The 136415-nt window shown below is 47.8% G+C and overlaps 3 protein-coding genes across 7 annotated transcripts; 2 read left to right on the forward strand and 1 right to left on the reverse strand.

Moving 5' to 3' along the window:
- Positions 1 to 1903: 1903 nt before the first annotated feature.
- On the forward strand, positions 1904 to 38615 carry POPDC2 (popeye domain containing 2). 2 transcript variants are annotated; one of them, XM_026103473.2, is made up of 6 exons: positions 1904 to 2803; positions 5843 to 5951; positions 9300 to 9681; positions 14317 to 16986; positions 34198 to 34355; positions 35364 to 38615. In XM_026103473.2, the coding sequence occupies exons 1-4, from the start codon at positions 2313 to 2315 to the stop codon at positions 14400 to 14402; spliced, it is 1068 nt and encodes a 355-aa protein (XP_025959258.1). In that variant the 5' UTR covers positions 1904 to 2312; the 3' UTR covers positions 14403 to 16986; positions 34198 to 34355; positions 35364 to 38615. The 2 variants fall into 2 exon arrangements, with proteins under 2 accessions (XP_025959258.1, XP_025959257.1); XM_026103472.2 differs by lacking the exons at positions 14317 to 16986; positions 34198 to 34355; positions 35364 to 38615 and having other exon boundaries at positions 9300 to 12405.
- PLA1A (phospholipase A1 member A) lies at positions 16535 to 34978 on the reverse strand. Of its 2 annotated transcripts, XM_026103471.2 has the most exons (11): positions 34802 to 34978; positions 32223 to 32424; positions 30779 to 30956; positions 29098 to 29206; positions 25605 to 25706; positions 24574 to 24663; positions 23602 to 23769; positions 22453 to 22542; positions 21897 to 22005; positions 18016 to 18180; positions 16535 to 16673 (listed from the first exon to the last, which is right to left on the reverse strand). In XM_026103471.2, the coding sequence occupies exons 1-11, from the start codon at positions 34872 to 34874 to the stop codon at positions 16568 to 16570; spliced, it is 1392 nt and encodes a 463-aa protein (XP_025959256.1). In that variant the 5' UTR covers positions 34875 to 34978; the 3' UTR covers positions 16535 to 16567. The 2 variants fall into 2 exon arrangements, with proteins under 2 accessions (XP_025959256.1, XP_064375986.1); XM_064519916.1 differs by lacking the exons at positions 16535 to 16673; positions 18016 to 18180 and adding an exon at positions 20773 to 21438.
- A 4086-nt stretch (positions 38616 to 42701) lies between the features above and the next one.
- CD58 (CD58 molecule) lies at positions 42702 to 93018 on the forward strand. Of its 3 annotated transcripts, XM_064519940.1 has the most exons (30): positions 42712 to 42860; positions 53880 to 54179; positions 54862 to 55107; positions 56205 to 56294; positions 59540 to 59596; positions 59805 to 59855; positions 62532 to 62600; positions 63067 to 63135; positions 64432 to 64500; positions 64967 to 65035; positions 66332 to 66400; positions 66867 to 66935; positions 68232 to 68300; positions 68767 to 68835; positions 70132 to 70200; positions 70667 to 70735; positions 72032 to 72100; positions 72567 to 72635; positions 73932 to 74000; positions 74467 to 74535; positions 75832 to 75900; positions 76367 to 76435; positions 77732 to 77800; positions 78267 to 78335; positions 79632 to 79700; positions 80167 to 80235; positions 81532 to 81600; positions 82067 to 82135; positions 83432 to 83500; positions 88247 to 93018. In XM_064519940.1, the coding sequence occupies exons 1-30, from the start codon at positions 42800 to 42802 to the stop codon at positions 88258 to 88260; spliced, it is 2406 nt and encodes an 801-aa protein (XP_064376010.1). In that variant the 5' UTR covers positions 42712 to 42799; the 3' UTR covers positions 88261 to 93018. The 3 variants fall into 3 exon arrangements, with proteins under 3 accessions (XP_064376004.1, XP_064376010.1, XP_064376005.1); XM_064519934.1 differs by lacking the exon at positions 56205 to 56294 and having other exon boundaries at positions 42702 to 42860; XM_064519935.1 differs by lacking the exons at positions 42712 to 42860; positions 53880 to 54179 and adding an exon at positions 54577 to 54708.
- The last annotated feature ends 43397 nt before the right edge of the window (positions 93019 to 136415 follow it).

Here is a 136415-nt window from a genome sequence, read left to right on the forward strand (position 1 = left end):
TCTGAGCGAATTGTACTCTTAAAGCTTAATTTGTGTTGTTTTCTTACTATACAGCCATTTGTCAAGATGGCACAGCCTTTGAAACTCTTAGAGTAGTACTATTCAGTGTTCCACATGGACTAATCATTGCAGAGACAGGTTGTATTGTCCAAGGCCATGACCAATTTTTTTTAAAGTTACCTTGAAATATTACTTTAGCCTCTTTCAGTAGGTAAGTGTTATTCCAGAGCACTATTAGTAGAAGAGCTGATTGTGTTATCTTTAAGTGAATGGTGCCAATGGGAATGGTATGCAAGGCAGGGCAGCTGCAAGTTTATCCTGAAACACAACCAGTCTTGAAATCCTATCTCTACTCTACTGACCCATGCAGGCTGACTTCATACTGTTGACTGACCACGCAGGTTGCGTCAATGCCCGAAATGTAACTACTTCCTGGCAGCTGGGCAGATTCTGCCTTTATGACTGATGGTGTTTTACTAGAAGCAGGAGAGGAGTTACTCTGCTTTGCTGTTCTACGGCAGTCTCTGTGAGAACCAAGGAGGATGTGCTAGACCCTTGGATCAAGGTGAAATGTGTGTACTGACTGCCAGCATCGTTACCTAGTACTCCTCTATCTGTCTTTTCACAAGAAAAGAGCCTAGCAAAAACCTATGATGTTAGTGATGGCCTCTTTCTCCTGCTCTCTGTATGATACACTGCATTTGGGTTTTTTTTGTTTGTTTTTTGGGGGGTCTTTTATTAGAGCTTTCTAGGTTGATTGAGGTTGTTGGGAAGTGTGCTGCAGCCTTGGAGTAGTTGGTAGAGTGGCAATTCTGTGCGCCCTTTGCATTTACATGCCTTTTCCTTGCCTGGCTGTGGAGGATTGGACTCAATGTGTCCTTCTTGTGCCTGTATTCCACGTTAGCTGATCCAGAGGTGTTTGATTTTCTCTTCATGTTAATTGAAGGCCCAGGCTATTTCTAAATAGCTATCAAAAAAAAAAAAAAAAAAAAAGTGATGCTGTATTTCCCAAGGAGTTAGCCTTCTGCCAACATCAAGTAGCACGAGCCCAGGCTGGGTTTCTCAACACTACCAGAATCACTGGTTTTTGTTTTAATGGAGATGCAAACAGAAGACCTGCTCAAAGTGCCCCATCCCTGCCCAATATCCTTTCTCCTGTGTATGAGATGAAAAAGGAAGCTTCTCCAGAACCTGTTGCCCATGAGATAAGAGAATCCTCCCTTGACAAGACTTTCCCAGCAAAACACACTTTTAAGTGTTATGCTCCCAGACTTTTTAGGCAGGATAGTATCATCTTCATGGTAGACATAGTTGGGTCCTAAAGGCTCATTTACTTTAGCTTTGTCCCTTACGCTCACGAGTGTGGTCCCATGCAGAATTTTACCTTGTATTCCTTGGCCTAACGTGTTCCACAAGATGGAGCTGCCACTGTCTCTTTAGGGGGGCTGTGCTACACAGCCCATCATCGGAAAATATTTCCCAAGAATCAGTCTCCCTTCTTTTGCTAAGTTCCTGCCATCACTACTAGTTACAGTTCAAGAGAGAGATGACCTTTTTCCTTTTTTTGTGCTGGATGAAAGGCACTCTTCTGCAAGAGCGAAGAGCAGTGTGTAACTCCACATGTGTTTAAAGTCCCCAGCGATAAATTAGCTGTTTTCCTTTTCCTTTCTCCTCTTTGTACTGTGCTGGGCTTATCTGGGTGTCTGAGTTATGTTAAGTAGCGGGTGCATGCCTGTTCTCTGTTCTCCTCGCCGCTTTTGCTCCTTGGATTTCAATTCCAAACATGGTTATCCAGTTGGGGTCTCTCTACTTTGGTTGCCAAGTGATATACATTCCAAATTCAACACAAGCTCCCTCTGCTCCGCTCCCCTCCCCGCCCCGCTGCTCTCTCACAGTCTCTGTTTTCACTGCTGGAGGGCTGGCGAGAGAGACAGTGCAACAAGATCTTTACCCAGTCCTCTCCTCTGTGAGTTTTCCAGCTAATAGCCTCCATGCTTTCTTTGACTGAGCTCTTTGGTCTTGTATTTGCCAGCTTTGTTCAGTACTGGCGTGGCTAGTGTGGGGGCCAGCTGTCAGTTTGTGAGCCGTAAAGAGAAAAAGCAAGCTCTTTTGGATTTGTCAGGAGTGAAAACGTCCAGAGGCACTTTACCGTGTTGCTCTGAAGCAAGGTGCTGTGAGACTGACTGGCTGGCGCTCAAGAGAAGAAGGAGGAACAGCTACCTGGAGGCTCTGCTTTCGGATATCTGCAGGCTTTTTGTATGACAATTCATTTGTAAAGCAGGACAGGCAGGGAGGGTGGGGAGTGGGGAAGGATGAGTGGAAGCAGCTTCTCCTGGGACCAGGCCATTCTCCAGCCCGCTGTGTGCGATGCCTGGAAGGAGCACACAGAGGGAGCAGCATACCAGCTGGCCAGTTGCATAGTCCTCCTGGGGTACATGGGGGGAAGTGGCATCTTTGGCTCCCTCTATATCTTTGGCCTGCTGGTCCCAGGCTACTTCTGCTATGCTCTCTGGGGCTGGCTGAGTGCCTGTGGGCTGGATATCTTTATCTGGAACATGCTGCTAGTCCTAGTCTGCTTGCTTCAGCTGGCTCACCTGGCTTATCGGTTCCGCAAAGACATCATCCCAGAAGAGTTCGACCTTCTCTACAAGACCATGTACCTGCCCTTGCAGGTGCCCCTGGAAGTCTACAAAGAAGTTGTGAAGTGCTGTGAAGAACAAGTCCAGTCATTAGTTAGAGACCAGAATTACGCAGTAGAGGGCAAGACGCCCATCGACCGCCTCTCGTTGCTGCTGTCTGGCAGGTAAAGGCCTCCCTGTTTCTGAACAAAGTCTGGTAGCAAAGCAATGTGGCTTATTGTTCTATGCATTAGTCTTTCTCCCTCTGTATAAATGAGTGGTTATGATTTCCTTCCTCTAAAAGGGCTTTGAGACATCTTCTGTTGGGGGGGTGCAGGGTTTTTTGGTTTTGTTGTTTTGTTTTGGGTTTTTTTTTTAAGTTAGAATATTTCAGGGAGTGGTTTGCAGAATCAAACTGTATACAGTAAAGCTGTCAACTCAGCCCTGCTTGTGATACTGCTGGGGAATCCTTCTCTTTTTCTGTCATTTTAAAGTGATGTTATTTCCGACAGAAGAGGACCTGGAGTCTGAAAGCCTTGAGAGACTGTTTTTCAAGGCAGGAAGATGTGCTTGAACCTGTGGTCTCTGTGGGTACTGGACACATATCTGTGATGTGAATGGCCATGCACTAAGTAGGATGAGTAGTAGTCTTTGCTTCAGCTGTTCACCCTGGCCAGCAGTATTGAAGGGAAAGGTTCCACCCCCTATTCCCAGGGTTTGGAAATTTCTCGCTTTGAGAGTCATTTCATTAAGAAGAGAGAGAGCTGTCCTGTGATGGATCCCACCTCATTAGGCCTCTTTCTTTCCCTATGCTCTCATCCATTCATGATGTTCCTTCCTCTGGATCATCAAGGAGGACCCCATGGACCTGTAGGTAGTTGCAGCCAATTGCCTGCAAGCAATGTTCACTTGCTGTTTGTTTACTGGGGGTTTGACTATTGAGTGAACTGTGCTGATGAAGTAGAGGCATTTGTTCACTTGAGATCCAGTGGCATGCTTCTATGAGCTTATCTCTTTTCCAGTTTGCAAAATCAAAGTATATAAAGGAGGTAGCAACACTAGCTTTCCACCTGCTGCCAGACACTTGGCATCGACATCAACTGGGAGTGGGAAAGGAGAGAGACCAGTAAATGGGAACAGTGTTAAGCTGTAGGAGCTGTGTGTCACAAGGATTTTCCTTAGAGAACATAAACCCAGTGTCCCCTGGAGCTCATGTGTTTTACTGCAGTGGTCCATCCTCCATGGTGGGGGTGGGGAGAAGGGTACTGTAAAGAAGGGCTGTCCTTCCTTTTCTTGGTGTTTGTTCCTTTCCTACCTTTCCTAGGATGTGTTAAGAGCACCCTGGGACCACTGTCCAATGCCAGATGGCAAAAGGCAGCAGCAAATGCTTTGCTAGCAACCCTTCTCTGGTGATCTCAAAGCACTTCATAAATAACACCTTTAAAAGACTCTCTCTGCAGGTAGTCATAGCTGAATGTACCTAGCTCAACTACTGTGTGCTCAGAAAGTGCTGGATGTTTCAAGGCTAATTATTCAGAGTGCTCGTACAGCTCTCCTGGTCCAAGAATTCAAATCCTTCTCTGCCTTGAGTTATGTTTTTCCTTCTTTTTGAAAAAGGGAGAAACTGAAGCCTAAAGAGGAGAAGTGTAAGGCACATTGCAGGAAAATAGTGAGGAGTCACAGCTAAAGCCTAGGGAATCCTGATTCTCAGGTCTCTGCTCAGTTCACATCTTGCTCTCACCTTGCAGCCATGGCTTAAGGCTGTGCTGGAAGGAGGGGGCTGTGTAAAAAGCAGGCTCTATCCGAGTAAAGCAGATGTGTGCACTTGCCAGCCTTCTTGCTTCCACTGTCTGAAGAAGAGCTAATCCACTAAGAAACTGCTGGGAGAGGAAATTGAGTACATGTATTTCTGTTAGGTGTCTTTCCCCTCACCAAGCAGCTGTGCTGAGCAGCCTCCTCTGTAGTGTACCATATCCGCAAATAACGCTAGCGGGGGGGGGGGGGGGGGGTTGGGGGGTTGGGGGGTTGGGGGGTTGTGCTGTCTTACCTCACACCAGATGCTTTGATGCTGCTCTCTGGCATGGAAGTGCTGCAGCAGTCAGCCAGTGCTGGAGGGGCAGTTCTGCTCTCTTTTGCAGTGGGAAGTATGCATCTCCTTTGGTATAGTATGCTCTGTAGAGATGGGGTTGCATTTGTATTTCCTGGTACCCAGTCTACTGCCTTGCAATGAGCTTGTGAGGTCCTTGCAGACCCAGCAGACCATTGCTACTGTTATGGTGCTCCCATTTTAAACTGAAAAGTATCGAGACAGGGGAGTCTGGGAAGGGCAGAACGTGCCTGGATCAGAAAGCCTGCCTTGCAACCCCCGACCTTTCCATGCAGTGCTTCCAACTGACTTACTAACAATGAATGGAGCCTTATGATTCCTGAAGGCTAGAATTGCCTTTGTGCATCATACAGCTGGGGAACATGGGGGCAGGGGAGAAGGAGGCCCCAAATCACACAGCAGCGTGACGGTGCAGAGTCAGAAATGGATCTCGCATTCCCTAGAGTTCAAAATTTCCTGCCACAGCCCCAGGCCTGTGAAGCTCTTACTTTCTGCTCCACAGCAGAGCTGGGTGCAAGTTTGACCTTGACATTGCCAGGCAATTGCAGCAAAAATAGGAGAAAGGGATATTTGGAAGGCAAAGAGGCCAAAAGAGAGTGAATGATAAATGGCAACAAACTGTGAGCTTGCAGTGTGATGTGCCAGGAGGGATGGCCAGCATCATTTTTTGGGTTCTGGGTTTAGAGGCTTCCCAGCATCAAGGCAGTTTATTTCCTCTCCCCGCCCTGCCAAACCCCCAAACTATGAAAAGAGGAGGAAGAGGTAAGTACAAAGAGCCACAGTCAGAAGTACTAGCAGCCTTGAGCAATGAGAAGCTCTGGTTCATGAGCGAGCATTGCATCTGTGAGGGCTGGCTTTTCATAAGAAACACAGATGGAATATGGGGGAAGGGCAGTGGCCCCCATGAAGATGGTTCCCCACAGAGAAAGGGAGGACAGGTCCATAGATTGAAGCATTTGCAAGTGCCCTTGAGAGTGTATAAGACATGTGCCAGGTGGGGAGAAGGCCTTTCCTTCCTGGTAGGGACAGGCTGCCTGCACATTTTGTGAGTCGGTCAGGTTCATGCAACATCTGTTTTGTGGCTTAAGTTTGTGTGTCTCATCTGTCCTCTCTGCAGGATCCGAGTGAGCCAGGATGGACAATTCCTGCACTATATATTTCCATATCAGTTCCTGGACTCTCCAGAATGGGAGTCATTGCGGCCCTCTGAGGAAGGAACTTTCCAGGTAACTCTGTGCAACTGCCTTGGCTCTGTAGTAGCCTAGCCTAGCTCCTTGCCACTTAGTTATGTGCCTGGGAAAGGGACAGAGTGGGTTATTATCTGCTGTTCAAAGCTAACCAGGAATAATTTCCTACCCCTCCTCATGGCTGACAGCACAGGACAGCATGATCAGCTGTGTTGCTGTGCTTCTACCTTCCTCTGAAGGAAGGGCTGGGGTGTAGGTTAGCAGGGAGACAAGGCATTGGATTGCTGGCTCACTTCTACTATGATGCTCTCTAATACCTATATTGATGCATTTGCCCTGCATCAATAGAGAGAGAGATGCATCTAGAGGGATGCATCATTTCATGATCAGGATGGCAGCTGTGGCAAAATGTGACAGTGATCTAAATCCGTAAATATCCCATTCCACACAGAAGTTTCTGATGATTATGCGTTTGGGGTGGAAGAGTAGAAAGGATGATTCATGCTGAATATGTTTCTTTCTGAGTACAAGAATCCCTTCTTTAGAGGTCAGACCAATTCTTATTTGCAGCAACTGAAAAATAGGGTTTTGCCCTTGCTGTCAACACCATTGTATTTGTTTGCTCCTTCTGAAGGAGATTACTCACGCCCACATCTCTCTGCCTTTAATTTGCAAGCCAGGATAGGCTGATCCTTATCAGGATGTGAATCTAGAATATGCCAGTTAGGGCATATAAAGAGGGATTTTGTTAATCCCTTGGGAGCATGTGACAGTCATGAGGGAATGATGATGCTTTGTTATGAGGGCAGCCAAGTTCAGATTTGGTTAAAACAGGGCAGCTCTCAGAATCCGCTTCCCTCAGTTCTGATTTTGGCCCTTGTACTGCGTGAGAGGGTTCATGGTAGTCACTCCTGAAAGCTATACCCATGATTATGGTCTTGTGAGAGGAACAGTTGCAGGTGATGACTGATCTCGTGAATGTGGCACAGGGCTACAACTTGCAAGGAGATGGGCAGCAGAAACTGGGATGTCAGGCCAAGATAACACGGCAGATGAGGGTAGGAAGAGTGTACCTGTGCTGGCAGTGGTAGTGCCCCATGCACAGGTCTCCAGCCCAGTGGCAAATTGCTGCTAGCTCCCAGGTTGTGTTTGCACAGAGCCAAGTATAGAGAATGATGGCTGCCCAGTGCTTCTTGGGGGGAAATATTCCCTCTAAGGGAGAAGGTGGCTGGCTGGATGACATGTGACCATCAAAAACATCTGCAATGTTTTCTAAGGTAATTTCTGTGGAACTGAATGTTTCCAGACCTCCTGATGTCTTTATGTGCGGTGTGTGAGACAGCTCCAGAGCAAGCTGGTGCCAGGGCTACAGGACAGTCCTGCAAAGCACCACACTCTTGGTCCCTGTCCTGCTCAATGAGATGCAGCTGGTCAGGGAGATCAGTTGTGCCTGGCACCAGGAAGGGAGGAGAGGGTCCTAGGTGGCAGAAAGGCTGCAGCAAGGTGTTGGAAATGCCTCAAAACCAAGTCTGATAACTTAGGAGCATGAGGAAAGAGCAGGCTATGTGAGACTGGCATTCATTAAGTGAGATGTGACAAGTCCACGTTCCTGGTAGGGCATTACTTTTGACAGCCATGCTTAGTTATGGTGATGTGCTGCTTTTGGCAACTGTTTAACCCATCAGTTCCTCTTATCTGAGTAGTTAACAAAACTCCATTGTTTATCTCAATCTTATTCCCAACACCAAAATCATTTGGGTAAAGAAAGCATGTTTGACTCTAGGACTTTGTTGTAGGAAGGCAGGGAAGGGTTTTCTTGTTCAAGTTCTCCTCATGGCTATCTGGGTTGAGCAGCTTCAGTTCTGGGCCTAGCAAAGATAGCAAAAGTCTGACTCATTCCATAAGACAATTCAGTTTCCTTATGCTTTCTGCTTTGGCTGTGTCTTCTTCCCACAAAACTGCTGATTCCCAGTGTCTGGAGGAGTTGGGTTTCACGATTGGCACCCTTTCCCCCAGAAGACTGAATTATGAGCAGGATCATGTGTGTCAGGGGGATTCATGAGTGAATTCTGTCCTGCTGCCCTGGTTAAGAGAGAGTTTTTGTCATTACATTTTACTTTATCCCTTGTGAGAAGCAGAGGGTTTCAATAGCTTTGCCAGACATTGGTTAGGAAAATGAGAATCTGGTCATTCAAATTTCCATGTGATCCTTACTCCCTCTCACCTCGGCCTGGGAAAGTTGTCAGGTTTTCGCTCCTATATTTCTTTCATAAGGCAGCTGCTTGCAATGGCTGTGGCATTAAATATCAAACCCAAGGACACACATTTGTAGCCAAGCCGTGTTTAGCTTCCCATTGGCCTTCTGCCATGGTGGCTGGCCAAGGAGATCCCTGGATGTAGAGTGAAAGGGACCCCCCGGGATATTTTGACTCTATCACTTGTTCACGTGTTGGTGTCTCCATTACACTCGGATGTTCTTCTGTGGCCCAAGGCAGTTTGACCCTTCATGTGTTTCTCTATCTTATGGTTTGCTTATTATTATTATATTTATATTTCAACCCCCACACATATACTGTATATGATTTTTTAATTATTATAATTAACCTAGTCACTAGTCTTATGGCTAGGGAAAAAAATGCCTTTTTTGTGTTGGCAAAACCCGAAGCAAAATGAATGTACTTAAAATCAACCAAATGAAACTTTTAATAGCCTGAGATGGACTTTGTTCCACCTTGGATTATGTCTGACATCCTCTAATTGTCTGTTCCCTTTCTACATGCAAACACAGTAAAAACTGCTTCCCCTCTTGCTAAACTGCTCTGTGCCACTGTGTGTTGTTAAATGCTGTTCTGCCCTACAGCACCTGCAAGGGCTGATGAGAAGCAATGTCCCTCCAGTGAAAGAAAAGGCAACCCTACCAGGTGGCACTTCCCATGCCCCAGACCTTCTCAAAGCATGGGGGTGTGTGACCCAGCCTGGGGAAGGGGTGGCAGCCGGTGATCTGGGCATGTTTGACAGGCAGAACTGCCCCTCTGTTTCTGTAGAAGGATAAGGACCTCCATGCTGTCTTTGCCACCCTATTCATTTCAGCTGCGTTGCTCAGGTATAAACAGTGATCATCATTTAAAAGCAAGAAAGTAAAAAACATAGTAAAACTTGGTATCCAGTTCTTGGGGAGGAAGAAGCAGAGGAGGGCAAAGATCTATCTAATCATACAGATTCAATGCTCCGGCTCTCCACCTCTGCCTCCCCGAAAAGAGCAGATATCAAAGGGGGTAAAGTCTTTTATCAGAAAGGAGCTGCACACCCCCATGGTGGGTGGCTCCTGCCAGAACAGCGCGACTTACTCTGTTCCTTCCTTGTGCTGCTCTTCTCCCTGCCCTGCAGGTCACGCTGACGGCTGAGACCGATTGCAGTTATGTCACCTGGCCAAGGAAGAAGCTGTATCTCCTCTTGAGGAAGGACCGCTACGTTGCCCGCCTCTTCTCATCGCACCTTGGCTACGACATCTCGGAGAAGCTGTACTCCCTCAATGAGAAGCTCTTTGCCAAGTTCGGCCTTCGCTTTGATATCCGCTTGCCCAGCCTCTACCATGTCCTAGGACCAGCCTCCTCAGAGGTGGAGGGGGAGCTGGAGGAGTGTGAGGAGCTGCCGCCTCCCCCTTCGCCTGACTGTGTCCAGTCCAGCACCTCAGAGCCTCCTCCGCAGCCACCACCGCCTCCGCCTGCTCCACACCCCAAGGCCTCCCGGCCTGACAGTGACCTGCTGGGTGAGGACTCTACCAGTCTTGTCTTGGAAGATTTTGCTGAGTTGCCAGGGTCTTTTATGGACTATGTGAGCGAAGGGGAGTATATGAAATGAGGGCACTTCTAATACGGGCACGCATCACCCTTTGTGGGATTCCCGTGTAAGTACTCGCTTGCAGAAGCAGGTTCTTCTCTCTCCACCTGGGCCTTCGCAATGCAATTGCCTGTGCAAAGCTTAGCACTAACTCTGCCTGGAAGAGGTGAGGCCTAATACACCCCAGTCTCTGGCCCTATTTGCCATAGGTTTGATTCTTTGCGAACCTGAGAAAGTGGTGGTAGAAGTTTAGGTGGCTTCCCTTAGGTCCTGAGGGGCTAAGGTATGTACAGTGAGGTAGGTGCCTGAAAGTCCCAGAAGGAGGTTGAAATCAGGTGACTTGTAGGCCTTATCAGTTCCCTCCTGGTAGTTTTCTGCCATAGAATAGTTTAACTAGCACAGAACACTGTCTCTGTCTACGGGTACACAGACAGGTCTATAATTAGGTATCAATCCTGCCCCTCCTTTTTTCTTTCTTTTTTTTTTTTCATGGAAATCACCCCAAAAAACCTCATAATTACCAGATGTACATACTTGGTCATAATTATGCTAGCAAGGTCTGTGCAACTGCTGTGAGGTTTGCTGTGCTGCAGCATTTTTCACTTGCTTCCACAAAGAATCCCAGGAGATGTGCTGGATCTGTGTGATTTTTCTTCAGGAAAAGTATGGTAAAGACTTAATTCTGGGCAGCAGACAGTGGGGTGGAAGAAGGGTGGGTAACTTGACTAAAGGAAACCATTCCCTGCTGTGTCCTCTCTCCATCTCTCTGGGGATGAGAAGGAATTGTAGGACTGTCCAGACTGGTGGGTGGTATATGAGTGCCCACAGAGACAGCACTGGGTTCAACCTGGCTTGCTGTGAGGTAGAGCTGTGCCTGAAGATATGCCAGCACTGAACTGAGGAAGGCTGCTGTAGGCAATGCAGCAGACATCCCCGGTAAGGTTGATGTTGATTAAAACTGATGCTGGGTTTAAAGTGGATTTACAGTGGGGGCTGCTGTGCTTCTTGCAAGTGTGCAATCTGAGCAGCACAGAGAGAGCTAAGTCCTTCCTCCCTGCCCACGGTGGCAGACCACAGCACTTGCCCTGTCCTCCTTGTTTCTGTTGAGCTTTGGCTCAGCCAGATCAGTAAGGCATTGACAAGACTACCCTGTTTGGTATAGCTGTTATCTCCAGTGACCCTGCATGGGCTGACAAGTGTTGTTTTAATATGTCCCAAACTCCCCTGTGCAAGTCCACAGGGAAAGTACTGCAAAAATCTTCTTGTCTTCTGGGGAGTGGGAATAATGTGCTCTCTTCTAAAATGCCAACTCCTTGCTCTGCAAGGGAAAAATTCCTGGGCCTGGTGAATGTTGGGGCAGAGGAGCAACACAGGAAAACAGAAATAGATGGTAGGGTGACTCGTGCTTGAAATTCAGATTCAAATGGCCAAGAGTTAAATTCCATGCTGAGCTACTTTTAGCCAGCTGCTGCATGCCAGCTGCTGCATGCCAACTGCAGTCCCTGAATGCGCATTCCTGTTGCCGCCCTCTGATAGCTGCTTTCTGGCATCCAGTGGCCAGACACTGAGCCTGGACCCAGGATTTCTGTCTGGGAAGTGACCACTGCAGCATGGCCAGTGGTGGGTCTCTGGGCTCCCTTGCATTCTGCAGGCCCCCAGTGCTTCTTGATAGGTAGTCCCTGCATGGGAGAGCTGAGCCTGGCATTAGCAGATTGCCCTGTTTTCTCCCCTTCACTGTGTGCGTGCCAGCTGGGTCCATAGGAGGGAGGAAGGTAGGGAGGAAGCTGTGGTGCTGGGCTGTGGCTGGAGAGATTGTCTTCTAGGAGGAATCCTTGAATACCATGCACCCCAGCACTCTAGCCTTCCCTGCACCCAGCTGGGGCTTCTAATGGGTAGGCTTAAGAAGTGGGGAGAGGGTCCAAGGCTGTGCTGCAACTGCTTGGGTCATGGCCTTACTGGAGGGGAGTCAGGACACACTGACTTCTAGCATAAGCCCTGACAAGTCTGCAGTAATCTTTCCTACCCTGCAATGTAGCCTACTCCTACTCCGTGCAAGCTTCACTGCTCTAACAGCAAAGGGGACTGTCCCTCCTAAGGAGTCTAAATGAAAAGGATCTTTGGATCATATAGCAGTTGCTATTTGTAATAGGCCTATAGTGGGAAAGGCCTTTTTGTCTGTTTCCTGTTATTGTTCTTAGTTTTTGAAAATGAACTGGAAGATCTTCCTGTTTTGTACAGTTCTGCTTTGCATTCAGTCACACGCCCATTCCTGTACTGCTTCTGTGCCTCCAAACTTAAATCTGGAATATGAAAGAACTGGCTAGAAAAGAAACAAGTATATCTGGTTTTCCCTGAACTGGATAAAAAAGTCAGCCTTTTTCTTTTTTTAATAAAAGGCAGAGAGGGAGAAAGAACAAAAAGATTATTCTTCTGTTGTTTTCTAGCTTAGAAGTCCCAGGAATGTCATGTCTGACCAGTCCCTGCTTTGCTGGTAGACTGCTTTGAAATATGGATTTGCAGCTTTCTCAGTCTTTACTTGGAGAGGTAGGCACACTGAATCATTTACGAGACAGCCATCCTCTTAACTGTCAGGCATTTGTGTTGAACAGACGCAATCAAAAATAAATGCAGTGAGTACTGTAAATGAAGTCAAGTCACTTTGCCAAGACTTTGCTTGTATGTTGTCTTCTCAGCAGAAGGATGTCCATTCTCAGGTCATCAGCAGAGTTCTCCTGGTTGATCAAGCTCAACAAAATCAGAATTTCAAATGAAATTAAAAAGGGGGGGAGGAGGCAGGGAACACCCCAGCTTTTTTTGAATCAAACCTTTCAGCTCCCCTTTTTTGCATCAGCCAGTACTGTGAACATACATACAAGAGGTATGTGTATTTGTGTGTGCATGTGTGTATTAGGGAGAGCTTGTGGGACACGATATAAAACTATTCTTTCTTTCACACCGTCCCTTAAAAACTTGCTAGAAGCTTTTGTCTTTCTAGACCTCGTGAATGAGGCAGTATCAGTTTGTGCTAATATCTGGAGTGGAGGCCTGCGATGCAAGCCCAAATGTTTCAGAGGCGGGCATTTTGGGCTGTGGTGGGGAGTGACCTTCCTTGTCTATCAGTATCGAGACAATAGCCTAGCGTGGTATTTTAATTTCTAAGGTTCTTAGACAAGGAAATGCAAACTGCTCAGTGTGGTGCCATAGCAGAAAGGTAATTTCCTTGTTATTCTGCTCACCTCTGAAGTATTCCTAGGCCCGTCACCTCCCAGCAGCACAGCAGCAATTGCCTCCAACAGCAAGTCAATGTTAGGACAGTATTTCAAAGTGACCTGAGCTGCTACTGACATAAATTAGTGACAAAGAGCAGCTGCAGTTCTCTGTTCTGGCCAAGCACTCATCACAGCTCAACTGACAATCTTAGCAGGCCAGCCATGGCCTGGGGAGAGCAGTTTCATAACCCCTCTTTTAGGAGTGGTGAAAATGTTAATAGTAAATGTGGGTATTCCCTTCAGTCCCATTGTTCGAAGCGAGACATAGCTGCAGTCCCAGAGGTCAGAGCTCCCCTGGGGCTTTCCCCTGTTCTGTGCTCACATCTGCTTCCCCAGCAACTTCTAACCTGGGTAATTACTTTCTGCCTCTCTAAATTCCCCTTGCCGAAGTGTTTCGATGCATTACGTTCCTTTTCATTATCTGTTGCGGCAATAGCCACCTTGTTATGCTACAGTGCAGGAAATGATTTTTGAATGTCCAGTGCTGTACAGACCATGAAGAACAAGACGTGTTCTTGGGAGAGATATTGGTCTACTACCTTTATCACCTAATTCCTTGAAAGAGTTTCTAGTCTGGTGAAGAATAAGACAGACTGTGATATCCCACTGATGAGCACCTTCTTTTTCTGAGGAGAGCTGTTTCAGTAACTTACAGGCTGCCTGTTTAAAATAGACACATTCAAAGATTCTGTTGAAAATTTGCTTTGGCAGTGTACTGCGATATAGTTCAATGCTTCCTAGCAAATTAAGTTTTATTTCTTAAATAGACATTCAAACAACCAAAAGCCACCAGTGTTTTCTCCCTTTCACATAGCATTTGCTCTAGTTTGTTCCTATAGGATGCTTGTCAGATGTGGAACTGCTGTACAGTTACATCTGTGGGTTGGCTTTCTATTTGGTGGGCATGATGTAAAGATCAACCCCCAGTGCTTGGTGGCCTGTAGCCTGGTACCTGAAGTCATAAGAACTGCTCTGAGAGCAACAGCAAAGGAACTGCGGCCTTGGTGTCACTGGTATGATAGGAGATGCCTGTGAGAGGTTTGCTTTTGCTGTTTCAGGATGGGTGTGTAGCCCCAGTTTCTGATTTATAACATATGTGGAAGAATGATATAATTTTACATGCTTATTTAAGAGGGGAGGGGAGAAGGACAGGTGACAGTGGGATCCATGAGTCTTGTGTGTTGGAAAAGTTTGGAAGACAGATAAGAATTATTGCTGTGATAATAATGGTGGTCTCTCTTTCTTTTTCTCTGTCTCTCTCTTTTTCCTTCCTCTCCATTGCTTTCCTTCTGCAGCCCCTGGAAACCTTCTTTGGAGTTACCCTCATCCTCTCTTCAAAGGACGAGCCCCTCTGGCTCCCACCCAGACCCCTGAACTCTAGGGAGCAGCAGGCTGTTTGGATCCCGAAGCCCCTCTGGGGGGGTGTATGCTCACATATGTTTCTACCATATGTTTCCATATGCTCACATACGTTTCTTTAGCGTGCACTGAAATGTCTGCCCACAGACGAGTACACTCTGGAGCACATGAAGCACACTTGTAAGACTGCAGTGTGACACTCCAGCACCTCCCACCCCACGGTCTGTTCACCAGAGCTGCCTGCCTTGATGCATTTCTCTGTTTTGCTTTCTAGTCCTGCCTTTTCAAGGTGTGTTGGCAGCTTTGATACTAAGGTGCACTGATATCACTGGAAACAATACTAGCCTGCTCACAGAATCTGTTTTCCCTTTGATTTGATGGCTCCCATTAAAGACAGAGATGAAATCACTGGTGTTTGAGGATTTGGAGACGGAGATGTACTGTTTGAAAGGTGTGAGGTGTTCTCAAGGTGTGGGGGAAAAGACAGTGGACAATGGGATGGCTGAAGGCTTTGGTAGCAGATGTATGATGGCAGAGCTTTAGGTAGAGATTTGGTGTAATGCGTCTTAATGGGCATTTGCTCTAATCAGACCTGAAATTCTATTTCCAGGGATTTGCCCTTCTCGTATATGACAAGCTTCACTTAGCAATGAAGTTATCAGTTTCTGAGGCAGATGACAGATTGGTTGTTTAAGTTAATTTATTTGGAATAAGAAAGAGGAGGAACTGAGACTGCATTTCTGGGCTCTCCTGACACAAGAGGCTGGGGCAGGTTTAGGCAGGAGGGGCCTGAACTCTTTTTTCATGCTCAGTGGAGGATGGCCTCAAGGTACACACAGAGGCAGAGAGAAGAAATGAGTGAATATGAAAGGTCTGGGGAGACCAGCAGTGAGGAAGAAGTGCAATACGTTAGATGAAAGTGGTACAGAAATTAAAGGCTGCTTCCAAATTCAGCTGCAACAGGATTTGGATGACAAGCTCCCCCGGCCATTTCTTCTGTCAGGGAATCACAGAGACAGTAGTACCAGTGGAGGAAATCCCTATCCCGCAGAGCCTGGGGCACCAAGTGAGCCTAGGAGCCTCCCCAGCAGTGGAGCAGCAGTGACAGCCCATGCCAAGTCACTAAGGCTTTCTCAAGGCAGAAGTGCCTTTAGCATGCCCCTCTCTCCTGACCATAGTGTTTCTGGTGTGCTTTTGGATCACCCAGTGAAGCCAGTCCAGGGATCCAGAGACTGTGGTCTATATAAGATGCGTTTTTTGGCCAAAAGTAATGGAAGACTTGTCTCCTTTAATTTGCAGATACATCAAGGCAGTGGGGAGATGGAGAATGGAAAATGGGTGGATGAGTGAGGGCTGTCTTTGTGTATGTCAGTGTGTCCCTCATATTGTAGTCTTCTAGCCAGTTCTTTCCAGACTCTTCCAGGTCTGAAGGCCTACGCTGAGTTCCTGGGACTAGTTTGTGTTTGATGGCCCCGTAGCCAGGGTGCTCTTTTCTCCTCGTATTACCTTCTATTCTGGGCAGTTATTCAAAGCAGTGCAAAATGGATGTCAGCATGTTACTGTGCTCCTGGCATCTGTTTCACTTCATATGAGCTTCAAAGGGAACAAGCCAGCAGCCAGAAGAGCTGCTCCAGTCCTGTCATGGGAAGGAGATCCATTCTGATTACTTGGCAGGAGTACTAACATCAGATCAATTGTGTCTCACTTTGAAAGGGTCTTGAAGGTGGGACCAGTGAGTTTCACACTGGAGGTGCTGGCTAACCACACTGTTTCCCCGTGCTGAGGAAAAATAATACCTTGCACCTTTAATATGAAGACCTTTGGAAGCTTTAATAAAACACAGATGAATCATCCCAACACTGTCTGTGTAGGAGGAGTGACATTTATCTCCACTTTTTCTTTCTTATAGATACAAACATTGAAATTAAATGACTTGCCCAGAATTGCTTTCAGAGCTGGGAACAGAATTGGTGAAAAAGAAGTCCCAGTCCACCCTTTTAACTGAGACATCTTGCTGTAATCAGTGAATCTTGCCTTTGTTAACGAATTGCACACTACTTTTCCAAGACATCCTGTCCCTAATGCAGGGAGTAAAAAACCCATCCAGTTCAATCCTTTATGGTCAAAGTATTGTCCATGAGCAGAAAGAAGCAATAGGTTTTGGATTCCTTTCTGTTTCGGGTGTGCTTACATGCTCGAAAGGCAGTGCTGGGCACAGGCAGCAGGCAGCTCAAAGAAGAGGTCTGTGTTGCCAGGGAGGGTGAGGTTCCAGGGCAGGCAGAACATGGTCCTGCTGTGGGAGGAGCACAGGGAAGTCAGGCTGTGTTTGAATAGGCAGAGGTTGCTATCCTAACACAGAAGCAAGCAAGCTGCTGGTGGACCTTGGGCGGCTTTTTTGAGGATATGCTGTGCCCCAGCTGGGATGAGTTTACCACAGGGGTGTGTGTGTGTGTGGGGGGGGGGGGGGTTGTGCCCACCCCCTCCCAGCAGCATCTTTCTTGCTCTGAGTGTTCCTGTTTCTGAGATAAGAGAGCAGTTGTGAACCTGTGCAATCCTACAGCTCTCCACCTGCATGACAGCTGAGGCCAGGTCTTCCAGGGGTGCAGGTTAGTATGCACTTAAGCTGTGTCATGTCTCACTCAGTATGTCATGTTGTCCCGTTCATAAGTGGCATAAAGCTATGTATCTGCACCTACATCCCACCTTTGGAGTGCTTTGCTCTTCAGAGCATGCTGGTAAGGAATAATCCTTATGCTCAAGGGAGTGCTGGTATTTACTTAGGAACACCTATCCCTGGCTGGGCCTCCTGGCTACATTTTTACTGCCTTGTGCTTGAGTGTCATTGCCTGTGGAGACAGAATTTGAATGTTAGGCAGACCCCTCCTGCTTCTGGGTTTCACTGCTTGGAGCGCCCACTAGCTTGCTTCAGCTCGGAGCCAGAATAAGAATTAGCTCAGCAGCTATTTGGATCATCAGAGTTTAATGTGTCAGTATAGACTCGGCTATTTTGCCCTGCTTGCAAGAACTCTGGGTCTACAACACTATTGGCGAAAATATTGTATTATGGAGAAGACCATTGCCTCTCTCAGGGTTAGAAGGACTTGGCTGCTTCTACACTGGAGAAATTAATTATGGCTGAAGGCAAGTACTCTGCTGTGCCTGGCCCAGACAGTGTCAAAACGGTTGTCTTTAGCCTCAGTGCTTTATAAACCCTATGCAGTATAAGAAATGGAAATGTGTTACGTGTCTTCTGCTATCTCATCCTGAAAAATATGAGTGCCTGGCATGCCTCAAAATAAATCGCATTGTAGATGGCAGAAAGAAGGAGAGAGCAAGCAAGGACAAAAGAATGATCTGTAGTTGGACAAGTTTTTGTCACAGTCTGTGACTTAGTTGTATTCCAACTGTGAATGGCAGCCATTTTCCTTCCATGGCACAACACATCCTGGGTGAAGAACTGAAGAGAACTCCTAACCCCAGCAGTTTTTCTCTCTCACAGGTAGAGGACATAGAGGAGATGGGAGAGACCCCTTTATACATTTATCTAAACGGACATGAGAGTGCATTTGTTCAAGCTATAGGCTGTATCCATAGGTGCAGTGGATCCCTCCCTGAGAGATATTTCTGTGGCTTACTTGTTAGTGAGAGGCAGGGGGGCTGTGCAGAACTTGCCAACGATGGATGACTCATCCTTCCTCCAAAATCGATCCCTGGGGAGATACTTCAGTGTCACATTGCTTATCTGGCAGAAAGGAACTCTGTGGGCCAGAAGTCGTTTGCCTATCTTCTGCTGCTTATGTCTGCAAGGCAGAGTGAGAATTGTGAGGGAGAGCTTTAATCAAACTGTAGTGCAGTCCATAAGAACAGTGGGATTCAGATTTGTTGAAATGTTGGAGGAACCTGGGGATATTAACGTGAACCCCTCACGTAACAAAATGAGTGAGAAGACTCATCTGTCAAAATCAAGGCACTGCATGAGAATCTGGGATCTAATATGTTCTTTTTGCCCCTCTCTCTTTGTTTCATCTCTGTAGTCAGGATCATTTACATATAAATATCCTTTCTTCTGTCACACAATTACAGCAGCTCTTCCTGCTATTGTCTATAGCTTGCAACACTGCCTAGATTGCTACAGAGGTAAATGGTAGATATGATCGGCATCTGTGAAATCATGAATGGCATGGATAGGAATTTATTGTTCAGCATTTCTTCCAGTACAAGAACTGGAGGTCACCAAAGGAAGCTAACAGGTGGCAAGCTTAAAGCTGCACACTAGCAGGCACACTGTACAAGGTACCATTCCATTCAAGCTGTAAAAATCCTTGCTGCAGGATGTTGCAGATGCTAAAAAGCTTACATGAGTTCAAGGGCGGGGGGGGGGGGGGGGGAGGCCTGGAATAGTTCATGGAAGATAAAGTCATTGGGAGTTATTAAAGACAAAGATTTCACCTTTGGCTCAGAAAGTCCCCAAGATGTAATTATTTGGACATTGGGAAAATTCTTGAGGGAAGTATTGCTACATGTTTATATTGCCTCTTTATACCCTTCTTGAGGCATTTGCTTTTGACCATGTTGATGGTGGGATGCTTAGACAGAGGGACCTTTGTCTGTTCCTATGCTCTTATCCCAAGTAACATGAACTGAGAAATGCCAGATGTGGAGTAAGCAGCTAATGATCAGAGCCAAGTGGCAGACCTCATGCTACAAAGCAGCACTGCCCAGCGGTTTTACCCAGATGGGCTGCCTGCCTTACATGGAGTGCATTCTATGGGCCTGCTTATATCTGTTCTATGGGGCACCTCCAGGAGCCTGGTGTTACACAGGAACATCAAGTACCCTGTGCTTGTGAAGAATATGTGTGTAGCTGACTCGACACAATCCCAGAAGTACCTGGCTGACTTTGTCTGTTCAGGAATGTGATAGTAGGGAAAGGGAAGAAGTGAGAAAAGGGTCTGGAACAGGCTAGAGTTCTGCTAGCCAAAGTTGCTCCAGGGAGCAGGCCAAAGGCTGGACTCAGAGTCTTCCTAGGCCAGTGGGACCAACCCAAACCACAGCAGCCAGTCCTTCCTTAGACTGCACTGGTAGATCATGGACAATACATGTGTCTGTGCCTGGCCTGAAGCTGCCAAAAATAGGACACATCATCAAATTGTGTCTGTAAAGGTGAATAGTGGACAGTGAAGGAAAACAAACTGAGGAGAAGCTGTCTCTCTGATGCATGTTTTCCATTGGCAGGATCCAGCTTTACTCTAGGACAGAGGAGCATAATAAGGTTAAAAGTGGGTTGATGAAATTTACTCCTGAGATTATTGAACATTTGGTGCAAATCTACAAAGCCTTTGGATATAGGACTCTGGCTAACTGAACAGACCTTCAGAAATATGTTTTCTTGGGTGTGGGGGATGACACTGTGTTACACCATGTGATGTGTGAGCAATGATATTGCAGCTGGGAAGTGTGCTGTGTAATGAGCTCCTTGCTCTGTCAGCTCCTTGGCAGCTGTGGGGCCTGGGAAGCTGTCTCTTGTGGAACTCTGAACAGCTTGTGTGGGGTAGTGGCATCCCAAGGAGTGAGATCAGGAGTGGTGTTGCGGAGGGGAGAGAATGGCAGTGAGGCAGAGGATAACTGCAAGTCCCCTGCTGAAGATGTGAGACTGGGTGAATGCTCCCAAGTCCCTGTGCAGTTCCTGGGAACTGCAGGCTGAAATGCAAGTCAGATCAGCTGAAATGGTAAGTCAGTGATTAATCAGTGCCTAAACCACAATGTGAGAAGATATGTTTAGATGCCTGTTTAATGCTGTGAGCTTGACTGCACTGAGTGACTTGGTCTTGCCTGGAGGGGGAAGTTTCTTTGCTCTTAGCTATGATGTGAATTAAAAGGGTTGTCTCAATGTACACCCTCAAATCTGTAGGCTTATTGCTGTAAGTAAATTTTTCAGTTTAGCCTTATGCTGTTTAGGAGAGAGGCTAAAGTGAAACAGAGAGAACTGCTGTCCTCCTAGGGTAAGGGTGTCTTCTTTACCCTGCTTTAACTCTATTGTCACATTAAAACTTGTGAGTACAGTAAAGCCTCAGGATTGCCTGCCTGTCTCACTTTCTCAGGCAACCTTTCTCTCCAGAGCTCATATGCCTCCTGCTGGACATGTATCGAACACCATGTGTCTGACAACAGCAAAAGGAGTGCTATATGTCCATCTGAGCAAATCATGGGTCCTGACTTGACCTGAGTGTTACTGTTTCCTCACTCCTGCATCTTCAGAAAAGACAGATTTGGCCTCCCAAGTTTCCAGGGCTGCTTGGACATGCCTTTGCCTTGGGGAGGGTTAGATAGACTTAGCTCCATCAGGCTGGAGTGTAAACTCCAAATTGCAATGCTAGGCTGGAAATTCATTATGAAGCGGCTGGCAATGGTAGGAGAGCACCCTAGAGCAGGCCTCCCCTTCCCCACATTTCACCCCTACCTCCTAGTGCCGAGGACTAAACCAACATAGTTCGAAGCTTCAGGCCACAATCTTTTGTCTTAGCAGTAAGGACCATGTGGAAGCCAGTGCTGGAGCCCCAGTGATCCTGTGAGAGCTGGCTGGAGTCCTTAGCAGACAGTCCACCTGCTTTTCTGAAGCAGCTAGCAGTGTATACTAGCTGCAAAACTGCATTGTGGCTCCCGAGCCGCAGTAGTGGGCAGGAAGGTGTAGGCAGAAGTCTTCTGGGGAACTTCTCTGTGGTGGGGAGATCTGCAGTTATGCAAGGGCTGGGGGAACAGCGTGTTGGGACTGGTCCTTTATTTCAGATATGGTTTGGAAGAGAGAGGTGATTTCAAGAGAGACCTGACTGTTCACATATGTGGTCTTGTTTCCCCACCCACTGGATTTTTTTCTCCTACAATGGGAGCCTGGGAGTTTTGCTGAGTTACTGCAGGGGCGTCAAGCCACTGGACATTACCCTGCTTGAGCAGGGGGGTTGGACCAGATGCTCTCCAGAGGTCTCTTCCAACCTCAACCATTCTGTGACATACTTCTGACTGGGCAGAGATGTAGTTGTCTCCTCTTTGCAACTGCTGTCCTAATGGGCATAGAGAGAAACATCTGAGTCACCAGGTCTGTCAGTCTGGAACCTCTGGTGGATGGGAGCTTGCTGTAGCCATCCAAGTTTGGCAAAGTAGGGTTAATAACTCTTTGACAGTGATCGAGATTTGAACTGACACCAGACAAGGGTATGGTGTGGAAAAGGAACCATTTTAACCACAAAAAGGTACGAAAATTTGGGTATCCCAGAGTACACCCACTGCTCTGTGCCCTCTCAGAAAAGATGGACCTAGCCAAGGTTACTGAGTAATGGTAGCACATGCCTGATTATGGAGAACATTTAAGTTAAATGTGGAAGGACTCAAGAAGTGTGGTTTGCCACACAGTGATTGCATTAAGGGTAATATGTTACCATTGTGCCTTTCCTGGACTGGGATAAACATCCTCGCACATGGAGCTGGGCAAACCAGGCCAGAAACATGCACTGTCACTCACATGGTGATCTTCGTAGTGTCCTTGGTACTGTTGCTGCAGAAAGTGATCTCAATGTTTGTGACTGTATTTCTTCTCTTCTGCAAGTGGAACTCAACCAGGCTGTGATGGACTGGGCAAAAGGCAAAGGACACAGGAGTGAGAGCAAATACTGCAAGCAGGACCAACCATGCTGAGGAAAGGCCTCCAGCACTCACTCCTTGGCCCCATAAGCACAGAGAAGATTAAGCAGACATAAAAAAGAAAGGAAGCAGTCTCTACAATATGAGAGAGAAATGGGCAAGTCTGCATAGTCCAGTGTAAACAGACAGGCATTTTCATTATCCTTACTTCAGTCCTGAAGCCATGAGGCTATGTTAACCAAAGGCTGTGCCCACACTAATAAACCCATTGGAAAGGGCTTCATAGGGGAGATGTGCAGGGTTATTGCTCTTCAGTGGTGTTTCTCAGAGCATCTGGTCTGGTTTTGATAGAGATGGTAGGTTACAACAACCTTGCTTCTCCAGAGTTCTCATGTAACCAGTCTCCTTGTAACTTGTTTTTTCTCTTTGCTACTTACCACAGAATGGGGCTGAGGGACTGGTCATTAAATAAACTTTCACTTCCTTGGGCAGCTTTCTCATGTTGACACCTGCCTGCTCCAGCAGACCTGCAGGAGGAAATAAAAGGCCAGTTCAGGTGAAGGGACATGAGTGACCTGGAACAGAAACATAATCAGCCTGATTCACCCACTCCACTGGCTTGGAGGATAGACCCCTTCTTTATACCAGTGCAAATGAGAGCAAACACAAATTTGCAGTGCCCATTTGACAAGTTAACATCCCCTCCAGAAATTCTACTCTAGCTACCCTAGTTAATCAGCAGCAGAGTACTCCAAGCAGCTTTGTTTTTATCTTGCTGCTAACAAACTGTGGTATTATTTGCACCTGTGCAAAATGAGTGTGACTAAAATCTACCAAGTCAGGAAACTGAATACAGACATAAATGATAACCCAAGCAAAAGGTGCTGGGAAATAGGCTTTCTGGATCAATTGAGAAGAGAGCCACAGTGTGAGGCCTGCATCACAGACAAGCTGACCATTTGACTTCAGAGAAGTGGGGAGGGGGAGGCTGAACTGGGAGCACCTATACCAAAAGAGGCTTCTCCTTATATTCCTCTGGTGCCAAACTCCAAATAGCAGCATGAGAGGGCACTTCCAGGCTTTTGGTACAGCCCAGCTCCAGAAGCCTAAAAGAGGCAGGTATTTCCTTTTCCAAATCCAAGGGTGCAGCCATCCTTGGGGTGTCATGGCAGGAGCTTTGTGAGAAGGAAGTGAGATAGCCACAGTGAGTGGTTTGCAGAAGAATACGAATTAAGGCTTGGGCTAAAAATTCCAGTCGCTTCTCTAAACAAAACAACCTTTTTGAGCTAATCACCCACTTGTTAGGCTGGTGATTCTGGAGACTCTCTTTCAACGTATTTCTGGACCCTGTGAAATGTTTAAAGACCAGAAATGTTCAAGGTACTGATGTCCTACCTCAGGTAATATATGAGCTTTTAGTGTTTCTCTATGGAAGCTTGAAAATGGAACAGTTTCTCATCATCTTCAAAGAGATGTTAACCAAATCCTGCTCCAAGAAATCTAAACCATGTGCCATGCTCTGCACTGAGACCTTTTCATGAATGGATTGTCCCCTGCCCCATGAAAGTCTTATGCTGGTACCATACCTATTCGAGGACAGGAGACCACGAAGGGGTCCACACAATCCAGGCAGTGTCCGTTTAAAAAATCTTGATGACTTGTGCAAGGGAATGCCACAATAGGACAGGAATGTCTTAAGGCACTGACATAGAGATGTACTGCCCTCATGTGATCACAGATCAGATACTTGTAGCCTGTAAGAAAAAATGTATTCAGGGAAAAGCAGCCATGAGCAGACTGCTTTAGTTTTTCTGTATGTTTCTAAGGAACCTATGGTCAAGAAACACTATTACTGATTCTGCAGCAATTTCCTCCTCATCAAATAATGTTTTGCAGAGTACCTCTGTGACTAAAAGCCTATATCCCTCTGCAAGGGAAGTCACGCAGGAACTTGGAAATGTACCTCCTACACTAGCCAAGTGCCCCAGAATAGGAGAGCCACAGGGCTGCCTTGTCTCTGTCAGTGTGCCATCGATAAGGTTCCAGGCTCTCTGTGAGAAATACGATAGCCCTGACTCTCACCTGCACTGCGACCTTGCTGTGAGATGCAACATAACCTGGGTGTCCCCTCTCACCTGAACTTCAGTGGAGATAGCTCACCCACACTATTTACTGTGTAAAGTTCTGCTCTCTAGAAGGAAAAGGCAATGCTTGCAGCATGAAAACAAAAACAGCTTTTCTGACAAAAATGTTTTCCTTGTTGTTATAACTCTATTGATGCTAGGTTTTTGGCTCACACAGAAGTGTCACAAAAATCACATCTCTTGCCAGCAGTATGGCCAAGAGACTTGACTTGTATGTGCTTTTTGTTCCAGCTGCTTGTTGTACCTGTGTAAGGAGATGTGAGCCATGAAGCTCTGCTGCCATGTGTCTTTACAAATATATTGTCCTGTTTTGATGCCTGCCCTGGCAGTACTGGGAGCTGGTTGTTAAAAAGCATTTTCAGAGGCTGCTAAGTGGCCATGAAAGCCCTTCATTTGGCCACAGAGTGTTCTCACCTGCAGAGATGAATCGGGGGCATCCTGGCTGATCTTTGCCTCCATTGACGAAATAATCGATGTGGCCTACAGGTATCCGAATCCCGAAATCTGAAAGGAGGTGAAATTCTGCTTTATTCTTATTCCTGACTCTTCTCTTGCTTCAGGCTATACTCTACCTGTTTTTCACAGGCCCCAGTAATTGGATCGAATATTAGCAGTGCTGGACCCAGCCAACCCCTCATGACCTGTTTTTTTCACACAGCAAGGACAGGTTTCCCGTTCCTTCCTACATGCCTGCATTGTGCAGATAGTGCCATCTCTGGCCTCTGCTGCATGGAGCAGAAAGTGCCAACAGGCCTTCTGCTCCTGGCTCTACCATCAAAATGACTGACAACTTCGACTAAATCACCATGTCTGTGACTCAGTTTCCTGATTCTGTAAAACTGGAACACAACTGACCACAATGCTAATGATTATGGGATTATGAGGTATGATTGAGTTATGTTGGCAGAGAGTTTTGTGATTTCCAGGTGAAAGTGTGATTGAAAGGCTATTCTTCAGACATGTTCTACCTACACAGACCCTAAGTGCTTTAGAAAAGTTACTCTGTTGTTGCACAAGCTGTGGGTTTGACTCTGTTATTCTCTCCATGGGCACTTCCGGTGGCACCTCTCTGACATCAGGTGGGAAAAAGCAAAGACAGAACAGGCATGTAAATTCCTTCCAGGTGGGTAAGAGCCATAGCAGGAGAACTACCAGAAACTCCCACTAGTGTAGCAGGGTTAAGGAAGAAATATTTGCTGGAAGATTGCCCTGTGTCTACAGCAGGGAAGTTTCCACTTGTGTTGCTGTGAAGTGCTCTGGGGTATAGATAGCTGCCCTCATTTCATCTCTTTTAATTAAAGCCCATCTAATCAAGGGACATCTTCGGAGTTGACCTGAACTCATGGCCATCTGGTCTAAAGGGGACAATGACCTACGCAGTCCTCAGCAATATTGGTGGCAGAAGGAATGGAAGCACAGTCTGAAGAGGATAGAAACCAGCCTACTGTCAGCATCAGTATGAATGGCTTCCACAAAGAGGGCATCTCCAGGATCCAAGCGTTCCTCAGGGCTGGCTCTGGTGTACCTAGGGCCTGCAGGATCCAGGCCTGTAACAGAATCAAAGAACCATCTCAGCCAATGCTTCTCAGATTCTTTCTTTCTTATTTCTGGACTGATTATTTTATCCAAACATTTTAAAAGTTGCTAGGCAGAAATGATAAGTTACTCCCACGTGTTGCACTGATCATGCTCCAGAATGCTTTCTGTTCCCACTAAGTTCCATTACAACTTCCTTACCTTGTCCTCTACTATTCCTAGACATCTGTCCCTATGCAGCAGTTCCATACCAAACAGCCTATGAAACCTCAGGTTTGCCATGATTAAGCTTCAAATAGCTCTGACAGAAGTGTGTGTAGAGTGTCTTTTGGACTTGAAATGAAAGAGAACCAGTCACACTTGTAACACCTTCCCTATTTGTAACATTATCTGCATTAACACTAGAGTCCGAGAAACGTCACTGAAGACCATGAGTAAGATAATGCAGCCAGCATCCAAGGCATTAACCAATCTAAATTTTACAAAGGTTTGATATCTATCAAACATCCTTAAAACAAAGGGGCTTCTGAGGCCTCTCCTTCCAAATAAAATCTAGTTCTCAAGCAGCCATCTGCATTTTGTCTCAAACTTGCTCCTAGAGCAAATTCTGGAGAGTCAAAGGAGTAAAGAAAATTATCCTTGGCTGTACCAAGGAAGAGGTTAAAGATCATTTTCTTACTCTAGCTGAGGTTTATCCTGTTGACTTTGCCTAGGAAAATCATCTCACAAGACTTTTTTCACTCCCCATGCAAGAACAATAGTTTAAGAAGCAGCTCTGCTCTGCAAACCACTTAGCCTCAGAGCTGGCCAGTTTCACTACCTTGGACTCAGTCCCACTATTTCTCTATGGAGAAGGTGGTATCAACAAAATACAAACTGACGTGTGAAGGGGGGCAGAAGGCAAAAGGGAAAAAAAGAAGTCTTTCTGATTCCTTCTAAAACTAAAAGCTAATAAGAGGAGAAGTGATCAGAAGAATTTACTGCTTTTTTCTTTCTTCCATGTTCTTTTATCTTTACACATATGAAAAATTGGGAAGTTCCCTGCCTGCTTCTACAGATCAAGTTTTAGCTAAACACTTTAAAAGAGACTGAAATGCTGTTCAGTATGGCTTGAAGTTATTCCTGAGGATGGTGGAACATTTAAGACAAATGGCAGTTAGTTCTAGCACCATAGCTCGAAGTCAAGCACTTTTCTCTCCTCTTTTCTCTATGCCTACCTCCTCCAAGGACAAGCTGCATGAACTCCATTGAGACCTACACCCTCAGCAGCTTAGAAAACTATTCACTGAAGCCTTAACTCTCTATGCAGCTGATTTCCCTCAGGGTTTGTCATGTCCTCTGCAAGAACTGAAACAAATTGCTCTTCAGCAATTTTGCGTGTGGGCTGTCCGTTCCAATTCCTGTACCATTTGCCTTCCTGCAAAAGCAGATATCCACAGGAACAAGCTTGGGTTAGACAAGCTCACTTCATAAAAATAACGTTTGTGCTCTGATCTCCAAGACATTCATTCTTTTTTTTTTGCTCCACAGCTCCTTTTATGTGACTGAAAATACTTAAGGAAGTTATAGCTCTGGGACCACATTGCTCTATATGTGTGTTTGTATATGGATGTGGCGGGGGGAGCAGGGAGCAAGATCAGACAGATATCCAGGGTCTGCTTCTACCTGTCTTAAGCTCCTAAGTCTGAACTGAAGCCTGCAATGTCCAATGCACCTTTGAAATCATAAAGGAATCAGGAGCATGGAAAAGGATTGTCTTGTGGCAGAGCTGAAAAAGAAGGGAATAAATAAGTCTACAGAGTTTTTATTTATTACATGTAGAAAACATAAAGAGGAAAACTCTCTGACTCTGAGGTGATTTACTATGTTTTCCTTTGGAAGAGTCTGCTTCTGCTCATCTGAAGATGTTGCTGATAACAAAATGCTGGTGCAGGAGTGTGATTGTCCAAAGCCCCTCCTAACAAATACTTTCATTCACAGCTTAACAAAAAGCCTGTCATGAAAGTCATCTCCTGGTAGGAAATGCCTGTGTTTCACATAGTGTGAGAAGCTGCAATGTGTGAAAGCCAAGCCAACGTTTCTGTGTTCTGCCCTGCTGAGTGTGCCGTTAGACCCTTATTAAGGATACCTCTGTGAGGCAGCTCAGCAGACTGGGAACTGTGTTCAGTCTTTTGGTGCCTTTGTGTCTGTTACTTCTCTGTGGCATTTTACTGTCCATCCAGATGAATCTCCATCCCTGGGGATCCCTGGAACTTGACAAGGCCCTCGGCAACCTGATCTGACTTGGAAGTCAGCCCTGCTTTGAGTGAGGGGTTGGACTAGAGACCTCCCCAGGTCCCTTCCCACCTAAAACATCCTGTGTGTGTATGCATGCCGCAAGCCTAAAGGCTGGCAGGGCCCTCAGGGCACCTGGAAGCTCTAAATGCTATGATCAGCCTATAACCATCTTTCTCTGTAATCATCCATCTGCAACCTCTTCCTCACACCTAGAGTGTGAGGCTGTCTATGATCAAGGTCAGCTCTAATGTGGTACAACCAGGTGGCCTTGGACCAGTCGGCTATGACAATCGCCAAGTTGTGAGGAAGAGCAGCAAGAAGCCTCACTGCCTCCCTGCCCCACCTCACCCCACTGGCTCAGGCTCTTGCCCGTGGCCCTTGCCTGAGCAGCGTTGGACAGATGCCATGCCCAAACCTGTGCCTTCCTGATCCTGCCCTTGGCTTCTTGACTTACTTCCTGCTCGAGCTTGGGCTTGCCTTATCACTACAGACCAGTCTGGTGATCACTGCACTGTGGCTGACCCTGGTCCCTGTCACCAGACCTGCTCTGCTTTTCCTGCCCAGGTACTATAGGGCTGTGTCCCTTGTCAGTGAGGCCACTACCCCTGCCTGCCTTGCTGTCACCTTTGGTTTCCAACTTACCTTTCCTTGAAGAGCAGCTCGCTCTTGCTGCTCTTCAAGCAGTAAGACAATGAATGACATGCATTGTGAACTTTAATTTTAGGAACAACAGAGGCCATACATGCTAAAAGGTAGAAGCAAGGCCTGTGGGTGTTGTGGGGTTTCACTAGTCACCAGGGCTAGCTGAGCTTTGCAGCCTCATAGCCTTCTACGCTGGCACCATTTTTAAGGGTGGAGCAGAGGCAGAAGGATCCTGTTACAAACACATGCATTCTTTTGGCAGTGGATGAGGAACTAATGGCAGCTGTAAAGACACTGCCAGGCTCTTCTGAAGCTAAGAAGCCCATAAGCTTGGGCCTAATGAGCCCTTATGCAGTTAGAGGACGTCTATGGACACATCCCCTTCCCTGCTCTTTCCTTCTCTCCCTTGCACATCCCCTTCCCTGCTCTTTCCTTCTCTCCCTTGAACAGCAGGTGAGGACCCGAGACCCAGTTTTACGATACCTGTTATCCGTCCCAGCTGACCACCATGGAAGTGCCCCACCAGACCCCCGACATGTGCACCGAGGCTCACCCCAATAATGTGGATGGATGTCCCTGAGACTCCCAGGGCCTGCAGATTGAGGACAACATGATTTAGTGTTTCTGTAGCAGAATGTTGGAATAGTTTGTCGCAGCTCCATAACTCTTATAAAGCATTGCTCTTGATGGATATAGTGGAGAACCAAAGAGATGTGGAAATGGTGGATATTGCCCTTACTGTTTTTCAGAGCCTTTCTTGGGGTCCACAGATGCAAAACCAACCCTAACCAGGCCTGTCAGATGCTCCTGTTCATAACTACACAGCCTGTTGCTCCTCTCGCCACTGCTTGTTTTAGACTGAAGTTCCTTCTCTCTCAGTTGAGTGACACATCTTCCCCATGTGAAAATTCTCTTCCTCAGTAAACCAAAGGAAGATCACTTTCTCTCACTTTTATACCACCATCATACTCATACCCTGATTATCATTTTACGTTTGTATTGTCAGAGATTAAGTATTTATCCATGGGCTGAACTGTCAGGTAAAGCACAGCCACTTAGAAATCATGTGAGATGACACCATCCAAAGGAATTCAGCTGGCTGCAGGCTGCTTTGTGTGATGCAATACCATACAACGGGAGAGGATGCTGTGCAACAGGAGCCAAAGTCTGACCCACTCTGATGTCCCAGGACTTTGCAGTGGTTTTTATTTTGTTTTGTTTTATTTTGTTTTGCATGAGAGCATAGGGGTGAGATGACAAATGCTGCCTCTGAAATATGTGAGACTACATCCTGGAGCAGTACCGAGGCTTATGAGAAGCACAATATAGTGCTCTGCTGTAGTGTAGTGGGAGACGCTGGGTAAAGAGAGTCCTTAAGTACCCGACTACAGCTCAACACAACCACAGAACGGATGGTGCGGACTGAATAGCAACTCAGTCATTTGTTCACTGGGTGACCTGAGCTGTAATGCAGGGTGACAGTGCCCTTATACTCTCCCCCTCTTCCTCCAAATGACACAGTTGCTCCAAGAGTTGCCATATTTCTGGATAGAAACGTGTGCCTGTGCACAATGTGGTGCATACTCAGGAACTCCCACACTCTGCGGTCTAGGTCTGCAGTGCAAATGTCACACAGAGCAGTTTACGCATGACTGGTAAATACAAAGATGTGTCATCCTCATTGCGTAAGTGTTGTTCAGCTGTGCTGTACATGAGCAAACTGGGACACATCTAGGGTTTTTCTGTCACTAGTGAGTATGTCTGAAGCTCCAAAGCAGATATAAAATAGCCCCAAATCCTGTCCCCTCCAGCTCCCTGGACAAAATTTCTTGGCAGAAGAGGAAGGAGATCTGTCCAGTGAAGCACAGATCTGCAATAACCCAAGATAACCTGTAGGTTTGTCTTGGGATTGGAGAGGTAGCTGACAACTGGAATGTGTTTCTTGGAAAAAGTCAAAACTCAAAGAGAAATAAGAAAAATAGTGGCACGCTCAAGCCTGGCTGAGAAAGAAAGAAAGAAAAAAAAAATCTCTTTAGGTCTGGAATGAAGAGCCTGCTTGACCAGCTCCTGGGGACAGCAGGTTGGGAGCAGCTCTCTGGATTGTTTGCCTAAATGATATTCTCTAACCATGTTCCCCCACCACTGGAAATGTACAGCAGCTTACCAGCAACTTGCTGATGAAGTGTGAGATGGAGAGAGCCAGCTGTGTGACATTTTCCACTGCAGAGGGATAGGTTCCTGTAGACCCATAAACCCAGTCCACTGCAATCACATTTGCCTGGCTTGCGTGCAGTATGGCATGGACAAGTCCTTCAATCCAGGACGGTTTGGTACCCAGAGCCCTGCCGAGTCATCACAAACAAGTTTGTTAGGCATCTTCCAAAGCAGGGCATGTGCCAATGTGTTGTTCTCTGGTGCTGGAGCTTCACATGTCTGAGAGGGGGTTGCCAGACGGTTCGTGAAAGTTTTTTCTGTTTCCAAACAGCCACACCTGGAATTTCTTTGCTGCAGTCCAACAGCAAACTCTTTCCAGCACAGCCTAATTCAGAAAGGAACTAGTTATTTTAATGAGTGAGAATAACATTTACAGGGCTCAGACTGAAATCTTTGTCTTGCTGTGATGCTTCAATTGGCCTCCACAGAGCTGGTTTGGGCAAAGCGAACTGACCAGAAACACCTGGGTCCCTCTCTGCAATCAACTGGCAGGAAGTCTTTGGTCAAATCAGCTAGTCTCTCACTGCTACGTTTCCTCCTCTGCAGAAGATAAAAAATATCTATACTCATATAGAATACCAGGAAAATCAAGGAGGCTGTATCCTGCCTATTTCCCCTAACACTACCTGGTGTGTATGTGGGGGGTGCTGTGTCAAATAAGGGGTTTTCAGCTGTTTTTCTGAAAAACTCCTGTAATCCCTTGGGCGGTTTCATCATGGCTTTCTATGCACTTTCCTTTCAATGCTTTTGTACATCAGAACAAATAATGTTGTATGTTCACAAGCTGGCTGGAAAATGGCACAATAGAATAAGCTTGCAAAACGGTGGTAGCTTAAAAAAAACCTGGCTCAAATCTGTACATTTTCAAGACTAGAAGTCGCAGGGCTGACTAATTCAGGGTATTGATGAGTCAGGACTTGAGTTGCAAGGAGACAATTGAAAGAGAATAGAATCTTGAAGAAAAGACTTGTTAAATAAAAAAGGGGGAAGAGAGAGAAGAAATTCAAAGGAAGAAAGAAAGAAAATAATTTTCTACATTTTGGTTTAGGCTCAGAAAAAGTGAAACACACACCAGATACGCAGTGGGTCACAAAATGCAGGACATAAAGTTATGTTGGAATGAGACTAGTTAGCAGCATTTTCCATGCTTCTGGCCCTCACCCACCAGCACTCTCCCAGAAAACTCCCGGGTATGGTTTGGGAGCTGAATGGTTCAGGAGCTGGGGCACTCCAGACACTGTTCTTAGCAGGCACTTTGCCTGCAGCCACTCTGTTGGGGAGGCTAAGAGGGTTATGTGGACAGGGAGTTTCCATGCCAGCCTCACTCAGTGCCTGGGAATGCCCAGTTTAATTTACTAGTGTAAACGTAGCCACAATGCTCTTCTGTCTCTCACCTGAAGCCATGGATTATGATCTTGGTTTCCAGGCTGCTATTGAAACTGGAGTTCTTGATGCCATCGTCAGCAAAAATCAGCTCCCCACAGCTGGGTCTGGAGGAGGTGAACAGAAGAAACTGGACCTTCAGTTTACTGCCCCACAGGAAATTTGCTCTCTGGAAGTCAGTGCAGAGATGACCTGAGACTTTGTCTGTATTCCCTGCAATGAAAGGGAGCAAGAAGTACAACTAGTTTGTCTGTACAATGAGGGGGGAAAAAAAGGCCATTCTAATTCCCTGGGAAAATGAAGGTAGCAGTTTGGGTTCTACTGATAAAGAGTACAGGGACAGAACATAAATCAATATCAACCTATTCTGGAAAACATGTCTTGTCCAATAAAGTTGTTTCTGTTCTTTGAGGGAGTTCCAACTCTGGTTGGGGAAGACAAGTGTAGGTGTCACCTTGAATTCCGGGAGTTGTTTTACTGAGAAGTGAATGACAATATGATTTTTTTTCCAAATCAGCTGCATGGAACAGCAACTAAGTACATTTATGAGTTATCTATTATTCTTAAAAAAAGAAAGAAAGAAAGAAAGAAAGGTTGCCAATAGGTAGTCACCATTGACTCAAGATATTTCTATTTGCATTCCGCTGAGCTAACTAGAAGGTACAAGTCTAACTGACATTTGTGTCAAAAATCCAGAAATAAAGATGAGAATGCTGCTGATAAAATGATTCAATGACAATCAGTTTACAGGTTGAAAATATTTTATGGGAAGAAAAAGGCAGCTATTGCAAGGCATTTTCATCTAGCCAGCAAAAAAAAAGTCCTCACAGAATCACAGAATAGTTTGGGTTGGAAGGGGCCTCTGATCATCTGATCCAACTCCCATGCTCAAGCAGGGTCAGCTACAGCAGGTTGCCCAGAACCATGTCCGGTTGGGTTTTAAATATCTCCAAGGATGGAAACACCACAACTTCTTTGGGCAACCTCTTCCAATGGCCAACCACCCTCACAACAAAGAGGAATGGAATTTCCTGTGTTTTGGTTTGTGCCCATTGCCTCTTGTCCTGTCACTGGACATCACTGAGAAGAGTTTAGCTCTGTCTTCTTTACACCCTCCCATCAAATATTCAGAAACTTTGATAAGATCCCCACCCCGAGCCTTCTCTTTCTCAGGCTAAACAGTCCCAGCTCTTTCAGCCTCTTCTCCTATAAGAGATGCTCCAGTCCCTCAGTCATCTCTGTGGCCCTTCTCCGGACTTGCTCCAGTATGTCCATGTCTCTCCTGTACAGGGGAACCCAGAATTGGACACAGTGCTCCACATGTGGCCTCACCAGTGCTAGTAAAGGGGAAGAATCACCTCCCTTGGCAACACTCCTCTTAATGTAGCCCAGGATACTATTGGCCTTCTTTGCCACAAGGGTGCAAATCTATAACTAATACAAAAATGGACAAATTTAGACTAGAAATCAAGCAAAGAAGTTTAGCAGTATATATGGCTAGTGAGTAGAACAGGTTGCCCACAGAAGAGTTGGATTCTCCACCTCATGTCACTTCAGAGTAGGACTGGCTGCAATTTTGGAAGGCTTGTTGAAGGTAAAATGTTGGGTTTACTGAAGGACTAATGGTGTGAAATTTATTAGCCTGTGATGAGCAGGATGTCAATTAATTGATTAAATGATCCCTTCTGGCCTAAAAAGTATTGCTGTATGAACTGGCATAGCTGCATTCTGCTGAAATGACAATGCATGCCCCTTCCCTTTTCTGGACTAGAGGAACTGAAACAGCCTTGAATCTGCATGTACAATAAAATAAGAAAAAAAATCAAGCAACTGGTTTCCTAATTGCTGACTATTCCCACAAAAGATACTTTACAGTAGCTAGGCAGAACATGGCATAAGGGTCAGCACAAAGAAGTGAGATTTAACCCTTAGATCTTCTCTGTGGGGTGTGACGATCCCTTATTGTTGTCTATTTTGGTCTTCTAGTGTACTGAAGGGGAAGAAGAAAGAGATGTTCTCTGGGTTCTGTTCAGGAAAAATGCAGCTCATGAGTCAACTTAACTAGAATGGCATGTTCAGTGAAAGCATGCTGCATGCCAGAAATGGCATAAAGGGATCAGGAATGATGGGGATCATGAATGAAGGTAAGTCAGGAGGCACATTGCTGTGAAGCTGTAGGTGATGTGGAACTGTAGTGATGATCAGAAACACAGTTTTCATTGATGGTACAATTAAAGAAAGAAATGGAAGTGTGGCTTGTGTTTATTTTCTCTTGACTACTGCAGATTAGATTTGCTCAGCATTCAAGGCAGGCAGTGCTGATGCCAGAGGTCAAGTAGTCCTTTTCCCACTTCCTCACTCTGTAGGATAATCTTGGATCATTCTTTTAAAGCAAGTGGGTGGAACAAAATCACTGATGGAATCAAAGCATGAGATCAGAAAGAGCCTTTCCTGCACTGCCCTGTTTCCTAGTGTCTAACTAGATTGTGGCAGGGAACCTCTTGAAACACAGGTTATTTGGGGAGAATTGAATTCAGAGCCTTCTATGTAAAGCTTTCAATTGCTTGACAAGTAATCATGTCTTTCTTACCTGCTTGTGCTAAGCTGAGCAGCAAGATGACAGCAAGAACAATTAGAGGCTTTCTCTTCAGATCCTCAACCATCTTCCTGTTAGTCCACAGTGCTAGAAGTACAAGGACTATACAGGGGGAAACAACTGTGGCAGGACTGTGGAGCTGCTTGATCAGCTTGACTCTGTTAATGATCAACTGGCCTGTGCTCTTTTGGGAAAAATAGGGTAGGGGCAATCACCTCTGCTCTTGATTGACCAAAGTCTGTTTCAGCACAGGACTTCACTGATATTTTGGTTAAAAAAGATTCTGACACACCTTTTCCTCCCCATTCTCTTTCCCTGAGGCAGTTACCAGTTCAGAAATTGGCTAGTGAATCCAGTTGCAGCAACCGACAGTTAGTGTGCTTTATGCTTGTCACCTAGTTCTGTCTGCTAAATTCTGAGGGGGACACTGCTTAGTCATAAGGCTTCACAAATATGTCCATGCTAGGAAGATTTGTAGCAGGGAACTGACTGGCCTTGAATCTGTGTATTGTTCTTTTACATTGTTGTCTCTTTCCTGTATTTCTACTTTGACCAGGTTCCAGTGACTGCCAAATAAAGGCAAAGTGACAGATTGCTTCTGAAAAGTGAAAGACAGGCAAAAATGTAAACAGTGGTCAAACCACTGTGATATGCTCAGACTGTATGTTTCTTGGAGCAGGGACACTTCGCCTTTTTTGGAGACTGCATTTTGAACACTACAAGAAATCGAAAGGATGATCTCAGTTATGCACCGATACTGTAAGCATGCAAATATTTCCAACAGGCCTTTGAATATAAGACTTCACTGCTTGGCTCTACATTGATCAGGAAGTTTAAGTGCACAACCACACCCAGGTCTGTGTGTAACTAGGAGTCCGTCTGTCACACTACATTCAAGAGATGGCAGTACCTTCTCACTGGTTGCGTTAGACTTTGAGGTAAGGGCACATCTGTTTCCTAAGTCTCTCTGGTGCATGTTGGTCCTTCTTACTGAAGAACAAGGCAACTTTCCCCAGGCCTGTGTTAAATGGCAAGTAGTAGTGAGAGGAACATGCCTGTCCAGGCACTATTCTATAGCTGCTTATTTGAACAACATATGGAGAAATTGGCTCAGTCTGATCAGAGAGATGAGTAAAGGCCTTTCCAAAAGCATCAAATACTATTTTCTGTTACAAATACTGCAGTAATTTCCTTGCCCCAATTTGCTCTGGCCAAAGGCTGTGAGGAAGGGAAGCTGGTTTAGGCAGAAGATCTTTACTTCCAAGGCTATCCTCAGAGAAATTCCTCTCATTCTCCAGGGAAGACAGGCAGCAACAGCTGCCTGGCCTGGAGGGCTATTGAAGCCTTGCTCCATCTGCATCTTCCCAGAGACACTTACACGGATACATTCTGATCCTGAAATACTTGGCTTCATGATCATGCAGGATTCAGTCAGAGAAGTGGGTTCTTAGTGTCTCCACAAATACGCTACTGATGTTGCCAACATTGTCCATTTTCCAAGATTGAAAATTGCAATAAAAAGAGCCATTTCCTGGCTTCCAGCTCATACTTCTTTCTGACCCCAGCACTAGACTCAGGTGGATTCTCTGAATGTAAGACAAAAGCTAACTTTAGACTGTAAAGGGCCCATTCCTTCTTCATTACACTCATGAATTTCACTGAGCCAGATAATTTCATAATCAAGAAGCAGGTAGATAAACTTGTGAAATCATACCCATAAACGGTAACATTTCCATAAAACATAATTCAGCCTCCAGAGCAACAGCATACTGGTAAAAATGGCAAATGTCATATTCCTTAGAGTAAAACAAAGGGGACCTCCTAAAAAAAACAGCAAACACTGCTTTCCGTTTTTTAACTTAAAATTAGGAAAATAAGCTCTTCCTCTTTGCAATAGGATGCAACCGTTACTCTTTGCCAAGTTCTATGGAAGTTCTGAAATGCCATGTAATATAAGGTAGGCACTGGTATTACAACTTTACCATTAAACAAACCTGCAGGCAAGATGTACAGTTGGATTTGGTTTTGTACTGTGTGTAGTTTCAATGTTGTTAAATGACATCCTAGTATGCTAAAAGAGATTCATCTTCATAAAAGTGAAAAATATGTTTCTTCACAGTTTTTTTTCCCTGTAACCTCAGATTTAGTAATTCCAGGAAAGTTTTGATTGTGTCAGCATGCTGTCATGGTCCCACATGCAATCACAGAAAAACATTCAGTTCCTCTGTGCTTAAAATACTTTTACCAGTAAAACTATTTCATTATGATGGTTTCTCTTTTTTTGTTTACAAATTTAATTACTCAGTAACTACAGTTATATTGGTTCGGAAACATGTGCTGGTATAACTTATTTTTCTTCCCAATGGGAGTGATTATAAAGGTAATAGGGACTTTTAAACAATAGGGACTTTTAAACTACACTAGATTCTTTTAAACATTTCCTTGCAGTGTACTATCACAAAGCACAGTGTGATTCACTTGAGAATGAGTCAGAGAAAAAGAAATAAAGCAAACAAACTTAATTTTATGCACAAATTCTTTTTGATAAAAATTTGAAAATTGTCCTGTCTGCACATTCAAGCAAACACTAGAAATGCCTAATTCAGCTGAAAATGTTATCTCCCAGCCCACAAAGCTGTTGCTTGAATGAGACATATAAGCCTTGCAATATGTCCAGCAGTCAAGTGGAGATCTGCTCATGGGGAAATTCACTTAGATTTGAAAGCTATTAATTGGTAATGGAAACAATGCAGCCTGGGTAGCCACGCGTGGCCTTGGGCAGAACCAAGTGTGATTTAAGCAAATGATGACTATTTAAAATCCCTGTTGTCTTTGTACTTGAGGGAGGGCATGAAATACATGTGTAGCTTAGCTCACTGCATGTTAATGCCTAGATCCACCCCACCACTGCAATGTTTAGTATCCCAGCTTCTGTATTTTCTGTCCTTTGCCCTTGCAGCAGAATGCCTAACCTAGTGTTAAGCCTAGGCTTCCTACATATTGTCTCCAGGATTGATAGGGGATCTGGGTTTGAGTCTCACCTTATCAAGAAGCAAGTCAAGCTAATTTTCAGAAGACTGTCCTACCTATCAGACAGTAGGAAATAAAACATTAAAGATCAGCTTGGCCAAAGAGGGAGGAAAAGCATGGGCAAGTCAGATTAGGTACTCAGACAAAAAAGGAGGAAAAACAGTCTTTGCCCTGAATATTTATTGAATACTTTATGCACTCCCCATCTAGTACTAATACATAACTATGCAGAAGAAGGGAGAATGCAGCCTTGGCATGTATCCCTGTTGTCCCTAAGAGCAGAAGAGCCCAGGTGAGGGTCCTAGCCACTGTGCTCAAGTTTCTCTCTCACTTTCGCTGCCCACAGAGCCCTAATTGCTCTCTACAAAGTGGAGCAGCTGCAGTAGGAACAAGTTGGACCTGCTTTGAGTGTGTGTGTGTGTGTGTGTGTATGTGTGTGTGTGATGTCCTGTGGTCCCTTTCAACCTAAAATACTCTGTTTCTAAGTGACAGTGTCTGTCTCTGCTTTAGCCTTCTCTCTGCTAGCCCAGACCTCATAACCTGCAGGAAGGCTGTGCAGGCATACCTCGGAGATATTGCTGGTTCAGTTCCAGACCGCTGCAACAAAGCGAGTATCGCAATAAAGCAAGTCACACTAATTTTTTGTTTTCTCAGTGCAAATAAAAGTTATGTTTACACTATACTGTAGTCTATTAAGTGTGCAATAGCATTGTGTCAAAAAAACAATGTACATACCTTAATTAAAAAATATTTTCTTGCTAAAAAATGCTAACCATCATCTGAGCCTTCAGCGAGTTGTAATCTTTCTGCTGATGGAGGGTCTCACCTTGATGTTGATGGCTGCTGACTGATCAGGGTGGTGGTTGCTGAAGGTTGGGGTGGCTGTGGCAGTTCCTTAAAATAAGACAACAATGAAGTTTGCCGGATCAGTTGACTCTTCCTTTCACGAAGGATTTCTCTGTAGCATGCGATGCTGTTTGATAGCATTTTACCCACAGTAGAACTTCTTTCAAAATTGGAGTCAGTCCTCTCAAACCCTGCTGCTGCTTTATCAGCTAAGTTTATGTAATATTCTAAATCCTTTGTTGTCATTCCAACAATGTTCACAGCATCTTCACCAGGAGTAGAATCCATCTCAAGAGACTACTTTCTTTGCTCATCCATAAGAAGCAACTCTTCATCCATTAAAGTTTTATCATGAGATTGCAGCAATTCAGTCACATCTTCAGGCTCCACTTCTAATTCTAGTTCTCTTGCTATTTTCACCACATCTGCAGTTACTTCCTCCACTGAAGTGTCGAACCCCTCCAAGTCATCCATGAGGGTTGGAATAAACTTCTTCCAAACTCCTGTTAATGTTGATATTTTGACCTTCTCCCATGAATCATGAATGTTCTTAATGGCATCTAGAATGGTGAATCCTTTCCAGAAGGTTTTCAATTTACTTTGCCCAGATCCATCAGAGGAATCACTATCTATGGCAGCCATAGCCTTACAAAATGTATTTCTTAAATAATAAGAGTTGAAAGTCGAAATTACTCCTTGATCCATGGGTTGAAGAATGGATGTTGTGTTAGCAGGCATGCAAACAACATTAATCTCGTTGTACATCTCCGTCAGAGCTCCTGGGTGACCAGGTGCATTGTCAATGATCAGTAATCTTTTGAAAGGAGTCTTTTTTTCTGAGCAGTACGTCTCAACAGTGGGCTTAAAATATTCAGTAAACCATGTTGTAAACAGATGTGCTGTCATCCAGGCTTTGTTGTTCCATTTATAGAGCACAGGCAGAGTAGATTTAGCATAATTCTTAAGGGCCCTAGGATTTTTGGAATGGTAAATGAGCATTGGCTGCAAGTTAAAGTCACCAGCTGCATTAGCCCCTAACAAGAGAGTCAGCCTCTCCTTTGAAGCTTTGAAGCCAGGCATTGACTTCTCCACTCTAGCTACGAAAGTCCTAGATGGCCTCTCCTTCCAATATAAGGCTGTTTTGTCTACACTGCAAATCTGTTGTTTAGTGTAGCCACCTTCATCAATTATCTTAGCTAGATCTTCTAGGCAACTTGCTGCAGCTTCTACGTCAGCACTTGCTGCTTCACCTTGCACTTTTATGTTATGGAGATGGCTTCTTTCCTTAAGCCTCATTAACCAACCTCTGCTAGCTTCAAACTTTTCTTCTGCAGCTTCCTCACCTCTCTCAGCCTTCATAGAATTGGAGAGAGTTAGGGTCTTGCTCTGGATTAGGCTTTGGCTTAAGGGAACATTGTGGCTGGTTTGATCTTCTATCCAGACCACTAAAACTTTCTCCATACCAGCAGTAAGGCTGTTTCGCTTTCTTACCATTTGTGTGTTCACTGGAGTAGCACTTTTAATTTCCTTCAAGAACTTTTCCTTTGCATTCGCAACTTGGCTAACTGGCGCAAGAGGCCTTGCTTTTGGCCTGTCGTGGCTTTCGACATGCCTTCCTCACTAAGCTTCACCATTTCTAGCTTTTGATTTAAAGTGAGAGATGTGCGACTCTTCCTTTCACTTGAACACTTAGAGGCCATTGCAAGGTTATTAATTGGCCTAATTTCAATATTGTTGTGTCTCAGGGAATAGGGAGGCCCGAGAAGAGGGAGAGAGACAGGGGAACAGCCGGTTGGTGGAGCAGTCAGAACACACACAACATTTATCAACGAAGTTCGCCGTCTTATATGGGCACGGTTCATGGCACCCCAAAACAATTACAATAGTAGCATCAAAGATCACTGATCACAGATCACCATAACAGATATAATAATAATGAAAAAGTTTGAAATATTGCTAGAATTACCAAGATGTGACACAGAGACACGAAGTAAGCACGTGCTGTTTGAAAAATGGTGCTGATAGACTTGCTTGACACGGGTTGCCACAAACCTTCAATCTGTAAAGACCGCAATATCTGTGAGGCGCAATAAAGTGAAGTGCAATAATACGAGGTGTGCCTGTAGTGTGTAAGGTGGGAACTGGCATCTCCCCAGGCAAAAAGGTTGAACCCAAAGCCTCTGACATCTTGGGAGAATGTTTTACCTGGCAGGAGGACTGGCCAGCAGCAGGGAACAGCTGCTCCTGCCACTGTTATACTACAGGGAGGTGGCCATACTACATTTCTGGTGTAAATATTGTCACTTGGAACCTCCTCAGTGAATGGGGCTCCCTTTTGACACCTGACAGAGACTGAAAACAGGGAAAGAGAACTGAGGGACAGAAAGTTGTCTGTGGGTTTCTATCACTGAAATTTCTGACTTGAAATGGCTAGTTTCTATCAAAGGAATTTATGGGATGGGTCAGACTACAATTGCATGCCAGTTATGAGTCATGGAAGTAAGCCTGTTGTTACAACATGGCTATGGAGAATTGTTCAGTATTATTCTGATTTTACAGGAACTGAATGAGATGGCATAGTTCAGCCCAGAGTACAGTACCATTCTAGCTCATGCTATAGCCTTTAGTGATGAACCAAGGGAGCTTTCAGTAATTCCTAGAGGGAGGGAAAAAAGACTTAGTGTTGGAGCATCTTTGAGGTTGATTTTGGAAGGTCCTCTGGTTCGAGATTGCTGTGTTTGTTAGCTTTCTCTGAACCACTGCAGGCACTGTTGCATGAAGAGCAGAGCTGAGGTCCCTGTGAGGGGTGGTAAATAGACTGACACAGTTGCTCAGCAGTGAACATTTGGACTTAGTGTGCAGAGAAAGTTAGCCAAGGGATGAACCTGCCATGAGAGCCTCCCTATCCATCACTAGCACTGTGGTGGTCTCACCTGGGACAGGCAGTAAAGCTCCTGGAAACTGAGCATGCCTTGAGGATATAAGATGTGCAGTTGGCCCTACCAACAGCTGTATTTTTCTCAGTCTGGATAGTACACCGTGAGTGTAATACAGGGAAAAGAGACTGAAGCATCCATTTATCACAGCAGCCAATCACAGCCGTGGGAGGAAAGCTGGGTCACAGCTGCTGCTGGAGTATTTTGCAGAGTAACAACTCTTCACACCGCTGATTGTTAAGTTTCCCAAAGTGTTGTGGTGTCTTCCCTTCCTTTCTCAAAATTGCTCTGCAGTATCGAAAGGCCATTCACTGGCAAAACGCTCAGGGAGTGTAATTCAGGTTGTTTTAGTTATGTGAATGGGGTTTTGAGCAGGTGGGGTTGAGGGAAACTCCTAGAAGTTAAACTTGGTCTCTGTTTTCTTTTTTCTTTTTCCCTCTCAGTCAGGCAGAATGGTCACCTCTACAGAGCCCAGCCCAGCTGGCTCCCACTGGGAATGCTGCCTTGGTCAATCCTTAGGTGACACAAATGAGCATAGGTTAGAGCTGATGGATGATAAACTGCCCAACCCTCAGAAAGAGGCATTGCCAGGTGTCTCCCCAAAAGAATAGCAGCCATTTGGGGGAAAAATGGTGTTGAAAACCAGGTTTTGATGATCAGAATTTTCTGAGGTGGTGAGCTTCATGTTAATTGCTGAAATTTGTTTTGTGAATCCCATTCTACATTAAATTGCTTTAAATTCATGTTTTTGGGGCAACAGAGCTGAAATGTCCCTATTCTGAGTGCAACACTTCCATTTCAGCCACAGGTGCTTTCTGGTGCCCCACTCCAAGAACCAGAAACCCTAGTTTACAATGCTACCTCACACCCCAGCTCTGCTCCGGTAGTCTCGACCCGCCAAGAAACGCCATATTTTGAAATCCCCTTTTTCTAAAGGCGGGCTGAGGTTTCCAGAGAAACCTCAGTAATTCAGCCCCCCTGGGGCGGGCGGAGGAGAGGCTCACGCTGCACCGCGAAACCGCAAGGCCCTGCCCCTGAGGCCTCCGCTGGGCAGTAGGGCGCCGAGTGGACGGGGAAGATAGCGGAGGGCGGGGAGGAAGCTAGTGGGCGGGAAGCCGCAGCTCCTCGCCCGTTTCGGTTTCTGTTTGAGTACTCGGGAGAGCCGCTGGGGCGAGCAGCGATGCGCCTGCCAGCCTCGCCCGGGTTGGGGGAGCTGCTGCTGCTGCTGGGCTCCTTGCTAGGTGAGTCGTTATCGAGGCACAGCGGGAGGCTTTTCCCTTGCCCTTCCCAGACCTTCACCCTCTCGTTCGCCTTCCCGCCGCGCTGCCACCCCGGCTGAGGTGCCTGGGGCGGCGGCCGGGTGCCGCTGGCGGAGCTGGGCGCCCTAAGACGGCGGCGGGTGGCCGGAGGTGTCGCCCCACCTCCCCACCCTGCGGGTCCCGGGACAGAGCTGAGCGGGGCGCGACCGTTAACGGCCGCGTGGTGTCCTGGCGGGGGGGGGGGGGGGGGGGGCTCGGCCGGGCGCGTGGCGGGCGGTTTGGCAGGTGCAGTTCAGGCCCCGAAGCTTGGGGGGTGGGCTTTGGGGGGTGCCGCGGTGCTGCAGTGCGCGCATCGGCGGTCGGAGGAAAACTGAGAGCAGATACGTGCTGCGGGAGCAGCTGCGGTGTTTGGCAGCGCTGCGGGGCGATCTTTGGTGCCATACATCGTTGTGGCGAAGGTGGTGTTGCCCTCCTGCTCCGAGCTGCATGCTTCATTTTCCAGCATTGTGTTGAAGGAAGTTATGCATCAAGTTGTGTGCCTAATCGTTTATTTTCTTTTCTGTCGTTCTTAATCGTAGGAAGCGATTGTCATCATTATTTTGGTTGATAAACTGCAATTCCTGCTTTCTAGTGTACGGCCCCAGTGGCCTGAGTTAGATTTTGTAACTGAAAAAAGACTGTTTTGTTTTCTAGATTATCTCTTTCTCAAGGAAAAATCACGGAAGTCCTCTGTGATTTTCTTTTTAGATAATTTTTTTCTTGTAGAAGTATATTACTAATATTAAATCTGATGAAATACTAAATGGGAGCCGAATGCCGCCGATATGCCTGAGGAGCAGAAAACTGGTGTAGGACTGTAAGCATGGTAACTATGCAATCAAAACTCACTCATTTTTGAAGTTAAAGACAGATATACAAAGTTTCTTGTTCCTTCATGACTTGTCAGACGTGGCTGCTGTTGCTAGATTGGCCAAGCAGCGTGGTTTGCTCTGTATACGTTTTCTTATCATTTCTCTAGACTAAGGGATTTCTCTGTGACTTTTTTGTTGCTTTGGGAGTTTCCTGGATGTGCCTAAAACAGGATGTGTTGCATCCTCTTTTTTAAAAAAAGACCAATCTGTTCTTGCTTTTCCTAATGGTTTAAAATGGCAGTTGCTGCTACAAAGCATTCAGAACAACCCCCTGAGATTTCCTGCCATAGCGTTCCAGAAGTCTTCAGCTTGCTTTGTTTAAATACCAGTTCTGTTCTGCAGCCTGTTCTTCAGCCAGCGCTGTAAGAGTGCATAGGACCAATGGAGAAGGACTCTGCATGCTTGTAGGAATCAGTCTGCCCACAGTCAGCTGTGGGATCTAAGCCTCAGCAACTAGTTCCTGATTTGTTTCATGAAGTTCTAAATGAATGTCAGTATTGCATGATTAATAGAGTATTTTCTTTGTGAAGGCATTTTGCTATCTTATGTAAAGTAAGTTGGCATGACACAGCTGCTCAGGACAACTGTGTCAATGTGCTGTAGAGTTACATAGCAAAAAGCCAAAGTTGCATTCAGCTTTGGGATCCTGGAGATTGTATATGAAAGAATAATAGTGACCATGGCCCAGATCCTGTAGTTTGTTGCAGGATCCCACAGAGAGATCTTTGCACCCTCCCCATACTCAGTGAATAAGTTGTTTTCTGTGATATCAGCAGGAGGATCGCAGCGCCACTCAAGCTGGCGGGGATGTTCAGCTGCACCGCAGATGGCAACAAAACTTCCTGTGACTTTAGCAGAGTATGGACTTCACCCCAAAAGCGCAGGGGATGAGGGAAGTAAGCCAGATGAATGAACAGTAGCATGTAGATGGATTCTGTATCTGTAGTGATACATTTTTGACAGATGGAAAACTTTTTCAGTGTTCCAAGCATCAACTTAGAAAAGCAGTAATACTGCTTAGAAATAATTCTCTTTTGTATTTTGCTGCATTCCTTAATGCTTAATTTCCCAATTAAACCTCTTTTACAAAAATTGAGTTAAAAGGGAGACATCCTGGTTCACGTAAGAGCAGAAGTTATCTTACACAGTGTTGATCATGGGTTACATTTCCTGACTTCCTCTAACTGACCCCCACAGAAAACAAACTTACCTTAAACGTTGGCTGTCTGTTTCTTCTACATTAAGCGGTTTGAGAGGTTTGGATCTTTTCAGTTTTATTTAAAAACTTCCTTCCTCTCTTTCGCCATGTACACAAACATATGTTCTTTTCTACATTTTCTTTGACTGTAGAAATACCAGGATTGCTCAGTATTTTTTCTTATGTCTTTCCATTTACTGAGAGATGTCATTGGAGCTGTATCATGAGCTCTTGGGACAAGTGGGTGGAAATCAGGGCTACTAACAAATGTTCTCTTCAGCTTGCTTTTAGAGTGTGTTAGCAATCTACTGAACTAAAAAGAAATGTTAAACACAGAGTTTTAAATACTCTGAATGGAAAAAATCTTTTCCAACTATCAGGTGTCTGCTTCATATATCTGATATTCTAGTCTTGTTACCTTCCTCATGAATCCTGAGTAAACAGAGGGAGTTCTGGATTTCTAGCAAGGGAAAAACAAATGCAAAAATCCCATACCCTCTGCTTAAAAGCTCTTAATAAATCATTGCCTCCAGAGTTGTGTCTATTATATCATAAAAAAAGAAATCTTTTGGGGCAGTTGGTAGTTAACATTACAAGCAGAACAAAGAGTGAAAAATCTTGCTAGAAGTTTCTTGGCTTAATATCATTAATGGTCTTAGTCATGAGAAACTCAAGATCATCTTTGGGTTACATGTACAGACTCCTTTGGTCCCATGAGTTCGCTGTGTGGTTAAGGGTGTTTGTCAAAAAACAGTGATTTGACCGTATGTGTGTGTGCGCGTGCTTTTTTTTTTTTTTTTTTTAAGTGGCCTTTCTATGAGTTTACAACCTCATGAGAGAGGTTTGAGAGTGTTCATGGTGGTGTGGCCATTTAGGTGATGTAGGGTTTGGAAGCGACATAGGTTATAGTTTATATGTTTAAGCTGGTGCTGCCACAGGAAGGAAAAAAAAAGCTCCCTCTCTTGTGCCATGTGTTTGTGCAGTTCTTCATGAACTGAACTGCAAAGATGATCTGGCCAAAAAGTAACTCAGTCAAAGGAAAAAAGTTATTATTTGGCCAGGTCATTTTCTCAGTCCTATTGATCGTATAGCTACACAAGGACTGTGCTAGTGCAGCATAGGGAGTGCCATGCAGATGTGGGGAGTAAGTGGCCAGAGGATGTGAAGGTGTTTTTTTTGTTTTTTGTCTTTTTTTTTTTTTTTTTTTAAGCAGTTAAGGGTAGGCTTAAATGCAAGTCAACTCTGTGTCCCTAAGCAAAGCACAGAGATCAAGCATAATCAGTGTTCTAACTCCGAGGGTAAATTTTCACAAGATACAGAGAACTTTTCTAATAGCTCACCTTTGCCAACAGTGGGGATGCCCAGTTCTCCCTCCTCTCTCCCTTTGCCTCGTGCTGCCATGTGTTGGCCTGGTCATTCACTGAATTTAGCTCAGTGCCTTAGTGGCAATGTAACTTGGCAAAAAAATGGAAAGGTGATGAATGGGACTGGCTCAGTCCAGTGAGCTTGGCAAAGGGGCAGGACCCTGAAACTGCAGAGAAAAGGAGGGGAAAAGCAGGTAGAGGGGGAGGGAGAGCAGGACCTCCCCTTCACTAGTTAGTGGGTTCAATTGTTTGTGTAACCACCCTGATACTTTTTAGAACAAGGGGTGTCACATTGCAGCCTTCCCCTATGTGGGACCTGCGGAAGGGCCTTGCTAATTATGTTCATGACCACAGAACTAGCTCAATCAGGTTGCCTCAAAGTACAGGCAGTAAGAGTCTATTAGATAGATCTTGCTGAAGCAGGAGTTAATTAGGGTCTCCTAACTTTGTACACTCAGGGTATGTCATGCTACAACTACAGAACATACAGGTATGTTTTTCTGTGCTCTTTTCCACTCGTGTCCCATAGAGTGCCTCTCACAGGAAAAAAAGGCTTGGGAACCACAGTTCTGCAGTGACCCCTCTTGTGTATGGTGAATTCCCTGGAGTACTGCTCTGTTATTGGACTTACATTTGGCTTCTGCAGGATAGATGAAGTTTCCCTGCTCTAGAACAACATATGAGAAAGACTTTCTTAAGACAGGGATCAGTCTTTCTTTAGCTCCTAGAGAAGGTCTTGTACATCCATAATCTTTTATTATAAAAAAGATTAAATCAATAATTAGAACTGTGACTGAATAATGTTTAATAAAGTCATAATGTTCCTTGGAGATAATTTCCGGGAACTGGGGCTCGTGAGGTAGAAGGACTGTACAAAGTTAAAAGCCTTGGGTTGTAAGGCTGTATTATTATCCTAGCCATAGGGATGATGGATTTGAGTTCAGGTTTGTGCTAGAATGGTAGTAAGAAGCAGCATGACAAACTGTGCGCTCTTTGTTTAGCAGAAGTGAAGCATTCTGCTTAATCCAGGGTGGTGGTTAGAACTGAGAGCAGTTGAAGTTTGCTAATAATGCTGTGTGTATCATAAATTTCCCCTTGCTGTTCTTAGGGTGCGGTGTTACCAAGTATGGGAGAGGTGTGAATACAAGTTTGACCAGTATGTTGACCACTGTACTGTGTTACTTAAAAGATGGGATATTATGCTGGTTAGAATATCAGTAAACTTGTTAAGCTGATTCTCTTGCTGTTGAATTTGGAGTGGCTGTGATGACACTGTACTCATACCCTGATCCTGGAGTGTGCGCAGACAGACTGTCCAGCTGTGGAATATTTTTATTGATATGTTTGTTTACTATTAAATGAATAAATTTATGTAGAAATAATCTGAAGTAAAACTTGAGCAAAATGAAGAACCCTGATCAGGAAGTTGCCTCAGAAATAAGAATCCACAAATCTATTCACATTCCTAGAGAGCAGAGTATCCTTTCCAACCTGGAAATATAGCCTAGTGGGTACTCCTAGCATTAAGTTTATTCAGACCTATTTCCTCAGAGTTGCATTTACATCTTGGGGGACAAGAGGCGAAGTGCACAGTACTGGGGCTCAGAGCATCTGTTTCAGGTCTTTGAAGAAACAGGCCTGAGCTGCAAAATTTTGGATCAGACAGGTTTTGTCCTTAACTCAGAAGTGAAGGCACTGGGGTTTCCCCTTGTCCTTTGATTACTCATCCAGTCAGTAATGGTAAATAGTAGGAAGTATGAGACTGGATGAATAATCAGAGGACAAGGGGAGTGGAAAAGGTGTGAGTGGGAAACGGGGTTGACAGAGCTGGAGATCTGTGGGATTCAGCAAATGGAAGAGAAATGTGACTACAGGGGAGAGGAGGGGGCTTTCCATACTGAAAAAAAAAATCCATCTGTGGAGCTAAACTCACAGAAGTTGTCAGAGATTCTCACCTCCCCCTCTATTCACAGACCTTAAACTGTGAACCAGAATAGCCCACCCAAGCTGGTGCCTGACTCTGGCACCTGTGTTTCTGAGGAGCTGAAGTTTTGGTCCTCTGTTCTCCTTACTCCTCAAGCTCTTTCCCCGGAAATGTCCAGAATTGCCTAGTCTTTGTCAGCACCAAGATTTTCTGCATCTTGCATGTGCCTATGCTCAGCAGGGATGCACAAAAAAGTCCCTCTGTGAGTCACATACTGAGGTTTCGTTAGCCCTACTGTAGGCTCCCTGGGTGTATGGTGGTGGGTGTGCTTTCTTCCTCCTTTCCAAGCTGTGCCAGTGTGCACAGAGAGCTGTAATGCAGCTGGGCCCAAGAGGGTCTGTGAGGGGGCTGTGTCTCTGTCTAGTGGTCGGGACACTAGTGGGAAGATTTTAGGCTCTCCTCCAGTTGGGAGAGCATTTTATCTGTTTACCATAGGAAGATGTCCTGAGCATATGGTTTGATCAGTGAGTTACTGAAGAAAAGAAAGGCAGCATCTCCTTCTCTGGCAGAGAATTTTGGAAAGCTGTGCTTCCATCCTGGGAAGGTTTAGAGCTGTGAATCCGGAGTGTGGAGAGGCAAGAGCCCTCAGTGAAGTGTGTAAACACAAGGAGTTGGACTTAAGACACAGCTCAGTCCTTATCATTTCCTGGTAGCCATTTTAGGTAGCCTGCTCTAGGGTGTGGGTGCAGGCATTGCTATCTGAACTTAGCCTGTATTTCTGATCAAAGGAGCAGTCTTATCCATGCCCTTCACCTGCTCACTAGTTTCTGCTCTGACCCATGCACCAGCACTGATGTTTCTGCAGTCCCACAGCAAGTCGAATCCAGGAATTCCAATCTTTCTGTTGCTTTTTTGGTCAAAGTTAACTTTCAGCCAGGTTGTTTCCCTGACTGTGCCCTCTGCTTGGCTGTGCTGTATCGTTGCCAATGATTCGGTAAGGGAGGTGGTGGGGAAAACACAAAAGCAAGGGAGAAGAAGGAGCAAGCAGACCACATGCACCTTTTTGGTGAGTGATGTCATTTTAAAATGACAGGGAAGGGCCCAAGCTTCTTGTGGATACTCCCTTTAGGACCTGCCTTTGTTGATGTGTAGAGCTCTGTAGTTGCAGGCAGCCCCATATTGTCCAGAGACAGCAACACACACCTCTGTGAACTTGATACAGGAAGCAAGCTACAAATTCTGCTGCAGGTATCATATGCAAGAGTTGCAGAACAGGAGTCCTCATCCAGTCCCTCCTTTACAAATCTGATCTGCTATTGCAATAGCCTGAGACACTAGGTACTGCTTATTATCTTCTGCATTCTTGCTGTGCCTGGCTGTAGATTTTTGCCTCTGATTTTATACCATGCATGTAAACGCTTTCTTACAGGAGGTTGGCATATGAGTTGTGTTTGTGGCCTCTGGGTGAGTAGGGGGACTGAGATGAATACTCTTATGGTCCTTCTGGACTGAACATTTATTTCAGGATTGTCTACAAGCTGGGGTTCTGGTCTTTAGGATGGAGTGTAAACTCTGCTGCTTACAGTAGATGAGGAATTCACAATTAAAAAAAAAACAAATAAAAAGGGATAGTTGGAAAGTTGCAAGAGATAAAATAAAAATCACCTTTTTAAAAAGCCCAACTCCAGAGGCAGGCAGTTCCTTGCCATAAGCTAATCAGTAAGGATTTTGCCACCCAGCTTCAGCAGATGGGATGTTAACGTCTTAATGATGATAATATGGGAGCCTAATTGACGCTTATATAAACCTAATATATGCATTTCAAACAGCTACTTGATACCAAAAAGATTATAGTTATGGCATTAAAAAAGGGAGTTAGTTATTCCTGAAAATTGATGTAAGCTAATCCTTACATCAGTTCCAAGAAAAATGTTCAGGTAAATATTACAGCTCAGATACAGCACATTGGGTTGTATGAGTGCCATATGTTACAATGGGAGGGAAGGACTTTGTCTTGTCTTGAAAAGACTGCAATCTAACTAGCGCATCCAGAGAAATGATTCAGTTAGCATGGTGTTCCAGGTTATGTGCTAATGCACATAGCTGAGCTCTCATCAAACATGAGATAATCTGAAAAATTTTAGTTTTCATGTATTGCAAACCAGGCTAAAACTCATGGCCTTCTGTTTGCTGCAGGACAAATCCATACACCGGTGCAGTCACCATGGCTCAGCTGATGATTGACTGTGGCTCTGAGTTCTGCGTAGGACAAGTAGGCTGTGAGGCAAAGCTATCTGGCAGCTGGAGGAGCAGAATATAAGAAGATGTAGGCAGAATTAGTTTGTGGGGTTGTAGAAGAGTTTTGCCTTGCACAAAGTCAGTTTCTCTTCTTTATAAATAACACCGTTGTTATGCAGTTTGTTTTGAGGAATGGAACACAAAGATGTGGTATGAGAAGGAATTTGAAACGGGTAGAAGTCTGCTGGTTTCTGTAGAGGCTACTGGAGGCACTGCATTGTAGGATACAATAAGGAGAGAGGAAGAAAGGAGAGAAGCACCGTTCTTATTTTGAGCCTTACAAACTGGGAACACAAGAGAGAGCATTTGGCTGTTCTTTGTCCTGGTTTGCCCACAGTAGAGAACTTAATTGGAGTGGTGCGGGAAATCCGTTCCCTTGTAAAATCAAGTAGAAAAGAGGAGGAAGGTTTCTTTGAAAATTTAGAAAATATTTGATGCCATATCCTTTCTTTAGAAGCTCAAAAAGCTGTTGTGGAGACCTTACAGAACATTTCTGTATGACATGTAATTCTTTGTAAAAAGGAAGCTGACAGGAGTGAGTGGGAAGTTTCTTTACATTTTCACTAGAGCAGTGAAGCAGGGAAGTAAGGGTGTCTGATGACTGGTTTTGGACAGGAGGGGGTTTTTGGACAGGATTATCCCCTGAAGGGATAATCTCTCCACTGGAGAGAAGCTCTCCTGGGAGCTTCACATGTCCCTGTGTGCAGGAACCCTTCAGCTCCTTGCTTCAGGGCCTTTGTTTCACCAGTTGGAAAGAAGAGAGCGCGCTGAAGAGAGCAGTACTCCATGTGCAAATGCTGTGCAGAGGGAATGTGTTATCTTTCCTTTCAGCTCTGTCTTCCACCAGTCCCATTTCTGGGCTTGAAGGAGAAACAATGTTACCCTCATAACCCCAATGGGCTCTTACAACTAACTGAAAGACAGCAAAGACATTGATGGTTTGCATGCATCTACACCTAGGCTTACCAAGTTACTAGGATTTGGCTGAGCTGTGGTGGCTGTCCTTGCTCGTGTTTTCAGCTCTCAGCAAGTGGCTGCTTTCCTCCCAGGAGGGAGGCACGTTATCTTGCTCTTGCCAATAGCTTGATGTGCAGATGGCTGCTGTGGCTTGGCTTACTCATGCTGGCATGCTAAGCCACACCCCAGCTTGTGCCTGTGAGCCAAAGTTACTGAGAAGCAGAATTTCCCAGTGGTTAGAGCAGGGGTTTCTGTTCCACACTAGGAATGCTGTAGATCTCTGCGCAGTTGGAGATGACTTCTTCAGGGAAATGTGCTCATAGAAATTGTCATTATGAAACAAAAATCCCTGATAAGACTCCAAGCTTCCGCAGATCTAAATAGCATCCTGCCTTCTGGTGGTCCCCAAAAATGAACAATGGAGTCCTGGGTTCTCTTCTGGGCATTGATGATTGACATGAATGGATAGTGATACTCATTTTGGATCAGCAGAAACAAGTGAGATGTTTATGTGAAAGGGATAGAGGATAAAGAAAGGCAGGTTGTGTTGAAATGATTTGAGAGCGATAGCTGAGCCCTGTTTACTTATCCAGTCCCTGTGCTTGGAAAAGGCCACAGCATAAGTGCAGAGAAGGATGACTAGAAACTGCAGCAGAACGAGAAAGATACATTCATGCATAAATTATAAACAAACTGGATAGTCCATGAGAAGCAAGGCACAGAGAAGACCTATGTGTGCAGTTCTCTACACAAGCACACAGAAATGATGTCTGCTGTTTCTCGTTTCTTGCCCTCTACATCCTGCCTGAGAAAGTCTTTGTTTCTGTGGTGTGACACTAGGCAGAAGAGCAGGACATGTGGTATGTTGGTGAGCATTGTCTTTTGCTGATTGGGAAGCTCATGGAGCTTTGGGACTGGCCTGGCTGGCCTGCCAGTTGCTTTCATATGGAAAGACAGGATGTGGGGTATGATCAGCCATGGTTTGTTTTCTGGACTTCTACAGTAACGGGAAGTGAATTGTTGTTTTGATGTGATAAAGCTGTTGTATCTTCACTGATTTATGAATGGAAGCGAGTTCTTATACCATGATGACATGAGAAGCAAGGGAAGCACAGAATAAGGATCAGTAGGTTCTTGAGTTGATGCTATTTAAGAATCAAAACAAAACAAAAAAGGAAGTAGCTGTCACTTGAGAACAGCTGGCTTATGGAAATTGAGATTAGGCTTCTAAAATATTTCTCTTTCACCATCCATGATCACTGTTTAAGGGGAGTTTTCCATGATGCATACTAGGAATCTCCCCTTAGTGATTTTAAAGCCACTTGGAGCCATTTAGGAGCAGGAGATCTTAGCTGAAGACTGAAGCAGGGAGATAGAGGCAGCATCCTTTCAAAAGGGTCCCTGCCTTCCCTGTGTCCGATTCTACTGTATCCAGAGTATACTGTTGGTTTTTTTTAAGGTTAGTTCAAATTTAAACTATCAAAATCTGTAAGACCTGTTTTCTTGCTTTTTTGTTTTTTGTTGTTTGTTTTCTTCCCTCCGGTAAAGTATTATTGTTTTCAGAACCAATAGTCAGCAGTTAAGATTCTGGACAGCTCCCGTTTTATGCTTGCAGCTCTGGTTGACTCTCATAGGTTGGATGCTATTTCACATATGTTGGCTATGAAATAAACCAGCTTTTGTGGTGACATAATGCAGAATGGAGAAAACATTTTGTCCCAAAGGCTTGGCCATTTCTGAGAATGAATTTGTGAAAAATGCATTGTTTTTCCATGTTAAAAATACCTTAACTAACATTTCTAAAGGAAATCTGTAGTATCCCCATGATTTCAGAGCAAGCACTTTGAACTGGATAGTAATTTTGTGTCAGAATTGTGCCTTTTAGTAACTCTGAATATTCAGTCAAATTACAAGATGTTGAAAAATTGCTCAGCAGGAATTTCAACCTGTGCATTTTCCAACCAGATGCTGAGATAGATTTTTTGCTAGTGACATTAATTTTTCCTTTTGTCTTTTTGACCAGGCCATGTGCAGGAGCAGATGGCCTAATTCAGATGAAGAGAGGGAAAGTGTTCACTGTAAGATAGGGGAGAAGATCAGGACAATGATTTTAGCTGGGTTCACAGAGACCTGGATGTAGAAACGGGACCATTTTGTAATGCCTGTTACATGCTTGTGTAGACAGGCTGGGTTTGCATACTTCTTGGCTGACATGTGCTTGACATTGCAACATCCATGATGTGCTTTTAACCTAACTTTAAATGTACCTGATACTGCATACAGCATTGGTCAAACAATAATTTAGAAAACAATCAGTAAAATAACTTTTTTTTCTTCCCCCCTCTGTAGTACACATCCGCTGTGATGAGGTGTTTGGCATCTTGGGAGAAAATTTTATTTTTCCGGTGAAAATAGACAAAAAGCTAATGGAAATTACTTGGAAGAAAAACAAAGATAAAATTGCTGAATGGGAAGAACAAAGCCAAACAGTGTATTTTACTTCGCTCCGGAATAGAGGATTACTTAACAAGGAGACTGGCAGCTTGACCATATTTAATTTAGAGAAGAATGATGCTGGCACCTACACGTTAGAGTATCTTCCCATTGATGAAAAAAATGCTGTCTTAACCTTTATGCTTACTGTGTTAGGTAAGTAGTGGATGAACTGTGTAAAGAATCTGCACAACTTTTTTCTCTTTAAGAAGACAAGAAAGAGAACTGTTTATTTGTCAGGGGAGCAGTAGAGGGAAGACTCTGTTATTTGGCTCAGCTGTTACTTTCACTTCAGAAACCTTCCAAGGATGCCATCTAATTTGTATGCCTGTCATTACTCACCTTGGCATGGCTTTTAGAGTGTGTCTAGATGGCACAGTGCGGTTCCAGACAGAGGTAACCAAACAAGCTGACTCAGTTACCTCAGGCAGTGTGTCTCTATTGTTAAAGGTGCTCCTGCAGGCCTGTTATATGTGCTGGAGTATCTGTACAACATGGCATTATCCTGTGCAGATCTGTGCAGCTCCACTGATCATCTTTGGGAAATATATGTGGCCAACACGTGTATTAGTGCTGCTGAAAATCAACCATGAAGTGTCTCAAACTAGGCATGGAAGAACCACAAGAGAGACCACTTCTAGAAATGTAGTGCTTTTATCCATGTCTTATGCTGAAGTTACATAAGGTATGCTTGAGTATCTCTCTCTCTGTGACATGCACACCCCTACCTTACACTTCTGTCTATGCACTCTCCTGCTGCTTATGTTGCCCTGATCACATGCTAAAATGCAAGGCTGTATATAACCAAACTAATACAGAATGTTTTCTCTCCTTTCAGATCCCCCTTCTGAACCTACAATAAGTTGCAACATCAGTGGTGACAACCTTATGTTAACATGTGCAGCAGATTTCAAGAAACCTCTGACTTATAGTTGGAAGTTCAGTAGCATGACAGACTATGAGCAGCAGCAAGATGTTGTCATCCTTAGAAAGAAAGCTGATGCTTCAGAGAAAGCAACATGTTTCATTAAAGTCTCTCAAACAGAAAAGAGCTCTGAATTCTCTTTGGCTGAATGCTTTCCAGGTAATAAAGATAATGGGTCAGGTGATATACGCAGGTCTGAGAGGCTGGTTTGAGAAGCAGAATGGCTTTTGACTGCAAGGTTTCTGCTCACTTCTCAGGAAGTTGAATTTAAAAATAAAAAACATCAGAAGTCTTTTGTTTGATAAAAATATGTTTAAGGTTGGTGAAAGGTACTATATTGACAGTTTGAACTCTCTGGAAAGACCCTTTTGCAGGGGTCTCAACAAAATAAGCCTGTCAGCTCTGACTTTAAATGAGTGATAAAGAGGGAGAGGCCGAGAGAGAGGGGGAACGTGTTTTGTGCACTTAGTGGATCTCTCTTCTGAATCTTCTGGCCTTCACATAATGTAATTAATGCTAGTGACCGTGGCGCTCTTTTTACTGCTTTCCATGAACTGGAATGAAACTACCCAGTCATTTCAAGTGAGTCATCAAACAGCCATCAGATAAAGTCACTTCTTCTCTGGTATGTGTATGAATTGATGCTTTAGAGCATGCTTCTTTTTCTCCTTCAGAGTTGGATAGAGAAAGGAGAATTTTCCTGCTGTTGGTTATTACTTTAGGCCAACCTCAACTCAGCTTGAAGTGAATCTGAGGCTTGCATTTTTTACATAGCTCCAAACAGGTGTTCTGATCCTATCTGGTTTGTGGGGTGTATAAGGCAGTCACTAAATGACAGAATTTTCCACTTCTGTGCGAAAGCAATTTTCATGGGTTTTCAATATAGAATTCTTCCTTCTTCACCAGAAGCATGTGCTAGAGACCAATTAGAAATGAGAGATTTGTTGAACTGTCAGTTAGCTGAGATCTGGTTTAGCCCTTCCTAGGCTCCCCAAAATGGAAACCCCATTGCCTTTTAAGAAGTAACGTGTCTTCATTGAACTTAGTCACCATATGACTTTCCTGCAGTTGGCCTAAGGTTGCACTAATGACTTACTCTGGTGCTTACATTTCTTGAGGTTACTTTAAAAAAAACCCCAAAACCAAAGAAAGACACAACTTCACTAGAAATATAACTCTGTGCATGTTGTGTAGATTTGGCTATCACATGAAAATGCTGCTTCTTAGCTAATCAATTATTATTTTACTTTTTAAAGGGGACAGATATCACAGAAGGAGAGATGGTCTTTTTGCGGCTTTTGGCTTGGTAATTGTAGCTGTGGTAATAGTATTCTTGTACAAAAAAGGTATGTATGGCACTTCCTGAGATCAACATGCTTTGATATTATGCTAGTCTGAGGTTCTGTAGAATGAATGAAAATGCCTGGACGTGGGATGTATTGTAATTAAATTACTAGAAACCAGTACAACTTACATTCAGATTCTGGGCTCTGTGAACTGGGAAACACTGAAGTGCATATTTACAAGTTTCTCCCTCAGACTGGGTGTTTTGTTTACTGTGTGTTTCTGCTTACCAAGTAAGTGTATCGTGAAGCTGCCCTGAAGATCAGATTTACTGTTGGAACAGACTCTTATTAGAGCGTGTTGAATACCTTGAACTGAGTGCAATCTGGCAGTTTAGTGTGCTCCTCTGATAGATGGGGACTGCTATGCCTCCTGCCAGCTTATATTGTCATCGTTCTGGAGTTCTGGTTTTGTTTCCTGATCCATCCCTACACTGAATTTGAGTATCTTTTATTTAAAGAACGGAAGATTTTTTTTTCCTTATGTCAGATCAGGATTTCCCTTGTTGCTTGCAGCCAGTGCCTCGTGTCCTTTTGCTGTGCGCCTCTGAGAGGAGTCATCTTCGTCGTCTCTATAAGTTAACTGAAGATTGCAATTAGAGGTCCCCTTAGCCTTCTTTTTTCCAGGCTAAACAAACAGTTCTCTCAGCCTCTCCTTGTACAGCTCCTGCCCCTAACCATCTTGCTGAACCTTTGATGGACTTCCTTCAGTATGTCAATGTTTTTCATGTACTGGGGAGCCCAAAACTAGACACAGTACTCTAGATGTGGTCTCACAAATGCTGAACAGAAGGGAAGAATAATTTCTGTTGATGTGCTGGCTACGCTCTTGCTAAGACAGCCCGGTATACAGTTGACATTCTCTGCTATGAGGGCACATTGCTATCCAGTGTTTAAATCGTCACCCACAAGGACTCCCAGATCCTTTGCAAATGAGCTGCTTTCTAGCCAGTCAGTGCTCAGCCTAACCTAGACAGGGTTATTTCAACAGGTGCAAGACTTTACATCTGCCTTTGTTGAACGTCATGTGTTTTCTACTAGCCCATTCTTCCAGGTTGTTGAAGTCCCTCTGAATGGCAACCATGTCCTCCAGCATGTCCCCTACCCACCCTAGCTGTTGTCATCTGCAGACTGGCTGAGGGTGCCTTCTATGCCCTTGTCCAGGTTGTTGATGTTAAGCAGTATTGTGCCTAGTATCAACCCGTGAGGAATGTAACTCATAATTGGCCATGAGTTTGAAACAGCCCAACTGTTTCCTTTAAAACAGTAAAGACTTGACCGTGCTGCTCCTGAACACGATAGGAAATACATTTGTTATACATCAGTAGGGTAAGTACTGCATGAGTAGTACTGCAGTCAAACAGAAGATGTGATTTGCTGATGCAAGTAAAAGACTGCGCATCATGAACTCCTGAGCTCTGCTTTAGATTTGCTTAGATGTGTTCTGATGTGTTGTTGTTGCAGGAGGCCCCTTCCATTGAGATCCTATGCTGATTTAATATTTTTGAAGTATATTTGTCATTTGTAAACATTAATAATTTGACTACATAGTTGACAGATCACTTGTTGCTTGGAAGCTTTTGGCATTAACTACTCAAAAATAATGAAAATTCTTTTTTTAAAAAAATACATAGTGTGGCTAGATCCTGGCTTAGATTTAGGGTTGTTTTAAGTCATAAAAAATTAAATGTGTCCTTGGTTTTCTGAGGACTCATCTGGACCTACATTCTGAGCAATCACTTGTGAATTTGCATACGTCAAATGGAGTGCTTGGGGATAGAAATGATCAAAATGAGATTTGAACCAAGGCAAGTTTTGACTATAGTAAGTCTTTGTCCTCATTTTGCCTTCAGAAAAAAATAGATATAGTAATACTTTCCTTCCAGAGAGAAAATCAGGAAGGATTCATAAATAAATGTTAAAGGAAGCACTTGGAAGATTTTGATCAATACCACTTGGATTTGGGAGCTTATAAGGACAAGTGTGACTTTGGGCTGTTTGAATGTGGAGTGTGGCAATAAGGGATTCCAGGGGCATAGCCTTATTGTTAGAAGATATTTAATGTAATGTATGGCTTATTCACTGCTTTCCTCATCTCCTTATGTCAAGAGAATTTTGGCATTTCTTGGAGAACTAGGCACTTTGGGTCTCATTTGATAATGCAGGTCATTAAAGACAGTTGTAAAGTGGGCTTCTGGTCAGAGCCAGTGTGTCTCTGCCAGAGCCAGAGAGATTATAATGAACTTAGCTGGATTTTTAGACTTTGTAAGATGGAACATTGTTCAGAATAGATATCAGAATTATTCCCTCTTCGTTAGTAGTGAGGTTCTCCAGCTTCCATTTTCTTTGCATCCTAGGCTTATGCCCTCTTGGCATTTATGCCATATATCTCAGACACCGCATAGGATTAGAAGCTAAAATGTCCTGTTTGGTCCTGAGGCCAATTACATTGCAGAGAAGTTCTCAGCTAGCACACTGTAAATGGAATGGAGGTAGAGATTTCTTTCTCTATATGATAACATCTGCCTGGTATAAAGATGGTTAATAGTAAGGAATACCAAAGTCCTAATAAGCTGCTCTTAGAGGTTATGAAGTATATGCTCTAACAGTTCAAATGGATTGGATCATTGGCTTTCAAGGTGACACAATCATATTTGGGGAAAAAAAAGCTATTTCCTATGTGTTGCAGTTTCCCATGTTGGAATTCAGGGCAGAGATTCCCTGCATGATGGGGGTACTGTGAGAGTAGATCTGTAAATCCTCAGGATACACTTTCATGTTGTAATGAGAGCTGGTGAACAGGTCAGAAGAGCCCTTCATTCACATCTCTTCCTATAAACAGTCGTGACAGCTGGGATCAGGTGTTTACAGCTCTGTAGATTATTCCTGGACAGTGAAGAGGGGGAAATCTGTCCATACTGGCAGTTGTTGCTCTGGCTTTTGTGGGTCCTTGACTTAGTCATACTTTTTGGGAAAATGAAAGAATCATCTTTCTTGAGTTACGTCTTTGAGGTTATGGTGAGTGAATGGGAACTTCCTTGGCTATGGTGGGGTTCATGGCTTTTCTTTGCCCCACTATTGTATTTCACTGGTCTCTTTCCCCCAAGTCATCTATTCCATTGCACTTCCTCAGTGAATATTCTTTATTTGTGGTGGGGGTGGAAGCTGTCAGCTAGTTTACAAAAGCACAGGATTTTATTACTCAGTGCTTTATCTGTTTTTTTTTTGTTGTCATTGTTTTGGTGCAGTTAGACATCGATCTAAAACAGGAAGACCTAAGAGCAGTCTTCAGAAGCATAGTTCAGGTAAGAGCTGGAGTGTTGTGAATGTGTAGAATTCAGACTGTTGCATTAATTTGGTTGTAGGCTTGTAATTTTCTCTGTAGCAGTACAGTCTTTCATTGGAGAGGTAAAGGAGCATGTTTTATTTTGGGCCTTGGTTATTTTACAGAGTACAGATATATATTTTTTTTCCAGGTCATTAATACATATGTCAAAATTTTATTTCTTATAGGAGAAGAGGAGCCAATTTTAAATACAAGGAGTCAAGAACAGTCCAACTCAGGTATGAGATGAGAAACGTGTATCGGGTCATTGTCTCTAACTGTCTACCAATACTTCTGGTGATATTTCTTGGGTTTAGTGGCTCTCTCTGTCTTTAACATCTGCTGTTGGTTGGAACAAGGAGTCTAATCTGCTCTTCCCTTTTTTGCAGTGTGTAGGTGTTCTAAATTAATCTTCAGCATGAGAAGACTCAGCCTTAAAATCTCAAATGAGGTGCTATAGTGGAGAATCGTGGGAACCTGCACTTTGTGTATGCATTAGTGGGAGTGGGGAATTTTCAACAGTGAATGGCCTGAGAGGAGCCTGGTCAGCAGCTCTCTTTGGGGTGAATTCTTTTCTGACAGTGGAGAACAGTAGCTGGTCTTGAGATGAGGGCTGGAAAAATTGGGGAACTTGTTCTTTACTTGTTGGTTAGGGGCTTGTTTCTGTGCTGAAATATGAGGTTAATATTTCTTCCATTTCTTTTAATCTTACCAGCCTCTCCCATTCATATAAACTACTTCTTTCAGGAATTTGGTTTAACATTTTTTGAAACACAGTATTCGTATGAAGTACTTAGGACTGGGCATGAAAGTACTATATTAGGAATAAGCAATGTCCCTCATGGAAATTTCTTGATGGCTGGTCTTGGAAGATGGTCAGCCAGCCTGTTTATCTCTGCATTGAATTTGACTTAGAATGCTGATGTTTCCAGTGAGTGGGGGTTGTTACTGTGCGTGTAGCAATAGATCTAATGATGACTGTCAAAAGTATTACCACATCAGACCAGCAGGAGTTCACTATTAGTTTATCTTAGTTATGTCTTGAAACACCATCCAAGGAGCAGTGAGGACAGGCACACTGTTAGTCTGGTGTGCAGAATTGCCTGGTCTTTGCTTTTTTTGTACTGAAGGAAAAACTGATGCATGCTTACCCCCAGTGTGCAAGTTGCACTTGTCTCCTTTTCAGTTTCTGCCCCCTTCCAGTTGTTTTGGAAAAAATCTGTTCGCAGCACCTTTTGATGCATTTTCACTCTATTTTGCGGGCACCATAAATTCCAAGAGCCTCCTTGCCTGTCTTCCCCTGGTAATGGTCAAGAAAGGGGAAGGAGCTGGGCGGAGGAAGGACCTCTCATTTCTTTCCATTGGTGACTAGATTGCTACCCACCTAGGGCTTCTTTACATGATGCCCTTCTGCAGGGTGTGCAGGTTCTCAGGGTTGTCTTCATTCCTGTCTAGATCTCCACTTGTGCTTTTGCTGTCCATTCTCATCCTGCTTATTTATTTACTTAAATTTGCAGCAAGCAATTAGACTGTTCCTAGTTCTCTGGCTTGTGAGGGTGTGCTTGTGGGGATTCCATCTATATAGTGAGTAGCTAAGGAAGGTGAAACTCCTTTACTCTGTGCTACTTTGACAGAGGTTAAAGATGCTAGTGTCTTCCAGCCTTAACATGTGTCTTGGTGCTGTGGTCTCCTTATGAATCAAACTAAGTCAGCCACTAGGCAGCCAAGCAAACTGGAGAGTGCTGGGGGGAAGACTCTCAAAAATTCTCTGCCACTGAGGCCAACAAACCAAATTCTGTTTGAATAGGGAATGGCCAAAGTTCCTGCCATGAGGTATGAGTTCAGTGCCCTCCTGGAGTGTTTTGGAGTTGCAGTGACCATGGCTGCATGTGGGATATTTGCTTGGGCATCTTATCTCAGCTGCTGAAATTCATAAAAGCCTGGAGCAGGATGTTTCTTGCGTTACAAACTACTGTGTCACCTTTGCAGAAAGGTGCTGTATGTTTAATTTAATTCCTTAAGTTGAGTTAATGTGTTTTTATGGGTTTGGAGGTTAAAAAATGTAATGAGGTTCTTGGCGATGGGCCTGGTAAAGATATATCAGGGAGGGAGCATGCAGTGCTATGAAAGAGAGAGATCCTGCTTCCCTCCCCCCCCAACCCCCCCCAAGGCCCCACAAGCAGGGCAGGTCAAAATTTGAAGTCCTTTTTAACAGGATCATGGATAAAGAATTTCATTTTCTTCTGGGGCCTTTATACATTTATTAGAACTGTGGTTTTCAGAGCATGGTTCAGAAATGACTGAGGTCCAGAGACTACTGGTGGATTTGCAGAATGACTGTCAGTTGACTTGACAGACCTGTCGGCATAGAGATAGCAAGTTTTGATGGGTAGATCACTAGATCAGACATCAAAAACACCTAGATCATTGTCTGTTAAACAGCACTGAGCAAATGCCCTCTGCCCTGGGCTTCAATTTCCCTTTTGAGAATGGTGCTGCCTGCCATGTGTGCAAATCACTTTACCATCTATGGAAGGAAGAACTAACCACATGTGAAGGAACTACCTTTTCTTGCAAAAGAATGCAAGAATACATTTACAGTCCATGTCACTATGGGTTCCTAATCTTTAGCTTTTGCTAGGTAGAAACCCTCAAGCAGGACACAGGATAATGAAATACTACAGATTGAAAGCCTCACTTGTGTTAATGCCAAATACATCTGAACCTCAAAAAACAATTTAAAGATGATATGTGCCCAAGTTTTCAAGATGCCTACTTGGGAGATCGAGCAGCAATGATTCCTTAGAGAAGCACCACTGACGGATCTGGAAAAGTCTTTTGAGTGCATTCACTTTACGCAGTAGGCAATGGGACGCACCACTGGGGACTGTAGTTGTCCTCTGATGTCTCTGCAGATGTCCGTGACGCAGAGAAGAGCAGCCCGAGTGCCTCGCAAGCAGCTGAGCCTGGCGCATATGAGAGCGGTAAGTGCCCGTTGTGTGGAAGGCTCTTTGTGCGTTGGCTGTTGGCTAGGGCTTCTCGATGCAAAGTTATGGGTGATGGTGCAGGTGCTGAGGGCCTTCTGGGCTTGGTCTTGGCAGGGTGTGGAAGGGAGCGAGAGGCAAGCGTGGAGCGGGGTATGGAGGAGAGCGGGGAGGCGTTGTGCGATGGGCACGTGTTGGGGGGCTGTTGATGATGCCGAGCTGGTGGCCCAGCTGTCAGTCTGATTGCTCTTGACCCGTGTTGGAGGAGTGCGCGAAGGAATCCGCAGCCGTGGGGGGTGTGACAGGGCGGAGGGCAGTGGGCTGGGGGGAAAGGACTGGCTTTCTGTTCTGCTGTGCCTCTTCCGCACTGTCTCGCCATGTTCCCTGGCACGGACAGCTCTCAGTGTAAGCATGGGCAGGGGCGCGAGGTCCAGGATTGTCTGAGCATTGCCTGTCCTCCTTGCAGGTGCCTCCCGGGTTGCAGGAGCTGGAAGGGGGCAGCATCTGGGCGGCACTCCCAGCCACAGTAAAGAAGGTACGTGGGGATGATGGCCCTCTTGTCAGGGGAGACTGGTCAGCCTAGTGCAGCGGCATGGAGCGGCAGTGCTGGCACGTGCTGGTTGGGACCGTGCATGTCGCCTGCCCCTTCTTGCCCCTGTGGAAACGCGGGGTAGAGAAGAGCCGTGCATTTGTCAGGCTGGGTGTGGGTTTTGTGGCGATGCTGAGCCGGGTGGTTGTTTGCTGGAGAAACTGTGGCAGTGTTGCGGTGGGCTTGCGGGAGACCTGTTGGGGAGGCAGGCGTGTGGTGCTGAGCTGTCGCAGGGCTGTGGGGAGTGAGGCAGGGCGTTGGGGGACGGTGTGGTATTTGTGCGTGCTGGTGTCCCAGCCACAGTGGGGAGTGGACGCTTTGCTGCCCAGGGGGCAACGGAGCCTTTCTGAAGAGGAAACCCCGGGTCCTCTTGGCGCTTTCAAGGCAGATGGACCTGTTGGCTAGTACTTAACAACAGGGGCGATAGAGGCAGCGTTTCAGACCCCGAGTTGCTTCCTGCGCTGTTTCTTTCCCACCTGTGAAAATGTGTGACCTGGAGGGCCTGGGCGAGGGCGAGGGAACAGTTTCCGAAGGCGTGCGATCCCTTGTGGTTGTTGGCCGTGCTGTGGTATGGGAGGGCAGGAGATGATATTGAGGTGGAAGTGTGACAGCATCCCCCCGAGATCCCGTGGGTGGTGCCTGCAGCATGTAAGTGGGCATTGCTTCTGGGTTAGGACGGTGCTTGCTGGAGCGCTGGCGTTTGGTTTGTGCTGCCCGTTGGGAGGTCTCTGCGAGGGCCCCCAGGTGTGCGCACGTGAGTCAGGAGGTGGGGGAGCGCCTCGAGAGGGCAGAGACCATTTGCGGTCTGCCCTTGAGTTTGTCAGTGCTGGCCCACGAGCACTAGTGCGGACGTAGGCGCTTCCGCGGCAGTTGCCGGAGGAGCAAGAGTGTGCATGAGCAAGAGGAAGCTTTGCCAGCTCCTGTGGGTGTTTGTGGAGGCTGGTGCTCCCCGAAGTGGAGACAGTAGTCTGTGCGTGTGTGGCTTTCCAGCTGAGCAGTGGTCCTGGTGGGCTTTCTGAAAAGCTTGGGCTGTCGGTGTGGGGTCGTGGCACATGGGGGCAGAGCGAGCGAGGGTGGTGGCGTGGAGGTGGGAGACGGTGCTGGCTTCCTGTAGGTCACTGGTGGCGCTGGCTTCGTGATGCACTGTAGCAGGTAGTTCACTTTGCGCGGTGGGCAGTCCCTTGAAGCTGGGCAATGGGACGCACCACTGGGGACTGTAGTTGTCCTCTGATGTCTCTGCAGATGTCCGTGACGCGGAGAAGAGCAGCCCGAGTGCCTCGCAGGCAGCTGAGCCTGGCGCATATGAGAGCGGTAAGTGCCCGTTGTGTGGAAGGCTCTTTGTGCGTTGGCTGTTGGCTAGGGCTTCTCGATGCAAAGTTATGGGTGATGGTGCAGGTGCCGAGGGCCTTCTGGGCTTGGCCTTGGCAGGGTGTGGAAGGGAGCGAGAGGCAAGCGTGGAGCGGGGTATGGAGGAGAGCGGGGAGGCGTTGTGCGATGGGCACGTGTTGGGGGGCTGTTGATGATGCCGAGCTGGTGGCCCAGCTGTCAGTCTGATTGCTCTTGACCCGTGTTGGAGGAGTGCGCGAAGGAATCCGCAGCCGTGGGGGGTGTGACAGGGCGGAGGGCAGTGGGCTGGGGGGAAAGGACTGGCTTTCTGTTCTGCTGTGCCTCTTCCGCACTGTCTCGCCATGTTCCCTGGCACGGACAGCTCTCAGTGTAAGCATGGGCAGGGGCGCGAGGTCCAGGATTGTCTGAGCATTGCCTGTCCTCCTTGCAGGTGCCTCCCGGGTTGCAGGAGCTGGAAGGGGGCAGCATCTGGGCGGCACTCCCAGCCACAGTAAAGAAGGTACGTGGGGATGATGGCCCTCTTGTCAGGGGAGACTGGTCAGCCTAGTGCAGCGGCATGGAGCGGCAGTGCTGGCACGTGCTGGTTGGGACCGTGCATGTCGCCTGCCCCTTCTTGCCCCTGTGGAAACGCGGGGTAGAGAAGAGCCGTGCATTTGTCAGGCTGGGTGTGGGTTTTGTGGCGATGCTGAGCCGGGTGGTTGTTTGCTGGAGAAACTGTGGCAGTGTTGCGGTGGGCTTGCGGGAGACCTGTTGGGGAGGCAGGCGTGTGGTGCTGAGCTGTCGCAGGGCTGTGGGGAGTGAGGCAGGGCGTTGGGGGACGGTGTGGTATTTGTGCGTGCTGGTGTCCCAGCCACAGTGGGGAGTGGACGCTTTGCTGCCCAGGGGGCAACGGAGCCTTTCTGAAGAGGAAACCCCGGGTCCTCTTGGCGCTTTCAAGGCAGATGGACCTGTTGGCTAGTACTTAACAACAGGGGCGATAGAGGCAGCGTTTCAGACCCCGAGTTGCTTCCTGCGCTGTTTCTTTCCCACCTGTGAAAATGTGTGACCTGGAGGGCCTGGGCGAGGGCGAGGGAACAGTTTCCGAAGGCGTGCGATCCCTTGTGGTTGTTGGCCGTGCTGTGGTATGGGAGGGCAGGAGATGATATTGAGGTGGAAGTGTGACAGCATCCCCCCGAGATCCCGTGGGTGGTGCCTGCAGCATGTAAGTGGGCATTGCTTCTGGGTTAGGACGGTGCTTGCTGGAGCGCTGGCGTTTGGTTTGTGCTGCCCGTTGGGAGGTCTCTGCGAGGGCCCCCAGGTGTGCGCACGTGAGTCAGGAGGTGGGGGAGCGCCTCGAGAGGGCAGAGACCATTTGCGGTCTGCCCTTGAGTTTGTCAGTGCTGGCCCACGAGCACTAGTGCGGACGTAGGCGCTTCCGCGGCAGTTGCCGGAGGAGCAAGAGTGTGCATGAGCAAGAGGAAGCTTTGCCAGCTCCTGTGGGTGTTTGTGGAGGCTGGTGCTCCCCGAAGTGGAGACAGTAGTCTGTGCGTGTGTGGCTTTCCAGCTGAGCAGTGGTCCTGGTGGGCTTTCTGAAAAGCTTGGGCTGTCGGTGTGGGGTCGTGGCACATGGGGGCAGAGCGAGCGAGGGTGGTGGCGTGGAGGTGGGAGACGGTGCTGGCTTCCTGTAGGTCACTGGTGGCGCTGGCTTCGTGATGCACTGTAGCAGGTAGTTCACTTTGCGCGGTGGGCAGTCCCTTGAAGCTGGGCAATGGGACGCACCACTGGGGACTGTAGTTGTCCTCTGATGTCTCTGCAGATGTCCGTGACGCGGAGAAGAGCAGCCCGAGTGCCTCGCAGGCAGCTGAGCCTGGCGCATATGAGAGCGGTAAGTGCCCGTTGTGTGGAAGGCTCTTTGTGCGTTGGCTGTTGGCTAGGGCTTCTCGATGCAAAGTTATGGGTGATGGTGCAGGTGCCGAGGGCCTTCTGGGCTTGGCCTTGGCAGGGTGTGGAAGGGAGCGAGAGGCAAGCGTGGAGCGGGGTATGGAGGAGAGCGGGGAGGCGTTGTGCGATGGGCACGTGTTGGGGGGCTGTTGATGATGCCGAGCTGGTGGCCCAGCTGTCAGTCTGATTGCTCTTGACCCGTGTTGGAGGAGTGCGCGAAGGAATCCGCAGCCGTGGGGGGTGTGACAGGGCGGAGGGCAGTGGGCTGGGGGGAAAGGACTGGCTTTCTGTTCTGCTGTGCCTCTTCCGCACTGTCTCGCCATGTTCCCTGGCACGGACAGCTCTCAGTGTAAGCATGGGCAGGGGCGCGAGGTCCAGGATTGTCTGAGCATTGCCTGTCCTCCTTGCAGGTGCCTCCCGGGTTGCAGGAGCTGGAAGGGGGCAGCATCTGGGCGGCACTCCCAGCCACAGTAAAGAAGGTACGTGGGGATGATGGCCCTCTTGTCAGGGGAGACTGGTCAGCCTAGTGCAGCGGCATGGAGCGGCAGTGCTGGCACGTGCTGGTTGGGACCGTGCATGTCGCCTGCCCCTTCTTGCCCCTGTGGAAACGCGGGGTAGAGAAGAGCCGTGCATTTGTCAGGCTGGGTGTGGGTTTTGTGGCGATGCTGAGCCGGGTGGTTGTTTGCTGGAGAAACTGTGGCAGTGTTGCGGTGGGCTTGCGGGAGACCTGTTGGGGAGGCAGGCGTGTGGTGCTGAGCTGTCGCAGGGCTGTGGGGAGTGAGGCAGGGCGTTGGGGGACGGTGTGGTATTTGTGCGTGCTGGTGTCCCAGCCACAGTGGGGAGTGGACGCTTTGCTGCCCAGGGGGCAACGGAGCCTTTCTGAAGAGGAAACCCCGGGTCCTCTTGGCGCTTTCAAGGCAGATGGACCTGTTGGCTAGTACTTAACAACAGGGGCGATAGAGGCAGCGTTTCAGACCCCGAGTTGCTTCCTGCGCTGTTTCTTTCCCACCTGTGAAAATGTGTGACCTGGAGGGCCTGGGCGAGGGCGAGGGAACAGTTTCCGAAGGCGTGCGATCCCTTGTGGTTGTTGGCCGTGCTGTGGTATGGGAGGGCAGGAGATGATATTGAGGTGGAAGTGTGACAGCATCCCCCCGAGATCCCGTGGGTGGTGCCTGCAGCATGTAAGTGGGCATTGCTTCTGGGTTAGGACGGTGCTTGCTGGAGCGCTGGCGTTTGGTTTGTGCTGCCCGTTGGGAGGTCTCTGCGAGGGCCCCCAGGTGTGCGCACGTGAGTCAGGAGGTGGGGGAGCGCCTCGAGAGGGCAGAGACCATTTGCGGTCTGCCCTTGAGTTTGTCAGTGCTGGCCCACGAGCACTAGTGCGGACGTAGGCGCTTCCGCGGCAGTTGCCGGAGGAGCAAGAGTGTGCATGAGCAAGAGGAAGCTTTGCCAGCTCCTGTGGGTGTTTGTGGAGGCTGGTGCTCCCCGAAGTGGAGACAGTAGTCTGTGCGTGTGTGGCTTTCCAGCTGAGCAGTGGTCCTGGTGGGCTTTCTGAAAAGCTTGGGCTGTCGGTGTGGGGTCGTGGCACATGGGGGCAGAGCGAGCGAGGGTGGTGGCGTGGAGGTGGGAGACGGTGCTGGCTTCCTGTAGGTCACTGGTGGCGCTGGCTTCGTGATGCACTGTAGCAGGTAGTTCACTTTGCGCGGTGGGCAGTCCCTTGAAGCTGGGCAATGGGACGCACCACTGGGGACTGTAGTTGTCCTCTGATGTCTCTGCAGATGTCCGTGACGCGGAGAAGAGCAGCCCGAGTGCCTCGCAGGCAGCTGAGCCTGGCGCATATGAGAGCGGTAAGTGCCCGTTGTGTGGAAGGCTCTTTGTGCGTTGGCTGTTGGCTAGGGCTTCTCGATGCAAAGTTATGGGTGATGGTGCAGGTGCCGAGGGCCTTCTGGGCTTGGCCTTGGCAGGGTGTGGAAGGGAGCGAGAGGCAAGCGTGGAGCGGGGTATGGAGGAGAGCGGGGAGGCGTTGTGCGATGGGCACGTGTTGGGGGGCTGTTGATGATGCCGAGCTGGTGGCCCAGCTGTCAGTCTGATTGCTCTTGACCCGTGTTAGAGGAGTGCGCGAAGGAATCCGCAGCCGTGGGGGGTGTGACAGGGCGGAGGGCAGTGGGCTGGGGGGAAAGGACTGGCTTTCTGTTCTGCTGTGCCTCTTCCGCACTGTCTCGCCATGTTCCCTGGCACGGACAGCTCTCAGTGTAAGCATGGGCAGGGGCGCGAGGTCCAGGATTGTCTGAGCATTGCCTGTCCTCCTTGCAGGTGCCTCCCGGGTTGCAGGAGCTGGAAGGGGGCAGCATCTGGGCGGCACTCCCAGCCACAGTAAAGAAGGTACGTGGGGATGATGGCCCTCTTGTCAGGGGAGACTGGTCAGCCTAGTGCAGCGGCATGGAGCGGCAGTGCTGGCACGTGCTGGTTGGGACCGTGCATGTCGCCTGCCCCTTCTTGCCCCTGTGGAAACGCGGGGTAGAGAAGAGCCGTGCATTTGTCAGGCTGGGTGTGGGTTTTGTGGCGATGCTGAGCCGGGTGGTTGTTTGCTGGAGAAACTGTGGCAGTGTTGCGGTGGGCTTGCGGGAGACCTGCTGGGGAGGCAGGCGTGTGGTGCTGAGCTGTCGCAGGGCTGTGGGGAGTGAGGCAGGGCGTTGGGGGACGGTGTGGTATTTGTGCGTGCTGGTGTCCCAGCCACAGTGGGGAGTGGACACTTTGCTGCCCAGGGGGCAACGGAGCCTTTCTGAAGAGGAAACCCCGGGTCCTCTTGGCGCTTTCAAGGCAGATGGACCTGTTGGCTAGTACTTAACAACAGGGGCGATAGAGGCAGCGTTTCAGACCCCGAGTTGCTTCCTGCGCTGTTTCTTTCCCACCTGTGAAAATGTGTGACCTGGAGGGCCTGGGCGAGGGCGAGGGAACAGTTTCCGAAGGCGTGCGATCCCTTGTGGTTGTTGGCCGTGCTGTGGTATGGGAGGGCAGGAGATGATATTGAGGTGGAAGTGTGACAGCATCCCCCCGAGATCCCGTGGGTGGTGCCTGCAGCATGTAAGTGGGCATTGCTTCTGGGTTAGGACGGTGCTTGCTGGAGCGCTGGCGTTTGGTTTGTGCTGCCCGTTGGGAGGTCTCTGCGAGGGCCCCCAGGTGTGCGCACGTGAGTCAGGAGGTGGGGGAGCGCCTCGAGAGGGCAGAGACCATTTGCGGTCTGCCCTTGAGTTTGTCAGTGCTGGCCCACGAGCACTAGTGCGGACGTAGGCGCTTCCGCGGCAGTTGCCGGAGGAGCAAGAGTGTGCATGAGCAAGAGGAAGCTTTGCCAGCTCCTGTGGGTGTTTGTGGAGGCTGGTGCTCCCCGAAGTGGAGACAGTAGTCTGTGCGTGTGTGGCTTTCCAGCTGAGCAGTGGTCCTGGTGGGCTTTCTGAAAAGCTTGGGCTGTCGGTGTGGGGTCGTGGCACATGGGGGCAGAGCGAGCGAGGGTGGTGGCGTGGAGGTGGGAGACGGTGCTGGCTTCCTGTAGGTCACTGGTGGCGTTGGCTTCGTGATGCACTGTAGCAGGTAGTTCACTTTGCGCGGTGGGCAGTCCCTTGAAGCTGGGCAATGGGACGCACCACTGGGGACTGTAGTTGTCCTCTGATGTCTCTGCAGATGTCCGTGACGCGGAGAAGAGCAGCCCGAGTGCCTCGCAGGCAGCTGAGCCTGGCGCATATGAGAGCGGTAAGTGCCCGTTGTGTGGAAGGCTCTTTGTGCGTTGGCTGTTGGCTAGGGCTTCTCGATGCAAAGTTATGGGTGATGGTGCAGGTGCTGAGGGCCTTCTGGGCTTGGCCTTGGCAGGGTGTGGAAGGGAGCGAGAGGCAAGCGTGGAGCGGGGTATGGAGGAGAGCGGGGAGGCGTTGTGCGATGGGCACGTGTTGGGGGGCTGTTGATGATGCCGAGCTGGTGGCCCAGCTGTCAGTCTGATTGCTCTTGACCCGTGTTGGAGGAGTGCGCGAAGGAATCCGCAGCCGTGGGGGGTGTGACAGGGCGGAGGGCAGTGGGCTGGGGGGAAAGGACTGGCTTTCTGTTCTGCTGTGCCTCTTCCGCACTGTCTCGCCATGTTCCCTGGCACGGACAGCTCTCAGTGTAAGCATGGGCAGGGGCGCGAGGTCCAGGATTGTCTGAGCATTGCCTGTCCTCCTTGCAGGTGCCTCCCGGGTTGCAGGAGCTGGAAGGGGGCAGCATCTGGGCGGCACTCCCAGCCACAGTAAAGAAGGTACGTGGGGATGATGGCCCTCTTGTCAGGGGAGACTGGTCAGCCTAGTGCAGCGGCATGGAGCGGCAGTGCTGGCACGTGCTGGTTGGGACCGTGCATGTCGCCTGCCCCTTCTTGCCCCTGTGGAAACGCGGGGTAGAGAAGAGCCGTGCATTTGTCAGGCTGGGTGTGGGTTTTGTGGCGATGCTGAGCCGGGTGGTTGTTTGCTGGAGAAACTGTGGCAGTGTTGCGGTGGGCTTGCGGGAGACCTGTTGGGGAGGCAGGCGTGTGGTGCTGAGCTGTCGCAGGGCTGTGGGGAGTGAGGCAGGGCGTTGGGGGACGGTGTGGTATTTGTGCGTGCTGGTGTCCCAGCCACAGTGGGGAGTGGACGCTTTGCTGCCCAGGGGGCAACGGAGCCTTTCTGAAGAGGAAACCCCGGGTCCTCTTGGCGCTTTCAAGGCAGATGGACCTGTTGGCTAGTACTTAACAACAGGGGCGATAGAGGCAGCGTTTCAGACCCCGAGTTGCTTCCTGCGCTGTTTCTTTCCCACCTGTGAAAATGTGTGACCTGGAGGGCCTGGGCGAGGGCGAGGGAACAGTTTCCGAAGGCGTGCGATCCCTTGTGGTTGTTGGCCGTGCTGTGGTATGGGAGGGCAGGAGATGATATTGAGGTGGAAGTGTGACAGCATCCCCCCGAGATCCCGTGGGTGGTGCCTGCAGCATGTAAGTGGGCATTGCTTCTGGGTTAGGACGGTGCTTGCTGGAGCGCTGGCGTTTGGTTTGTGCTGCCCGTTGGGAGGTCTCTGCGAGGGCCCCCAGGTGTGCGCACGTGAGTCAGGAGGTGGGGGAGCGCCTCGAGAGGGCAGAGACCATTTGCGGTCTGCCCTTGAGTTTGTCAGTGCTGGCCCACGAGCACTAGTGCGGACGTAGGCGCTTCCGCGGCAGTTGCCGGAGGAGCAAGAGTGTGCATGAGCAAGAGGAAGCTTTGCCAGCTCCTGTGGGTGTTTGTGGAGGCTGGTGCTCCCCGAAGTGGAGACAGTAGTCTGTGCGTGTGTGGCTTTCCAGCTGAGCAGTGGTCCTGGTGGGCTTTCTGAAAAGCTTGGGCTGTCGGTGTGGGGTCGTGGCACATGGGGGCAGAGCGAGCGAGGGTGGTGGCGTGGAGGTGGGAGACGGTGCTGGCTTCCTGTAGGTCACTGGTGGCGCTGGCTTCGTGATGCACTGTAGCAGGTAGTTCACTTTGCGCGGTGGGCAGTCCCTTGAAGCTGGGCAATGGGACGCACCACTGGGGACTGTAGTTGTCCTCTGATGTCTCTGCAGATGTCCGTGACGCGGAGAAGAGCAGCCCGAGTGCCTCGCAGGCAGCTGAGCCTGGCGCATATGAGAGCGGTAAGTGCCCGTTGTGTGGAAGGCTCTTTGTGCGTTGGCTGTTGGCTAGGGCTTCTCGATGCAAAGTTATGGGTGATGGTGCAGGTGCCGAGGGCCTTCTGGGCTTGGCCTTGGCAGGGTGTGGAAGGGAGCGAGAGGCAAGCGTGGAGCGGGGTATGGAGGAGAGCGGGGAGGCGTTGTGCGATGGGCACGTGTTGGGGGGCTGTTGATGATGCCGAGCTGGTGGCCCAGCTGTCAGTCTGATTGCTCTTGACCCGTGTTGGAGGAGTGCGCGAAGGAATCCGCAGCCGTGGGGGGTGTGACAGGGCGGAGGGCAGTGGGCTGGGGGGAAAGGACTGGCTTTCTGTTCTGCTGTGCCTCTTCCGCACTGTCTCGCCATGTTCCCTGGCACGGACAGCTCTCAGTGTAAGCATGGGCAGGGGCGCGAGGTCCAGGATTGTCTGAGCATTGCCTGTCCTCCTTGCAGGTGCCTCCCGGGTTGCAGGAGCTGGAAGGGGGCAGCATCTGGGCGGCACTCCCAGCCACAGTAAAGAAGGTACGTGGGGATGATGGCCCTCTTGTCAGGGGAGACTGGTCAGCCTAGTGCAGCGGCATGGAGCGGCAGTGCTGGCACGTGCTGGTTGGGACCGTGCATGTCGCCTGCCCCTTCTTGCCCCTGTGGAAACGCGGGGTAGAGAAGAGCCGTGCATTTGTCAGGCTGGGTGTGGGTTTTGTGGCGATGCTGAGCCGGGTGGTTGTTTGCTGGAGAAACTGTGGCAGTGTTGCGGTGGGCTTGCGGGAGACCTGCTGGGGAGGCAGGCGTGTGGTGCTGAGCTGTCGCAGGGCTGTGGGGAGTGAGGCAGGGCGTTGGGGGACGGTGTGGTATTTGTGCGTGCTGGTGTCCCAGCCACAGTGGGGAGTGGACACTTTGCTGCCCAGGGGGCAACGGAGCCTTTCTGAAGAGGAAACCCCGGGTCCTCTTGGCGCTTTCAAGGCAGATGGACCTGTTGGCTAGTACTTAACAACAGGGGCGATAGAGGCAGCGTTTCAGACCCCGAGTTGCTTCCTGCGCTGTTTCTTTCCCACCTGTGAAAATGTGTGACCTGGAGGGCCTGGGCGAGGGCGAGGGAACAGTTTCCGAAGGCGTGCGATCCCTTGTGGTTGTTGGCCGTGCTGTGGTATGGGAGGGCAGGAGATGATATTGAGGTGGAAGTGTGACAGCATCCCCCCGAGATCCCGTGGGTGGTGCCTGCAGCATGTAAGTGGGCATTGCTTCTGGGTTAGGACGGTGCTTGCTGGAGCGCTGGCGTTTGGTTTGTGCTGCCCGTTGGGAGGTCTCTGCGAGGGCCCCCAGGTGTGCGCACGTGAGTCAGGAGGTGGGGGAGCGCCTCGAGAGGGCAGAGACCATTTGCGGTCTGCCCTTGAGTTTGTCAGTGCTGGCCCACGAGCACTAGTGCGGACGTAGGCGCTTCCGCGGCAGTTGCCGGAGGAGCAAGAGTGTGCATGAGCAAGAGGAAGCTTTGCCAGCTCCTGTGGGTGTTTGTGGAGGCTGGTGCTCCCCGAAGTGGAGACAGTAGTCTGTGCGTGTGTGGCTTTCCAGCTGAGCAGTGGTCCTGGTGGGCTTTCTGAAAAGCTTGGGCTGTCGGTGTGGGGTCGTGGCACATGGGGGCAGAGCGAGCGAGGGTGGTGGCGTGGAGGTGGGAGACGGTGCTGGCTTCCTGTAGGTCACTGGTGGCGTTGGCTTCGTGATGCACTGTAGCAGGTAGTTCACTTTGCGCGGTGGGCAGTCCCTTGAAGCTGGGCAATGGGACGCACCACTGGGGACTGTAGTTGTCCTCTGATGTCTCTGCAGATGTCCGTGACGCGGAGAAGAGCAGCCCGAGTGCCTCGCAGGCAGCTGAGCCTGGCGCATATGAGAGCGGTAAGTGCCCGTTGTGTGGAAGGCTCTTTGTGCGTTGGCTGTTGGCTAGGGCTTCTCGATGCAAAGTTATGGGTGATGGTGCAGGTGCTGAGGGCCTTCTGGGCTTGGCCTTGGCAGGGTGTGGAAGGGAGCGAGAGGCAAGCGTGGAGCGGGGTATGGAGGAGAGCGGGGAGGCGTTGTGCGATGGGCACGTGTTGGGGGGCTGTTGATGATGCCGAGCTGGTGGCCCAGCTGTCAGTCTGATTGCTCTTGACCCGTGTTGGAGGAGTGCGCGAAGGAATCCGCAGCCGTGGGGGGTGTGACAGGGCGGAGGGCAGTGGGCTGGGGGGAAAGGACTGGCTTTCTGTTCTGCTGTGCCTCTTCCGCACTGTCTCGCCATGTTCCCTGGCACGGACAGCTCTCAGTGTAAGCATGGGCAGGGGCGCGAGGTCCAGGATTGTCTGAGCATTGCCTGTCCTCCTTGCAGGTGCCTCCCGGGTTGCAGGAGCTGGAAGGGGGCAGCATCTGGGCGGCACTCCCAGCCACAGTAAAGAAGGTACGTGGGGATGATGGCCCTCTTGTCAGGGGAGACTGGTCAGCCTAGTGCAGCGGCATGGAGCGGCAGTGCTGGCACGTGCTGGTTGGGACCGTGCATGTCGCCTGCCCCTTCTTGCCCCTGTGGAAACGCGGGGTAGAGAAGAGCCGTGCATTTGTCAGGCTGGGTGTGGGTTTTGTGGCGATGCTGAGCCGGGTGGTTGTTTGCTGGAGAAACTGTGGCAGTGTTGCGGTGGGCTTGCGGGAGACCTGTTGGGGAGGCAGGCGTGTGGTGCTGAGCTGTCGCAGGGCTGTGGGGAGTGAGGCAGGGCGTTGGGGGACGGTGTGGTATTTGTGCGTGCTGGTGTCCCAGCCACAGTGGGGAGTGGACGCTTTGCTGCCCAGGGGGCAACGGAGCCTTTCTGAAGAGGAAACCCCGGGTCCTCTTGGCGCTTTCAAGGCAGATGGACCTGTTGGCTAGTACTTAACAACAGGGGCGATAGAGGCAGCGTTTCAGACCCCGAGTTGCTTCCTGCGCTGTTTCTTTCCCACCTGTGAAAATGTGTGACCTGGAGGGCCTGGGCGAGGGCGAGGGAACAGTTTCCGAAGGCGTGCGATCCCTTGTGGTTGTTGGCCGTGCTGTGGTATGGGAGGGCAGGAGATGATATTGAGGTGGAAGTGTGACAGCATCCCCCCGAGATCCCGTGGGTGGTGCCTGCAGCATGTAAGTGGGCATTGCTTCTGGGTTAGGACGGTGCTTGCTGGAGCGCTGGCGTTTGGTTTGTGCTGCCCGTTGGGAGGTCTCTGCGAGGGCCCCCAGGTGTGCGCACGTGAGTCAGGAGGTGGGGGAGCGCCTCGAGAGGGCAGAGACCATTTGCGGTCTGCCCTTGAGTTTGTCAGTGCTGGCCCACGAGCACTAGTGCGGACGTAGGCGCTTCCGCGGCAGTTGCCGGAGGAGCAAGAGTGTGCATGAGCAAGAGGAAGCTTTGCCAGCTCCTGTGGGTGTTTGTGGAGGCTGGTGCTCCCCGAAGTGGAGACAGTAGTCTGTGCGTGTGTGGCTTTCCAGCTGAGCAGTGGTCCTGGTGGGCTTTCTGAAAAGCTTGGGCTGTCGGTGTGGGGTCGTGGCACATGGGGGCAGAGCGAGCGAGGGTGGTGGCGTGGAGGTGGGAGACGGTGCTGGCTTCCTGTAGGTCACTGGTGGCGCTGGCTTCGTGATGCACTGTAGCAGGTAGTTCACTTTGCGCGGTGGGCAGTCCCTTGAAGCTGGGCAATGGGACGCACCACTGGGGACTGTAGTTGTCCTCTGATGTCTCTGCAGATGTCCGTGACGCGGAGAAGAGCAGCCCGAGTGCCTCGCAGGCAGCTGAGCCTGGCGCATATGAGAGCGGTAAGTGCCCGTTGTGTGGAAGGCTCTTTGTGCGTTGGCTGTTGGCTAGGGCTTCTCGATGCAAAGTTATGGGTGATGGTGCAGGTGCTGAGGGCCTTCTGGGCTTGGCCTTGGCAGGGTGTGGAAGGGAGCGAGAGGCAAGCGTGGAGCGGGGTATGGAGGAGAGCGGGGAGGCGTTGTGCGATGGGCACGTGTTGGGGGGCTGTTGATGATGCCGAGCTGGTGGCCCAGCTGTCAGTCTGATTGCTCTTGACCCGTGTTGGAGGAGTGCGCGAAGGAATCCGCAGCCGTGGGGGGTGTGACAGGGCGGAGGGCAGTGGGCTGGGGGGAAAGGACTGGCTTTCTGTTCTGCTGTGCCTCTTCCGCACTGTCTCGCCATGTTCCCTGGCACGGACAGCTCTCAGTGTAAGCATGGGCAGGGGCGCGAGGTCCAGGATTGTCTGAGCATTGCCTGTCCTCCTTGCAGGTGCCTCCCGGGTTGCAGGAGCTGGAAGGGGGCAGCATCTGGGCGGCACTCCCAGCCACAGTAAAGAAGGTACGTGGGGATGATGGCCCTCTTGTCAGGGGAGACTGGTCAGCCTAGTGCAGCGGCATGGAGCGGCAGTGCTGGCACGTGCTGGTTGGGACCGTGCATGTCGCCTGCCCCTTCTTGCCCCTGTGGAAACGCGGGGTAGAGAAGAGCCGTGCATTTGTCAGGCTGGGTGTGGGTTTTGTGGCGATGCTGAGCCGGGTGGTTGTTTGCTGGAGAAACTGTGGCAGTGTTGCGGTGGGCTTGCGGGAGACCTGTTGGGGAGGCAGGCGTGTGGTGCTGAGCTGTCGCAGGGCTGTGGGGAGTGAGGCAGGGCGTTGGGGGACGGTGTGGTATTTGTGCGTGCTGGTGTCCCAGCCACAGTGGGGAGTGGACGCTTTGCTGCCCAGGGGGCAACGGAGCCTTTCTGAAGAGGAAACCCCGGGTCCTCTTGGCGCTTTCAAGGCAGATGGACCTGTTGGCTAGTACTTAACAACAGGGGCGATAGAGGCAGCGTTTCAGACCCCGAGTTGCTTCCTGCGCTGTTTCTTTCCCACCTGTGAAAATGTGTGACCTGGAGGGCCTGGGCGAGGGCGAGGGAACAGTTTCCGAAGGCGTGCGATCCCTTGTGGTTGTTGGCCGTGCTGTGGTATGGGAGGGCAGGAGATGATATTGAGGTGGAAGTGTGACAGCATCCCCCCGAGATCCCGTGGGTGGTGCCTGCAGCATGTAAGTGGGCATTGCTTCTGGGTTAGGACGGTGCTTGCTGGAGCGCTGGCGTTTGGTTTGTGCTGCCCGTTGGGAGGTCTCTGCGAGGGCCCCCAGGTGTGCGCACGTGAGTCAGGAGGTGGGGGAGCGCCTCGAGAGGGCAGAGACCATTTGCGGTCTGCCCTTGAGTTTGTCAGTGCTGGCCCACGAGCACTAGTGCGGACGTAGGCGCTTCCGCGGCAGTTGCCGGAGGAGCAAGAGTGTGCATGAGCAAGAGGAAGCTTTGCCAGCTCCTGTGGGTGTTTGTGGAGGCTGGTGCTCCCCGAAGTGGAGACAGTAGTCTGTGCGTGTGTGGCTTTCCAGCTGAGCAGTGGTCCTGGTGGGCTTTCTGAAAAGCTTGGGCTGTCGGTGTGGGGTCGTGGCACATGGGGGCAGAGCGAGCGAGGGTGGTGGCGTGGAGGTGGGAGACGGTGCTGGCTTCCTGTAGGTCACTGGTGGCGTTGGCTTCGTGATGCACTGTAGCAGGTAGTTCACTTTGCGCGGTGGGCAGTCCCTTGAAGCTGGGCAATGGGACGCACCACTGGGGACTGTAGTTGTCCTCTGATGTCTCTGCAGATGTCCGTGACGCGGAGAAGAGCAGCCCGAGTGCCTTGCAGGCAGCTGAGCCTGGCGCATATGAGAGCGGTAAGTGCCCGTTGTGTGGAAGGCTCTTTGTGCGTTGGCTGTTGGCTAGGGCTTCTCGATGCAAAGTTATGGGTGATGGTGCAGGTGCTGAGGGCCTTCTGGGCTTGGCCTTGGCAGGGTGTGGAAGGGAGCGAGAGGCAAGCGTGGAGCGGGGTATGGAGGAGAGCGGGGAGGCGTTGTGCGATGGGCACGTGTTGGGGGGCTGTTGATGATGCCGAGCTGGTGGCCCAGCTGTCAGTCTGATTGCTCTTGACCCGTGTTGGAGGAGTGCGCGAAGGAATCCGCAGCCGTGGGGGGTGTGACAGGGCGGAGGGCAGTGGGCTGGGGGGAAAGGACTGGCTTTCTGTTCTGCTGTGCCTCTTCCGCACTGTCTCGCCATGTTCCCTGGCACGGACAGCTCTCAGTGTAAGCATGGGCAGGGGCGCGAGGTCCAGGATTGTCTGAGCATTGCCTGTCCTCCTTGCAGGTGCCTCCCGGGTTGCAGGAGCTGGAAGGGGGCAGCATCTGGGCGGCACTCCCAGCCACAGTAAAGAAGGTACGTGGGGATGATGGCCCTCTTGTCAGGGGAGACTGGTCAGCCTAGTGCAGCGGCATGGAGCGGCAGTGCTGGCATGTGCTGGTTGGGACCGTGCATGTCGCCTGCCCCTTCTTGCCCCTGTGGAAACGCGGGGTAGAGAAGAGCCGTGCATTTGTCAGGCTGGGTGTGGGTTTTGTGGCGATGCTGAGCCGGGTGGTTGTTTGCTGGAGAAACTGTGGCAGTGTTGCGGTGGGCTTGCGGGAGACCTGTTGGGGAGGCAGGCGTGTGGTGCTGAGCTGTCGCAGGGCTGTGGGGAGTGAGGCAGGGCGTTGGGGGACGGTGTGGTATTTGTGCGTGCTGGTGTCCCAGCCACAGTGGGGAGTGGACGCTTTGCTGCCCAGGGGGCAACGGAGCCTTTCTGAAGAGGAAACCCCGGGTCCTCTTGGCGCTTTCAAGGCAGATGGACCTGTTGGCTAGTACTTAACAACAGGGGCGATAGAGGCAGCGTTTCAGACCCCGAGTTGCTTCCTGCGCTGTTTCTTTCCCACCTGTGAAAATGTGTGACCTGGAGGGCCTGGGCGAGGGCGAGGGAACAGTTTCCGAAGGCGTGCGATCCCTTGTGGTTGTTGGCCGTGCTGTGGTATGGGAGGGCAGGAGATGATATTGAGGTGGAAGTGTGACAGCATCCCCCCGAGATCCCGTGGGTGGTGCCTGCAGCATGTAAGTGGGCATTGCTTCTGGGTTAGGACGGTGCTTGCTGGAGCGCTGGCGTTTGGTTTGTGCTGCCCGTTGGGAGGTCTCTGCGAGGGCCCCCAGGTGTGCGCACGTGAGTCAGGAGGTGGGGGAGCGCCTCGAGAGGGCAGAGACCATTTGCGGTCTGCCCTTGAGTTTGTCAGTGCTGGCCCACGAGCACTAGTGCGGACGTAGGCGCTTCCGCGGCAGTTGCCGGAGGAGCAAGAGTGTGCATGAGCAAGAGGAAGCTTTGCCAGCTCCTGTGGGTGTTTGTGGAGGCTGGTGCTCCCCGAAGTGGAGACAGTAGTCTGTGCGTGTGTGGCTTTCCAGCTGAGCAGTGGTCCTGGTGGGCTTTCTGAAAAGCTTGGGCTGTCGGTGTGGGGTCGTGGCACATGGGGGCAGAGCGAGCGAGGGTGGTGGCGTGGAGGTGGGAGACGGTGCTGGCTTCCTGTAGGTCACTGGTGGCGCTGGCTTCGTGATGCACTGTAGCAGGTAGTTCACTTTGCGCGGTGGGCAGTCCCTTGAAGCTGGGCAATGGGACGCACCACTGGGGACTGTAGTTGTCCTCTGATGTCTCTGCAGATGTCCGTGACGCGGAGAAGAGCAGCCCGAGTGCCTCGCAGGCAGCTGAGCCTGGCGCATATGAGAGCGGTAAGTGCCCGTTGTGTGGAAGGCTCTTTGTGCGTTGGCTGTTGGCTAGGGCTTCTCGATGCAAAGTTATGGGTGATGGTGCAGGTGCTGAGGGCCTTCTGGGCTTGGCCTTGGCAGGGTGTGGAAGGGAGCGAGAGGCAAGCGTGGAGCGGGGTATGGAGGAGAGCGGGGAGGCGTTGTGCGATGGGCACGTGTTGGGGGGCTGTTGATGATGCCGAGCTGGTGGCCCAGCTGTCAGTCTGATTGCTCTTGACCCATGTTGGAGGAGTGCGCGAAGGAATCCGCAGCCGTGGGGGGTGTGACAGGGCGGAGGGCAGTGGGCTGGGGGGAAAGGACTGGCTTTCTGTTCTGCTGTGCCTCTTCCGCACTGTCTCGCCATGTTCCCTGGCACGGACAGCTCTCAGTGTAAGCATGGGCAGGGGCGCGAGGTCCAGGATTGTCTGAGCATTGCCTGTCCTCCTTGCAGGTGCCTCCCGGGTTGCAGGAGCTGGAAGGGGGCAGCATCTGGGCGGCACTCCCAGCCACAGTAAAGAAGGTACGTGGGGATGATGGCCCTCTTGTCAGGGGAGACTGGTCAGCCTAGTGCAGCGGCATGGAGCGGCAGTGCTGGCACGTGCTGGTTGGGACCGTGCATGTCGCCTGCCCCTTCTTGCCCCTGTGGAAACGCGGGGTAGAGAAGAGCCGGGCATTTGTCAGGCTGGGTGTGGGTTTTGTGGCGATGCTGAGCCGGGTGGTTGTTTGCTGGAGAAACTGTGGCAGTGTTGCGGTGGGCTTGCGGGAGACCTGTTGGGGAGGCAGGCGTGTGGTGCTGAGCTGTCGCAGGGCTGTGGGGAGTGAGGCAGGGCGTTGGGGGACGGTGTGGTATTTGTGCGTGCTGGTGTCCCAGCCACAGTGGGGAGTGGACGCTTTGCTGCCCAGGGGGCAACGGAGCCTTTCTGAAGAGGAAACCCCGGGTCCTCTTGGCGCTTTCAAGGCAGATGGACCTGTTGGCTAGTACTTAACAACAGGGGCGATAGAGGCAGCGTTTCAGACCCCGAGTTGCTTCCTGCGCTGTTTCTTTCCCACCTGTGAAAATGTGTGACCTGGAGGGCCTGGGCGAGGGCGAGGGAACAGTTTCCGAAGGCGTGCGATCCCTTGTGGTTGTTGGCCGTGCTGTGGTATGGGAGGGCAGGAGATGATATTGAGGTGGAAGTGTGACAGCATCCCCCCGAGATCCCGTGGGTGGTGCCTGCAGCATGTAAGTGGGCATTGCTTCTGGGTTAGGACGGTGCTTGCTGGAGCGCTGGCGTTTGGTTTGTGCTGCCCGTTGGGAGGTCTCTGCGAGGGCCCCCAGGTGTGCGCACGTGAGTCAGGAGGTGGGGGAGCGCCTCGAGAGGGCAGAGACCATTTGCGGTCTGCCCTTGAGTTTGTCAGTGCTGGCCCACGAGCACTAGTGCGGACGTAGGCGCTTCCGCGGCAGTTGCCGGAGGAGCAAGAGTGTGCATGAGCAAGAGGAAGCTTTGCCAGCTCCTGTGGGTGTTTGTGGAGGCTGGTGCTCCCCGAAGTGGAGACAGTAGTCTGTGCGTGTGTGGCTTTCCAGCTGAGCAGTGGTCCTGGTGGGCTTTCTGAAAAGCTTGGGCTGTCGGTGTGGGGTCGTGGCACATGGGGGCAGAGCGAGCGAGGGTGGTGGCGTGGAGGTGGGAGACGGTGCTGGCTTCCTGTAGGTCACTGGTGGCGCTGGCTTCGTGATGCACTGTAGCAGGTAGTTCACTTTGCGCGGTGGGCAGTCCCTTGAAGCTGGGCAATGGGACGCACCACTGGGGACTGTAGTTGTCCTCTGATGTCTCTGCAGATGTCCGTGACGCGGAGAAGAGCAGCCCGAGTGCCTCGCAGGCAGCTGAGCCTGGCGCATATGAGAGCGGTAAGTGCCCGTTGTGTGGAAGGCTCTTTGTGCGTTGGCTGTTGGCTAGGGCTTCTCGATGCAAAGTTATGGGTGATGGTGCAGGTGCTGAGGGCCTTCTGGGCTTGGCCTTGGCAGGGTGTGGAAGGGAGCGAGAGGCAAGCGTGGAGCGGGGTATGGAGGAGAGCGGGGAGGCGTTGTGCGATGGGCACGTGTTGGGGGGCTGTTGATGATGCCGAGCTGGTGGCCCAGCTGTCAGTCTGATTGCTCTTGACCCGTGTTGGAGGAGTGCGCGAAGGAATCCGCAGCCGTGGGGGGTGTGACAGGGCGGAGGGCAGTGGGCTGGGGGGAAAGGACTGGCTTTCTGTTCTGCTGTGCCTCTTCCGCACTGTCTCGCCATGTTCCCTGGCACGGACAGCTCTCAGTGTAAGCATGGGCAGGGGCGCGAGGTCCAGGATTGTCTGAGCATTGCCTGTCCTCCTTGCAGGTGCCTCCCGGGTTGCAGGAGCTGGAAGGGGGCAGCATCTGGGCGGCACTCCCAGCCACAGTAAAGAAGGTACGTGGGGATGATGGCCCTCTTGTCAGGGGAGACTGGTCAGCCTAGTGCAGCGGCATGGAGCGGCAGTGCTGGCACGTGCTGGTTGGGACCGTGCATGTCGCCTGCCCCTTCTTGCCCCTGTGGAAACGCGGGGTAGAGAAGAGCCGTGCATTTGTCAGGCTGGGTGTGGGTTTTGTGGCGATGCTGAGCCGGGTGGTTGTTTGCTGGAGAAACTGTGGCAGTGTTGCGGTGGGCTTGCGGGAGACCTGTTGGGGAGGCAGGCGTGTGGTGCTGAGCTGTCGCAGGGCTGTGGGGAGTGAGGCAGGGCGTTGGGGGACGGTGTGGTATTTGTGCGTGCTGGTGTCCCAGCCACAGTGGGGAGTGGACGCTTTGCTGCCCAGGGGGCAACGGAGCCTTTCTGAAGAGGAAACCCCGGGTCCTCTTGGCGCTTTCAAGGCAGATGGACCTGTTGGCTAGTACTTAACAACAGGGGCGATAGAGGCAGCGTTTCAGACCCCGAGTTGCTTCCTGCGCTGTTTCTTTCCCACCTGTGAAAATGTGTGACCTGGAGGGCCTGGGCGAGGGCGAGGGAACAGTTTCCGAAGGCGTGCGATCCCTTGTGGTTGTTGGCCGTGCTGTGGTATGGGAGGGCAGGAGATGATATTGAGGTGGAAGTGTGACAGCATCCCCCCGAGATCCCGTGGGTGGTGCCTGCAGCATGTAAGTGGGCATTGCTTCTGGGTTAGGACGGTGCTTGCTGGAGCGCTGGCGTTTGGTTTGTGCTGCCCGTTGGGAGGTCTCTGCGAGGGCCCCCAGGTGTGCGCACGTGAGTCAGGAGGTGGGGGAGCGCCTCGAGAGGGCAGAGACCATTTGCGGTCTGCCCTTGAGTTTGTCAGTGCTGGCCCACGAGCACTAGTGCGGACGTAGGCGCTTCCGCGGCAGTTGCCGGAGGAGCAAGAGTGTGCATGAGCAAGAGGAAGCTTTGCCAGCTCCTGTGGGTGTTTGTGGAGGCTGGTGCTCCCCGAAGTGGAGACAGTAGTCTGTGCGTGTGTGGCTTTCCAGCTGAGCAGTGGTCCTGGTGGGCTTTCTGAAAAGCTTGGGCTGTCGGTGTGGGGTCGTGGCACATGGGGGCAGAGCGAGCGAGGGTGGTGGCGTGGAGGTGAGAGACGGTGCTGGCTTCCTGTAGGTCACTGGTGGCGTTGGCTTCGTGATGCACTGTAGCAGGTAGTTCACTTTGCGCGGTGGGCAGTCCCTTGAAGCTGGGCAATGGGACGCACCACTGGGGACTGTAGTTGTCCTCTGATGTCTCTGCAGATGTCCGTGACGCGGAGAAGAGCAGCCCGAGTGCCTCGCAGGCAGCTGAGCCTGGCGCATATGAGAGCGGTAAGTGCCCGTTGTGTGGAAGGCTCTTTGTGCGTTGGCTGTTGGCTAGGGCTTCTCAATGCAAAACATTTTGAAATATGTGGTACTTCTGTTATTCCAATCCAACGTATAGTGTGATGAAGGAATTTCCATTCTGTGGACAAGGTGTTGGCTTTTTGGAAAGTATCTTTTGCCTACTGTTTGTCTGTCCTCTTTATTTTCATGATGTTACTGTGAAAATCCTGTTTGGAAGCGTAGTCCATTTTTACTTGAGCTTTCTTTACCAGCAACTTCTGTACCTTGTGACTGATTTTCTAACACATTTTTTAACTGCTTCTTTTCATGCCTTAACAATGGATAAGGAGCTCTAGTGGCTTAAGTTTTAGGAAAGCAGTATTAAAGTGTTTGTGCCGATAGGCTTCTGAACTGCAGTTCTATCTTGTTATCATGAATGCTTCAGAATACGATACCGAAGTAGAGCAATATCGTATAACACTGAGTGGTTTTTCATTGCTTAGGTGTGTAGCTGTCTTTTCTTGGTCACAAGGAGTGCAGACTTAGTATGTGTTTTTCTTGAGGTTTGTTGTTTTTGAACCTAGATGGATTTGATTAGAAAGCTCTTCTAGATAAACGGAGCAGTGTGCCTAAGAAGCTACATATGGAATGAGAAGACTGGTTATTCCTCTATATTTGAGAATATTTGATCTATTCTTTTTCTGAATGGATATTAGTGAAATTCAGGCTGGAAGGTGCGATCTGTTTCTTAAGAATTTTTTCATATTGCATGATTTAGTGAAAATTTTTATTTGAGAATCAGTTTTATATCATTTACTTTAGCGGTATAACAGGCCTCCATTCATGGATCTTAAACTATTTTACCCTCTCTGTTTCCTCTTTTATGTATGCAGATCAGAGCATCTGTGAGGTCATGTAAATGCTTCCTGGAGTATATCAGCATGGAGAATATCAAAATTCAGTTTAGTCCAGTCACAAATTCAATAGGAGAAGGATATAAGGGCTGCTATAAGATTACTTGGGTGTAACAAACAGCGTGAATGTAGTTTGTATATACAGTGTAAATATGGAGGTATATAAAGTTGGATACCTAGAACTGATGATTGCTTATTCCAGTTGAAGAAGCAAAAATTTATTCTTTTATAACTGTATAGGCAAGGCCTTAAACTGGTCTATTCTCTATCCAGACTAAAATACTACTTCTGTAGAGTTTTTCTAGAGCAGAGAAAACCTGTGGAAAGCTAATCAACTGCACTCTTTTTCCTAATTTTTTTCATGCCATGATTCCCAAGAAGTATTAAAAGTTGTAGGTTTGGAACTGAAACCATTTAGCTTAAGTTTACAGTGAAAAGCTCCACTGGTGTAGCTATATTTGACAAGGAATGTGAAAAGGTCAAGCCTTTATTAAGAGAGCACTACTACACCCGAAGTTTGGCTTCTAAAGCACCTTTTAGTATTGCAGAAAGCCTTGCTGAATTCTTACCTGTGAAAAATGCAGAATGGCTGGCTGTAAAACAGGAAGGTTCCAGGCAAAATAGTAGAAGCAGTAGCGTAGTGCTATGTCTCAAAGTCTTGGTCTTCGTGACAGCCAGGTGAGGGTAGTAAAAATTATTTCCCCAACCTAGCAAGTGAAGAAATGGCCGCGTGGAGAATTGTAACTAGCTGCCAGTAATAATTATGGATTTCTTGACTCCTGGGGATATAGCTAAGTTCATGGCCTGCCTATAAAAATTTTCATTGCAGTCCTGTAAGATTTTCAGAAGCAAACCTGTAAATAAATATGTAATAAAACTTTCTCATTGCTGGTCTATTTGTGGAGCTTACACAGGTTAAGACGATAGTGAGGACTACTGCTGAACCTTGAATCCATCTAATCAGGGCAATCAGCTTATCTGGGTCTGAGAGACTTACTGTGATTCGTTGTAGTTCAATCACGCTTTAGGGAACTCTGCCTTCCCTGTGGATGGTTGAAAATTGCTCCTTGTAGGCTATAATTTTCACACTGTAAAGCTTTACTGAGCTTCTAGCATTCTGTAGAATAGCCATAGTTTAACTGAGAATGGGCCTGATGGCAAAGAGCATGAAGTAGTCTCCTGGGGCTTAAGATTTTGACAGCACTGACTGCTCTACATTAGAGCTAGTTAAAAAGTATTTGACAGGTAAGACATCTGTGAGGAGAAAGGTTTTGGAGGGATGTGAAATTAGGTCAGCTATAGCAAGTAAGCTGGGTGGGACAAGGAGGGAATGGATGGAAAAACAATGTTTTGATATTTGCTGAGTGAAAGTTTTGTTTCCAAATTTATTAGCCAAGACACCAGATTTTTTGTTGTGTTGAAATGTTAGATTTGACTTAAATGTTAAAATAAAAAATGAAAAAGCCTGTATGAAATGTGCACTATAAGCCAGTGTGGATCAATGTACACTATAAGCCAGTGTGGATCAAAGCATATTTGTTTGGAAAGAAATGAAGTTTGCAGGTTGACTCAAAACAATTTTCATTTCCTCAAAACAATAGAAAAAATGTCCGGTTTTGATTTGACCTAAAACTGGCACTTTCCTGTTTGTATCGGATATGGCATGAAACAAAATGTTGCTTATTCAGCCATAGTTTTTCCACTGCTTTTATCAGTTTAATGTGATTTATTTATTACACAACGTATTTACCAAGTGTTTATGAATTACAACCTATACTCTGAATAGAGTTAAACTGTTGCAAATAAAATGTGTCGTCTCACTAGTTTGGAGTATTCCTTTTTTTCAGTACAAGAATAAACTCTGCAGGCATAAGCACATTTGCAATGGCACTGCTGTTTCCATACTTGGTGGCTGTACCTCCGTAGCTCTCTGACATACATTTTATGTGAGATTCCAGACTGCAAACTGAGGCAGGTTGGGGATGCTCTGTGGTCCTCTGGTTCTGTCAGAAGGCGGCAGGCATGGTAACTTCTCAGTGCCCCACAGAAGGATTCACCATGTCTTGTCTGTCATAGCTGTTAGTTAAGTGGTGCAACTGTGAGAGTTTTGTACTGGTTTCTGCTTGTTGTGATGTGGATAATCCCTTTAAACATTCTCAAAACCTACAGGAATGTGCTGGGGTCTGTTGGGGCTGCAGAGTTTTCTGTTCTGTCGGGTTTGATTCTGCTGAGTGACCAGGTAATCCTGTTCAGATGTTTGCTGAAGACAATGTCAAAAGCAAACTCTCAGCATGTGGAAACAAAGATGGCTGTAAGGGTGAGAATGAGTTAGGAATGAGGATAAGAAACCTGGCTGTGTGATGCAGAAGACGCTGCCAATTTTGGGACTTGAAATAGGGCCGAATAGCTGAGGAGGAAGCTGTGGTATCTTTGAACAACTGAGTCAGATCCTGTCAGTTGCCAATGAATAATACTGAAGACAAAATGAATTAAGTCAGTGTGTTGGAGCTGGGCTACATGACTTGCTGCTCTGCATGGATTACTTGTTTGGCTACACTGTGCTGCTAGGTCATGCTTAAGGTTTGGCATTTGAAATAGTTATGTTAATATGTTATGGATCACTGCTGCGCAGAGAAACACATCAGAAGTAGCTGTGCTTTCTTTGGTGCTGTTTGCAAGCTGTGTGACCCATTTCACATGTTCTATAGGGAGTGTGAAGCCTGGTGCTCATCACCAGAGCTATAAAATGAGAAGGGAACACTTGTTTTATATTCAGGCCCTCTCACCTCACAGCAAATACTAGGTCCCCAGGCTGGCTGCTCTGTCACTTTTCTTTCGTCTCATGATTAAGCTGGCATAAGTCAGTTGTGGGTAAAGCAGTAAACCTGCTTGGGATTTAGGGATAAAAATTGTAAAAATTCTCCAGACCCATCCAAGAGCCCAGTGAGAACCAGACCAGGGACTTCTTTCTTCTCAGAGGCTATAGAAGCTATAGAGTCCCACCATGTGCTGCTCTCCTAGACTGTCTCTAGGTATCTTGTGTTAGGTGAGAGTGATGCTGAGCTGGGAACTAGTGAAAGGGAGGAGCAGTGCTATCAGAACAGGAGCAAAGACTGAATGACCCCGTGCCTTGGCACATCCAGATAGTTCCTCTTGCCCTGTTGCTGTGTGTGCAGCAAGAAAGAAACACTGATGTAAGTGGACCTTGTGTATGCTTTGTTGGAAATCAGCCTGATAATACACTGATGCCCGTTGTGTGCAGTGAGTTAGGCTGGGCACATAGTCCTGAACGTCCTGCCCTGTAACTCCCCTTTGGCTTCAGTTTCCCTGCTTGTCAAGTAAGAGCTCTATTTGCAATCCTCAAAGGAGAGAACTGCAGAAGCACCTGGCATTACTATGTGGAAAAAATAGCAGCAGCATCACATGGATGTGTAGTGCAAAGCTGGTACTAAGATTATAAATCGAAATCTTTGCAAAAAATAGTGTTTTAAGGGACCAGTTATGTGATCCAAAGTCATGGAGTCAGAACAGCCTTTCAGGTTACTAGCTGCTTATCAGCTGGGTGGCAGTAACTGATCAAGAATGATATTAACTTGCTCCAGTTGCAAAGCCACGTACCTAACCTTGAGCATATCAGTTGAGGTAAATGGTTAGTGGTTAGCAGCTACCACAGGTCACTAAGCTGCTGTAAGTTGATTGTTTTGGATCATGTAGCAATGCTTTAGTACATCTTCATGCTTTATTAATGTTTAAAACCTGCAGTGTTTTTGTATAACTAGTAAAATTTAGTTAGAAGATATAATAATTTACCTGTGTGTCTTTTTTTCTTTTGCCCCAGATCTTGGATCATAAACAGGTAATTTGCCTTGTGGACCAAACAGCATTTTGACCCAATGGAAGAGAAGTGGTCGAATTCAGTGTTGAAAAAGCCGCTGTCTTTTGTTCTGGAGGTTTTCCATTAGCACTGAAATCATCCATAAAGAAGTGTTTTGAAGACTAGTTGAGCTGCTTCCAGTGCCTGTTTTTCTTTTCTCAGAATAGACAGCCTCCTTTTTTGGTGTCACTACATGAAGACGAACAGGCTGAATCATGGAAAATATCTCATTTTGTATTGTTTTGTATCAGTTTTTAACAAACAGTGCTCTACTAATACAAAATATAAGAGCCAAGGCATTCTTTTTTTATAACTGGTATTTAGATATTAACAAAGTCATATCCATACACATGAATGTGGATAAATTAAAAACTAATCAGCTTTCTATGCAACTTCAGATCAGTACTTTTTATAGTGAGAAGAAAGATGGTGCATCCTTCAGCAGTTCCAGATGGATGGACGTTTGCATGTACTAGTCTCAGTTCTCCAGCAGTAACTCAATGGTCCAGACAAATCTTCTCCTAGATGGCTGTCTCCTGGAATCAGCAGAAGGCTGGCAAATTGTGATCTTCTCCTGATGATGGTCGACTTTGAGATAAAGCTACAGTTCAGTTTGTTTTTTGCATTGGAACAAAAGCTGCTTCTGTTAGCAGCATTTTGTGTTTTTTCTTGAACTTTTGATATTTTTTGCACTTTTATGTTTTTTTGGGGGGGGGATTGTTTTTTTATGTCTTAGCTTCTTAGCTTCTGCTTCACATTATTCTAAGAGAATGTCAACCTACCCATTTTTAAAGAATAATAATACATTTTCAGATTGCTTGCGACTGGAGAGAAAAGTTGAAAGCTGAGCTCATGTATATGCTGAGGCTCAGAAAGAGGCAAAGAGAAAAGAATACCATGTATTAATGTTTTCAAAACATTAAGATATGGTGCATGATTTGTGACTTCAGCATGATGGTTGTTTCTGAAAGTTGAAAGCAATTTCAGTTCGTGCTGAACTTAGTATTTGTAAAGAATCATGAAGGTTTGTCAGAGATCAGAAACTCCCCCTTTGTCTTCCCTACTAGACTGAGATTTGCTTGCAAGGCAGGAGTCAAATCCTGCTCTGTGTAGTAGTGTAGGAACGTCCACGCTCTTAGTACAAAGTAATGGTTCAGTCAATTCAATCTGTAAATGGCTAGGAGTGGAAAGGGATTTTGGCATGGTGCTAAGTTCTGCTATGGTACCTTGTCTGTAGGAAATCTTCAAGTGAAGTAGTTGATTATTCAGATCTCTTAGCCAGTTCCCATGCAGATAAGGTCTGTTTTTAGCACATGAGATCCCATTTAAGGAATTGGTCCTGAATGGCATGATGTTAAGGCCTCATGTTTATGAATAAGGCAGTGAGAAGATCAGAAGCAGAGAGGGAACCTGAAGTAGTTTTAGAAATCAGAAGAAAATTCAGTTTGGAAGGGACCTCAGGAGGTCATGTAATCCAAATTCCTTATCAAAGCAGAGTCAACACTGAAATGAAATCAAGTTACTCAACTTTATCTAGGCTGGTCTTGAAAAATTCCAAGGATGGAGACTGCATAACTTCTCTGAGCAACCTGTTTTACTGCCTGTCCTCATGTTGAAAAAGCATTTCCTTATATCCTTATGTCTGAATCTCTCTTGTTTCAACTTTTGCCTGTTTTCTTATCCTTACACCATGCACCACTGTGACGATCTTGGCTCCATCATCTTCATGATTGCCTCGTAGGTCCTGGAAACTGCTGTTATGTCCTCCAAAGCCATCTCTTCTCCAGGTTTGAATAAGCCCAGTGCCCTCAGCCTCTTGTCACAGGGCAAGTGCTTCAGCACCTGACTTCTTGGCAGCCCTTCTCTGAACTTGTGCCAATTTATGAATGCCTTTCTTGTTGAAGGGGCCCCAAACTGGATGCAGTATTCTAAACATGGTCCAACAAGTGCTGAGTAGAGGAGGATAATCACTTCCCTCAATCTACTGGTTAAGCTCCTTTTAATACAAGGCAGGATGTTGTTGGCTGCCTTTGCTGCTACGGCCCACTGCTGGTTTGTGTTCAGCTTGCTGCCTACCAAGACCTCCCAGTCCTTTTCAGCAGAGCTGTCCCCAGCCTGTATTACTGCAAGGAGCTCCTCCTTCCCCATACTTTGCATTTGTCCTTGCTGAATTTTAACCTGTCTAGGTCTTGCTGAATGCCAGCCCTTTAGCTTATTAACTGATTCTCCCCAATTTGGCGATACCTGCAGACTTGACAAGAGTGCACTCTGTTGTCTCCTCCAGGTCATTGATGGAGATGTTAAACAGGACACGTCCCAGAATAGACCTCTGTTGTACTCCACTTGTCTTCTCCATCCAGGGAGAGTATGACTCATTAGCCACTACTGTCTCACCCCAATCATCCAGTGAGTTCTTTACCTACCTGTTTGTTCACCCATCCAAACCATAACATCCTAACTTGGATAAAAAATATTGTGGAAGACGGTGTCAAAAGCCTTGCCAAAGTCGAGGTATGAGACAAAATCTGCTCTGCCCTCATCCAGAAGTCTAGTCATTTCATCATCATAGAAGGCAGTCAGGTTGGTTAGGCATGATTTAGCCTTGGTAAATATATGATGACTATTTCCAACCACCTTCTCCTTCATAATTCTAGAAATGTGTCGCAAGAGGACTTGTTCCATGATTTTCCCAGGGACCAAAGTGAGGCTGCAGTCTTTAGATCCCTGGGATGACCCTCTGGCTTTTTTTTTTTTTTTTTTTTTTTTTTTTTTTTTTTAGGTGAGTACAACATTTCCCTTTTTTCAGTTTGTCAGGGACCTTCCCTAATCTCCATGACCTTTCAAAGATGATAGCACCCTTGCAGTACCATCAGCCAGGTCTCACAGCATCCTTGGATACATCTGATCAGGTCCCATGGACTAGTATGGATCAAGCTCTCTCAAGTTATACCTAACTGCTGGTAGTTTTCCTTGAACCCTTTTAATAAGCACAGAGGCCTGTGAGACCTTTTTAGTAAATACTGAGGCAAGGAAGGCATTGGGTTATTAAGCCTCTTATCTGTGTCTGCTATCACTAAATCACCTACCCCATTTGGGAAAGGGCCCGTATTTTCATTGGTTGTTCTCTCACGGTTAATGTAGCAGCAGAAACTGCTTTTGTTGTCCTTGTCCCATGACAGTTTCAGCCCTTATTGAGCCCTGGCTTTCCTGGCAGTATCCCTACCTGCCCAAGCAGTGTTTCTAAATTCTTGCATTGTAGCCTGTCCTTGCTTCCACCTCTTACATAAGTCCTTTTTACACTGCAGCTCTGTTGGGAGTTCCCTGCTTAGCCAAGCTGATCCCCTGATATGTCTGCTTGTTTTCCTGAGTATTGGAACAGCCTGTTCTCATGCTTGGAGGAAGTCATCCTTAAAGGCCTGCCAGCTCTCCTGAGCCACTTTGCCCTTCAGAGCTGCCTCCCATGAGATCGCATCTACTAATTTCCTGAAATAATTTTCAGTAAGCTGAAATTTGCTTTCCTGAAGTGCAGGGTCCGTACTGCTGCTTACCTTCCTCACACCCCTCACGATCTTGAACTGCACTATTTCATGATCGCTACTGCCAATGCAGTCCTTCATTACCACATCCTCAACCAGTTCTTCCTTGTTAACAGCAGATACAACTGTGCATCACCCCCTTCTTGGCTCATCCAGTACCTAGATGAACAAGATGTCCCTGAAACCCTCAAGAAATCTTCTTGCCTGCTTGCATACTGTCATGTTGCCTTCCCAGCATGTCAGGGAAGTTAAAGTCCCCCCACTACGTGCCAGGGTCTGGTGATCCAGAGACTTACCATATTGTAAAAGAAGTCTTTATCCACCTCCTTACCCTGGTCAGGTGGTCTGTAACACACTCCCACTACTATGTCACCCTTACTGGCCTCTCTGATCCTGACCCACAAGCTTTCAACCAATCTGTCACACGTTCCATAGGAGAGCTTCATACAGTCAAGCCGCTCTTTCACAGAAGGGGCAGCCTCTCTCCTTGTGCACCTTGTCTGTCTTTCCTGAAGAGCTTGTACCCATCCATCACAGCACTGCAGTCATGTGAGCTGCCGCATTGTGTCTCTGTTATTCCAACAATGTCATAATTCTGTGAACCCACACAAAGCTGTAATTCTTCCTGCGTGCTTCCCAGACTAAGTGTATTTGTTTACATACACTTGAGGTGGGTCTCCTTTTGCCCTATTTTATCACACCTGAGTTCTCCTTTGTTCCTGTCACCCTGCACCCTTTGCTTTGGACCCCTGACCTCCATTACCTCACCTGATTGGGTTGTGACTTCCTTTTCCCATCACTCCTATTTTAAAGCTTTCCCTACAGGGTTGCTCAGCCTGTTGACAAAGATGTGACATTAGATAGCTCTGTAGGATATTTGAGCTGCTCCTGTGTGCTTTTTGTGGTAGTAAAACCCAACAAGTGCATAACTAAGATTATGAGAAGGACCATAGGTAACATGCCCATGACCTGTCCTGTTGTGTTGGAGAAAGTATATGCCCTTCAGAAAACTCGAAATATTTTCTTATTGCTACATGTACCACTTTGATTTTTATCTATGCCCACACAGGTTCTTCTGCTTTTGCAACTGCACTGCAGGAGTGTTAAACAAGACATTTGGTTAGAGCTGGACAGTCTTACCTCTGCTGCTCTCTGTAAATATTTGCTCATAATTTATTAAAAGACCCTTGTAAAAATGTACAGACATTGCGATATCTTTTTATAATATATGGATACATACACTTTTAATCTTGGAGTTCAGTAACTGATCACTAAAACAATGCATCTTTAACCCTAAGTCTTTTTTGGCAAGTCACACAGCTCCTGCCCCAAGCATCCTTCTCTATTGCACCTTCAGCAGGCTTATCAGGATCATGTTAAGAAGTTCTAGTTCATCTAATACTCTGCATCCATCTTGTGCAATTTAATACGAAATAGGATGCAAAAGTCTTGCATAGGGTATGGTTTTGAAAATTTCTTACACCTATCTACTTTGTTTCCAAAGCAATAACCCATAGCCTTCAAAAAGAGTAAACTGTAGTGGTTAATTAGTTATTACAGAGAGGAATTCCACTTAATTCATGGAATTTGAGGCTTCAGAAGAAGTAGACAAACTCACTTGATGGTAGGCTGGCGTAAGATCAAGAACTATAGCCTTTCCAGTGCCTCACTGCCTGTTCTCTCCCACCCACTTTGCACAGCTTCTGCTGTGCATGTGAGTGACTTCTACCAAGGCTGCAAAGTATAGACTTGAGAGTTTTCAAAGGAAGACTGAAGCTCACAAGTTATTTTTGTTTGCTTTTTAAAATGAGTGGAATTTTTTTATTATTATTTTTTTATTTTAAGAAAAATGTGAAGCCAGACATTTGGAAGAACAAACCAGGCTGATTTGCTGCCATTTCTGGTGACAGCATTTACAGTGCTATTCCCCATGTTCCTCTCTTTGAGTGTCTCCTGCACAATGATTAAGGAAGAATAAACATTCCCTCTGCAAAAAAATTGTGTCCAGTCTTACTTCACAATGAGTACAAAAATAAGCAGCTTTCAGTAGCAAAGAGCAGAAGTTCTCTTTGGAAGCCGTTACTTCTCTGGTGTGTGACTTGAGTCCAGGAAATGCTGACTCTATTCCGGGAAGTGAGCCTGCCCTCTAACACCCAAGAGTTCCAGCTGTTGCTAATGTCAAGACCTGAGTATTACCAATAACAGAAACTGATGTTGTGTAGGACTTGCTGTACTCATAATACTCATCCCAGCTGATGCCTTGGGCTTGACTCTGCTTTTCTTTTTACTGGTTATAACTTATGGAAACAACAACTTGCAGGAGACATTGCCCCTTGTTTATCCCAGAATAACTGAGATCAGAACGAGAGTGCTGGTTTGGAAATTATTTTGTGTTTTTTTTGCTATTAAACCACAGTAATGAAGGCAGCTGTGTTTGTGCTGACATGCATAAACTAGCTTTCAGTTATTTGCAGGCACGCTTTCCTGGATCTAGCTGCGCTGGTTGAAAAATTACACCATCCCTGCTTTATCATTGGCTGTGTGACTATTGGAAAAGCTCTCTGATCAAATGCAGTGTGAAAGCAGCTGTGTCAGTTGAAAGGGCCTTGAATTCCCTACAGTCAACTTTTCACAGTTTTGCAGGCAGAGCAGTGAAGACCCTGGCTTCCAGCAGCAGGGTTACAGGAAAAGCAAGGGACAGCAGGAACATCAACAGGCATCATAGATACAAGTCTGATCACCAGACTTGCATCTATGACTTAAAAGTATGGGCTCATAAGACCTGCCAGAGTGCAAGGAGATGATGCAAACCCTATGTGAGATGCTGCTGCTGGAATGTAAGTTTGCAATGATCTTCAAGCAGTAGCAGATAAACTTACTGACACTCAAAGCAGCAAGGGAGAGGTGAGCTTGTGTGCTCCCACTGTCTCTGGGTGCACCTTAAACTGCAGCATAGGCACAATGACATACAATTTTAAGGACCCTGATCAGCATGTGAACAAAATCTTGAAGAGCTTTGCCTTAGGACTGGATCTCAAGAGAACTTTGCTCCTGACTGTCTTTAAGTACCTTGCAATATTAGCCTCAGGTTTATCTTACCTTCTCCAAAGAGAGAGATGCCAGTTTTGTGAACTGTCTTGACATGAAAAGTATATGGGTCTGAGTGTAGGAAGGCTTGGTGGATGATGCAGTTTGCCCTATTGGCCATTGAGGGCACGAAATGAAAGGAGCTGAGCAGGGCTGACCCTTGGAGCACTGTGTGAACTACTCTGACTTAGCTACCTCAGTCATAGGAGAAATCAGGGTATCCTATGCCCAAGGAGGAGTCTACATTTCTGCTTTGTCAAGTTTTACATGACTGAAATAATGCAGCTTCTGTTTCATCCCTGATAGATATATGAGGAAGGACCTGCAAGTCCCACAACTTCTCTGTTTTTTCTAGCTGTTAGACGAACTGTGCCTGTCTGCTTAGAAAATTAATTCCCAGACTTACAAATCTCAAGTTTCTCTTATATCTACACTGTGTTTTCCTCTTCTACTTTGCTCCTGTAATGTCTAGTTGTGCTTGTTTGCCATTCCTCTTCTCTGAGGGATTCAGTGCTCTTCAAGCATGCATTTTTGAGTCTCCTTTTATCCTTGTTTGATTTTCTGTGGGGAAGAAAAACAAGAGAAGAGCTGAGAATTGGAACAGGAAGATGGAAAAGAAGGAAGGTCAGTGGTGAACGGTAAGGGGAGGGAAGTGCGGGTAAGGTTCACAAATTCTCTTTACAGTAGTGCAAAAGAGTGCTTTTCAGGGCTCCGATGGCAAATTCATATCAAATTGATCTCTTGAAATGCTTGCCTTGGCTGTGTCCTGCAGTCCTGGCAATACAGGAGGCCTTTCCTGGCCATTGATATTGGCATTTCCCTGTTAGTTCTGATTGAGAATTGCATGTTCAGAAGCTTTACTTGTAGTTAGAGTTCTCAATTTTGAGTGACTGTTAAATTAACCTAAATAACTAAATTACCTAAACTCATCAAGGAGGGTCCTTGGTGGTGATGGCATCTGTCACTCCAGCCAGAGGACTGTCCCAGAGAGACAACATAAAGGTAGGAAAAAAGACAAGAAGTTTTAGGTACCAGAGTGGCAGCCCAAAAGCTCTGGGTTTCCAGGTGGTGTTGCCTGCCTGGTGACTGACTGGGGCAGGCCTTGTCTGGGGCTGAGAATAACGTGATGGTAGAATGGAGAATATGGACAATAACTGTGATGTGTGGGATTATTTTCAGGTTACTGCACTGCCTATCCCTCTACGCTTTGGAGAGGGAAGGTTTGCAGAGAAGGCTGTTGATCTGGTTGGGGGGGGAGAGAAAAGGACTTCTGAGAATGAATCGCCTATGGATGAGCCATTTTGCATTCAGAACTGTAGAAAGCTGGGTTCCACCCACTTTGTCAGACAAGGGACATTGGTGAGGGTGGGGGGACCTCACCCGGTGGAATGTTTTGTTGCTGATGTTTTCAAGGGCCAATAAGAATTTTGGGGGAGGGATTAGAAATTGGCTGAGACACTCAAGGTTTTTTTCTTTATGTCATCAGAGGGAGGGGCCTGGACCCTTGGGGAAAATGATCTCAGAAGCCTTGTAGTGACTTAAGGGTAATGCAAGGCCCAGCAGGCAAGATGGGCAAAAGTCCAGATTTCAAAAGAAGAAAGCTGTAAGGAACTGGCTGTGGGACTTTGAGGTATGGCTGAAGACCAGCTCAGAGCTGGAAGACTTTAGCTTTGCAAAAAGATGTGTGACCCATGGTTACTGCAGATCAAATTTCCTGTTACCCATAAACTGCTGGTGTCCTATGCTTGTGTGCTGAGCTCTGGGAGCTCTTCCACTTCCCACATCCACTGCTTCTGCTTTCTGGTCCATCAATGGGAGCAGACCATCCCCAGGGCAGCAAAATTTTCTCTGTGTTGTTGAGGAGTGGAGGAGTCTCCATGCAAAATGTTATTGTTATATATCCTCGCACAGTTGCTAAGTTACTTCTGCTCCAAAGCTTGCCAGTATTGACAGAAGAGTCTCGTTGGCTTGCAGTGGGTATGGAGTTGGTGCCTGTGGCCAATCTAGTAGAAAAAAAGTCATAGGAAATAATACCTAATTTGGAACCACTGTGATATGATCCCCAAATATGTCAGTGTATCAAATGCAGCCAGAATATACTGTCTGTCTCTGTCATAGCTCTGAACCATGAGCTTTGCTCTATCGCACCAGTTAAATATGAAGCTCCTCTGGTTCAGCTCTGCAGCATATCATCCAGAACTGATTTAATATTCTTTTTCTAATCACAGTAGTAACAAGAAGTATTTGGTGAATTGAAACATCATAATGAATATACTCCATATTAATATTTCAGCATTATCAGGTTGATTTTCAATTCTCTTTTTCTAGAGCCAAATAAATGATGATAAAAGTTCATTATTCTAGCAAAATCAAACACTGACAGATTAGAGAATGCTAGATTTAAGATTTCCTGCACAATCTTCACTTATTCCCCCTATACTTACACATTCTGAAAATGACTTTGGTGTTTTCAGCAGATCCCTGTCTCTGTCAGTAAATGGATCCTGCTTGACCATTTCATTTTACCTTGTGCATTTATTTTGTGTAGCCCCTGCCTTTCTTTGTTAGGCATAATCTAAGCCCTACTCTGAAAAAATTCGCTTTCCTTTCAGTGCTTTTGTGTTTTAATGTTTATGCCATAGCATCTGACCATTTCATAAACCCTCAGGGTCTTTCAACCCCTAATCTCCAAGGTAGGTGGTGGTATCGTCCCCTTTTTATAGAGGGGAAAAGTGAGATGCAATGAAATTATGACCAGGTCTGTAAGATGTGTTCAGTGATTTAGGGCACATGTATTCATATGACTAAGTCTTGGCTTTCCATCATGCTCAAGAGGTTTTGGGGCCATCATGTGGTTAAGGCAGAGCTCTGTTCACCTTCAGTTGCAGCTGCAAGCAACCAGAGATTATACTAGCAAGATCTCTTATGACGCATGTGGGGAAATGGGGAATGTACAAATAGCTGCTGAATGGCAGTCCATTTATGAATTCTGGCTGGTGGTGAAACTCTGTGTGTTTAGGTACAGAGAAGGCGGGGTTTCCTGTGTTTCTTTTTCTCCCCATCTACCAGAAAGAGTAATGCTGCATTCAGGAGAATTGTTGTTTTTAAGTGAGCTGTGTGAGCTGGTGCTTTGACTTGTTAAGTAAAGAGCAGTGGTGTTTGGAAATCTTGTGCTTTGTGTGTGCTCAAATGTTTATGTTGTGTACATGTGCATATGAATGTCCACATCTGTTTATTGTGCACTGCTCATGGAAAAGAGGGAACTATGTTGAAGAAGTAAATTATTAGCCTCTTAGTGCACTCGAGTTTCAAGAGTAGAAAGTGTTTAAGTTACTGGAGTATTTGCCAGGAGACCAGTGCTTGGACTGGACTGTGAAGTGTTTGGCTTCTATTTCTGAGGTTTATCAGTCTCTACTGACAGGTGCTGGAGCAGCTGTGGGGAGAGGGGTGCTACCATCTGCTGAAAGAGTAGGGTGATTAAACTCTGGGGAGTGCAGGCCCCACACAGGCATTTGGCCAGTGTCTACCCTAAATATGTATTCCACTCTGAATGTTTTGGGTTTTTATAGAGCACAGAGGAGCTCAGACATCAGCAAAGATAACATCCAGTTCTTCAGGAAGGCCTTATTGTTGTTTTTGTCTGTCTGCCCACCTCCTGTCTACATCTACCCTATTTATGCTGAGGATGCAAAGTGTCAGCCTGCCAGTTCAAGTGTGGCAAAAGAGCAAACAATGTGAATAATGGGAAGTCTCTAGGTGAGGCTGACTGGCATGGCACTGCCTGCCATCAGTGAGAAAACATGGGCCAGTGAGCATCTGAGAGGCAGAGTTTACTGTTTCAGCCCCTGGCAGATCTGGGCAGATGCATACATCCTTCTTTGCCATTACCAGTCATATCCATTTAAACTTCATGGCCTTGGAAACGGAGCCTCTTTCCTACTCTGTGTGCGTGTGTGTGCATATGAATAGGTGTGTGTTGTTACCCAGCTGCAGAAGCTCTGTAGGCTCAGGAGGACATAATCCCAATCTTCTGCTAGAACTTCATGTTCTTTTATGTGATAAATTCACAAATTACATGACATGCTACCTATTTTTTCATTCATATCTAGGTTGCCTCCAAATCCTTGGGCTGAGGTCAAAGTCTAATGTAATCCATTGGTACATTTCTGCGGAGGTGGCACAACATTTCTATGTTTTGGCACTGAAGATTATTCCTTTGGGGTTCCCTTTCTTCATATTCATCATTTCCTGAGCATCCAAGGCCCTACCTCTGTGTTGAGAACTGTTTCACCTGCAACATCATTTCTCTCACCCAGCACATTCTTTAATTAGTAAAGGAGTAAGAGGACAGAGATTTTCATACCTATTCCACCTACTTAGCGTATCAGTGGTGTATTGGCATTTTGAGCAGGTTTCTGTCAAAGTATCTAAAATGAAGGGCACAGCTTTCAAAAGCTCTTGGTGATTTTGGGGTGCCTTATGTTCTTAGCATCCGTCATTTGACAGATTAAGGGGCTTGCTGGGATTATACTATCTGGAATCTTGACTTTAACATGAAACTGCATAATCAAAACTGCATCAGTTATTCCAAAGTAACCAAGACACCCATAACCTTGAGATTGGCTTAAAAATCACAAAACCTTAAAAACTAAAGAAAGATCAGGAATGGCATGGGGCCGAGGATCAAGTAAGAATAAATACCAGACTGATTCATAAAACTGGGGCATCTTGTTTGCAGCATGTGGGAACTTCAGTGGCAGCTCTCTGGTAGGGCAGAAACACAGCTGGGCTGGACGAGCCGCTCTTCCGTGGACACGTTTTCCCAAACTTGACTGCAAGTTCATCCTCTGTCTAAAAATTTCAAAGTGCTCCTGCTCTAACCGGCCACCAGGCACCGCTCTAGCATCAGCAATTACTTTGCTGCTGTGGCATCTGCTTGGCAAGAGCTCCTCACAGCGCCTGCCAGCTCCTTTCTATAGCTGATGGTGGGACCGTAGCTCAAGGCATCAGATGGGCCTAGAAAGCCCAGGCAGGGCCTGAGGGGGCTCTCAGCTGGGCACTGCAGGTATTCACCCACTCACTGACACTGGGAAGGTATTCCCACAGGATTTGCACTTAGTCACTGCAGACAGTTCTGGAATTTTGATGTTTCAGTGCACCTAGAAATAGCAATGGCATGTTTCTGGCAGGGAGTCCAGCAGGAGGGAGGTGATTTAAACAGATTATTGTTTAATGCTTGGTGCTTGAAAGTTTCTGCAGGAGTTACCTGAGTAGATTCTCAAGGAAACTGGGAAAATAGGTTTCCTAAGGAAAGGCTTTTACTTAAAGAATTGGACTTCAGCCCTCAGAGCTCCCAGGGTCTTAAAAATATTGCACCCTTGTACCCACACAGTTTGTGCACCCCTCAGCCACCTCCAGACATGACCATACAGATTTCAATACTAGACTATTAAAGCAGCCCAAAGCCTGTATATTTCAGCCTGGCTGTAATTAAATCTCTCAACCACAAAAGTAGTTTGAAGAGGTACAACTAAATTGGGGATAGAGGCAGGGGGACCTGGAATTGACTGAAATTATTCTTTTCTGTCTTCTGGGCTTAGACCTGAGCAGGTCTAACCCTGCCTACCTGAGGCTTTAGGGGAGGGAAGTGTAGGAAAAGAGCAGAGAAAGTCTGCAAAAGGTACAGCTTTGCCAGTCAGAAACAGTCAAGTGACCTTTCCACGCTCTGGACTGAAGTGGGACAATTTCCTGTGTGCGCTGACGTTTGCTCCAGCCCTGTGCTCCGGCCACTTTCTTCACCTCTGCTTCACTTCGTAATTGCCTTTTGTACTGTTAGTTTTCCCTTCCCACCTCTATGCTTTTTCCCTTCAGCATCACTTCTCCAGGCAGGCTTCAGCACGAACCCAGACAACACAGGAGAAATAAAAAGTACGGCCATGGCTCTGCTTTTCTGCCCTAGCCTTCCCGTTCCTGTAGGCTGGGTCTGGCTTATCTAAGATTTCATGCCCTTATAGCTTCTCTTTGAGAAGGTATGAGGATCCTTTTCATCTTTCCTTTTTTTTTTTTCTTTTTTTTTTCTTTGAAATGTCAGGAATACCTGGGTTGGTCTTCTTGTGTGCTCTTCCTGGTGGATCTCTGGGATACTCTGAGCTTGACCGCTGCAGGGTCTCACACCCTGATGAAGCAGCAGGAGAGTCAAATTATCAGTGACACCTCCTTTCTTACCCATATTTTGTTCATCATTATGTTAGTATGTTGATGCAGTTGTAGCTTGTAAAGAGCACATGGGGAGTCTGACTCAGTTTCCTCTCCCCTTTCCTCTGCCCTGTTCTTGATCTCCTGTCTTTCCTTTGTTCCTGTTTTTGTCATGATCTAGGCTAGACAGACTGGAGACTTTTAGGCTCCAAAAGACCTGCATTTCTAAAATCAGAAAGCAAGCGGAAAAACACTTAATCTTTTTCCCTTGGACTGAAATCCTACAGACTCCTTAATCTATTATAAAGACACAAAAAAGTCCATAGGCTGCATTTCTTTTCCCTAGACAGTCATCTTTAAGGGGGGAGACAACTGATATTTACAATTGGTAAAACAAGAAACTGAGAGGTAGGGTTCCTGATTTTTGTTCTCAGAAATCTGCCCCTTGTTGGCCGTCTGATTCAGAGCGTATCACCAAAATTTTGTGTCAAAGTTTGCCTAACTGTTAAAGAATAGCTGTTGCTACATTTTCTCAAGCTCTTGCCTGCAGGGGGTGATTATGGAAAAGGTAACATTTTGCTTAATGGTTGAGCCAGAGTCGGTTTAATTTGCAATTTGTTATGAAATGGTGGGTATTATTTTACCTTTCTTCCTCTCTAGACTGAGGGAATGGCACAATGGGTTCCAGAGACAAATGGCAAGCAAAATAAATGCAGGCCTGGCTCCTAGGAATGACTCAAGGATTAATGGGTGTTTGTAAAGCACTTCGAGATCCTTAGCTGAAATGTGCTTTTAACTCTGGGGTGCTGCGAGCTGGTGGTGATGGGTATCCCCATCCTCTGGCACAGGTCAGTGCTGGGACTGCATCAGGTCTTCAGGAGCAGAGATGCAACCCCAGGGATGTGGTCTGCCAGACACAGAGGAGGTTTGTGTTAGATCTAGGAAATGTTCCTGGGTAGACTAGGATGGTGGAAAGAAGAGCCTGTCCTTTCAGATGGCTGCAGTTGCTGCTCTTCAGCATGTGTGGCTGCACGGAAGAGAGGCCTGAGGAATCCATCCCCTGAATACTTCTCTATATCTCTAGCAATTTTATGGTCTTTCTAGCTGTGCCCCAAGTGGTATGGAGAAGTCGGTGCTCAGCTGTCTTGCATGTAAGAGGAAAACAGCTTGAGCTGCCTTCTGATGCCAGCCAGAGCCTCCTTGGTCTTTTCCCTTTGAAACCCCCCTGGCTGGCCTCCAGAGGTTGCACTAATGCAGACCCCAGCATTTTGCATGTGTTGGAGCTAATGTACCGCAAATGGCCACAGCTCATCAAGGCTGGGCATTCATTGTCATTATCACAAGTGGGGAAACTTCTCTATCTGGTGCCTGCACAGTGTCTGAGTCCCAGGCTGGCTTTTACAGCCCTAGAAGGAAGTGCTGAGTGCATTGCTTTCTAATCTTGCCTGGGAGATTTTCAGAGGGGAGGCTGTGCTCTGGGAAGCAGTGTAAGATATGGATGGATCCAGCCAGCTTGTGCTTGTTTGAGTCCACAGGCAGCAGCCAAGGGCCAGGCACTCGGGGAAAGTTCTCCCAGTCCCGTGGGAGGAGCACGTGCCTTTGGAATATCCTTGAGTGCAGCAGCCGGGGGTGGTGTAGGAGGGAAGGATTTCTCCTTGGGCCTCAGCAGTGCATCAGGGCGGTACAGGGAGCAGTCGAATTCTCTGCATCTTCCTCAGCAGCAGCTAGCAGTGCTATGTGACAAGGTGAGGGGACTCTCAGGGGACTGAGTGTGTTAGCAACAGCAGTGATCCTGGGCACATGGGACAGGCCAGGGTTATGGCTGGGGAATCTGTGCACTGTACAGATCCACTGGGTCCCAAACCCTTTATTACTCTTCCTGTGCAGCGCGAAAGTGGAAAACTGCTTATTTCCTTCCCTTTGCAGCACAAGGTTTCAGGAGAGCATCCAGAACCTCTGAGCTATATGACTACCCTCCTTTCTTCAGCTGTCTTCTTGCATGAGGCCTGTTTTAGCCCTTTGTCACTTCAGTATTCAGCACGCCATGCAGCAGCAGCATGCATGTGGTCTCTCATCTGACAGGACTGTGTTCCTTGTGGTCTCTCATTAGTGTTGTCCATGGGCTGAATGTCTCCTCCTTAGTACCTTCACTCCCCCTTTTGGGCCTGGAGGTGCCATCAATCCATGTCATAAGTCCATATCTTGCCAAATCACTGTTGTCTGCAGTATCTGCAACTCCTTCTTGCTAACAAAGCCTTTTCAAATGGCTGCTGGTAGTCAGGGGCTCCACCACTGTCAGTATTGTCCATCTATCTACCCAGAGGGAAGAAGCTGCTGTGGCACAGACCTGGGAGGCAGGATTGGCCCTGCTGTCTGACCTTTGGCAGCTCTTTTTTTTTTTCCTCCAAAGCTTAGATTTCTGGTTAGGGGTAATGGGGAGAAATGTGCCATGTCCCACCCCCGCCACCTTTACCGCTGGAGAGCAACATGCGGAAGAGGGATGTCAGGGCCATGGGAAGTCCAAATATCATTTTATTATTATGATCTTTAAGGAGATGGTGGGAGGATGGAAGAGGAATATGAAGGAGACACTAAGAGAAGACCACACAGATAGCATATGGGGGTGAAGAGCAAACCTGAAGTGAGTTCAAGAGACAAACAGAGGGGATGGGGTAGGAAGAGAGATGGACACAGCTTTCTGTGCACCATTTACCATTTTCCTGAAATCTCTGCTTTTGCTCCTCCAGGCAACCATTAATCTAATATTAAGCCCCTTAACCTCTCTAATTGTTCCCTTTCAGTGTCAGCTGGTTTCCTATTAACCTTTCAATCTCTTGGTAATGCAGTTACTTCTGACTCCAGCCAGCCCTGGCTCTAAAGCTTTACCTCTGGCAGTGAATTTTCCAAGCTTTCACTTTTTTTTTCCTTTCTTTTCTGTAATGATTATTACTGCTGTTAAGGAGCCAGTTTGAACCAGCCTCTAAGTGCACAGGGCTGAACCAGCTGGAGTCTATAAATAGCCCTTCACAAACCTTGTGCCTTATTTCATTAACTTGATTGGCTTCCGTCTCTCCACTTCACTGCATCTCTCTCTCTCTGCCCTCTCCATTATTGATGCTGGTGCTTTTGTTGCCACCCGAGACACCTGCTTGTTGATAGCAGCATTAGTCGGTTCTGGGTTTTTTTCTCCTGAATAAAATGGTATTGTTGCTGGGGAAGCATCACTAGGGTTTCATAATACAGGGAAAGCAGCGGGTGAGACAGGCCTGAAGCAGCAGGTCTGAAAATGGCCACACCGTGCAATGGGAAATTGCAGGGCTGAGTAATAGGTTGCAGGGCCAGCGTTTGCTGCCTGTAGGCCGGTTTCTCCTGTGATACTTGAGGCAGTCATGCCTGAATGCAGTGCATTTCTGTGCAAATCACATTGTGCAATACTGAAGCCAAGGCATCTGCCCACAGACAAAAGGGACTGCAGTTCAAATTGAGCATGCTGACCTAAAGCAGAACTACAGATCCCAGGATGCAATGTAATTAGCTCCTGCATCTGGGACAGGGCCTCTGGTGCTTGTCCCTGAAACCTGGCAGAGTACAGCTTGCCTCGCTGGCCATGAGTTGCAGCTCGACAGTATCATCATGCCATGCCCCCTCTAACTCACCTGCTTCTTCTACTGCTGGTGCAGTTCCTGAGCTCTGCTCAGCTCTGATGGCTCCCCCCATGGACTGCAAACTGCTCCTTTTTTATAAGATGCAATGACTGTTTGCAGTGAAGACTAAGGTGAAGCAGTTGCATGAGGTGACCTGAAACCTCCAGAGTCAGTATAGACCACAGCTCTGCATTACAAGGCTGGGTCTGAGTTGCATTTGTGCACTGCTGGTGGGCAACCATGAAATGGGGCAAAGATCTGCCAGTGCTGTGTGAAGTTGCTATTTCTATGTCATAGCAGGTTTTGTTTGATGGGTCCAGAAACAGTGATGGCTTCCATGGATGGAGAAGTCCTATCTCATGGCAGAAGAGCCTGTGAGCTCATTCATCAGGGATCCTCTTTTGCTGTATGTCTAGAGGCAAGTTCTTTCACTGTGGAGCCTCATTTTTCCTCTGAAAAAGCAAGACTTAAAACAAACCTTTCTGGCCTGTGCTTAGCTTGATGTTTATAGTCTTTTGATTTGAAGAGGGAAGCCCAGAAGAAGGATTTATGTGTCTAAAAGCTGGTCTGGTTTTTCAAGCTGTATCAGTTGTCTAATACCAGCTGTTACCTTTCCCTGAGAGTCCTGCCTCAAAATCAACAGAGACTTAGCAAAACAACAGAGGCTGATCCCTTCCACTCTCTGTGCAGCTCTCTGTGCCCCTACTTGCCTGCTTAGTGCTAGTTCTTGCTTTGGAGGGCAGATTCTGGCAGCAATGATCCTTTGTCTTATTTGCTGGCAAATGATCTTGGTCTACAGTAGGGCAGGAAGGTAAAATAGCAAAGAAACAGGAGCAGGTAAAACTGTGGTTAAACTCAAATGTTATTTGGAGATTTAGCTCTTTTAACCCCTGAGTTTGACAGGAGCACGGGTTTGCAAAGGCACTGTGGAAAGCTGCCTTCTCCATACTCTGCTCCCAGGGCAGGCGGCAGCTGGTGTTTGCACCTGTTTAATAATACAGGTTCCCCAAGGCAGCTGAGCGCTAACTTTCCACCGTTCGTGGCCTCTTTGTCCTTATGTTTTTTTCAAAGCCTCAGGCCTGGCCTTTATGCCAGTGCCGTTTAGGAGCACGAGAACTGGCAGGCAGGATGAGGCCCAGCAAACCATCCCGGACACTGCAGGAGCGGGTATAAAAATATCGCTCAAGGGGGCAGCCGCTAATCTGCCTGCCTCCCAAATACCCTCTCTGCTCTTGTCCCAGCACACTTTCCTGAGGAAATGGAGCTTTTGAGGGCTTGTTGTCCATCCCCGTGCTCCCCTGGTGGCTGCAGCACCCCTGTGGTGGCAGCCCTCCTTAGGCATAGCCCGAGTGCCCATTTTGCCTGGCTTCTCTGATGCGTCCCATCCCTGCTGCTTCCCTGGGAAGCCTCTTCACTCCTTACCCCAGTGATCGATCGTATGACCCCACTGGGGCAATGTGATACAGCTTCAGCTGTTCTAATCAGATTAGCCTGGGCCCCTTACCCCTGTCAACTTATTTCAGCAAAAAAACTTTCACAGTGCCTGGCTAGGGCAGTTCAGTCCAGAGGACCTGAATCCAAAGTGAAAAATAACAACACAGACTTTTTCTTTTTTATTTTGTAGCCAGCATGCACTTTACAGCTTCTGATCTATCATTCCTGTAGGACAAATAATAAATAATGAATAATAAACAAAGGTTTCAACTGTGTGGTCAAATCTTTTCCTCTTTGACTGTTTACAACAACCACAAAAAAGTAAATGCAAAGTGCTTTGACTGAAGTACTTAAGAGATGCTCAGTCATCCAGATGGACTTAGGCGACCACATCACTTCCCCTCTTCTTCCTCCCAACTTCAGATGGTGGTCTTTCAAACCAAATGGGCCCTAAAGAAAGGACTACAGTTTGCTGTGGGGGACTGGAACCATTTACGTTGGACCTCAAGGGGTTTCGCGGGGAAGATGACAGAGCCTAGAGGTAAATGTGTCCTGGAAGTGTTTTTCCTCTGCGGAGAAACATGTCTACGCTGAAGTGCAAGGAAAGTCAGGGCAAGGCAGAGGAGTGAGCAGCAATGATCCCAGCTCATTAGCTTGTCATCCAATAACAGGGGTGGGAGAGGGTGTGCAGATATCTAAATCTCTGTCCGAGGCCTCCAGGACTGTGATGCCAGCCCTACAGGCATTACAAGTAATTATGTGCCTTTAAAACTGCACTGCTGGCCTTCAAGAGGAGTCACATCTCGTCTGGAGGAGCTTGTTTTATTATAAGGCTGAGTGCTAACAACCTTCCTCTCCCCACTGCGTAGTCTCTGAAGGGAACTAACTGGCTCTGTGAGGGAGAGACAGATGAAGGCAAATTACCTATATTGGGCTGAAAGAATAATTGGAAATATGTTGTTGTGTAAGAGGAGGGTGTGGCAGAAAACAAGTACCTTCCAAAGCCTGAAAACTGTAACCAGTGACAATTTCTGTCATGAGGAGCTCAGCCTTGCAGGAAACTGTGAATGTCCAGCAAGACGCCTGTCTGGGAAACCTCTGCAGACCTGCCTGAGGGCTGTCCCTGCCCAGCTGCAGTGGCAGCCTCTGCTCACAAGCTTCTGAAGGTCCTTTGGGATCCAAAAGGAGGATCTCCAAACTCCTTGTTTGCTGCTTCTCCACATCTTCCCCCCCTCTGCGAAACATGTCCTTGAGTAAGTTAATTGTCACCCTTTCCCAGCAGGTGACAAAATCCTCCCCTTTAAGCATCTCAGGGCAGCCCTGGCAACTGCCCAGGAAGTAGCAGAAGACTTTGAACGTCTTCCAGGTTTTGAACTTGCATTGTCCTCTTGGCACCCATGACTTGAACATAGTCTGGAACTGATTAACTTGGCCGCTTCGATCTCTGGAAGGGAATGTTCTTCCTGCAGTTAAATATTCACTCATCGTTGCACATGGACCAGACGTTGCAGAGGCTAGGGCTGCATTTGAATTTTCTCTCCATGAATTTGAAGGAGTATCCTCCAGTGTTTCAGCACAGCCACTTCCATCTTCCACGATAGCCTAGTGTCCAGATGAAGTTGTGCTGATCTACCCTATCAACTTCAGCAGCATTCCCCAAGCCCTTGGTCATGAGATTTGCAGCTTGTTCTGTGAGGAGCTCACACTGCACACCAGACAAATACCTTTGTTCCAAAGTACATCCTCAGAGAACTACATGAATCGTGTTTCTGAAAATCACGTGTCTCCAGCACTTACAAACTCCTTTGCACAACAGTGCTTTGAGAGCGGTACAGCTCCCCTAGTACAGCCTGCCACCCATGGAGGGACCATCATTTCCATCTGAGGCAACATCACAGGGCAGTGGTTAAAATGGGAAAATCTGAAGCACGAGTATGAACTTTTAGAAATACCACAGTATCCCCAGCTTCCCTCCTGCTCCTATCTGCGGTAAATACTGGTGTGTTTGCCTTTGACATGCCTATATAGGAGGTGGGTATACTCTACCCTGCTCCGCTGCTGCCCACCATCAAGCTGGGAGGTGGAGATGTACAGAGCATTCAGAGGAAGAAGAGCAGGCCAGGCTTCCATGGACGCCTTCTCTGTGAGCAGAAGAAAAGCTGTACAGCTTGCTGAGGAGTGGTTCAGCTTGCAGAGCAACCCCAGCAGCCCTTTCAGCAGGGACTGTTCTCAGTCCCGCTTGTGGTAGGTCAGAGAGAGTCGCGTGCCAGCCCCAGGACTGGATCTGGCCCATCAAGCACTTCTCCCCATGCCCCTGGGGACACCCGCAGGCTGGTGCTGCTGGGTCAGTGGTTAGGGAGGGAAGTTAGAGGCCTGGGAGGTGTGTTGGCTCCGTGCAGCACTGAGCAAACACAGCGGTGCTTGCCTGGCAGCTGCCACCTGCCTGGGAATAGGAGCAGTTCCTAACCGCAGAGATGACGCTGTCCCTGCCGCTTCTTCTAGGACAGGGAGTCTCCGGTTTCCTCTGGCTCAGGCACGAGACTATTTTTTATTTTTTTTTCCCCTTCTCCATAGTGTGCTGCTGTTCACTTACCATTTCAGGCAGCAGTGACAACAACAACAATTTCCCCTGTGCTCAGTTAATCCATAGGAAAATCCCACATCAGCACACAAAAGGTGGAGACTGTGCTCACGCATTTTCCCCTAAGGGCCTTGGGCAATGGAAATTTTCTCAAGCTCCATTCATTAACTAAATAGATGAGCAGTTATGTAAGGTCATGTGAATGAAGTGGTTGGGCTTTGGTCAATGAAAGAGTTAGTCACACACCATCGAGCTTGATGGGCTGGGGAGGATATGTTGAGATACTTTACCTTGTTCAAGGACTGGAAAGGGAGAATTTTAGCTATGAATCCTTAGTACCCCCTTAGCTGAGGTGCCAGCTTTACAGACTGAGCATTGCACAAGGCCTTTAGCGGTGCTAAGAAAAAGCAGGGAGTTGAGATCCTCCATCTCCCAGTTCACTCACTTCTGCTCTGAAGGACTTGCAACCATATGATTTGACCAGGCACCTGGGGTGCAATTTCTCAGTTGTCCCCCCACTACCACAAGCCAGTGCACTCTGCAAGATCTTCAGGTGGTATGTGAAGGGAACATTGTAATATGATTCAATGGTTGCAAAGTAAATGAAACCTGCATTAGGGCTCTCAAGGACAATTAGGATTGTGGGTTGGGGCGGGGGGAGGGTTTTCAAGGCTTTCTTCTGAAACTTGCCAATTCCTATAGCTGGTTTGGACTGTTGTTTCTCCCACTTCGGTTTGATGAGTCAAAGATTACACCATCGTGCAGAACTTCCCCAGGGCTGACTGTAGGAAATGCAGAGAAGGCAGGGCAGTGGGTGGATCAACACGTCAGTACCCACGTTAGACATGGTCTGCGATAACATGCTCCAACTTGTCACTGGTTCTCATTGTCTCTTCTGGGAGCCCAGTCAGACGTCCTCCAGGACCCTGAATTTTTGGTATTTTGGCCTTCAGCACTATTTAGTTTCTGCTTTGGGGCTTCCAAAATGAGCTCTTAGACAGGGACATCTTGCAGGAGACAGTCAAACCAGCTTTTCTCTCTTTCGCTCTGATTCCTGGATGCTGAATAACGAGCTTCAGTCTGCTTGTGTACTTTCACCTAGCCACCAGTTTCTTGAAGGTCACTTCAGACTGTTGGACTATCAGGGTGGCAAAGCTTGGCTGGCAGCCTCCACGAGATGTGGAGAAGCAGTTACCTGGCACAAGCTATCAGGAGGCCTTGTGGCCTAAAGCCTGCAGAGGGTGGAGGAGGCCTGCAGAGGAAACTTGGGTGGGGAGGATGTGGGTGTCAGCGTGTAGCTGAAGATTGCCTGATGCCAGAGGACCGGAAATAAGTGGGAACTGTGGGAACTGCGTAAACCAAAGTACCTCCCACATTCACTGGTCTAGCCTGAGTACTTGAGGTTGTGAAACCCTGGAAATCTGATTTGAGGAGGTGCCAAGCCACCCCTTGCAGATGCACTCACCCTGCACAGCTGTTGCTGACAACAGTGCTCGGGGCATCCTCACCCACCCCTCACGTGCTGCATTGCACATTGTGGATTTGGCCCTCAGTAAAAGCCCAGCTGTCTCACTGAGCAGATGGTTTCCAGAAGGAATCACATTTCTGCCCATGAGACACTGAAGAGACCAGCAAATCAGACACTCCTTAAAATAGACAGAGATACAGGAACAGAGTTCAGGTCACAGGCAATGGGATGCATGCTGACATCTCAGGCATTCATTTTCACCAAAGTATTCTGCTTCAGGTTTAGATTTTTGCAGCCAAAAATTTATTGTATTCTACTTCTCTAAAAGCCAAGCAAAGTGGGAAGTAGATTCCCCCTCTACCCAAGATTCCAGATATTGAGGAAAACCTATGTATCTGGAGTTGGGATAAAAAGTTGTAGTCTCCAAAATTTCAAAGAATAGATATTTTATTGGAAAAAAGCACTTTTTGCTGGAGTTGAAATATTTTGTCTGAGTAATTTTAAAACGTTTTCTTTAGAAATATTAAAATTAGTTAACTTTGGGGGTTTTTAACTTCAAAAAATGTCTAATTTTCTCTCACACTCACGAAAAGGATTCCCTCCACAAAACTTCAGGCTGACAAATTCTTTGAAAGCAGTTCTTTCCCTGGAAATGTTTTGGTTGTGATGAAAGGGTATTAGAATTTGAAAAAAAAGATTGGCAAGAAGTTTCCAACAAATGCTACTGAAACTTGTATCTGAGTCTTTGAGGCCATTCCTGGTGGTTTCTGAACAAGGCAGTGATAGGTTGTAAGATGGTGCTTTTTTTCATGGTAGCTAGAGAATTCAAGGAGTTGAATTTCTCTTGACTTCCCTTTTTAATTCGTGCCACATAGTTTGCTTTACAGAGTTACGTGCAGTGTATGCAGAGTATGCAGAGTTCAAAGCACTGTCAGGATAGTGCTCTGTAGGTAGGAAGCTATGCATATAGGTACTAGAGTCTTTTTAACATTACTGATGGAGAAACTCAAACACTGGCAAAGTGAGGTAGGTCAGGGCACCAAGTAAGTGGGCAGAAGAAGGAGAAATCAGTTTTTCCTGACTGCTCACCTCATGCTTAGCTCTCCAGACACCACTCTCTTTCTGCCTTGTGAGTCTGCTGGAACGTGAGGCACCAGGCGACTGTGCGGGTTAATTATTAAGCAAAATGGTATCATTATTCCTTGTGCCACCACTGTTCTTCACATAAATCTGCTTCATAGTAGAAAAATGATCCCATGCAATGAGAACAAAGAAACCTTTTCAGGATGACCAGATTTGCCTCTGCTGGAGAGCTTGCTTTCGCTTCACCTCCCTAGAGCTACAAGAGTAATGTGGTTAGTCTTCATAAAGGTAGAGTTTGGGAAAGACAGATTAAAACAATAAAGACAGAATCATGACACTGATTTCCATGAATAACCTCCCCAGCTGTTAACCTGGGTCCAGCACCATTGCCTTATCAGCAAATACACTTCTAATAGCAACATTTCAGAGTCTAGAAGGTAATATTTTAAAGTTACCTTTGGCATTTCAAGGCAATTTTCCCTGAGCTTTCCTGGACCCTGAGATGAAATATTAACTCCTGGCCTGGGTGCAGAGGCCCCAGCAGGCTGTAAAGCAGTAGCACAGATGAGGAGATATGCTCTGGGCTAAAGAAGGCAAGAGCCTGTCCCCCAGCAGTGACGGCTGAGATGACCTGCAGAGCTCAAGCATGCCCCAGGCTGCAGATGGGCACTGGCTGAGGTGCTGGAGCAGCGGGGGATGAAGGGTTCTGTGGGCTTCAGATGTTTCTTAGCTTTTCAGCTCACGTCCACAGCATGGTGTGCAGGTACTTGAATTCCCCCGCAGCAGCAGCTTCCTGAGCTGCTGCTTTCCCTGCTCTCCAGAGCAGCCCTGCAGAGACAGGGCACTGCAGGGTGGCCAGAAGGAAACAGATGGGCAAAACTTACCATTTCCCCAAGGATCCAATTCCTGAGGCTCTGCACTCCCAGCGCTCTGGCAGGCAGCCTGAGTACATGATGGAAGTGTTACGCTCTCCCTCTCTTTGCTGGCCAGTGCCAAGCTGAAGCGGCCCTCTGCTTCTGTTCTCGGGGGGGCCAATGTCTTGTGGATGGTGCCCTCTCCTTTCACAAAGGCAGAGGCAAAGACAAAAATCAAGGTCACTGGCAAGGCAGGCCAGGGGACCCAGGAGTCCTGGCTCCTGCGAGCCAGTCACTGGTTTATCCTGCTTCCCTGAATGTTGTTTAAAGGGACAACACAGAGCAAGCCCTTGCCCCTGCTGGGCTCAGGCTCAGGTGTGTTTATGGTGGCTCTTGTCTTTCTTGACGAGCTTAACTTGGCTCTTGCCCAGTTTCTTCACTGCACCTGTGCAAGCAAAGTTGGTCACCCCCAGATGCAAAAGGAGTGCCTGGAGGGGACAAACCCTGCTGCCAGCCCAAGGATAGCCCCCAACAGAGGGAGGAATATGTGCCCTGTGCAACTGCCCCAGCTCTCCCCACCACCTCAGCAGGCTGTGGGCCCTATGGGCAGGATGGAGCTGCTCCTGCGCCTACCCAACCCTGTGCCCAGCCCCGACTCAGAGCCTGGCACCTTCAGTATCCAAGGAGGTGCATGGTGCCCCTGCACACCTGGTGCCCATGTTGAGCTCAGCTCCAGCACAGCCACCTGTTGCACTGCCCATCTCCCAGCCTTGCACAGCATGCATTTAAACAACGTGCACTGACCATGGCTCTATATCTCAGTCACCTGTTTCCCACTCAGATAATACTACAAATGGTGCCCCATTGGGCCTCCCTAAAGATGAGGGCGGGGAGCTTATTCATGGAGATAAGAATATGGCAGAGCCATTCAGCAACTGCTTTGCTGTGTCTTTAGAGAAGCTGAGTGAGGACACCTACATCCAGCTGTCAACTGAGTAGCTGAGGAGGCAAAAAACATGGAAGCTCCAGGGCTGGCTGCAGGCTGGTTAGCTGGGCTTGCAGGTCTGCTAACGCCCAAACTGCTGCTGAAGGTGAGGCACAGGGTGAGGTCCTGTCCCACTCCTTGCATCCATTGCACACCTTTGCACTGCCTCACTCTCAGGGACACAGATGCTGCGGGAGAGGTCTGCGGTGATCTGCAAAGGATGTCCCGCGGGCTGCTAAAGGAGAGGAAAGCTGACTAGAAAAGGGGTTGACACCTACCACTCCAGGGCTGTGTTGTCCATTTTGTCACTGACTCTCACTCTGCTCCCCTACCCCTTTCTCCAGACCTCATCATGCTGGGACAGTCTGAAGCGACCCACATTTGTGCAGTCTGCAGGTGAATAAATGGCACAGCTGAAAATCTGCCCAGCCGCAGGGCCACTGCTGTGTTTGGTTCCTTTCTGAAGCAAGCAAGGGACACATCTCCATAGAGAGGGGGGACAAAGCCCATCACTTTGCCTGTGCTCTGAGCTGGCTGGACATGAAACAGCTCCACTTTGGAAGGGATGTAGCTGCATGAGCCCAATGGCAGAGTTGTTGTACCCTGCCTCCCTCTACCCTGGTGTCTGCAATGGTCGCTCTTGTGTTGTTCTGGACTGAGTGCTTGTGCAGGCACAGAGACACCTCTCTGTAGCAGACAGCTTGTCTTGCCTGCCTGGGGCAGGGCATTGCAACTCTACGCTCTGTGGACTCCCAGCATTCCCACTACTCTGTGGGCAATAGACATACAAGAAGTTTCCCAGGACAACTTTGCATAATGTGTTTGCTGCCCCAGCAGAAGCAGAGTGTCTCTAGTATGTGTCAGATCACTCAGGCTCAGCTTTGTTGTAAGTCATTGTTTAAAGAAGGATTTTGTTTACTTATAAATGTGAGCGAATCTGGTTCACAGACAGAGTCAAGTTACAAAGAAGACAAACCAATGCTATAAGGAATTAGGATTATACTCAACAGGAAGAAGTTCCTTGAGCATCTTGGCTAGCTTGTGAGGTTGACTAACTAACTGGCCTGTACCCTAAACCAGAGCTCAAATGCAGCAACAGGTCCTAGCACTTCATCTTTTCTGCCTTGGGTGTTGAAGATGGATGAGGAGATGCCAGGGCAGATGCTCTGGCTGACACCAACACCCCCTTTCACCTAAAGGAGAAGGAACAAGCCTTTTTCACTTGCCCCTTAGTTTCCCCTTAGCTTCCTTAGCCATTGTAGTGGGAAAACACAGAGAATTCAGTCATTTTTTCCACCCTCCTTCCCCAAAGATTCCTTATATATCGTTTCTACTTTATACTATTGGATGCTATCCCTGGATTCAGATTTTAAGGTGTTTTCCCATGTTTGCAGCCCCTTTAAAGTACAGTGTGTAACTGTACAGGCAATGTTTTAGGAGAAATATCACAGCAGGGGATCTGGCACAGTGTGTGTGTGTCTTTCTTCCTCTGCTTGGAAAGAGTATGGACAAATATTAGTTTGAGACGAAAATGAATGTCTTCACTTTGTTGGGAACAGGGCTCCGATGATAATGACTCTGCCTCACATGCTTGGCTAGCCTTGTGCCATGCCTTGGGAAGCTGCCAAACTTGCATTCAGCTGATCCCTCGCTATCTGTGAGGGAAGGCAGAGCCAATGCCCACTCAACGGGACTTTGTCCTCCCGATGGCAGGCAGCTTAGGAAACGTCAGCCATTGCGTGTGCTGGCATGGCAGAAAGGCTCTGGCCCACACAATAGCGGTGTTCTCTGTGAACTCAGCTGGGAAAGACTAGCACAAAATTAAACAGGAACGCATGCAAGCTTAGAGCACTTTTCAACAAGATCTCATCAGTTATTGGCAGTAGTGGAGGCAACAACTGCTGGTTGGATAGGTTTTCCATACTATGAGCATATGAATGATGGCCTGTGCATACATGTGTATGTGTCTATACTTCCATGTATGCTCTGTATGTATAGATTAAAAGCCACAGACTTTAAGGGCAGCTAATAATCAGTCATTCACCACATTTCATATGCTCAGTGTACAGGACACACAGAGCAGTGGAGGAGGCCCACTCCAGTGTTAAGGAGGACTGTGTGTTCCCCAGGCGGTGCCTTGGACTGTTGCTATCACCGGGCTCTGTATGGTGTTTCCATGGACCCTGTTCATATAGAGCACATCCTTGCCAATGCAATTAAATCTATCCTGTCCAGAGATGCTTTCAAAATGTGAGAAAATCCTGCTCTGGCTGCTGTAGTCCTTTCGAAGGTCAGGTTTAGCTGTTGCATTGATGTCTTTGTGTTGTGATCTGCTGCCAGCATGATCAGGCACACCTTCCGAGCACACGTTAGCCCTGTGGCTGTTTATAAGTAAGCGTTAAAGAGGAGGTGAGGCTCTGAAGAGTACAATCTTGTTACTGCCAAGATCTGAGCTGGGAGACTTCCCTCTGAGCCTACTCTGAGCCAGCTGCTTGGAGAGGGAGCTCCCTCTGTGACCTGATAGAGAGAGTGGGACAGTGTGCTTGCAGGAGCTATCTCTGCCGAGTAGGAAGGTAATTCACCCACGTGGGTGCAGTTTTCAAAGCAAGCCCTTTTAGTGGAAATCAAACCAGCTGACACAGGCAAGGGGAAATGTTTGTTCAGTTTGAGATCAGAGGCCCTTGTTCTGAAAGCTCGGTTTTATCCTCAGTCCTAACTTCTCTCTGCACAGCATTAATCGCTGGTCTGGGAACAGAGGATTTGAACAGTCTCCAGAGCTATACAAGCAGATTTGGTGGCTCTCAGCAGTGCTCTGTAAAGAAGTCCCAGCAGGCACCCGCATATGTAAACAGCTTCTTTGCTAGCACCAGTGCCTTTCCCTGCAGGTTACTGAGTCTTGCAGAGGGTGGATGGAAGGGCTGCGCTAACTTTTGTGAGGACGTGGGGATCACCCACACAGAAAAAGAGGGACGATTTGCAATTACCAGTTTACAGTTTTACCACCTACTTCTTTGCAGCTTGGTAAAAGCAGGACTTGTGTCAGGGAGCCAGAAAACCAGCTGTGTTGCAAAAACAGCTGTGCCTTGACATCAGCTTTGTCCCTTTGTGTGTATGTGTTACAACATAGGCTTTAATTGCACAAACATGAACTCACCTTACCTAAAGGGCCAGGTTTTTTGCATGCCAGTTTGTGCCTGCTAGAGGAGAAATACAGGATGGATGGCATGAATGTGTGAGGGGCAAATTGTCTTTTCAGACTTCATGGTAGACCTATATGGTAAGGCATTCTGATGCGACTGAGACCGGTCTATGCCCTGAGACCTTGCTAATGTTTTCTTGCATATTTCCATTAGAAACTGACAGGTTTGGGACCATTTGCACGGAGTGTTTCAGTAGTCGTGTACACATGCATGTGGTTGAAAAGTTAGAGGAAAGGAATGCATTTGCTTTTTGAAGTATTAATTTCCGTTAAAAGGCTATTTTCTCTTACGAAATATCTGATGGGGTTTTCTTCCAGATGGACAATATTTCCTAGCCCTAGGGGGCCTGATGCTATCAGGCAAGACTCAAATTATTGAGCCACTGAGGATATAAATAAATGCTGCTAAATGCTTTATCTCAGTGGCCTTTGCCCTTCCTGGGAGATGGAGCTCATCTTCCATCAATATGATTAGCGGAGGAGATTGTGTATTGATTAATTGTCCAGACTCATTTCTCATTAGCTGGCAGTAGCCTGTGATGCACGACCTTTTCACTAAAGTAAAAGAAACATGCTTTATTACAGAGTGGACAGGTGCCCATATATTCCAAATTGTTCAGAGCCCACGCTAACAGATTTTGATAGCTGTCTAAATGAGTGTAAATGAACCCCCCAGCTTGTTTAATCATCCCATCTGGGCATTGCCCACAAGGGTCTGTGTTTCCACGGCTAGGGAGCAGCAACACGGCTGGATGAGTCCCCTGGGTTCCAGCACAATGTTTCCCTGGGCCTCCAGTCTCCAGCGTTGGCGCCTTGTGTTGCTATTGTGTGTGCAGCCAGTGTTGCGGTGCAAGTGTTAACCTGTTCTTGAACTTCGTGGCAACACCCAGGCATTGCTGCTGTGCTTGCTCAGGCAGTTTTTTTTCTTTTCTTGTTTTCCCCGTGAGGCCCAGGGCTGGGCATCCGGGCAGCTGGCACGGGGACAAGTGGGATAAGGAGGTGGCATTCACAAGCACTATTCCTGTCGCTGCCTTGCGGCACGACCTTGAGCAAGGCCGATGGGAGGTGGGGGGACACAGTCGCATGATGCTCCCACCTCGCTTTGCTCTGCAGTGGCAGTTTGATTTCCAGCCAGCAAGTGGGAGCATCATATCATTCACCCCAGCAATGCAGATTTGTCTGAGATGGAAACTCAATGGGAATAATGCACGTGCTCTACTGAGTGGTGCTACCTGGCAGTGTTGCGACAGAAAGGGGGTGTTGGGGAGAAGGAGGTGCGACCCCTGGACTAGGATGCTTCAGATGTGTCCGCTGTATCTGCCTCCATCTAAATTAGTTTTCCAGGTCCTCCCTGCAGCTGGTGGAAAGAGACGAGGAGAGGGTCCTTGCTGTGGTGGGTGGACTCAACTGAGGAGACCTCTCAGATGAACCAGAGCATTCACACTCTAGAAACACCCATGTGTCTTCTCTCATCATAAAAGCAGTCTAGGTGACATCCTCAAGTGGAGATATCTACCATATAGGCACATAACCTGAATCCTGCCTCACTCCCAGATCTCACCTAGTGCTGAGGGCCAGCAGTAACTGTCTGGATTCGTGGTGTCTGGCTAGCTTCTGTCACAAGCAATGACCTGGTCACTTAACAGCTGTCAGTCAACCGCACCATAAAATGAGTGTAGTAATATTTGTCTATCTCCTGGGAAAGTGAGATTCTCAGCTAAAACTTGTAACCAGAGTTGCTGTCTGGAGGCAAAGGCAGTTGTATGTTCTGGTGTTGTGCTGTTGCAGCCCGCCCTTGCTATTTTAAGTAAGCATGAGAGTTGGGATCTGGATAAGGCTAAATTAGGGTTAGAGCTTCCACACTGATGAAATCACACAGCCATTTTTGTGAGTTCAGGTTTCCGCTTCAGCTAGCTCCAGCCAGCACTTTCAAAGGAATAAAATGTCCCTATGCTCTGAATGCTAAAGCTATATGGTAATTTTCTTTCAAGTTGCTCAACAGCTGCCATATTTCACTTACTTGTACACATCTGCTAAGGAGGTTTTTATTTGGTTTTAGGCTATCAGAAGGTGTGTGCTGGTCCGGCTGGAAATCCCACTGCAGCAAGGATCCTGCCATCCCATCTCAGATCCTGCCTGTGCGCTAAGTGCATTATAAAGAGGCACATGCTCAAGAATAAGAGTGACACCCAGGAACCTGCAAAGGAAGAGAGGCTACAGGAAGCTCTGCCAAGGGAAAGGGCTAGGGGCTGAATGGAGCCAAGGACCACCAGAAGCTCCAGGACAAGACAGCCTATGTGAGTGCAGACTCTTTAAGACAAGCCATCATCCCTGTTACAAGAGAGAAACATCTGGAACTGAAAAGGAGCTTGAAATGATAAACCAGCAATTCCCTTCATGTTGAGGCAAATGGCATGGATAGATTCCCACTGAAATGGAAGAAGGATGACTGGTGACACTGCCCAAAGCAGTGCTCATTTCTCAGTGAAATCTGGACAAAGAGAAAAAGGGCAAAGCCTTGGCCCAGACATCACAGATCACTTGGGAATTGCTGCCAGTGAGGTGTTGTAATGTTGATGGCATCCACAGAAAGAGGGCTCTCCTTAGCAGCTGGACAGTGCATGTGCAGGAACATAGCCTTCTGGGAGTGAGGTGGCAAAGACTGGCTTTAAATTAAGGTACAGGGAGGAGGATTTGGGAGTTGGTGTGTGCTTTTTAGTTGAGATCTGTGTGCTTTCCATGTCTGCTTTTGATATGTAGTTGAATGAAGAGCATAAAAACTAAGATACAGTGATGAATAAAGGAAAATATGACAGCAAGAGTATAACACTGATTGGAGCAGGAAGCAGATGCTCCATGCAATGTTATATACCCAGTCCAGGTGGGAAAATGGGAGAAACAATGGAAACAACTGAACATTAAGACAAGGAGCTCATGAGCAATATAGTGGAGGAGCTAGAATTAGGCTGTGAAACTGTTTATCCCAGGGACATGATGGGCACGTGTCATAGCTGGACCACTGAGACTGAAGGATTTGCACTGCTCTGAAGAAGAGTGAGGATGAGTGAGTGAGGATGAGTGGAGGAGTGTCGTAGTATTGCCCATTCCTGTTATGGTTGACGATTAAGAAGCAAGAAGCAGTAGAGATGATAAAGCAGAACCTGTCCGGGTTCAAATCACCTCAAGGAAAGATGACTAGACTTCTGCTGCAGATGTCCATGGTTGGATCAGGGTATTGGTGAAGGTCTCTAAAGTTTTCAGAGAGACATACAGTACAAGGAATTGTCATTACTGGAGATTTTAACTTGCCAGATGCAGAGTGGAGAATAATTGCTACTAGCAAAGGCTGAACCCAGCTATTCCTGGATGCACTAGCTGACATATTTCTTCACCAAAGAGGCAGCAGTCAGAGCTTCTGCTGTGTTTGACCTGGTCTCTGTAATGCAATCACTAGTGAAATTCCTTTATGGACTGGTTTTAGCACCAATTAATTTCATTTATGACCTTAGAGGAAAAATGTAGGTGGTTAGGTGTTTCTTCAAGTCAAAATGGCATTGCCAGTACTGAGGAGGACAGCAGTGCCATCCAGAAGAACTGGAAGAGGAGAGAAAAGGATGTAACAAGTGCAAAGAATGGCACTAGAGTGATCTGGAAAAAAGGGAGACATGATCATATGAGTCTAGAAGGGCTTTGCTTTTTTTAGCCTAGCAAGATAAATGTTAAGAGGGTGTATGATTGCTGCCTATTAATACATCAGGTGGGTAAATCCCAGCGAAGGAGAATTGCTATTTCAGCTAAAAGACTGAAGAGTACTGGCATGAGAACATATATGCATCACCTACTTAAAATAGAGGCTAAATACAGAGAGATGATTTTAGATATAATAACATAGAAGCTTCCTTTTAGCCACATGTGAATTGTTCTCAGATGTGTGCCATAAACACCAGCCGGAGCCAAACTCTACCTCTCTCTTGACCAACCCCAAATAACATCATAACAAACATCTCTTTCACCCTTCTCTAAGGCTTTGCTGCCACAGGGATTACAATCTAAATGACCCTGCTCTTGTGGTGAGTATTAGCTCAGCTATGCTGTAGGCTATTCCAACTGCATAAGGTCAGTTTCCCCCAAAAATGTAGACGCAAAATTAAGTGTTTTGGCCCACCTTAGCTTGAGCTATGAAATACAGCCCCTAGTCTCATTTCTCCTGGAATCTGGATGCATGGATGACTGCTATAAGCAAAAGGAAGGAACTGGTCTTCAGTGACCTCCCAGAAATGCACAGGTTTGGCACAGCCTTTGCAGTTGTGTGTTCTCTGATACAAGTGGCCGTGTTAGTACCACTCCTGATGGGGATCTGGCCAGTAGTCCAAGAGGTAAGAGAAATAAACATGTATGTGTTAGCAAGAGGTCTTGCACCACAAAGTGTCTTTCATCTTCCCTTTTCACTGTTGTTCTCCTGAGCTCCCTCTTCCTACATGTGGAGTCATCTGGCTCATCTCTGCTCTAAAAAATCAAAGACCCAGGACCTGAATCCCAGAGAAGAGGCTGAGCTGAGTGTTCCTGGGTTGCTTGTGGAGGCCTCAGGACAGAGTCAGGTCTCCTGTCTATGTGTGTGCTAGTGCCTGTTAGACATCACGTGCGTTATGTTGCCTGGCATCAGACACAGCCAAAAGACAAAAAAAGAAAACAAGCTCCAAAGAAAGTATAATGGGAGAAGAGGAGAACATTGTTCTGGAGCACCTTCTTCTGAATGATGTGGTCAGCCTCACCTTTTTAACTTTCATTCAGAAATGTTCATGTTTTGTCCAAGGCAGGACACTTCTTCTAGCTGAGCTTTTGTGTATGAATGAGGCCTGGAGACAAAACTTCCAAGGAGAGATTTCAGCTCACTTGAGAGTGGGCATCTCCCAGTGGTGTTGACTGTGTGAACAGATGATTGCTGGTGTGTGATGTTCCTGCTGAACGCTTTTCATGGATCAAAACCATAGCAGAGGCTGTGCCCCCTGTGCTGTAGGCTCCTCCGTTCACTGCTGTTTGCTGCTATCAGAGGTTAGAAAATTATTTCCCCATTTTCTGAAAGGGAGCCACTGCAACAAAATGCTTAAAACCTAATGTTGGAGGCCTGTAGCTAGCAGTGTCCCCCCAGGGGTCAGTACTGGGTCCAGTCTTGTTCAACATATTTGTCAGTGACCTGGATGAAGGGACAGAGTGCACCCTCAGCAAGTTTGCTGACGATACAAAACTGGGAGGAGTGACTGATACACCAGAAGGCTGTGCTGCCATTCAGAGATACCTGGACAGGCTGGAGAGATGGGCAGAGAGGAACCTCATGAAGTTCAACAAAGGCAAGTGGAGGGCCTGCACCTCGGGAGGAATAACCCCATGCACCAGTACAGGTTGGGGGTTGACCTGCTGGAAAGCAGCTCTGCGGAGAAGGACCTGGGAGTGCTGGTGGACAACAAGTTAACCATGAGCCAGCAATGTGCCCTTGTGGCCAAGAAGACCAATGGTATTCTGGGCTGCATTAGGAAGAGTGTTGCCAGCAGGTTGAGGGAGGTGATCCTCCCCCTCTGCTCAGCGCTAGTGAGGCCACATCTGGAGTACTGTGTCCAGTTCTGGGCTCCCCAGTACAAGAGAGACATGGCACTACTGGAGGGAGTCCATCGGTGGGCTACAAAGATGATTAGGGGACTGGACCATCTGTCTTATGAGGAAAGGCTGAGAAAGCTGGGCCTGTTCAGCCTGGAGAAGAGAGGAGTGATAGAGGATTTTATCAATATATACAAATATCTGAAGGGAAGGTGTCAAAAGGATGGGGCCAGACTCTTCAGTGGTGCCCACTGACAGGACAAGAGGCAACGGGCACAAACTGAAACACAGGAAGTTCCGTGTGAACATGAGGAAAAACGTCTTTACTGTCAGGGTTACAGGACACTGGCACAGGTTGCCCAGAGAGGTTGTGGAGTCTCCTTCTCTGGAGACAGTCAAAAGCTGCCTGGATGCAATCCTGTGCAACATGCTCTAGGTGACCCTGCTTGAGCAGGGGGGTTGGACTAGATGACCTCCAGAGGCCCCTTCCAACCTCAACCATTCTGTGATTCTGTGTGATTCTGTAATGTACTGTGCTGCTTTTGTCAGCTTCCCTCAGGGGACAATGACAGACTTCGGATTTCTTGGATAGCAGTATAAGACATCTGTCTGTCTGTCTGTCATTATCTCCCTGTACTATTCTGTTTGTCTGTGCAAGATCCCTGCCCTGCAAGTAGGTCTCTGTGCCTATGCCTCCAAATGTGTCTTGTCGTATGTCAGGACCAGTGTGTTGGGTCATGGCATGGGCCCTGTTTTGTGTGTCTGCATGTCTGTATGCGGGTTTATCTCTGCGTACCATGAACATGAGAAAAGTAATGAAGGTGCAGTTAAAATCTGTGAAATCTTCTGTAATCTTTTCTTCCATTTGGGGGGAGAAAGGGGTAACATGGAAAAACAGCTAACCCCCATCAGTATCTTCTCCTTTCCCCTACACTCATCTGTTGGAAGAGGACAAGAAGGTAGAGCATCCAAGTGACAACTTTAGGTGGTGCTGAGAGCAACCGGACAGATGAACGGGAAAGCGATACGAGCACCGTGCATGCTCCCAGCTTGGCACGCCAAACTCCCATGGGGACCTGCTGGCACCAGGCTCGGGGGTTGTGATCTGTCTCCGATCGTAACTTAGTAACAACGGGCTCCCAGGAGTGCGTGGCTTCACCGAGCTATACCAAGATGGGCCAGGCTGGGACCTGGGTGCCTGTGTATGAGATGAGGGCTCCGCAAGGGCTGGAAGATGGCTGGGGGCTTGAGAGGAACAGGCTGAATCATCTGAGCCAGGATTGATTTATTCTTGGAAAAAATGCACTGTTCTGACACGTCAGCGAACAACTTGACAGAAGTAAAGGAAAGAAGGGAGCTCTTTGTCACCGCACTGGGAACAAAGGCCAGTCTGTGAGGCCGGGAGGAATACTGCCCCAACCAGGATCAGCTGCCGTTGTTTCTTCCGTCACGCTGACAATGCACAGTCGCAGGGTTTCTGTCCCTATGTGGGGAGAATGGGATTTAGCAATACCATAAGTCAAACAGCAGCCCAGATAACAATTCAAGTCCCGTTCAATGGATGCAACGTTTTCTTTGTTTTGTTTTTCTTCCACTTCCTCTATTTTGCACTTAGATTCATTTCCTCTCTCTCTTTCTCTGCAACATGAGTGCTACAAGTACACACACACTTTCACTCAGCTTGCTTTCATCCACCTCCAGTTTGGAGGAAGCAGCTGTGGGTTTATATTGCTAGGGAGATTGAATATTTTTGCCAATGCTGCCTCAGAGAAGCAATGTTAACCACTGAAATTGCTATTGTTGTACACAAGTGGTGTCATATTGACCAAAATGAGTGGGGCAGTGCATTTTGCTCTTTCAGGCTGACTTTGGTGGTGACTTGGGTAACACTGCAGCAGGCGCTTCCGGGAAGCTTCCTCTGGGTGAGACGTGACAGCAGGTACCCTTGGGGACATCAGATGTGACAGTAAAGTGTAAGAGCAGTGACATGCTGCCTGTCTGTCTGGACATTGAATGGGTCTCGAGCAACATATCTTGGCCACTGTTTGATGAACTTTTGTTGTCATTATATGACCATGGGAGCCACTGCCAGCTTGGCATGGGACACCTGCTCCAAGAGGGCTGTCTCTGCTCTCTCTGCCCATCTGCCCTGTGCAAAGCTGGCTTCCTCCATTTGTTGCAAAAGGCAACCATGGCCATGTGGCTTGCACAAAGCACAACACTACACTTGCAGGGCACTGCACAGCCAGTAGGATGAAGAGGAGTGGAGATGGATTACAGGGTCTTCTGACTGTCCATGTCAAGCCCTCCCACCTGTAGCAGTGCCCTTGTGGTGCCCGGAAACAGCTGCTGGCTGAGCTACAGCTTCCCTTTGCTCTTGAGCTGTGACCCAGGTGCAAAGCGCACTCTCTCAAATGTCTCTCTCCTTCTCTCTCATAGGTGCACTTACTGCCTGCAGACTCAGGGGGAAGGCATGCAGTCTGGCCAGATTTTGTGGCTGTCCACAAGCCACTCGTTTAACTGCTCTCCATTGCTACATATTCCTGTAAAAGGAGGATGTTCCCAGCTGACTCTCATCTGAGGTGCTAGAGATTGGCCATAGATAAAGACCAAGTGGTATGCGCTCAGGCTGAGCTGGGAAACCTGTGAAAGACCTCACTGGTGCATCTTGTTCATATATTCAGGGATAAACCAGTGTCCAGCTTTGAAGTCAGGAAAAAAATTGCCCCGGTCAAAGAGGGAAGAATTGTGGGTGTATGATTTGCTTCCCTGACATTTCATCTAGCAGATCCAGTACTGCTATTGCAAGGATCTGGGAACAGGCAGTCCTGTGGCTTCCAGTGCTTTGTATTGAAGGCTTGACATGGGTTAGAAGATGCTAGGAAGCATTTTCGGGGGTAGAGAAGAGGCAGAATTTGAGTTCAATCAATAAAAAGGCACCTCTTTATTGACCATAGGCAGGCCCTTCTCCTACAAATTAATACCTGAAATACTGAGTAAATACTGATGAGGACATGGTGCCAGAAATACAAAGGAAATATCAGTGCTGAAGAATGGCACATATAAAACTCCACTGGAGCTCCAGAACCATGGGAAGCAGCTGAGGAAGGTCAAAGTTTTGCTCTGTGTCTGTACAAGATGCAAGTAAATAACAAGGATAGCAAAATAGCCTCAGTTCTTACACTGGCTGGTTCTGATGCATGTGATGTATTTGGTAGTTTTCAGATAACTACATCTTAAGGTGAAGAAAGCTAAGCTTGAAAGAAATGAGAGGCATTCTACATTCCATGTTAAATGAAAGATGTCTTTTTCATCAAAGGAAGGTGACACTAGCAAAGTTTGTGATGGATGAGCAAATCACACCATAGGGAGAGGGGGATGAAGGGAGGGGAGGAGAAAGGAAAGGGGGAGCATAGCCAACTCCTTTAGAGGAGACCAGCCCATGGCTGGAACCTAAAACAAGATAGACAGCTGGAGAGCCAGAACTAACCCCAGCTATGCCAAGCAACACAGCACATCCCCTCCAAAAAAATGGCTACAGCCTCATGAATAGGGTCCTGAAGCCAGTCTTTCAGCTGGGGATCCACAGAACTACAAAAAAGGGACCAGAGGAGTTAGGACTGCAGAGCTCAGTGTGTGGGTCAAGGAGGACTGTGCGTGGGCCCTCTGCAAACTGTGCAAGACATGAAAATGTGAATATGGCTAGACGTAGCTGCTATCTTATGCTATGATCTGATTATACACAACATTGGCTACAGTTCAGTGGGTCTGCGGTAGAGCAGTCTGCACCAAAGACAGACTGGTAGCTCCTTGTTGCCAGTACAACGGAGGAATGGACAAAATGGAAAATAATCCTGCTTCTTTCAAGAAAGACTCAAATGAGGGCTTAAACTGGCCCAGAAACTTGCCTAGTTAATCAGCTGTATCATTTCATCTGATAAAATGATTGATTCCTTTCCACAAGGCTTGTCCCACGAATGTCCATATATCACAGTTAAAAGAAATTTCCATCACAAAGCATTGCAGAGTAACTAGTAATATATAGTTTAGTGTGTATAAATATATACACACATTATAGACAAGTAACTGTGTGTGTGTATATATTCACACTCAAAGGCAGCATATATATAGTATGCACATTATATATGTTATAAAATATACATTATATATGTTACAGTAGAGCTCTTAATGAAGAGTGGGTTTCTACCAGCTGATATCACCTTCCACAGAAAGCTGAGGAGAGAGAGCCTGCTGTCAGAGACACCAGGTATTTGGGGCAGAATAGAGAGACAAGGAAGATGAAACAGCAAAAACAACCTTCTCCTAAAATCTGAGGCTAGAGAGCAGGAAAGTGTTACAACTGGATGAGATCCCTGAGCCCTGCAGGGGCTAGGAAATAGCTAGACAAGGAAAAAGCCTGCTCCAGCTAGCAATGTCTGATGTCCTGGAGCAATCCTGAGGGTCTGAACAACAGCAACAGGCACTGCAGCAGCCACCAGGCAGTGTTTTTCAGGTGGGTTGTTCTGCCTGTTTATAGCAATGCCCTACACTAATGAACCCTGCTGTTATTCTTCCCATTTGGTTTGAGAAGGAAGATGAGGGAATGGGCACAGTATGTTTAAGGTACAGCCCAGACTATTTGGGCAGGGTGCTGCAGCACATTCAGCACAGGCCCAGGATAAGGCAGATCTCTTGCAAGGAGCCCAAGGGCCCATGCTTGGCACTCTGGGGTGCAGGCACTGCCTTCTGAGAGCCTCCTGGGTGGGAGCCCCCTACCCACCCCGGACAGGCTCCTTCCTCTACCAAGGGCAGAGCAGCCTGGGGTTGGTTGAGGCCAGGGCTGCCTGGACAAATTTAATGTGCTTTCTATTGCCCAAGCTAGGAGGACCCATCTGTCTTCTGGAGCACAAACTGGTGCATGGGCTGGTGGATGGCAGAGCAGCATCTTAACAACTCACTTTAAAAGAAGTTCACTCTAACAGTACCATCATGTGGTGCCCTGGGTAAGGGTGTGCTTTTAAAGCTGTTGCCTATGTGTAATAACTTAATGAAAGGCGTTCTTATCCTGGTGCCCAGAACCTAAAGGGTATCATTCGGCCTGCCTTCCCAGCTCCCCTGGCTTTGGCATGCATAACAGCACTGCCCAGATAGTGCTTTAACTGAGAATCTGACACCCAGAAGAAAAAGGAGGATGTCTCTCTCACACCACACAGTGACACCAAGCCCAGGTTCATGTAGCTCAGCATGAAGGAAGAGCAGCAGCAAAGACATCCTTGAGATTTGGCCAAAATCAGCTGAGCCGTTCGAGAGGGAGTTTCGGGTGCCACATCTGCTGGGAGGCCAGTATCGCAGACACGAGGCCAGATAGCTGCCAGAGGTGGCTCCACTCGCTGCAGGGCGATCTCTGTGGTGCATTGGAAATGGTGGAGGGCATTGGCACATCTCCATGCTGGACGTGGAGTCCTTAGAAACTATAGATCTGGGAACACCCTAGCACAGGGATGGCTTGCCTCAGTGGGGAGGGAGGAAAGGGGCATATTTTTGTCATGGAGAGACAGGGGTGTCTGGGTTCAGGCACAGCCTCTCTAGGCTACTAACCCAACCCATGAGGGCAACCCTCTTCTGGCTGTGCAGCCCTGTCCCAACTCTGTGCCTGCACGTTAAATGCAGCTGCAAAGGTAGAAACCTCAAGAGCACTTAGCAAAGATTCACCACCCAGCCTCATCTTCATGCAGCTTGGGGTGGGTCAGCACCATCAACGATGTGCAGGGCAGAAAAGAGGTTAAATGAAGAGCAGAGGAAAAAGTAAGGCTACAAAAACCCTAAGCATGAAGGCTGGGAAGGGAACATTGTGCTCAGCTGCATAGGACAGAAGTTTATGATGTTTTTCCTATAGAGTTTGGCAGTGTTATCCACTGTGAAAAATCATTGGCCGTGGAGATATCTGATAAGGACTGAGCTGGCATCAGTTGGGAGAACAAAATGTCAAGAATGTATCGGGCTGCGCCCCCCACTTTTACCAGCGGGCAGGACACCGGTCTGGGAACAGTGTGTTGTTTGCCCTTATCACTAATTCTCCTGCCTGCCTAACTTCTTTATTGCCTCCTGATGAGTGCAAATACAATGCTTTGAGATTTGATCTTTTCCTAAGAACCCCTTCTCCTCCACTGCCACCACTAACTCCCATTCCCCCATGGCTTGGCTGGTGATGGGAAGTTTAGGGAGCTGGGAATGATTTGAGTACAGAGCAATATCTCTAATCTGGCTGGCCTGCACTCTCAGATCAAGGGTGATACCATTTTCCCTGTGGATCAGCAAAAAGCTGTCTTTTATAGCAAAAGCTGTCTGCTTCCAAGTGCTTTACATTGATGGAAAGCAATGAGTGAGCCTGGTCAGACTCCTCTTTTTGATGAGAAAGGGAATGAAAATGAGCTGTGGGGCTGCAGCTGGAGGATGCCCAGTGCCAGCTCCCTGTTATCCTGGAGGGCACAGCCAGGCTGCTGGGGGTCAAGCCCCAGTGACACCATGGGAGCAACAGCTCTGCTGCCTTCTCCCTAGGTGCTGGGACAAGCCTGTTCAAGCCTGAAAGGTGGTTAGACAAATGAGTATTTATGCAGCTATGATATCGGGAGACAGCTGTGGTCGTGTATTTAAGCAACCAGATTTTGCCTGAAAGAGTGTTCCGGTGTCAATATTTCACTGATGTGAGTGAAGACAGCACAATCCTTAAGGAGTGTATGCTCAGAGACAGAAAAGTCCTACTAAATCCCAATAAATCTGTTATAGTGTGGTTGTTCCTTGAAACGTGCATGTGTTTTTGGGGGGCATGTTTGTGTGTGTTAGCTGAAGAGCCAGCAACCATATGCATGCACAGTAATGAGATGACTTGGCTCAAAGGCTGCAAGGGATAGCTCTTGTTTTGAAGCAGTTCATCGAAGATGGTAATTTTTCTCTGAGAAGGATAAAGAAGGTCACTTGAAAATATTCTTTTCTCCAGGGGAAAGCTCTTTGCATTTCTATTTTAATCTCTCTGAGGACAGATCGTCTCCTAAAAAAAATGGGAGAACAGGCAGATAAGAAAATGTGGGCAAGCACATGTGAGAAAGAGAAGAAGGCTGGGGACAGTGATGTCTCAGACTGGCTGTTGCACTGATTTCGTTTTACAAAATAGTTTTAAAATGGAAAAAAAAAGGAGGAAAAAAAGGGCCTGAGTGACTAACTGTAATTACTACTGAAAACCACAGGGGAAAATAGCCTTATTGGGGAAAACAAAATCCAGCTACCTGTCAAGTCTCTTCCCCCTACCCTGTACACCTTGCCTTTGCCCGTGGGACCAGCTTTGGGTGCTGGGACAGCACGAACTGAAGGGAGAGTCTTCCCAGCTGATTCAGGTTGTAGCTTGACAATGTGGTAAATCTGACTGCTGGGCTTCTGACATCAGATCAAGCACACCCCGGCCATGCAATGAAAAGGGCAGATGAGTATAAACTTGCTCTGTTGGCTCAAAATCACTTGCGAATTTTTGACACAATAATTCAGTATTGCCAGGCTTTATGCCTGTGCTGCTCTTTTCTTCTGGATCAGGCGCTACCTGCCCTCCCAAAGATGCCACAAAGCTGACATGAATGCCATGCCACAAAGCTGACATGAATGCCATGCAGTGCTCTGGTTAATTTGACCAATATATTACCATGCCTGATCCAGATCAGATTTATACTGCTGAGCAATTCAGAAGTGCACCGGTTGGATAATGTTCAGATCCTCACCACCTAATATATATTGCCAAATATATTTGTGGCTAGACAGATAGATATTAAATAAACAAAGTGTATCAGGTGTTTATCTGAAGCCCAGGTTCACTGAGTGGCATCACAGCTTAGCTAAGCCAGTGGTCCTGCGCAAGAAGACATGACCAGAAACTCCTTCGACTAATGCTATTGCTAAGAAGAAGTCATATGGAGCTGTGTCCTCCATAACAACACTTTCCTTGTCTGCTATGTGGCTGTCTCCTGATCTAGCTCAGATCTGTTCAGTTGTGAAATCTGAGAGCAGTATTCTATTTCCAGCAGGTATGAAGACCAAGGTAAATAACCCTAAATAGAAAACAAACTTGTTACAGAGAGAATGCATATTGGATTTCATAATTCACCTTGGGACTCGTTCACCTAAGGCTGCCCCAGCCCATTAGAGTCAATGGCTATTTTTAACCTGGATTTCAGGCAGCTATGTGTTCAAGCCCATACTTGTCACACACTATCAAGAATCTTCTTTCTCTTTAACATTTAAAATTTCTGTCTTTATTTTGCTGGCCTTCCCACCTCCTTTATGCAGCACTACAGCAAGGAGTTGACCTGGTCTATTGGACAGTGAGGTTTCCCATTCCTCACAACCGACAGTTTTCAAACTACCAATTTCTGTCCCCAGTTTGTTTTTATGAAACACAGATCCAGTATGGGAAACACACAATTTCAGGGGGGCGCAGGCTTGGCAAGCCTCTAGGGGGGTGAGACCAAGTTTCCATAGCACAGGAGTCCCATGCTGCCAAGGAAGTGCAGCTTTTTCCCAGTGCAGTGGGCAAGCTGGCCTGGCATTTTGCTTTGGAGCAGGTATTCTGTATCTGTCTCCTGATCACATCTCCCCCCTCCGTTGTTTGCACTGGCTCTTTGCCTGACAGCAGCACAAGCCTCCTGGAGGTGGAGGGACATTTTATGTCTCCTGTGAAAGAAATATGGGGCCTCTTAAAGTGAAAGGAGCCATAGAAATGCAAGATCCCATTACCACTGTTGTTATTAGAACTGGGCAAACTCACTGTATTTGCTTTCCAACCTCCTGAAGAGTCAGAGGGTTCAAAAGTTCACCCAGCTGAAGATGTTGCTGCATTTAGGACAACCAGAGGAAAGAAGCAGAAGGACAGATAATCTCACTGGAGGAAAGATGAGCATGATGAGAAGGATGGGGAGGGAAACAAACCTTCCTGTGAATATGGACCCTCTGCCGAATTTTTTGTTGGTAAAGCCCAGTGGTCCAGAGAGCCTCCCTGGGACAGTATGGAGCAAGGGCCAGAGGGGAGGGCTGCAGAGCATGAGGAGAGGGGAGGAAGAGACAAGGTCTGAAGTCAGGGCAGATACGAGCTGAGCAAGACAGAGCTGCGTGTGCCCTTCCCAAGGGCGCTAGAGGAAAGCAAAAAGGGTCTCCAAGCATCAGTACCATCTAACTGCACCGCTTCTGATGGCCAAGAGTGTTGAGGACTCAGCATCCCAATTTAGACTGGGCACTGGAAAGGGACACCTGTGTTCAAGTGCCACCTCCACCTCCACCTCCAGGCTTAGCAAGGCAGGGTGCTGTGGTGTGGTGGGTGCAAGAGGCACATTGCTGCCTCCTGGTCAGTTGAACTGAGAGCCATTTTTTTCCTATCTCTGTCTGCCAGTCTCCCTCACCCTTTGGATGGGTTGAGCTCCCTCAGACAGCAGTAAAGTGGGCCCAGCCTTTAGATGGAGAAGGTCCCAGCTCCTTATCCTTTCACTCAGGCTCTCTGCCTACCCAGAAGGCCCTCAGCTAATCACTGGGCTTTACTGAGGGTGTTTGTTTACACATTGCAACCTAACTGGTTTTAATTTGCTTCATGTTTGGGCTAATCGGCTTGTTCAGAGGCCTCATAAATTGGTGGTTTTCCCTCCCTCTCTTTTCAGGTCGTGGAGTCAGGGGAGGAGACAGCTGTGGAGCAGGCTTGGAGCTACTCTACCTCCTGCTGTCGGTTCTGGGAGAAAAGTACCTTATCCTTTGAGGAATGATGCTTGGGGAGCAGGTCCCTGGGATAGATTAGCTCTTTTCTCCTCTCTAATTGATGGGTCTCATGAAAATGAAGGATTACGGGGCGGGGGGATCCCAAACCTCAGCCAGAGCCTGGCACTAGGTGAGGAAACTGTGCTGTAGGGATCTGCTGAGACTCCCACATCCTTGTGGGCATCACCAGCCTGGTGGACTGGTCCTGGCTGGCCTGTCATCCAGCCTTTGCCCTTCTGCCCTGGAGTCCCACCCTGAGCAAAGCAGAAGTGCAGGACAGCCATACACTGCTGTTGTCACTGTCCTTTCTGAACTTTTGCTTTGCCTTCTGGAAGCCTTTCTGTGTCCATCTGCTCTGTGTCTATCGCTATTTCAGTTCCCTCACCCAGCTGAGAGGGCGTGAATCATGGACACTTCATACAAGTCCTTTCCTGTTGCTTTAAACAGAAGGTGAAATTGTTACCACCAGAAGGGCATCCTGCTATCTGAAGGTGGAAAAAGAGTGAGGAGGACGAGCTCAGCCATGTGGCAAGAGTTCACTGCGGTAAAGAGGAGCCATTTTAAGTGCTACTCCTCCCCCCAGACCTGAGCTGAAAGGGCTTTTCCCCAAGGATATCACCAAGGAGGATCGCAGCTCCATGGGAAATGCTGAGGGCAGCTGTGCCATGCAGACATTAAGGACCCACTGACCTCAAGGCTTGTCAAGCAGATGTTTGCTCTAACACCTCTTTGCTTGCAAGGTCCAGCGAAGGCCTGAGCCCTTCAGAGTGCCAAAATGCTTACGCAAGAGAGGTTTCCAAACTGGTCCCTAAAAAAAGACTTTATTCCTTTAGAAAACCACTCCAATGCTCATCCAGCAAGCCTCTCTGAAGCGACAACACGTAGCGTGTCTAGGAAAGCTCCCAGTTCCTGAGCAGGAAACAAAAGGAAGCCCCAGAACCTTATTCGGAGCTAGTAAAGTTGTATGGAAAGGGACAGCACAAAACCTCAACTGGCTCCCAAGGCCACTCCCCAGCAAGGCAATGAAACCACAGGCAAAACAACGTTGGCAGTGTAGTGACACCGAGCTGGCTGCCAACAGACACTCAAGGTCTTGCATTGTTTAATCACGGCAGACACAACCTTCCTGTTATTCATAATCATCCCTGTGCCAGCTAATCCCAAGCCTGCCCTGGTCGTCTTGCTTCCTCCCAGATGGAAGCTGCTGGGGGACTGTCTTGTTTGAGAGGGGACCAGTGGGGAAGTGCATAATCATCCGGTGGGTGGATTTGCTCAGTGCCTGTGAACACATTCATCCTCACACCCGGCCACACTCTGCTATTCACACAGCCTCTCGCAAAACTGCTGCCCACGAAGCCATGCTCAGGCTGTGGATGAAGCCTTGCACCAAAGCCATGGTCAAGGGAGCAAGTGGCTCCAGTTCCTCCTTTTTACTGTTTATGCAAGCTGCCTACTGTTTCTGCACGGTCTGCCTGCCAAGCCCATGGGGCAGCGATTAGCCCACTGCACCTGGCAGTGATGGGGCAAGTTCAGGTGGTTCCCAGTAGGGCTTTTACACCTCCCTTCTGCGTGTGTGCCATCGCCACAGACACCTCTGTATGCAGTGAGGTGGCCAAGCTGGCGTCCCAGAAAAAGCAGGCAGGCTGCAAGGCTTGAGCCAGTTCCTGATGACACAGGAGAGCACGCAGCAGCTGTATTAGGGAAACATGGGTGGGTGGGTTGCCTCTGAAGGCACTCCGGAGGATGGTGCTGAGTTCCTCCATAATGGACGACTGAGTCAAAGCCTCGTCTCACCCCCACCACCCGCATGGAGCTAGGGTGACCAGATAAGGTGGAGATGCCCTCTAGATGGGGCGCTATGCTGTGCTGCATTTTTGCCGAGCCCAGCTGACATCATGCCCTCTGGCTGTCAAAATCCATCAGGGATGGAGGGAAAAAGTGGCAGATAGCCCCTGCAGCCTGAAGGGCCAAAGGGGCCTGAAGGCCTTTGCTGACTCTCATTTCTTGCACCATGTGCCCAGATTTTGAGTCGACAGTGAGCACAACACCCAAGGGCCCTCCAAGTCCTCTGAGATGCAGCCCCAGCTGGTTCCCTTTCTGACCATAAGTCTACACGCTGGCATGTGCCTGCAGCTCTGCCTGGCCCCATGTCCTATCCACAGTAGCCTCAATGTCATGAAACAAAAGCCCTCACAAGGGCCAACCTGAGCCTCACTCCCTCTGTGGCCTGGCTGAAGGGAACTGGTGAATCAGCGTGGGAGCAAAGCCAGCACACTATTCTTCAAGAGCGATGCCACTTAGGCATTATATCAAATTGCCAAAAGCCTGGAAATTCTTTGTCCACATTGTTAACCCTAACTATGGCAAGAAATCACCATCGTACTCTTCATTTCATTCAGACTCTGCCTAAACTGATATTGACCAAGAAGCTTTTTTAAGGCTTTAAGAATCCTGCACTGCTGGCTGGACCTTGCAAGTGCATGAAGCTTCCCTTGGAACAGAAAATTAGGAGGGATAAGCAAGTGCTGGTCTCACAGATCTTATGCCAGACAATGGGTTGTCTCAACTGCAACTCTGCTCAGTGCAGGGCAATACCATACCTCTGCCTTTGGCTTGGCAATGACTGCCCAGTCCCAAGCAATTTATGCTGACTCTGTGAATGCAGGTGGAACACAGCAAATAACATTAGCACTGGAGAACTTTCCAACATACTCATAGAGTTTGGAAAATTCTGCTGAAATAAACTTGCATTTACTCTTTTAGCCTTTGTACCACAAAGGGAGGGACTTATCTAGCCTAGTTTATGTAGCTTGCTGACCTCCCAGGACTGGCTTCCCAAAGTTGTACGAGAAGTGTGTATAGGCCATTCATTATAAAAATCTGTAACTTGTTTTAGCCCAAACCTTGCACTCCACCTTTGCTACCATTTAGCCTCTAATTATTATATATTGCTCAGCTTGTAAATATTGACTAACATCTAGAGCCAATATAAAATATCTCGTGTTGCCTTCAGCCCTTCCCCCCTCCCAGTTGCCTGCTCCCTTTCGCAACTGTCAGAGCCCCATTTGCCTCCAGCTACAGCTTCCTCAATGTCTTAGCCTGACCATGTATGATAAAGCACCCAACATTCAGGATATCTACCCAACAAGTAGATAAATCTTTCCTTTAGCATTAGCCATTTGGTTATTTTAGATGTGGCTTCACAGTACTTTTCTTTCAGATTACAACTACACTGACAATTCAATAGCACAAAAGGCAGGAGACTCCTGAGTTGCTGTCCAGGTGAGATGCTACTCCTAAGCAGCCAGTATAATCAGAAAGCAATTCCTGCTGGGCATGGCTTGGGCATCCCCTTCAGGGATCCCCTCCCACCTAAATCTTCATGTGATTCTACTGAAAGGCCTGCAGTTAGGCTGGTTAAAGCTCATGTATCAGGGTGAGAAAGAAGATTCCTCTTATTTTTTTTTATGGCATCAGACAGCAAGGGTGATTTCACAACTTCATTGCAGCAGGACTCTTAGAGGAAGTCTTCTCAGGCACTGATCAAAAAGTTCAAGCAAGTGTACACTGGATATGGTGTAATTTCTTCAGCACTACTCTATCATCCAGTAAAGTTCATCCCATCTCTTTCCTTCCCCCTTCTAGCACAACTCATCTCCCCCTCCCAGTTAGGATGATCTCAGCCCCAGTTGCATTAAATCAGCTTTTAGCATGGGTAGACTCAGACAAGTGGAGCACTTTATTTTTTAAATCCTCCAGCTAGGCGTTCCACATTACAGAGTGTCCGAGACAGTTTACAGAGGTCCCACCCTCAACCTCTCACTTCATCCCTCCCTACCTCCATATCACACTACTACAGCTGTTTGCAAGTCAGTGTTGTATAGATCAGGAAAATGAGCTGGCTTTAAAATAACTCTTTAAAAAAGGAACAGAGCGATGACAACAGTTTTAGCTGCAGATCCTTTCAGCATTCAGGTTTAAAGTGATCCCATGCAGAGGTAGGAGCACATCCAAGAAGAGCAAAGACAGGCAGTTCAAGAAGAGGACTAAGGGCCTAGAGTGCCTTCAGCTTTACCACAACAGCACAAGCCATATGAAGTTAGGACTTCACGGTGCTGACTGCTTGTGTAATAAAAGCCCAGTTCTCCCACTAAATTTTCATTAGTCAGTCATACAAACATGAGCAATTTCCCATACATTTTGGTTTACTGTTTAAAAATCCACACTAAAGCACCATGACCTTTCCACTTCAGCCCAAGGGCCCACAGAGCCAGCTTGGAGCCCAGACAAACCTGGCACCATACTCACCAAAACACATGATCTGACGGAAGGGAGAGGGCTGCCTGCAGCCCTCATCCACCCTCATTGCTGGGTGTGGGTGGGGTTGAGAAATGTTAGACCCATGCCCCAATGTGCCTCCCTCCTCTTCCTCATTCCCACTGTCTGCTCTGCCAGAGTATGGTACAGAGCTAAGGCCAGGCAACTCCAAGAACAGAACAAACTAGAGGAAAGCAAGAGAAGGAGGGGAGACTTTGGACAGTGCAAGAAGAGGGAGCCTGTACTCTTTCCTCAAAGCACAGCCAGCTTCTGCTGTCCATCCACTGCAGACATGAGCCAACAGCAGCAGGACAGAGGTAATACTCTGCTGGAACAGGCTCCAAAAGAGGTGCTCATGCAAGGAGGGCATTAGGA

The sequence above is a fragment of the Dromaius novaehollandiae genome, chromosome 1 (assembly GCF_036370855.1).
Source record: "Dromaius novaehollandiae isolate bDroNov1 chromosome 1, bDroNov1.hap1, whole genome shotgun sequence".
In the NCBI taxonomy this organism is placed as follows: Eukaryota; Metazoa; Chordata; class Aves; order Casuariiformes; family Dromaiidae; genus Dromaius; species Dromaius novaehollandiae.

Coding starts and splice junctions, on each gene's coding strand:
- CD58 (XM_064519940.1), top strand. CDS start 42,800: ATGCGCCTGCCAGCCTCGCCCGGGTTGGGGGAGCTGCTGCTGCTGCTG. Junction 66,936..68,231: donor TCCCAGCCACAGTAAAGAAG/GTACGTGGGGAT, acceptor ATGTCTCTGCAG/ATGTCCGTGACGCGGAGAAG. Junction 70,201..70,666: donor GCCTGGCGCATATGAGAGCG/GTAAGTGCCCGT, acceptor TCCTCCTTGCAG/GTGCCTCCCGGGTTGCAGGA.
- PLA1A (XM_026103471.2), bottom strand. CDS start 34,874: ATGGTTGAGGATCTGAAGAGAAAGCCTCTAATTGTTCTTGCTGTCATC. Junction 22,543..23,601: donor GGTCTCCTGTCCTCGAATAG/GTATGGTACCAG, acceptor TTCCTCCTGCAG/GTCTGCTGGAGCAGGCAGGT. Junction 16,674..18,015: donor CCCCTGCCTCTCACTAACAA/GTAAGCCACAGA, acceptor CTCCTCCCACAG/CAGGACCATGTTCTGCCTGC.
- POPDC2 (XM_026103472.2), top strand. CDS start 2,313: ATGAGTGGAAGCAGCTTCTCCTGGGACCAGGCCATTCTCCAGCCCGCT. Junction 2,804..5,842: donor TCGTTGCTGCTGTCTGGCAG/GTAAAGGCCTCC, acceptor TCCTCTCTGCAG/GATCCGAGTGAGCCAGGATG. Junction 5,952..9,299: donor CTGAGGAAGGAACTTTCCAG/GTAACTCTGTGC, acceptor CCTGCCCTGCAG/GTCACGCTGACGGCTGAGAC.